Below are 144,179 nucleotides of genomic sequence, written 5' to 3'. Positions count from 1 at the left end.
ATTAACATTCACTGGGGCACACGGAACTGAGAAGAGACAAAGGCAAAACACAATGTTGACATGTTATATCATAATGATGTTCAAGGAATTAAATTAATTTCGAAAGGAAATCACACACTTTCAGAAACGTTTTCAAGTAAAATGTTCTACTATATTATGTATTTGTTTATTCATTTAGCAATCAAGTCACCAAGTCCAACCTAGGTTCGAATCCATTCATTCCAAATAAATCTTTCGGAAGAGAACATGAATAACAGGTCAAAAGCAGCATTAGTGTTTTTCGTGAACATCTTCTCACCTGATTTCAGTTCCACAGCTGAACTTGGTTCACTGTGACAACCTCTGTCAACAGCTACAACACTGACAGAGTAGTTTCCACCAAAGTGTAAATCAGTGAAAGAGCAGGTGTTTGCAGTGCTTGAGTTACAGGTGTGTTCGTGTCCGTTGCTGTTGCTATGTGCATGTTGGCCCCTGAAACAGGGGACCAGGACACTGTGCTAGCCCCACATGATGCAGAAACAGAAACATTACTGGGGGCGCAGGGACCTGGAGAGATGGAGGGAAGAAGTGGAGAGAAAGAATGATTATTCTCTTTAATTTGTGCTTCAATTGATCAAACAAAAGTACAAAATGTATGCTGAGCATCTTAATTAGTCTATCAAATTAGTCTGTTGGAGACTGTTCATATTAATACATAGTCTTTAGTCGCATTAGTGTGGTTGCTAGAGGAAACACACTATTGTTCTCGGTCCGGAATTCTTTTTCATGTTTCACACACTGACTGTTGTCACTGTTGTCATGCTTCACATGATATCGCAATATATAATATTATATTATGTATTAAATATATAATGTTAAGACAGAATTCAGTTCCCAGTGGATTCCTCGTGACTTGTGTCAATGCAACCACACTTTCAATTTCCCAAAATTACACCTTTCTAGTTAGTACATATTTTGTTCTCCCTGTGTACCTGCACTGAAGTGAAGAGGAATGCTGGGATTCCCAGCACATAAGTCAGCATAATTATGGTGTCACTGTGATGGTATAGTTCTGGCCACAGTGCATGTTGGGTATCTGACAGCTGGTACTGTTGGTGGAGCAGCCATGTATGTGTCCATCCTGACCCACTGCAGTCACATTGTAAGATGTGGCACTGGGACTTCTTTGCCAGTTCACATTGGCTGAGTTGGAACAAACCAGACTGGCACTAACACTCACTGGGGCACACGGGGCTGGGGAGAGAGATAGGTGGGGGGAGTGTTGTTATTGAGGATAAAATGTACACTTTAAGATGATATCCTAAGAAGGAAGGATCTGAATTTCTCATTGCTGAAATGTAACATAATTATTCAGGACCATACACACAATCTGCAGACCGCATACATCACTTGATGTATCATTCTGTGATTGTCCATTGTCACCACTAGGTGGCAGCAAAGCCTATATTTTCTTCTATATGTTGTAAATGGAGCTGAAATTAAGTGACAGTACTTCTCTCTTTTCTTACACTGTACCTTATCATCTGCGCACGTGTAGGCACGCGCAAACACACACACACACACACACACACACACACACACACACACACACACACACACACAGTCGAGCCGAGATGAGGTTCCTGTAGTCGAGCCGTCCACAAACAATGGATTAAACCTGGTTCACATTATCGTTATCTAAAAGTAAACATATCAGAACAGAGATAGAGTTGGTAAACTTCACACAGGAATGTAAAATATTAAGTCAGGGGTGAAACAAGCGCTTAAATCAGACTTAAATGAAAATGTAGTCCAGTCAACCCTCGTCCGCATGCGCAGTTCTGCTTCCGTAAGATTGCATTGTGAAAACATGGTCCTGTTTGTCTTCATGAGCTTTGTTAGGTTGTTTCATCCCCGGTTGTGATACCTTTACTTTAGGGAAACGATATTTAACCCACTGGTTAAGTTAAGTACGGCTCGACTCCATTTCTACCTGCTCAGGGATATCCTGACACGGACCCTCCTCTCGGAGCTAAAGCATTAACTCGCCTATTAGTTTGTATTGTTGCTCATTTCAGAACGCGCCCAATATTACTGACATACATACAGACTGTATGTATGTCAGTAATATTAGGCTAATAGGCTCTACTGTATGATACAGTAGAAATAACGCGCAGCTGAACGGTCCGATATTAGACTGACCAAACACACATACATGTAAATAGAAAATAGAAATGCGCAGCTGAACTCGTCAGAGTAAACACAACACAGAGAACTCTGAAATAAAATACCTCGTTACGTTGACCGCTATTGTTATTATTATTATTACCCGTTTGGCCTCTCGTTCTTTACATTTACTTCTTGTTGTGGAAAACCCCGTTCTGTTCTTCTGGAGTTGTTGAAGTTCTCAGAATGTTGGAGCGTCTGTCCTTCCATGGCTCCACACTACAGCACCGCGATATATAATAATAATTATTATAAATAACTAAACACTGACAATATAAGCTGCAAGTGTAGAGTTATAGTATAGTACAGTAACTATGTAGGCTATGTAGTAATACATTATAGTAGTGTACAGACTCCCGAGTCCTGAGTGAGACGAATTGTTTGCACCAGCTGTGTTCAATCAATCAATGGTCCAGTGTAGCGTAGAGATGAGTCGGTCATGAACGAACGAATCAAAAGAACTAGTTCTTTTTGGTGAACGAAACCGATCCGGTCCGTTCTTAATGACGGGGATTCGCCCGGCGGCTCTTCTCATTCAGAGCCTGCTCTGTTACTTTATTATGAATCATGGAATCACTATGCATTATGTTTTATGAGCTTATGACCATGAATGTTAGTATTTTAGCTGTTTTAGTATTTTTTTTATAGTACGCATTTTAATGACAGCATTTACAAACTTCAAATTAATGTTTGTGAATTAAATTAGTATAATGTTAAATTCTATATAACTACAACTAGTAGTTTATATTACTTTAACTTTAAACCAAAACTAGTATTTATATTACAATGTAGGCATTTATCAGGCATTAATCCATTTATCAGGCTTTATCCAGTGATTTACATTATGCAAGAACACATTGTAATACATAAAATGCATAGCCTAGAAATAGTCAAGGACCATATTCATAAGCATTACAAATATAATATGAATTATTCATAATTGTTTAATTTAAATGAATGAATTAATGATAGGTGGACAGACAGACAATGTTGGAACTATGCACAAAAACAAACTTCACCCATTTTTTTTACTTGTAAACTGTGATGCATTTCACTCCTATGCCATATAAAGTTAGGTGTGAATCCCTAGACTCCTTCAAACCCGCTCTCAAAAAGAGCACCTACGGACAGCTGCAATGGACCCTGATGTTAACCAGTGTTGTTTTTGGCAGCAAATTTTGATTTTAGTTTTAGTCAAAGTCTCGTACTCTCTCAATAGTTTTAATTTAGTTTCAGGCACATTTTAGTCACCTGGAATGTTTTAGTGTTAGTCTAGTTTTAGTTGACTAAATATCATAAGATTTTAGTCGACTAAATCCACAGTTGATTTAGTAGACTAAAATGTACTTTGGTGAGCCGTGATGCCGTCGTAATGACTGATTTTACACTTGCTGAAAATAGCTGATCTACAAGCTCACGTGTTGCGCTGCGACACACGAGTTTGTAGATCTCAGCTATTTTCAGCATGCAATCAAGTGTAAAATTACTTATACTGGATCTCTTCCTATAGCATTTTAAAGTTTAGTTTTTATCTGTTGACAAAATTGTTAGTATATTTAGTAATCATAGCTTAGTTTTCATTTAGTTTCCATTTAGTTTTCGTCAGTGAAAAAAGGTAGTCGATGAACATTTTTCGTCTTAGGGCCGATTCATACTCCTATTTTAGAGCCAAATAAAAGTCGGTTCGGCTCTATAGAGCCTACAATGTGACGTCATTTGGCTCTGTAGAGCCTACAATGTGACGTCATTTGGCTCTGTAGAGCCTACAATGTGACGTCATTTGGCTCTGTAGAGCCTACAATGTGACGTCATTTGGCTCTGTAGAGCCTACAATGTGACGTCATTTGGCTCTGTAGAGCCTACAATGGGACGTCATTTGGCTCTGTAGAGCCTACAATGGGACGTCATTTGGCTCTGTAGAGCCTACAATGGGACGTCATTTGGCTCTGTAGAGCCTACAATGGGACGTCATTTGGCTCTGTAGAGCCTACAATGGGACGTCATTTGGCTCTGTAGTCGAGCCTACAATGTGACGTCATTTGAGGTTCGGGGGGGGGGGGGGGGGTGGGGACCGTCCTAAAGTCGGCTCTTCGGTGCTACTGAAAATTTCTGACGAGTCGAAATCATTTCGGCACTACAGCGCCGAAACAGCGGTAAAATAGGAGTATGAATCGGCCCTTCGTTTTAGTCAACGAAATCAACACTGTTGTAAACAAGTGTTTTTTCTGGTTTTATCGTCGTAGCAGTAGATTTTGTATTGACCTGTATACTTTTGTTTGAAATGTACCCATTCTACATACTGTGAAATAAACATTTCAATCAATCAATCATACATGCTGTACCTGTTGATCACAGACAAGGCCTTCTACTGTCCTCTGGCTGGCTGAAGTGTGTAGAACATCTCCTCAGTATGAACATTCTGCCAAAATAACCGAGCTACAAGCTCTGATAGACATTCAGCCAAAACAACAGATCTACAAGCTCACAGTGCAATGCATTGTTTGGTACGTGGTCTGCTCTTCCTTCCCTCTATGCTGAAAATAGACGATACACACTTAGGGATGTCAATGGCTAACCGGATAGCCGTTAAAACAAATCTGAATATACTTATGGGCTTCACGGTTAACTTTAAAAGTAATAAATGTATGTTCCTGATGGTGTTATTTAGTTATGGAGAGATGTCATCATTCTAAACACTCACAAGGTGCAATAGAGATTTCTATGTCCAAGAGAACACTAGATAGATTACATACATTTTGGGTTAAAAGAAAATAAATAAAATCAGCAACCGTTAATTAAGCTATGGGGTAACCGAATGGAAAATTATCCGTTAGCGACATCCCTAATCACAACATAGAGCATTAGAACAACGGTCAGGATATTTAAGCGCCTTGGATAAAGGCACTATATAAATGCACCATTTACCATTTATTTAACACCACAGAAGAAGACAGCAGGAAGTGAAGTCGGGGTTTCAGACATTTTATTGATTTAGAATTCGTTACCATGTCAAAGGTCGTCAGGGACAGGTGGGTGTGGCAAAGCTTCTTATACACCTGTAAAGGTCAGAGTTCAAAGGTCATCAGGGCCAGATGTATGGAATAAAGCATAACTAAATCTAAAGATGTAATGATGTTTTAGTCCGACCAGCTGAAGAGATCATTAAGGTTGCTTTTATTACATTTAACTGAGACCATTCAGTTAAAGGAGAATTCCATACTAAAAGGCTTTCTTACCTTTCTTTGTAGTTGTTACGTCCCCACCAAAGAGGTCCAGGTGTTATTTTGTGCATAAGCTCCTTATTGGCTATTTCCCCTACCATGAGCCCTACATGAATTGCATTGAATTGAATGGGAATTGAATGGGGCTATGGGGTGTTGTGCTAATTCACTTATTTCCATCGCTCAAAATTATAATTTCTTTGTATATATCCTCTTTTCATAATGTAAATAATATCCCAAGCGGCACACTTTACTACTTCTTTCGATGGAAATAAGCGAATTAGCATAACACCCCATAGCCCCATTCAATTCCCATTCAATGCAATGCAATTCATTGAGGGCTTAAGGTAGGGAAAATAGCCAATAAGGAGTTTTTGCACAAAAAAACACCTGGACCTCTTTGGTGGGGACGTAACAACTACAAAGAAAGGTAAGAAAGATAAGAAAGTGTCGTCTCTTTTTCCAGTGTACGGCGGTGGATAACAACGGAAACAGGATAGGATGTGACGAGGTTGAAGAAAAGCTTTATTTTTGTATCCAAAAGCCGTCCAGCAGTCAAGACAAAACGATGAGAACAAAAGGGAATTCTCCGTGGTTTCTCTGGATTTACGCAACACACAGTACAACTCTTAGCCGAATGATGAGTTTTAACCGGACCCAGGACCCTTTCTTCTTGGCAAACCTGGCCTTAAATAGCATAACTAGGTCCTCCTCTCTACTGGACATGCAGCGGGCGTTTCCTGACTTTTGCCAATGAGATCCAATGGGATCTGAGACCCAGCTCCTTCCGGTCTAGAGAGAGGCGGGACTAGTCACAGAGAGGACAAAGGACCTGATCCGGTTCTAACTGGGCGATGCTCTTTAGCTGATAAACCGTTTTTAAACTTTAACAAAACTTGAACGTAACTGTACACAATTTATAAACATGGTTACTCATACCTTAACAGTATATAAAAATGGAATGGAAACACTTGTAGTCAGAAAATGTTACGAAACTATAACGTGAAAACTGAACACTCTAAATGAAATGAATTAAGAACAGTGTGACCAGTGGAATTTAAAACTAAGCACAAACATGACGAAACCCTATGTTCTTTATCATACCTTTTACAGGAGACTTTAAACTCCCTACAATTAGTTAGAGTTTTAGATTTATTATATAATCATTGAGTTTTAACTGTGGCTTTCTTTACCAGTACCAAATGGTTTAGCAACTGTTCCCCTTTTTCTTGTGGCAGACAATAGGATCTGGTTTCATTCACACCTATGAGCTGCTTCAAAGGTTTTTTAGAACAATAGATGTTACATTTAGTCAGAAGCCCCGGAGTGAGAAGACCTTTTGGTCTGTGACCACTAAACCAGTTTACTTGACTCAGTAAAAACAGTACCATAGATATTTAGTTAGTTAATTTATAGAAAATTATACGACATTCCTCCCTTTTATGGTGCTATATGCTCCATAAACAATTTAACTAAATGAACTGTAAGAAAAGGTCCTCCCTTTTATGCTTAAAAATCCCACAAAAAGAAAAAGAAAATGAAAAAAACCTAAATTGATAAAACACATTTTTTACCCCCCCCCCCCTTTTAACCGACCAAAACTTGTCGGTTAAACCAAATAGGAGAAATGAACAGAACATCAACTAATCAATCTAAACCAAAATACACATCAAAAATATACTTAAAGTAGACATTATAATAGAACACTTTTTTTTTTTTTTTTTTTTAAACTTTAAAACTCCAATTTCAACAAAATAACTCTGAACCACAGAATGTCTATTTTCTTTTCTTCTCATGCCAAAAAATGCACAAGAGTCGAGGTGGGCCCGGCCGGACCTCAGAGCACAGATAGAGGGACAGATGTTTAGAATAGAGTTGAGTGACAGAAAGGTAGGGCATGTCATGGTGACACAGACGGGGTTTTTGGGTACTTTGGGCCAATATTTCCAAGCACGAAACTGTGCGGGGGAGTGACAGGGTGAATCTTCCTCAGACTTCCTCTGCGTAGTTACACAGCTCCAGATCTGTGTATAATGATACATCCGTTCCATCGTCCATTCTCGCTTCCATGTCTTTGGTACCCTGGGTGAGAACGGACATCTGGATGGCCTGCAGTGCCATCGTTCCGCTCGTTCCCCCCGTGAGCCCTTTGATCACCAACACTCGGATGATTGGTAGACAGCAACATAACACGATCGCTGCGATGACGAGTAATCCTACGATTCCCAGTCCTGCTGTGGCCAAGTATGCCCCCCATCCGCCTAGATGATTTTCCAGCCACCCAGTCAACCCGACAGTGGCTCCGGCGTGTGCATGAAGTTCAGCCCTCAGCTGGTGTAGATGTCCCATTGCCTGAGTGAACGTACCGTTCACCGCTGTAGAATTTGGGATGTATGTACAACAAAAATCGCCAAACATGGCACATACCCCTCCCTGGGCGGCTAGAACTACGTTCAGCACCTGCCGATTTTGCCACGTCATCTGACTGGTGGCTGCCAGTTGTTTGCCAATCGCCCCCATGGCAGAGATAGTAAAATTCAAAAATCTCTGTTGATTGTAGTACATGTAATTAATCCATTCTGCGTCCACCACGATTCCAATTAGCGGGGAAAACAGGCTACCAAAAGCAATTGCCGCTTCATCAATGGCTTTAAATTCCTTTGGTACGCCATGGGGTGTGCCAAATGCATCGAAATATACCTGGGGGGTAGGCCGCGGCCCCTCTTCTCGTCGGACTCTCCTAGAGCCGGACCCTACCCTAGCGTTGACCTTCTCTGTTGGAATGATGACTACTGGTTGAACCACCTGTACCCTGGCGCACCTACCCGTCCAATTTAAAGGCAATGTTTTGTATAAATGATTTTCTCCGCATAGCCAGAACTGATCTGTGACAGCCCTTGTGGCGTAGTAAAGTGGGCATGCTTGGGGAGCTGGGACCGTAACCTTTCCCTTTAGCATCGCCCCTAATTCAAGTCTGGGCAATTTCCCATTCTTGGGCTGGCACAGATGTTCATAAACCTGGGTGTCCTGGGGTGCATATGATAAATCCCAGATTGCTTCACACCGTTCCTCAGTAAAATTCCCCATCTCCACTAGTGATGCTGACTGTGTCCCCAGTCTACCCCTTTCAAAGCATTCGAACGTACCCACTAGTTTCAGCACTCCACTAGGGATTGTAGAAGGCTCTGTTTGCACCTGTATGTCCAGTTCACTACACATCTTTCCTTGGGTTGGCAGTGACTCGTCATAATGTTCGGCAGATCCCATATATTGTAAGCATTCTGCCAGGCAGGGAGGCACTAAACTTGGGTCAGATTCATTAGTTAATACTCCATTAGAACTTAGTATAGCTTGTTTCTTTTCTCTCTCACAACTTCTCCAACTGAAACGTGTATTTAACACAGTGAGATGAGTCTGATGTGCCTGTGCACAGAAGTAACAGTCTGACTTGCCTATTGCCATAGTAGAAAAGACGCTCCATTGATACCAAGAATTAGCTCGTGCCATGTGATATAATGGTTCCAGAATGTCACCTGGGTTTGTGTTAAACAAACTACCCACATGAAACGAGCCAGTTGCTTTTGCAATCTTTTCATCGTCTGGAGTGACCTTTCTCACAATTCTATGCTTAGCTATTTTTACACTGGGCTTATTGTTGGATTCTGGAGTGTCGTCCGTTCGTACCCTGGAGGCATGAGTGACCGGCGACGTAATTGTGGAGGTGACAAAACTACCTAAAGTACTTTCCATAAGGGGAAACTCAGTTCCAACCGAGTTGGTATATATTAACGCTGGGCTAGGAGAGGTAACGCTACCTGGGGTGACCGTGCTGAGGTTCGGGGTGGGAGGATTCCTAGTAGGAGCATTACGGGGAGTATTTGCCGGGCTGAGTAGGTGATGTGTAATGACAATGGAAGTTACAGGTGCATCAGATATTTCCTGAAGGAATGAAACCACTCCAAAAATAGCATTCAACCTAGACAATGGACTTGAGGGATGCCGGCCGCTGCCGCGTGGAATTGGCTTTACAGGAGTCTGGGTCGGCTTAGAGCCTGCTGACTCCCGGTGGGGCTGGATGATTGGTAAAAAATGAGCCTCCTGTACCGGTTGCATGAGTGTGGAGTACTCAGGCTTGGCCGTGGACATGGGCTGCTGGGTACTGGTACTGAATGGACTAGACATTGTACCTTTGTGGCCGACGCCGTTCTCGGACTGGTCTTGGGTCCCTGGGGAGAGCAGTCTGTGGTTCTCTCCCCTGGACCGGAACCCCAGTTGGCTCAGCGCTGCTGTCCTGGCTGTTGCCGTCGGCAGGTGGGTTTGGAGGGACGAAGTCGATGTTGATGGTGCTGAAGCGGCCGCCGGTGTCGAGGTTGGTGTCTTCCATGTCTGCTGGAGGAATGTGAGGCCGATCCATATCATCCTCAGTGCCATCATTGTCATCCTGAGAGCGCGCTGCGAGTGGTGGTTCCTTCCGTCGGATGATGAGGTCTGGGCTGTCGTTTGCTGGTGCCTTCACACAATGGTTTAGGTGATACCACGTGGGTGACCCCTCCACCTGTAATGCTGTACCAGTGCACCTGGTTACTAGGAACGGTCCGGATCTCCGCCCATGGAACCACTTCCTGCGGAAAATTTTTACGTACACCTTGTCCCCTGGCAGGATAGTGTTAGATGGTGTGCGCCCGGCTTCCTCCTTCTCCTCCTGTTCCTGTTTGGTACAAACATAAGAATATATGCTTCTATGCAATTTTGACATATACTTTACATATGCCTTCACTTCATCCTCTAATATTGAGAGGCTTGGACCCTTCCCCCCTACATGAATGCCAGGGGTATTCATCCGTCGGCCCATTGCAAGTTCATGCGGGGTCATGTGCAGGTGTCGAATTTCACTCGATCTGCACGCCATCAATGCCAGGGGTAAGCCTTCCATCCAATTAAGACCTGTTTGCTCACAAATCTTAGTAAGTCGATTCTTCAGGACGCCATTCATTGATTCCACCATGCCTTGGGACTGGGCATGATAGACGGCTCCTAAACGCTGCTTTATACATAGTTTCTGCAGAATCAATTTTACTGTTTTATCAACAAATTCTTTTCCATTGTCTGATGAAATCCGAAGTGGTATCCCGAACCGCGGGAACACTTCTCTGCATAAAAAATTTGCGACTGACTGTGCATCCTTTCTCTTAGTGGGTGTGGCCTCCACCCATCTTGAAAACCTGTCAACGACTACAAGCAGATATCGTTTGCCCGAAATGGGTTTGATCATATCCACATAATCTATTACCAGTTCTTGCATTGGGCCCTTTGGCGTGGGTATGTAGCCTGGTGCTGTTAATACCCCCCTTCTCACATTGTTTGTCAAGCAAATCGTGCATCGACCCACAATATGATCAATTTGTTCTAAGAGATATGGGGCCCAAAATCCATATTCTTTTGTGATTTTCCTCTTAACCTCCCCCCTTGATACATGAGCCAGGCCATGCGCGTCCTGTATCAACAATCCTAATAAATCAGGGGGGGCAATCACAAGTCCCTCGTGGTTACGCCACAAACCTTTTTCGTCTTTGACGGCGCCCCTGTCCCGCCATAGAGCCTTGTCCAGCTCACTAGTCTCTTCTTGCATTAAAATCAAATCTTTTAGAGAAATATTCTCTTCGAACTCCACGTCATGTGTTACTAGAAGAATACTTCCCGTTCGGTTGGCACCTGCAATCGCCTTCGCAGCTGTGTCCACCGCGACATTACCTTTTGTAACCTGTGACATGTCCTTTCTGTGTGCTGCACATTTCACAATCGCGATGGCTTTGGGTAACATTACTGCTGATAACAATTTCAAAATTTGTGCATGGTGTTTGATATTCGAGCCGTTAGTCTTCTTAAAATTTCGGCCCTTCCATATAGTCCCGAATGAATGACATACCCCCATGGCATATACGCTATCGGTGTAAATCGTTACACGTTTGTCGACAGCCATCAGACATGCCTCGGTCAAACCTATGAGTTCTGCTAACTGGGCGGAGCAGGGCTGGGGTATCACCTCTGCCTTTACAGTGATGAAGTTTGTACCCTGGGCCTGTACCACTGCATAACCAGCACTCAAGGTTTCACCAATGCGATAACACGAACCGTCTGTCCAGAATACTAAATCTGCATTCGGGAGCGGTTTAGCCTGCAAGTCATCTCGTAATTTTGAGTACATCTCTGCTTCTAGCACGCAATCGTGCGGCGTTCCATCCCCTGGTGCGGGCATGGATCTTGCCGGATTTACCACTTCACATCTAACAAAGGTCACATCCTCTAACTCCATCAACCTGTGATAATCTCTGATTCTTGACATAGTCAAGGTGAACTTGCCATAGTTCAGGAGATTTCTCACACTATGATGGGTGAGAATTGTGATGGGGTAGCCCATGGTGATTGCTGAAGCCTTTTCATACATCAAATACACACCTGCCAATATCCGGTAACATGGTGCCAATCCCATTTCCACTGTGCTATATGCCATTGAATAATAAGCTATGGGTTGGGCTGCTGTGCCTATACCTGTGTGCTGTGTAAGGATGGCCCCTACGTGCTTCTCGTCCACTGTTGAAGACACGTACAACAGAAATTGCTTTGTATAGTCCGCTAATGCTAGTGCTGGGGCCCCTATTAATCTTAATTTTAGAGTTTCAAATGCCTCAGAGGCTTCTGTCGTCCATGTGACGTCAGCTCGTATTTCTGACCCCCCTGCCTCCTTGATTAACTCTCTGAGTGGTACAGTCAATTGTGTATAATTCTCCACCCATGCTGCTGAGTATTGGGTTAAACCTAAAAATTGCATTACATTCTGTACCGTTTTTGGTTTAGGCACACGGCGAATAGCTTCTATGTGTGCGTCAGAAATGCCGCGAGTTCCCTGGGATATCTTGTGACCAAGATACACCACGTTCTCCCGGCAGTACTGAAGCTTTTTCTCTGAAACTTTATGTCCCTTTTCTGCCAACTGTTGCAACAAAAGGACAGAATGTTCATGACATGCAGCTTCTGATCTACTGCAAATCATCAGATCATCTACATAATGGATTACCGTACTGTCCATAAGCTGACCTATGTCAGCTAAATCATCAGATAACACCTTATTAAAGACATGTGGACTGTGTCGGTATCCCATAGGTAAACGATTGTAGGTATAATGTTCGCCCTCGTAAGTAAACCCAAATAATCCCTGACTGTCTTCTCCTAAAGGGACACTGAAGAACGCCCCAGTCAAGTCTAACACTGTGAAATGGGTGGCCCAGGGTGGTATTTCTGATAATAGGGTGTGGGGGTCTGGGACGTCAGCTGGATAATCAACAACTACTTCATTGATTGCCCGGAGGTCATGTACGAGTCTGTATGAGTCATCTGGTTTTTTCAAAGGCAGCAGTGGCATGTTACTCATAGGGGATTTGGTCTTCCGCAGCACACCTGCCCGCAATAAACCCTCGATCTGGGGCTTTATTCCTTTAAGGGCTGCTTCTGTAACTGGATATTGTTTTCTCCAGGGAGGTCGTGCCCCTGGCCGGAGTCGGACTGTCACTGGTTGCGCAGATTTGATGAGTCCGATGTCAGTGCTACCTGTGGACCATAGTTCTGTTGGGACTCGTCGAAACATGTCTTCCTTCAAGGTTTTGGCTGGGTCCACGACACACATGGGATCAGCTGACATGGTTATGGTTTGGGGGTTGCACACTCCTTGGGCAGAAATCATGATTTTGAGGAAGTGATTATCCGTGCTTTGCCAGATAGCTGGGTTTTCTTTTGTCGTTACGAAGATGGCGGCTTCTGCGTCAGCCATCATCGTCCCAATATGCTTCTGTTGGAAATGTTCTGCTATTCTCAAAGTCACATGTGGCACGCTGTTAGTCACCCCAAAGTTCTCTGATAGGTATGGTTGTGCGTTGATTTTCATAGCCGCTCCCTGTGGTCCCATTATTATGCAACTTGAGCTGAGTTGAACCTGTTTAGGCTGTCATCCATCCGACAGTATCCGCTTTGTCAGCGTCTTTGAAATACTGCAGGGTACAGTGTGGTGGGGCCGTGGGTGTTCTTGCTCCTGGCATATTTGCATCAATGAACTTGCTCCAGACGTGGGCTGGTCTCATGAAGTCCTCCTGTATGTCTCCAAGCCAATAGACCACGGCCTCCGCTGGCCTCTCGAAGACGGGAAGTTGAAAGTTCCTCCCAGGCACCTGAATTAGGCACCCATCGGGTGTGCATTTAATGGTGCAGTTGAGTTTGCACAACGCATCTCGGCCCAAGAGACCTATGGGAGTGCTTGCTGACACAAGCACAGGTAGTTCAGCTTTCTGGTTTTGGTATGAAATAGTCACCGGGTTGGTTAGTGGAATGAGCTGTCCTCGTCCCTCAAACCCCACTGTCCGAACGAAATGTCCGGACATGGAGAGGTGGTCAGCATCTGCAGGCCTAACGCAGGTGAATGCTGCTCCACTGTCAGCCATGAGTTTCACCTGTTTGTTATTTATCGTCACCCAAATCGTGGGATCTTCTCCTGGCCTACTGGATGCTGACAGCTGAGCCCTCCTCTCCGTGGGATCCTCTGGGCACCTCTATAGTCCTGCGGACCCCTGGGGACCCCTGTAGGGGTTCACGGGACCCCGTGCATCTTGTGACTGCCATGGCTGTTCCTCCCTTCCTTCTTGTGATTGCTGCGTTCGGTTCTGCTGCTGCTGATTCTGCTGCTGGTTATATCGTGGCTTGGGGGGCTGCGGGCAGTTCCTTATGAAATGGGACTGCTCACCGCACCTGTGACATCCACTGTAGTTGGCTGGTGGGGTATCTGATTGTTCGTATCTGTACTGGTTGGGGCTCTTCTTCCACTGTGGCTTCTGTGCTACAAGACCCAGCTGTGTGGCGGAACCACCTTTGATCATTGCAGCTTGTAGTGTGTACGTTTGAACGTTCATCTGACGGACCATCTGTTCCGCTTTGTCCTGTTGACCTCCGATCCTTTTCCTGTGTAGCTCAACTGTGTGTGCGATATGATCTGTGTAGGTTTCCAATGTCAGAGTGGACAGGGAGACTACTTCCTCCAGCTTGTTCTGTACAGCTGAGGGCAATCCTTTGAGAATCTTGTTCCTAAGTATCCCTCGTTCGAAGCCCGGGCCGCTCGCGTCCTTCCCAGTCACGTTCGTCCAGATCTGGTGTGCTTTGGCCACGTATGCCCTGGGGTTCTCGCTGTCAGTCAGGGGGTCAATTAGAATTCTGTCAGGGTTCAGATCCGTGGGGTACAGCTCTCGGAGTGCTCTGCTCATCACTCCCTGGTTTTCAGCGTACATATCTGCATCCCCCACGGCAGTGTCTTTGTAAGCCTGCATTCCTGCCCGGTCTAAGATCTCATTCAACCTCTGAATCCCCACCAGTTGCGCTAATAGTCTTTTCACATCTCCTATGGCTAAGGGAACGCCGACATTCATTACATCGAATTTCGCTAGCCACGGATATGCTCCTTCCTGGATTGGCGGCAGTTTTGTGACGAGATCTGTCATATCCATATGGAGCCATGGCCGGTAATCAACATGCGGACCGCGTACCGTCATTGGCATCATTTTGCCGGAGGCCTTCGTCTTGCTACTTTCTCCTCCCTTGTCCTCATTGTCTTTGGCCGTCTCCCAGCTCTCCTCTTCTTCCCCCCTTTCAGTGTCTGATGTTTCACCCTTCTCCTCCCGGGATTCGGCCTTCTTCTTCATACCCCGCGTCCCCATCCCTCCCCTCGGTGTTGGGCCTGATGCCTTTGCCCTCTCCCGGGCCTCCTCCAGAAGCTCCTTCAGGTCTTTCATCTGCCGGTCCAGGGCCTCCTCTTTTAACGACATGGCAGCCATGGCAGTCATCGCTTCCTGTTGTGCCTCCTCGTGCCTCCTCCCTCGGCCCTGTCCTGACCGTTTCTGCCTCTTGTCCCCTTCGACCAGGAATCGACTGACCTCCTCCTCCTCTCTTGTCAACGCATCCAGACTGGCCATCAGACTATCCGCGATGAGTTTGTTGTCTTTGTATCCCTTCAGGTCCTTCGCTTGGCGTGCCTTGTCCTTTTTTATTTCGACCAACCTCCTGCGGAAAACCTCTGCATCCCGGGTGGGTGTACCCTCATCCTCGTCCTCTCCACTTCCGTCCGACTCAGAGGATACCCGTGTCCCCCGGTACTGTTCTTTTCCTCTCTCCTCCGCTTTCCCGAAGAGGGCTCTGACGCGGGGATCATAGCCGCCTCCCTCCACAGCTGACGAGCTCGATCTGACCCTGTGGGTGGACTTCCCGGGGGTGGACCTTCCCCCCTCCGATCTGGACCCACTGTTGTCCTTTCCTATCTCCGTCGGACGCATGTCCATCTTCGTCCTTGTAGTCCCAGATTCCATGAGGTCACCGGTGTCTGACGTGAGTCTATATGTCCCATCGGACACCAGCATGGGCATGTGTGGGTATATTCCTTGTCGCGCAGACGGGGAAGCAGTCTTTGGTGTATCCTCCGCGGGTTCTGGTTTGGTCAGAGTTGGGGCTAGGACTGGTAGGATTCCAGCCAGGTGCGAAAAGGGTGCCTCACAAATGTCTCTATATTTGTCCGACGACGTCCGGGGCGGGGCTCTAGATGTCTGTTTCCGCTTAAGGGCCGTCGTCAGTGTCTGTCCTTCAGCTAGAAATAAACCCAAAACCTCCCCCTCTTCCGTCCTCCTCGCTACTCTTTCCGCCCCTTTCCTCCCCTTTTCCTGACCCGCCCTGTACCCCTGCACCAACCCCTGCAATACCTTTATGAGTGCTATATTAAATGTCCCCTGTACCGGCCACGGTTCCACCAAATACGGCCACCTAACATTCCATTTTTTAGACAGTTTTGCAATATTTTTCTGTGTTGGATTCCTGTACTGTACAATCTCCACAGGGGTCCTAGTTTGCGGCACAGCAGACACACCCACCACCCCAGCCATGACTAACTTATTCAGTGGTACCGGAAAATGACAAATGGAATCTCTGATGTATGATCTTAAATTACTCTAACCAATTTTTCCTTACCAATGATGTATGTGAATAAATTTAGTCCCCTTAGTGGAGTCTGGTATGACTATTCTCTAACTGAATTCATGCACAAATCTTAGTTAATTGCCAGTCCCTCAAAGGACATATCAGTAACCAAAAGCCTATAGTGCAGTGATCTATCCTACCAGTTCAGTAGGGATAAATGTGTGTGATCTGTAAAAACGAATGTGACTGTAAGTTTAGTCCTGTATGTATATGTTACGTACACCCTAAGCGTGCATGTTAGACACTATACTACTTCAACCTACAGGGTATTGCAGATTCAAACACAAACTTCTACGTGGAGCATAAAGATTTGTGTGCTAGCAGAATCAATACTGATTCCTACCTAAATTACAGTATTCCACAACTTAACTCTTAATTTTATGTTTCCACACCGTTACTCAATACACGTAGATCCCCAAGAATCTACGATTTACCAAGCACTCTACTTGAACCAATTATGAGGAAAGAAATTGGTTAAATCAACCCCCCTTCCCCTTCCTAGAAGGAAAGTTTTAGCGTTAAAGGAGAAAAAATGATTAACTCCCCCTCACCATTGTATTTATAGTGCAAAGAAAGTTAAAACAGGGAGAAAACATGGGGTTATAATTATTAATCACACACCATGAGGTGGGAAAAGTGGGGAGGAAACAATGGTTATGCAACCTAACAGGGAGAATTCAGTTTAAACAATACCCACTTTCAAAGGAAGAACATACTTACATATCCACCCAACACTTATCAGATGACACAGACAACGAGGGTGAAATAGACACACAGGACAGAAGCACCGCTGAAGCCCAACAATTCAATGAAAGAGAAATCAGAACCTAGCATTCTGTACAGTCGCCAGTAGAGGGCACTAAAACGTTCAGACAAAGGAATTTAATGGCTACCCCCTTTACAGTTTATGTCACTGTTTTTGCTCTTCTGTTTGTTCAAGTTAGATAGTGTACTTGAAGTAAGAATATTTACTTCAGAAGTCAGCCTGAACTGTAGATTGTCCACAGATTTAATCAAGCCTTAATTGTATTTAAGCAAGATCCTTATTCTTTCACTCCCGTAAGAGACTCCCCATTAAACTTTTAACTTTTCCCTCTTCCCTTGGTCTGTACATCAAACACCCCCCGGCAAAGAGGAGTATAGTGAAATCAGAAAAATGTTCCGAACCTTGAGTTGTGCTCGTCCCCAAGCTGATGTGAGCTGGACACCTACGCCCCCTTTCTGAAAGAAAAATGTAACAACACAAAACCAGAAACATGAAATACGGAATCGGTACTGTATCCTACTTATCCAGAACTATATAAACTTGTGGATGAATGAATGAACAATGCACAGCCCCTGTCTACATGTAATGCCAAACGTTCAGCAATTCTCCTACCCGGGGACAAAAGCCCCAGCTCTAAAAAATTAATAATTGACAAAAAGACGCAGACCCCAAGCTATTATTTTGTTCACCCACACTCCGAATTTAACAAATACTTACCCCCACGGTAATACCTACCTTCCCATCTGTGCACCATTGATGAAGTTTAAAAATGACCAAGCACTCATCACTATTATAACACAACACGCAGGAATAAAATCTGGTCCAGCCAGAAATATATCACCACTCTCAGTTGTACACACTGAGCGTCATGTTTTTTTTATAGCACGTACGAATCTGTATCACCTCCCAACACAACCGATGCCTACCGAGACTACTCCACCTATTTACAATTATTAAAGCCAATTGAATTGTACCTGAAAACCCCAATTTAATCTATACTCCCCCCTTTGAAACGTGTTGCACACGATTTCAGACCAAAACGGATTAAATTGAGAACAAAGCAGACGCTACTGAAGCATACAGACACAGACACACAGATATCCAACCTTAAAAAACGCACAAAGACCAAGTAACCCTGCATTACCGACCCCCCCTTCCCCATGCCTCCCCGCCTCCAAGAACAAAGAAAACAAAATGGCGCCCGTCGACGCCACAACACAAGAAAAAAAACTACAACTGTAGTCCCAACAACATCACACACACACACACAACACAACTCACACACATTCCTCAACTCACACACATTCCTCAACTCACAGACACATTCATTTCCCCGCCGAAAATTGAAAAACAAAATGGCGTCGCAGACCCCCAAACAAAGAACAAAGAACTAACTTTACAAAATGGCGTCGCAGACCCCCAAACAAAGAACAAAGAACTAACTTTGAACAACTTAGCGACTTCACTCCCACAATCGTAGCAACGTAAATACACATTTAAGAATGCCCCTTATAAAGGAAAAATAGTAACATATCAACCACTGTGTGTAATTCAAACACTTAACCTCCGCCTCTTTTTATAACAAAAGAAATAGTCAACTCCTCCAACTTTTAACTGGTACCAACTTTTAACGCCATTTACTCCAAACATCAGTATAAGTAACACTTTTTAATAAAACGTTTTACTAACTTAACTGACATTCTTCTGTGAAAAACCGGCCGTGACAACTATTAAGTTCATCACAAAATCGCGGGACCAACGTTACACCCTAACATAATCACGGACTAGCATTTATTCTGTACGCCACGGAACCAGACAAAACCCCACAGCACACAGTGCAACAAATTCGCTAATCCATGAGTCAAAAAACCCACATTTATAACTTCCACCGTCCCAAACAGAACGGCCGTCTAAAAGCTACAATTATCAAGCCCCTTGCAATTCACAGCCTTCGAACAGAGCACACACATGCAATCCACCCCATTATACTGTGCTTAAAAAACAAATTCATCAAATCACACAATCAAACAGTCGTTACGCACAGTTCAACTAAAAACTACCCACCCATGTGTAAGTAGAGCACCTCAGCCTATGTGGGAAAAACGATAAATATTTTTAAGCCCTAACATAACCTCCCTCATCGTAGCTTTATCAACACCGGAAGAAATATAACGTCAAAACCAGTATCAACCCATTACGACACACTTTACGACAGCCGGCCTATGGCCGGACGGCAATCGTAAAGGGAACACGCACGCATCTCAAAATGTAAACAAAGGCTCTAACCACCAAACAGGACGAAAGCACGTCACACAGAAACTACATTATAATCGCCCGGGCAGAAAGTTTAATTCCACCCCGTTTGTTTTGTCCCGACCCAACCCAGGACATACATTACCTTGTTCCCGAGCCAACCACCACCGCACACCGCCATTAAAATAACTTTCCCAGGGTCCATTGTCATGATGCAACGGAAAATTGGCCAGCGATAAATGAAACAACTCACCAATTTTCCGCCTCGATCAATTCACTGCTTCAGGCTCCAATCTGTCGTCTCTTTTTCCAGTGTACGGCGGTGGATAACAACGGAAACAGGATAGGATGTGACGAGGTTGAAGAAAAGCTTTATTTTTGTATCCAAAAGCCGTCCAGCAGTCAAGACAAAACGATGAGAACAAAAGGGAATTCTCCGTGGTTTCTCTGGATTTACGCAACACACAGTACAACTCTTAGCCGAATGATGAGTTTTAACCGGACCCAGGACCCTTTCTTCTTGGCAAACCTGGCCTTAAATAGCATAACTAGGTCCTCCTCTCTACTGGACATGCAGCGGGCGTTTCCTGACTTTTGCCAATGAGATCCAATGGGATCTGAGACCCAGCTCCTTCCGGTCTAGAGAGAGGCGGGACTAGTCACAGAGAGGACAAAGGACCTGATCCGGTTCTAACTGGGCGATGCTCTTTAGCTGATAAACCGTTTTTAAACTTTAACAAAACTTGAACGTAACTGTACACAATTTATAAACATGGTTACTCATACCTTAACAGTATATAAAAATGGAATGGAAACACTTGTAGTCAGAAAATGTTACGAAACTATAACGTGAAAACTGAACACTCTAAATGAAATGAATTAAGAACAGTGTGACCAGTGGAATTTAAAACTAAGCACAAACATGACGAAACCCTATGTTCTTTATCATACCTTTTACAGGAGACTTTAAACTCCCTACAATTAGTTAGAGTTTTAGATTTATTATATAATCATTGAGTTTTAACTGTGGCTTTCTTTACCAGTACCAAATGGTTTAGCAACTGTTCCCCTTTTTCTTGTGGCAGACAATAGGATCTGGTTTCATTCACACCTATGAGCTGCTTCAAAGGTTTTTTAGAACAATAGATGTTACATTTAGTCAGAAGCCCCGGAGTGAGAAGACCTTTTGGTCTGTGACCACTAAACCAGTTTACTTGACTCAGTAAAAACAGTACCATAGATATTTAGTTAGTTAATTTATAGAAAATTATACGACAAAAGCATTCTAGCATGGAATTCTCCTTTAAAGCTGCTTCTAAACTTGTATTCTATTGCTAGTTTGATCACTTCAAATTAGAGATGCTCCAATAATCGGCCACTGATCAGTGATCAGCCAATATTCAGCATTTACCCTATCTGGAGAAACCGATCTTTTATAGAGATTATTAAAACAACAAAAGAGGCAAGAATGGTTCAGCACTAGTTCCCGTCCTGAATGGGTTAGAGTTCAAAGGTCATGTTACCTTGCCGATGAGGAAGTAAACCAGAGACTCTTTGGGAACGATTTGTTTCAACTCCTCCGACCTAAAAAACCCCCATACTCTCCTGTACTGACCGTGATGCAGCGAACGTCTGCACACACATTGCTTGTGTGTCTTGCAACGACAGGTCACGGACTGTGTGCATGTGCGTGCATGTGTGCGTGTTCATATATTCAAACAGGTATAAGGACTAGTCATTATAATTATCATACATACCACGCCAATATGACAGAAGCACTGACGACTGAGGGTTGATACTCAGAGCTTTCTTGAAGTGAATTTCTGCGAAGTTGAACTTCTCCTGCTTAGATCATCCCATATCCATAACTATAGCGCACGCACACCCATACACACACACGGACGCACAGAGAGAGAGAGAGAGAGAGAGAGAGAGAGACACACACACACACACACACACACACACACACACACACACACACACACACACACACACACACACACACACACACATAGTGTATTCAGTAGGCTATGGCATTTGTGGACATATTTACCAGGCATTGTGTAACTATGATTCCTTTATTTTTTATTTTTGTAACCCAATTTCTACGGGGACACGGGGAGAACATGTGAGGGTACCTACCCTAGGGGACACGGGGAGAACATGTGAGGGTACCTACCCTAGGGGACACGGGGAGAACATGTGAGGGTACCTACCCTAGGGGACACAGGGAGAACATGTGAGGGTACCTACCCTAGGGGACACGGGGAGAACATGTGAGGGTACCTACCCTAGGGGACACGGGGAGAACATGTGAGGGTACCTACCCTAGGGGACACAGGGAGAACATGTGAGGGTACCTACCCTAGGGGACACGGGGAGAACATGTGAGGGTACCTACCCTAGGGGACACAGGGAGAACATGTGAGAGTACCACTACCTACCCTAGGGGACAGTGTCTAATGTGGACTCTAATAATAATTATAATAATTACCAGGCATTGTAGTGTCTACTGTTGACTAATAGCGTTCCTGCAGCAGGATAAGGCTTTGTCCAACTCCTCCATCAAAACAAACTTGTGTCAGAGCAGAGTGTAGGCGTAGGCAAAGCTGGGGTCCACCTGGGGAGGGAGCCAGAGAGACAATTTAGTCATTCATCAGACGCTCTTAATCCAGAACGATTCACAGTAAGCAACAACAACAACACCACATGGTAATACATCACATACATGAACCATAAGCACCATAATCATTGTCCGGGCCCAATTCTAAAAACGCCTACTAAAAACTGACCTAAGTTTTCTGGAAAAACTTCAAATTCAGCACGTTTGTGAAACAAGCTTGTATACATCTGGAAAACCCTTATTTGTATTGTAATAAGATTAGAGAGACCCACTAAGAGAAACCTGTGTGGAACGAGCTTCTTATTTATTTCTTGCCTTGATCTACGTCCTCTCTACTCTTCTCACTTCTCTAAAACACCCTGGACAACGCTCCACACGTCCTAGACTCATCTCCCTTCTATAAAACACCCTGGACAACGCTCCACACGTCCCAGACTCTTCTCTAAAACACCCTGGACAATGCTCCACACGTCCTAGACTCATCTCCCTTCTCTAAAACACCCTGGACAATGATCCACACGTCCTAGACTCTTCTCACTTCTCTAAAACACCCTGGACAACGCTCCACACGTCCCAGACTCTTCTCATTTATCTAAAACACTGAATAGCCTCTCTGTCCGAAAGAAAATACAATATATAATTGCCGTGAAGTTGCTTGATTAAGTATTTAATATTCATTTGATCTATTAAAGCCAAAGGCCATTCAACTTCAAACTCCATGTTGAAAACACACGTCTCTGCTTCTGGTGACTGATATTGTCCTTCCAATGAATGATAGGACGCGCGTGCGTGTGTGTGTGTGTGTGTGTGTGTGTGTGTGTGTGTGTGTGTGTCGCAGTTAAGTATGGAATTGTGCATTTCCCGTCAGTGTGTGTTAGTCACACCCAGGGTGAGAGAGCATGTGACATCACGTTTCATCATCAGGGATGGAGATCCCACATGTCATCAATATTAAGCCCATGTATGGAGATCGCTGATGTCATCAATATTGGCCAACAACTCTACATCTGACCTCAAAACTCATACTCTTAGATCTCCATATATGGAGCTGACCTGTTCTGACATTCCATATGTTGATCCTTCCCCATCCATCCTTCCTCTTCGATGTCTCCTTTTTGACTGATACCTGTCCATTTAAACTCTAGACGGGCCTGTTGACTGATACCTGTCCATTTAAACTCTAGACGGGCCTGTTGACTGATACCTGTCCATTAAACTCTAGACGGGCCTGCCCAAAAGTTATTAGTGCAGCCGCGCCCGGCAGCCGGCGAAAACTAGAGTTCTCAACAGGTCCGAAAATTAAGATATGCTGTCACCCAGGTGGATGCGTGCACGCAACCTCGAGGTCGCTTCTCGCCCTCAGGTGTCTTACTGGTATTGTGTGTGTTGTAGTGTGTGTGTGTGTGTGTGTGTGTATACACCTGTACATATTTGGCCAGTTCAAAGTGTGCGGTAGCGATGTGACTCAATGGTCTGTCTGTGTGTAGTCTGTGCGTGCCTGCGTATGAATGAATAAACTGCACTGACCGTAGCAGGCAGGCTCTGGGTGCCAGGCTGGGATCTGCAGGCTGAGCAGGGTCTGACGCGCTCAGAGTTCCATCCCACATGAGGCAGCATGTGTCTGGGCTCGGCCTGGTAGAACTCCCCCGGGGGCCACGAGAGGCTGGCCAGGGCCTGGGAGTAGGGATGTCAATTATCAATTCAATCATTCATTGATCACTGATAGCCTTATCGATCGATTAACCAGTTAGTTTACATTAGACATAGTGAAGTCACGAAACTATCAAATAATGAATGTTCAAATGTTTTCTTGCAGTCAATGTTCAGTTCCCGCGTCACTCAAGTGTGAACCAATAATGTTCAAATGCAATATGACGCACAAAGAATGTTCAAGCACGCAACACCAATATCAGACTTAATGAATGTTCCCCACCTCAAATAAAAGAAACCAGTCAGTCAAAACGTCAGGCAGTCGCGGTCAGAGCGCTGTGGAATCCCTTACTCCCGCCGTAGTCTGAAAACCCACCTTTTCAGACTCCATCATGGCCCATAGCACTTACCCTACCCCCTTAGATAGCATTTCTGTAGACTTAGATAGCATTTGATACAGACTTATAGCATGTTATGAAGACAGCACTATAATTGCATTGTATGTAGTCATAGCACGTCATAGTACATATGTATAGCATAGTAGTATTATGTATAGTTTATATGTATAGTTTCATTATATAGATATTCCACTGTTACGTTCTTAGCTTACGCATGTTTCATGATAAATGCTTTTTATATATGTGATGTATTCCCATGCTTTTTTGTTCTTGCTTAATGTAAGTCACTCTGGATTAAGAGCGTCTGCTAAATGCCTAAATTGTAAATTGTAAATTGACAGTTGATGCAGGTTGGCGTTTCTTCATCGAAACCTTCTGGGATGAAACCGGGCGTCGGACGAGCAGCCACGCTCCGTTGGGGAAATTACTACAACTCACTTCTTGGATTGTGTGAGTGTTGACTAACCCACAGCGGGCTACAAACTACAGAACGTTTTTCTCTCACAAGCCAGAGGTAGGCTACACACGGACGCGAGCAGCGGACAGCTGAGCTGACAGCTGACAACAGCAAACTCCTCAAAGCGCGCGCCCGTTCCGTTCATTCATTCTCGCTCTCGTAGTGTGCGGGCATGTGACGTAGGGTAGTGTTAAAGGCACAGAGCGCCACAGTGTGTGTGTTTGTCTGTGCGCGCATGTGTTTGTGTGTGTGTGACTGTGCTCGCATGTGTGTGTGTGTGTACCTGGCCTGTCGGTCTATGTTGGCCACTCGGAGGCTCTCCCAGCGTGAGTTGAGGAAGTTCATCTGCTCCCTGATCTCCTCCTCCTCCTCCTCTGTGAGGTTGCCCTGGGCGTCAGCTGGTAAGAAAAAAATAAAAAAGGTTAAGGAGGTTCTGGGTCATTCCATCTTCCACCTGGGAACACTGGCTGAATTAAAAACACACACAAGCTCGTAGCGCGGCACCGAGTGCCGCGCTACGAGCTTGTAGGTCTGCTATTTTTGAAAAATCGCGAAAATGTGGCACAACTCTTTTCAGAGCGAACATTCTTAACTCAAAGCTTTGCTTCTGGGGGGGTCCCTGGAACAACATATTTTCAGATGGGGGTCGGTGGCCAATTACATATCATTTTTGGGGTCATTGACATGAAATATGGAGCACCACTGATACAGAAACATAGTTATTTCAGAAAACTGTCAGAATTTAGAAGACATTCTTTAAATTTCGATGTCAGGCCTAAATGGGTTAAGGCCTGCCAAAATACATTGTTTTGTCAACAAATTCAACTGTAGACGAAAATTGCACAGCAGAATGAAATCAACTAAAATCTTGATATTCAGTAGACACACTAAAACATTTTAGATGACAAAAATATGACAATTTTTTTATTCAAAGGACTATGAAATTTGCAAAATGAAGACTGGCTTTAAACACATCACTTACACTCCATCTTCAACAGTTTAGCCATTTATCGATTTACCGATAGGGTCTCTGCAGTCAGACCATGGGTCAGAGGTCACCGATGGGGTCAGTGCAGACCACGGGGTCAGAGAGGTGGGCAGGTTGACCGCGGTCACACTGAAGTGGTAGACGGCGAGCGGCAGCGGGCCTGTGACAAAAATGATGGCGGCCGACCCCCATCTGAAAAGATGTTGTTCCAGGGACCCCCAGAAGCAAAGATATGAGTTAAAAGAATATATATTCAAAGATCTGCGCCACATTTTCTTGACTTTTCAAAAATACCAGATCTACAAGCTCAGACAATTATTTGACAACTTTAGCTCAAATTACTTTGTAGACTGTTTAGAAAAATAAAATAAATCTAATCACAATGCTGGCACAAATATGTTGGTCTTAAAGTGTATTTATACCTGCCAACCAGTGCTGCCCGTCTGAAAAAATGTGTTTCTTCCATATTCATTTCCAAAAGTAAAAATATCAATTGCCTTCCGTCTGTTAGAAAAGTACTGTATTTGAAGGCCCTAGTCAAAGATATTGGTTCTGTTCTAGCCCTGAAACATGACTGTCATGATTATCATGACAGTCATGGCGCAACTGCAGCCTGTTTTACGCAATCGCTACATTTACAGTCCAAACGTGTACATAAACACTCAGATTCCAAATATAAAGTCCTCGCCACATGTGCCACGGGTGTTAGAAATGTGTTGGTACAGCGATTAGCATTGCTGCATCCCGCGTTGTTTAATAAAAAGCATTTTTATCCGAGCTGTTATTTTGCCATTGGCTTTCAACTACGCGCCCCTATCGGTCGGGAGGAGTGTGGACCTCTGTGTTCGATATCGGCACACTGACCGCCCTGTCAATGCAGACTAATAGGGAGTGCGCTCCCGGTGTGCAACTGTGGATTTCCCAAACGAACCCCGTTTGAGAGTCATGTTTCAGGGCTAGTTAGTAGTTACTCCATAGCTCTGGTCCATAGCTCTAATGAAATGCAATGCATTAGAGCTATGGACCAGAGCTTAGAGCTACTTACTCCACACCTTTCAGTTCAGTTCCAATACAGTTCCCAGTCTATCAAAGCCCTTCAGCACGTTGCATAAAACCAGACAGTTAAATTCATTGTAAAGCCACATTGTACCAGTTTATAAACAACCGTATCGGTACTCACTCACAAAAGGTTTGTTGTTTAAATCCCCATGCACTGCTCCTTGTTCTCCAGACCCGTTACAGACCCGAGTTACAGACCCGTAAGGGTCCATTTGGTTCCATGTGTTACTCTGAATACTTTCAGAGTTACAGGGTGCATTTCGTTACAGGCAGCTACAGAATGGCGTCACGTACGTCAGCTGTAGCTCCCTGTGTTGTTTGTTGATGTAATCACTAGCAGGTGTGAAAACAGCCGACGTTCTGAGCTTGAAGATCGGCAGTACAGAGTCACAGAATTCTATAGGTTCACCGACTTCAATGTAACACACCGGAAACTAATTAAATAACTTATAATAAAAATAACTAAAAACTAATTGTCCTATTAATAAAATAGATCCATTAATTCACATTATTTGTTCTGCCTGGTTTAAGAAAATAAACATTGTCTAGTATTCTTTATTGTATTAAATAACTAGTTGTTCCATTTAGTTCAAACTAGTTCTATTCATTAATACATTTTAAATATGTATTTATTTAAGAAAATAAACACCTTGTCTATTATTTATTGTATTATCTAATAACTAGTTTTTCTATTAATAAACTAGATCTATTCATTAGATTGTTAAATTATATTTTATTACATTATTTGTTCTGCCTGGTTAAATAAAACAAACATTATTAAAGACTCGTTTACATTGAGGTCCATTTGCATCAGAACATTTAATAACTAAGTTATTCTAATTTCTAAAGTTTTCAAAGGAGTACAGAGTCATTTCCTGGAGGAAAAGTACCACACTACAACAAGCCAAACAGTCTTATTACTTAAAATTCAGTCTGGTCTTCATGGTAAAAACATGTAATACAATTTAAAATTGAATACAGTAATTTAATTACAATATTCAACATTCATGTTTGGTGGCATGGCTCTGTTCTGGGAGATTGTCAGCATTAATATTAATAAGCCAGGTCATTCTGTAGAGACCTTGGGGTGAAAACCTTTGAATACCTGAGGCCTCCTTTTAGCCCATTTAGACCTGGTGAAACCTCAATACAAAACCTTATACCATTCATGCCGGGATCCACCCGTCTACATCCTTTATTGTTTCAATAAGAATTTGAAGGTTTTCAGAAAACCTTGGGCTAGGTTTTAGAAGGTCTAAATGTGTAAAATACATTAACTATAACTAAATATTCCTTAAACATGTAAATAGTACCACTGTATTCCTCATCCTTATTATGAACCATTTGATCTAGGGGTAATGGACCCATAACGGACACCCGGGTATAAATGCAATAATTTATTAAGAAAATAATGATTTACAGATATATGGCATCATTAATAAAGTACAATCAACATGAAACATATACTATGGCGTCTTCTCTCGTGTATCATCAGATGTCCGGCTCCATGCCTCTCCTTGGAGGCCAGTTGGGTCAAAACACAGTTTACCACATTGTGACAGCTGTAGTGAGTCTACAGTCCACCTGCCTGCTGGCAATATAGCCTGGTTGTGATATGTAGATGTGATTGATACGTTTGTTTTTTTAAGTAATTCTATAATTACAATACAAAGTAATTGTATTTATTTTATGTATTACTATTGTATCAATTGTATTTTATATATTACTATGTTATTACTAATTTTATGTATAACTATATTACTAATTGTATTTATTTGATGGATTACTATGTTATTACTAATTTTACTTCATGCATTACAAATTGTATTTGTTTTATGTATTACTGTTATTACTAATTTTATTTTTATGCATTTATTTTATGTATTACTGTTATTACTAATTTTATGCATTACTTTATTGATAATTTAATTTATTTTATGTATTATTGTCTATATTAATTATATTTATTTTATCCATTACTAATTTTATTTTATTTTGTGTATTACTTATTTATTTTATTTATTTTATTTATTTTATTTATTTTATTTATTTTATTTATTTTATTTATTTTATTTAATTTATTTTATTTATTTTTTACTATTTTAATTTACTTTTATTTTAATTTATCTATTATTTATCTATTTTTTTATCGTTCGTTTTATCCATTTATTTATATTATTATCTAGTTATTTATATTGGTTTATTATTGTATTGTTTATTATTTTCAAAGAGCCCTGATTGATCACATCTACATATCACCACTACCAGTCAGGATCTGAGTGACTCAGAACCCTGGTGACCTCCAGATGGAGCCACACAGGAGACCAGCAACGTCCTGAAGAAAAGAAAGAAATGCTCATTACTACTTTGTTCATAAAACAATATTGATTGAAATATTTATTAACAGTTTGCAGAATTACAGTACATGTCAAGCACAAACTCAATACAAAGACTGTTAACTTTAAGTGGACGATCCAATTAAGCATTACACTTGTTTACAAGAGGGTCCAACATGTTCAATTAATCAAAACATTTAGAGACGTACAAATAAGACACTATGGGGAAGGGAGGGAAAATAAACTTATACAGTGAGGGGGAAAAAGGGAGTCAAGGGATTCACATGTCTTAATGACTGTTGGTAGGGCGTTCCACATTTTGGTGGCATACGAGTGAAAATAATTTAGTCCCTTGTTAGTGCCGAATCTGGGTTGTACATGGTTCGTTGCACTCCCTCTGGTGTTGTGGGTGTGGACTTCGTTAACATTAAGGAAGTATCTAGACAGGTACATGGGTATCTTGGTGGTGTATCGAATCTTGTGGACCAGACCCATTGCAAGATGCTGTACTCAGTCGTCGACCCTAAGCCATTCCAGCCTGTCAAAGTGGGCAGGAGTGAGGTAGGTTCGGGGGGTGAGGCCAAGTAGGAGCTTGACCAGTTTGTTTTGGGAAGTCTGGAGCCTAGTTTTAAGGGCCTTTGAGGTGCTGTGGTACCAGGAGGTGCATGCATAGTCAAAGAAACTTTGTACGAGGGCTCCCGTTAAGGTCTTCAAGGTGTTTTTGTTGAACAGTGAGGAGATCCTGTAAAGGAATCTTGTTCTTCGGTTGACTTTTTTGATTACGATGGTGGCCATTTTATCACCGGAAAGATTAGCCTCCAGGATGGAACCTAGGTAGGTAATTTCATCTTTACGTGTGATAACATTGTCACCAACTCTAACCAAGAAGCCATTTGCCTTGCTGAGATTACTATTAGATCCAAAGAGAATGGATTCAGTTTTTCCCAGGTGTAAGGATAGTTTGTTATCAGCGAGCCAGGTACAGATTCTACCGAATTCAGAGCTGAGGGCCTTTTCAACCTGCAGTTTGTTCCTGTCCGAGACTAGCAGTGCCGAGTCATCTGCGAACAGGAACAAGAACAAGTTGCAGTCACAAGCTGATGTCATGATCATAGTGTGTGTGTGTGTGTGTGTGTGTGTGTGTGTGTGTGTGTGTGTGTGTGTGTGTGTTGTATAGTTACCTTGCTGTGATGTAACTCCAAAGGTGATCAGAAATAGTTGCTCCATTGGCTAGAAACGTGCTCTTCACCGGCATGATGATCTTGTTCCTAAAAAAAGTCTGTAGTCAACCCTAACTGATTACAGAACATGATATAAAAACACAACTAGAAGGATTTAGGCCTGTCACAATTACCTAATCGCCAAGTAATACTTTTTTAGAGATAATAGTCATAATCGTCTCAATGTTGAAAATGTTCATATATTTTCAAACATTTTAAAGAAATAATGGAAGCAACCGATCTACAAGCTCTAAATGTGTCACTTTGTAATTTACTTATCTTTTTTAGTGTATAAAGTTATTGAATTATGCCATGTGCAGCTTTTTGTTTACAAAGCCTACAAAAGCCAAGGTTTTATTTAGAATGTTAGTATGACGACAATTAAAATCGGCCATTATAAAACCTTAAATTCTGACAGGCCTAAACGGGTTCCAGTGGCGTCTACCGAACCTTCCAGCTCCGTCCGAGCCTCCCAGCGACCCAGAAGTCCTCAGCGGAAACACCCGGGGAAAGCTTCGGATCTCGGGCATCGGCTGAGATCTCCATTCTAACAAAGAACGAAAGAGACACACCACAAATTAGCTTTGCTGTGTGTGCGCGTGTCCTGTCACAACATACACATGCACTTACAGTAACGTTTAAGAATAGGGATCGACCAATTATCGGCAACGGACGATTATTGGCTTTTTACGAAGCCTAAAAAAGCCCTAACCCTAAAGCGGTTCGTACCGTTGAGTTCCTCATAGGGATGTCAGTAACGGATAGTTTCCCAACCGGTTACCCGTTAGGATTAACCGGTTCATTAACGGATAGTGGTTGATTTCTTTCTTTTTTTAATAGGCTACCCCAAATGTAATATGCATGTATAGCAGGCTACATAATTAAAGTTGGTAGACGAATGGCATACATTTATTTATGCTCCTTTTATAAAAGACAAACAAAAAAGCAACATTTAACAATATAAATAAATTGTTGTAGGCTTCTGGCTTAATCATCAATAAACAACGCATCGCATCTGCATGATGCATGCATCTGCGCGTCTACAGTACAGAGGTCCGCCGGTTCTAGTCCAACAAAACATAAATAAATCCAGTCCAGATCCGAGCAACCTATACCTATAAAGCCACTGGACGCATGGGCTAAGCCTTTTTTTATTATTAACTCATCGATTGCGCAAAACGCTCTAAAGCGTTTTATTAATCTCGAGCGCCGTCTGCGCATCACGCTCTAAAGCGTTTTATTGGTGTTTTTACTGTATACTGTACATCAACTTCTCTGACGCCCGGACAACACATAATGTAACACCGATCATCTCCAGAAAGATCCGCTATGAGATCCGGGAGTTTAAAGCCCCCCACCTCCTGAAAAGAGGCCTGGTCTAACCACATTCCAGGCATGCCGTATCCATTACGACGTACTGGGGAGGCGGCATCGCCGTCCTGCACACGGCATAGACCAACGCAGATCAGGGGATCTAAAATGGAGCTACCCATTTTCTAGTGTGTGTGAAATTTGTGAATACACTCGATTACCCTTCCCCTCCTGTTTCTACATGGTTTCTCCCGAGGCATCTCTCCATCGCATTACAGTTTCTTCCCCCCCCCCCCACTCATTCACACAGATCCACTCGACACAGCCCTCTCTAATTCTTTCCAACGACAACTCACCGGTCTGCCGCCTCATTCTCGGAAATATAAACCCGTATATAAACCAAGAATAATCTCCAACGGTCGATCGCCATTTCACGCACACGGACAGGTATACGCGAAACGAATGACGTATTCTCGAAGGACCGCCATAGGAGAAGCAGTATACATCTGACCAACTGTCTTTTTTTCGCCGTCGCGTCAGCCATGTTTGGACAAAGAAGCAGTATACTAGGCTAGCAGATATCACACCGTGGAACCCCCCCCACACTGCGAGTTGCGATCGATCGTTTTGCAGTTTGCAATGCTACTCTCATTCTCGGAAAAAAGATTCTCGGCAGTTGATCACCATAATCGCCATAGCGCCTTCGCCAGCCAATTGCAGTGATAAGGCGTCTGGGACGTAATCGACCCGTTTGTAATGGATAACTAATACAATCCTAAGCTGCGGAAGCCATCGTGTTGTCTGTCATTTTGTCGAAATCACAGCCAGCCGGGCTACGCTTATCGCTCCTGTGGTTCATGTCCAGACATGTCGTGGAACCCCCCCCCCCCCACTGCGAGTTGAGTCGCTCCTGTGGTTCATGTCCAGACATGTCAACCTCTCAAGTCACTGTTATGCTATCAAACGATCTGTTGATTTTGTTTACTGAGACAATGATCACATATGTGCATAGAATCATCATCATCATGACGTTATCATGACAGGCAGATATAAACATAAATAAATTATCATATACATACTACACACTGAATGAAAGCCCTAAATGTCTAATTTTAGGAGGAAAACAAATAAAATACACATATCCCATATACTGTTTGTCAATACTAGACTATTGAATCCATTTCATTTATAAAATTCTCTTTTTCAGAGAGAACTTTAGCCCATTCTGACCTGAGATCAGATTCATACGAGGTTTCCACTGGACACACACTGGTCTGATTAGAGAAAGCATGGACCTATAGAACTATTATTCACAAAATAAGGCATATAGCGACATGTACATACTATATACCGTATGAAACAGAAGACTCTCTGCTTTCATAAGAAAAAAACTAATACTGTAATAATAATAAAAATCACACCCATGTGAAGTGAGCAGTGCAATGTTGTGAAGTGAGCAGTGCAACATTGCACTGCTCACTTCACAGGGGTGTGATTTTCATTATTATTACAGTAGAAGTATTTTTCTTATGAAAGCAGAGAGTCTTCTGTTTCATACGGTATATAGTATGTATAGGCCTTATTTTGTGAATATTTAGTTGTCAGTTCCTTGTCTTGTCTAAAATACTCTGAGGATTTCAGAAAATGCATGGACCTGAAGAACCATTATTCACAAAATAAGGCCTATAGCGACATGTACATACTATATACCGTATGAAACAGAAGACTCTCTGCTTTCATAAGAAAAATACTTCTACTGTAATAATAATAAAAATCACACCCATGTGAAGTGAGCAGTGCAATGTTGTGCAACATTGCACTGCTCACTTCACAGGGTTACAGCATTCAACAGCCAATTACTGACAAACTATACATGGGACCATGTGTATTTGTTTTCCTCCTAAAAGTAGACATTCAGGGCTTTCATTCAGTGTGTAGTATGTATATGATATTATTTGTGTTCATTTTTATATCTGTCTGTCAATGTCTGTCAACTTCAACCTTCCATATCTCTGCTGTTTTTTCAAAAGAGCAGCGTGCAGTGAAAAGCAGGTTTTAGAAAAAGGTCAATATCTCCAGAATGGAAGATGGTAGAATCATATTTTTTTTTTTTAATTGAAGTGGACTAGTTTGGCTTCCTTTTGATTTATGCAATGTGCGATGTGCTATAAGAGGCCCCTCGCTGTGGGCCCCTAAAAAGTTAAAAAGTCCAATGTTAATCGCTTAGCAGAAGCAATCCTGAGTAGAATTTCAACAGTTAGCAATCAATGTGTTAAGGAAGATCAGCATGCATGTCACCGTGTTCCGTTTGTTGACTTTTCGCTGACGAGAAAACCCTCAAACATCGATAGCACATGGCTAACTTTTGATAGCCGTAAGCCGTGCCAGTGTGGAGACGGATAGGAGGAGAAGGAGGAGGAAGCGGCAGCGGCGGCTGTAAACGTTCTCCCTCCAGGCCAAATGGCCAATAATGGATTTAATCATGTAGGTCTCTGCATTGATACGGTCGACATGTGTTCATCTCGTCTCGCTGTCACTCGCTTACATTTTGACTACCGCAAAGCTACCGTTGTAACTTGTAGCCAACTAGCCATTGAAGTACAACAGAGAACGGGGACATTGAGCCCGAGCGCTGTTCATGTAGCCTGGAGTGCGACAAGCTGGGCGGCGCAAATAGCAATTTTAGGCATGTGTGCAACATGACAACTGTTTTAAAGTATTGTACAGTGACAACTACAGTCTCTGTAATGTTTATGTTGTACTATTACTAAAAACGATCTAAAATAAAGGGATTTAAGATCAGAAGACGCATTTATTATTATGCAAATTAACCGTTAAAAGCTGATAAAAATATCCGGATGTTTCTTAACGGTCGGCTAACCGGTTAACCGGTTAACCCCTGACATCCCTAGTTCCTCACCAGGCAGGCCCAGGTCCGAAGTCCTCCAGCGTCTACCCAGATCTCCGTCCTCCGTCCTCCCATCCATCCATGGACAGACCTGCAGATCTCCATCTCTAGAGGCTCCAGCTGTGTCTACTATGATCTCCATCCTGAGAGAGAGAGAAAGAAACCATTAGCTCTACAAGCTCACAACATGTTGCAACACAGTGCGAGCTTGTAGATCTGCTATTTTTGCTGAACGCTCCCCCAGAATAGGGATGCTGGGGTTAAAGTAGTTACAAAAGTGTCATTAAGACTTTGATTAGCTTGGAAAGCTGACAGACATTCAACCACAGTGCCACTAGGAGGCATCAACACATGTACAGTCCTCAACATCTTTTGTAATTTGTATTCAAGTGCTTCTAAAAGCAGATGAGATATTGACTCTCAAACTATTGTGCGGAGTCATTTAGATTTACCATAAAATATTTAAAACATTTGGATTACTGTAAATGGCATTCTTCGTGCCATAACAGAACAAAAGCAGTTATCCATCCTCAGAAACAAGCAAGAACTGTTCCTACTCACAGCTCATCAGAGTCCTCTGAGGAAGCCCCCAGGGGGGGGGGGCTTTGGAACGGATCTCTGTCCAGGGAACATCAGCTCGTCTATCGATATCTCCATTCTAACAAAGAAAAAAAAAAACACACCAAATTAGCCTTTCCGTGTGTGTGTGTGTGTGTGTGTGTGTGTGTATGTGTGTGCGCCCCCTGTCCAGCAACGGCGTTCCAGCGACATCCACCGCGATCTTCATCCTAACAAAGAAAGATTGATTAGAGTGACCAAGAGCCAGATATATATTCTATCCTGTCACAACATATATACATCCTAGTACATCAAACTTTTATTTATAGAGAACATTTAAACAGAAGCTAAACATATCACTTACAGTAATAAACGTTTAAGTTAGGGTTCTTTTTGACAGGCCTAACAGGGTCTCTTACTTTGAGTCGTCTTCAGAGGAATGCAGATTCCTGGACAGCGGGAGACCTGCAGTACATCTGGAAGAAAGACATGGTTATCATCTATGAACGGCTGAAGAGCTTCGCACATCACTCCCTTGTTGTTGCTGCCAATAGTCTGTTAGGTTCTTAGCTTACTTCTTATTCTTGATGACAATTGTTTATGAATTTGATGTATTACTATGTGTTGTTGTTGCTTACTGTAAGTCACTCTGGATAAAGTATGTGATAACTGCCTAAATTGTTGAAATTCCTAGACGTGATCAATTAGGGTGTGCTCTTCGGTGATAGCAGTGGTGTCATTTGTATATTTTTACAGTCCCACTCCTCCCCATCATATCTTGCGGTGAAGCTGGACAGAACACTGTCCTTTAAACAACACCTGACAGCGTCAAGAGAAAGACCCCCACCTGTGCCGCACCGATACGGCGTCTAGCCGGTACCGAGGCTCTCCCATCCATCTATGGACAGACCTGCAGATCTCCATCTCTAGAGGCTCCAGCTGTGTCTATGATCTCCATCCTGAGAGAGAGAGAAAGAAACCATTAGCTCTACAAGCTCACAACACGTTGCAACGCAGTGCGAGCTTGTAGATCTGCTATTTTTGCTGAACGCTCCCCCAGAATAGGGATGCTGGGGTTTAAGTGGTTAACAAAAGTGTCATTAAGACTTTGATTAGCTTGGAAAGCTGACAGACATTCAACCACAGTGCCACTAGGAGGCATCATACTGCCATGCTATACTTCGTACCATAACAGTACAACAGATATCCATCCCAACAAGAAATATTCCTACTCACAGCAGAAGTCCTCCGGGAGGGAAGCTTTGAAACGGATCTCTGTCCTTCCACGACGTCTACCACGACCCATCCACCCTAAGGAAGAAAGAACGAAAGATTAATTAAAGTGACCAAGAGCCAGATATACGTACATTGCGTCCTTTCACATCATACACAAAATGTATAGAGAACATTTAAAACAGAAGCCGACCATAACACTCACAGTAATAGAAAAGTCTAAGTGGTTTCTTACTTTGAGCCGCCTTCAGAGCCCCCCATGCAGATTCATCCATGGACAGTGAGAGCCGCAGATATCCACCTGTAGGGGCTCCGGTTGAGCCTCTCAGCATCTGGAAGGAAGACATGGTGGTTATAGTCTATGAATGGCTGAAGAGCTTTGCACATCACTCACTTGTTGCTGCTGCCAATAGGAATTTGTGACGTCTGTGTGGCGACAATTGCGTTTTTTTTAATAATACATACAATTTATATAGCACTTTTCAAGGTACCCAAAGTTGCTTCACAAAACAGAAGTAAAAACTAATTTATTTGAAAATAAACTAGATTAAAAACTAGAAATGTTTGGCATGTTTGTGAAGCTTTTCGGTTCCACACCAGTAACTGCTGTTCAACAGCTACATCCACGACCTCCCTGCAACAACATCAATGTAGTATGGCTATGCAGACGACCAGAGTACTGTTCCCCAGTCTGGAGCTGTAGCTCTCATGTCAAGAAGCTGGATGCTGCCCTCAACACAGGATGGGCCACCCCAAACAAACTGCCTGCTCTCGCTGGGATCACTCCAACAGAGGTCAGACGAGAAGCAGCCACGCTGGCCCTCACCGGGAAGGCACAGCTGAGTGAATCCCAGCCATCTCCTCCACAAGGTCATCAGAGACACCACAGCACACGTGCCTCAAGTCACGGTGCCCTTTGCCACAACACACACACACACACACACACACACACCAAGTCACGGCACCCTTTGCCACAGCACACGTGCCTCAAGTCACGGTGCCCCTTTGCCAATACAGGCCCAAGAACTGCTCCACACAACACCAGCTGACACCTCCAAGGCATCCTGGGTGAAGGCAAGACAGAGGGACCAGTGGAATACATTGAGGACCCCAAATATGTTCTTTGCCAGCACCTCCCCTGCAAGGAGTGGACAACCCTCAAAGCAGAAGTGGGACATCTCGGACAGTGCCCACTGTTAATGCGAGGATCCACTACAGACTGTGGAACACGTAATGACCATTTGCCCCAAATACCGGCCACCGAATGGTGATCGTGGCTTAGGTGACCTAGACCTGACACAATGTACTGGCTTGTTCTATGGACATACGGCAGAAGATGTTTATGAAACGTATTTTTTGTAATTTCTTCATTTTTTTGGCACGTTTGTCAAACCTTTGTGGCATTTAATTTATGGAACTTGTGGATGTTTTTTTATTTATTGGTGAAGTTTTAGTGGCACTTTGAAATGTATTGACACATTTGATATATTTTTTTGTTAGGGATGTCCGATATTATCGGCCGATAAAGGCATTAAAAATTAATAACCCTAACCCTTAATTTTACTTTATTTTATTTTTTTACATTAAAAACATCTACAAGCTCACAATACAATAAGACACATGTGAGCTTGTAGATCTGCTATTTTCAAATGATTTTTATACATTTGAAAACTTGAGATGAGAGATTAGATCATTTTAGATGAGACATTTTGCATGAGTAATTATTAATAATTACTTTTGGTATTTTAAGTAAATTTTTATACCAAAACCTTTGTACTCGAGTACATGTTGAATTTACTTGTAACGGAGTATTTCTATATTGCAGTATTTATAGCCTACTTTTATTTAAGTAAAACATTTGAGTTATGTTTCCACCACTGGAAAAAGCCTATATATATATATACACATATATATATATATATATATCTGTTGATATCGGCAATTAGGAGTTTGACACGGACTGTCGGACATCCCTTGATTTGTGTGATTTTGTGCAGCTTTTAGTGAGTTTGTGGCATTTTGTTTACTTTAGTTTTTTTGTTTTGTGAAGGACCAAAGAGCACACCCAGTATGTATCACAAGGCTATTTCCACCAGTCAGGTGTACTTATATCTACATCTCATAAGCGGCCATGTACTAAACACTACAGATATCACAATTTGACTTTGGCAGCAGCAAGAAACGACTGATATGCAAAGCTCTTCAGCCATGCTTCTCTCTATACAAACACTCATAATGTCCACATGGACATCTTAGCAGCCAGGATGGGGTGGTCGGCCTGGAGGCCACTCAGAACCCTGGTGACCTTCACATGGACATCTTAGCAGCCAGGATGGGGTGGTCGGTCTGGAGGCCACTCAGACATGGGGACACAGGAGACCAGGGCATCTATGGTCATCTCCATCCACATCTAGAAAGAAAGAAAGACATCAGAAGCTGACCATATCACTCACAGTAATAGAAACATAAGACAAATATTCCTTAAGACATCTATAACTAAAATGTAAAAATAAACCTTCTGTAACATAACACGTTCAATATATTATTTCTTTCATAAATAGAGAATATTTTACTCCATAGGAACTGTTCCCGTTGCAGGTTGATGATGTCCATGTGTGGTCCAGCGCCATGGAATGCATAAAAAAGTATTTAAAATATTGCTTTGATGCTTATATTAATCTTAGGAAGTATTAAGCTGTTTTTTATTAGCATACGGTATGCATTCCATAGGGCTAGACCATATGGACATGACATAATCAACTTGCAACAGGAGCAGTGAAAGTGAAAGATTATTTATTTATGAAAGAAATAAAATAGTTTACATTTTAAGATTTGTTATAGAGGGTTAAGTATAATGTCTTAAGGCATAGGCCTATTTGTCTTTAACCAGGGATCCTTTAAAGAATATTTAAAAGTGCAATATCAAAATGTAACCCTATGCACAATAGTTTGTAGAGTCAATATCTTATCCACTTCTAGAAAGCAATTTAAAATACAAATTACAAGTAATGTCGAGTAGCCTACTTTTGGAAGTCACTTCACTGCCATGCCTACCACCCGTTTCGAATTGTCACAATGCAGGAGGCAGCAGCACTACCCATTAATTAAAAACAAGTACTTCCAAACAGAAAGTAGCTCAACGTCACTTACAACACGTCTACGGTGTATTTTTATGAAACAAATTTGCTTTGCAGATTGAGAGTAGGCTATAATTCAAGCTTGCCCTACAGCTGCAACGTTGGGGAGTTTAGCATTGTTTAATACAAGCAGATTGTAAATTCAATGTGGATCAATGGGCTGTCAATGGACGGCATGCATTACAACTCTAGATTCATCCCATTGCACTGGTGATGCCAATTAGTCATTTGACTCAGCTGTGTGGCGTCAGTGTGTCAACACAACTGAAAGGTTACTTTTTCCAACACATTTGGTTTAAATACCTTACATTTCACAGCAACCTTCTACATACAAACCAAACGAAATGATTAAATTCACACAACTCAAGAGGCTCACTGCCTAAATGTTCCACAGTTCAAACGATATCCTACCTTTCTCTCAAAACAAAAAAACAACTTAAAACAGTTCCTCTGTCAAACCACGCAATAAATCCACAAGCCCTTCTCAAAATGATAAATCCTTTACCAGTAGCAGGGACGGTTAGCACAGGGTTTAAATGGCTACAGCCAGGGGGTCCGCCGCTGGTCCGTCAGGGATGGTTTGTAATGTTAACCTGCTGACGTGAGTGGAAAAGGATTCATTCAACATGGTCGGTCCTCCTCCTGGCCGTGATAAGACGCCGACACAAATGCTTTCAATCATTCAATCAAAATGACGCGGGGCAGGTCACGTGCGGAGAACGACGCGATGTGATTGGCTGACGAGATGAGAGATGAGATTCAATTTATTGTCAATGTACAGTACAAGTACAGCACAGCGAAAAGTATTTTCGCATCTCACCAATAGTGCAAACATGTCAGCAAGGAGGATACATTAATTACAGTAGTAATGAACTGAGCAGTAGTCATTTAAATAAGTAATAAATAAGATAAGAGAGGAAGAAGAAAAACATGATCTGTCCATATTGCACGTAGCCCTTATTGCACGTGGCCCAGTGCTAAACTAAGGTCCAGAGACCATATTCCACAAGTCCAGTGGCCATATCGCATGAGTCCACATACTACATAGTGTTACAGACTAGGATGAGTCTGGGTTGGAGGGGGGGCTGGCACTGGGGGAGGGAAAGGAGTGGATGAGGAGTTTAGGTAGATGACAGTGGAGGGGAAGAAGCTGTTCCTAAGTCTGCTGGACTTGGAACCAAGGCTCCTAAAACAGGATGGATGAATGGAGTGACATACTATTCAAGTAGGGGCGGGGCCGTGGGCTGGGTTGTACCTGTGTGTACGTGTGTGCGTGACTGCGTGTGCGGCCTAGACTACTATTTAAATAGTTTTGAGGGGAAATAAATGTTATTTGTCCCAAAGTGACTGCTAGAGATTGCTATTGTTTTCATAAAGCATCATATTCATTATCACCCTTGCAAAGTTCTGAGTTCTGTTCTTATTCAACGGCCTTTGTCCCTCAAAGGAAAATAGGGTCTCTGACGCCCTCAAGTGGACAAAATCAGTAACAGCTCTATAACCATTTCCCCTGATGCCTTTTGTAGAGTTGATGAGGAAAGTTATATTTGAAAATAGGGTTAAAATAACTAGAGGCCTACAATATAACAGACCACATAATGTACCGTGAAAAAACTTAAATGGATAATAATTAACCCATGAATTATAGTTACATTATTTCATTCCTGAAGGTTAATTCATAGATTGAACCCATTGTAATTTAGGCTGCTTGTTGACACCAACAGAGAAAGAAGCATGTTATTATTTTCTTATGAACACCAGACTCTAGCTATCAAAAAAAGAGAATACAGAAGAAACATTTAATTCTTTAAAACTATGGATGGAGCTGAAAATATTCACCATTTCAGCAGCGCCAAGGAGCACTTTCTTGTTTACAGGTGGAGAGGAACTTTGATAAGTCTGTCAGGGACACCTATGGGTGTAGTGGTGAAATATTACACGTCACCACCAACCAGTTCATTCATTGAGCTGACTACAAGTTAAAAAAAGCATTACACTAATCTACTGACAATTAGTGGACAATAAAACACTGGATAAAACAAAGATACACAATAAAACATCAGCACTCGACTGTAGTAATAAGCACAGATCAAATAATTTAAGGGCACTATGAGTGTCGCAGGATTCCCACACATTTTTACCAATGCATTTCCAAAACATTTACAGGAATATGTAACAATAATTCAGTGCAATGATTGATTGATTGCTTTATTTTGTCATTCTTCCCAACTGTAGCAGCAGAAAAAAAACGAAATCACGTTTCTCCTAGTTAAAAAGACACTAGGAGAAACGTAATTTCGTTTTTGAGTCTAGCAACAATAACCCTATCTAACCCTAACCCTAAACCAAAGACAGGCAGTGTAGCAACAATAAAGCACAGAATATAAAACGGTATAATTCTATTCCAAATGTTGTGCCTAATCTTTGCTACACCACCACCTATCCTAGGACATAGGATCATAGATTCTACATTTGTATAATAATAATATAACATAATATTTGTTAACCATAAACATGTTTGGTTCACAAGCTGTAACAATGATACATTTCAGTTATAATGTGTGGTGTGTGGTGTGTTTCAATCTGGACGTCTTCCTGAGCTGTAGCAGACTTTAAGTCCACCAAAGTGCTAATGTTTAAGGTTAGCACTGAACGAGTACGACAATTATGGCCTAAAGTTTGGCTGAATGAGTGTGACGAGGCTCACTGCATCCTGCATCGTCACACTCATATGTGGTGAAATATGTGCTGCATGCTCCTATATAAAATGATTCAAATCATGCTCTGTGCTCAGGAAAATAAATAAAATAACCATGGTGGACTTAGACCCGTTTTGGACATTCAGCTGTCGCCGTTTTTCTGCTAGCCTGGAGAAAACCTGACTATCAATTCATGCTGGGCTGAGCTCTCATCTCTGGTTTGTTTGGCTCCACTCACTGCAATCATGTCCCACTCCATTACACCTTGAACAGGAGAGAGCAGAATATTAGTTAAGAACAGATAGAACATAGTAGATACTGAAATCACATATCATATTGGTCTGAAATAATGTTTTTTTCCTAATGGAAATAACTGGGTCGTATTATAATCAGGGACTAGACTATTTGACATTCAATGTTCTTTTTCCACAAATGAGTCTTGAAAAATGGGGGTCGTCTTAATCAGATGTACCTTCGACGCCAGCCTCTGTAGTTTAATAACACTGTACCTTTGACAGGCAACCTCTGTAGTTTAATAACACTGTACCTTCGACAGGCAGCCTCTGTAGTTTAACCCATTTTGCGCGGGAACCCCTTTTGGTGTTAGCATTACGTTATGCTTTAGCTATTGAAAAATAGCAGATCTACAAGCTCATAGCGCGCCACCGAGTGGCGCGCTACGAGCTTGTAGGTCTGCTATTTTAGAAAAATCGAAGAACGACTGACATAGAAACATAGCTTTTTCAGAAAACTGTCATTTTCAAACAGACATTTTTAGAATCTGATCTCAGGTCAGAATGGGTTAATAACACTGTACCTTCGACAGGCAGCCTCTGTAGTTTAATAACAATGTACCTTCGACAGGCAGCCTCTGTAGTTTATTAACACTGTACCTTCGACAGGCAGCCCCTGTAGTTTAATAACACTGTACCTTCGACAGGCAGCCTCTGTAGTTTAATAACACTGTACCTTCGACAGGCAGCCTCTGTTGTTTAATAACACTGTACCTTCGACAGGCAGCCTCTGTAGTTTAATAACACTGTACCTTCCACAGGCAGCCTCTGTAGACACTTTTAAAGCACAGCTCAAGACTCACTTCTACACTACACTGCTTTTAGTTGAACTTTTAAATTATTTGTTGTTATTCATGTCCTCAGTGTATTGCATTACTGCCATCATTTTCATGTCATGAAATATATAGGTGCTATACAAATAAAGTTTTATTACTAATATTATAGTAGTAGTAGTAATTAATAACTTTATTAATCCAACGTTTCGGCAAACATGATGCCTTCTTCATACCCTGAAGAAGGCATCCTGCTTGCAGAAACGTTGGATTAATAAAGTTTATAGCATCGTGACTACGAGCTGTGCGGCCTCTTTCCTTTCTTAATCAAAGATTACAGGATAATACCACTACACTGCAGCTGTTTGGTCTGTGAGTATCGTTCATTATGCCTCCTCTTAGTAAAAGGCTCATAGGATGCATAATGAACTATACTCACAGACCAAACAGCGGCAGTGTAGTGGCATTATCATATAATCTGCCATGACAACTCAGAGTTAAATGAATGTACCTTCTATGCGCCACACCTCTGGTTTCAGAACATCGATGGCCTCCAGCAGCTGCTTCTCTGCGCCACACCTCTGGTTTCAGAACATCGATGGCCTCCAGCAGCATCTGAAGAAGCACGGTGCACATACCGTTGTTAAACCCATGGAGACCTGAGAGCACATTAGACCAAAATAATGTCCTGAAAATCAATCCTGACGCTTTTCTGAAGAAAGAAAACGACCCCCATCTGAAAATATTGTCCACCAGAGGCAAATATTTGAGTTAAAAATGTTTGCTGTGAAAGAATATATATTCAAAGAAAACCTGACTATCAATTCATGCTGGGCTGAGCTCTCATCTCTGGTTTGTTTGGCTCCACTCACTGCAATCATGTCCCACTCCATTACACCTTGAACAGGAGAGAGCAGAATATTAGTTAAGAACAGATAGAACATAGTAGATACTGAAATCACATATCATATTGGTCTGAAATAATGTTTTTTTCCTAATGGAAATAACTGGGTCGTATTATAATCAGGGACTAGACTATTTGACATTCAATGTTCTTTTTCCACAAATAATGAGTCTTGAAAAATGGGGGTCGTCTTAATCAGATGTACCTTCGACGCCAGCCTCTGTAGTTTAATAAGACTGTACCTTTGACAGGCAACCTCTGTAGTTTAATAACACTGTACCTTCGACAGGCAGCCTCTGTAGTTTAATAACACTGTACCTTCGACAGGCAGCCTCTGTAGTTTAATAACAATGTACCTTCGACAGGCAGCCTCTGTAGTTTATTAACACTGTACCTTCGACAGGTAGCCCCTGTAGTTTAATAACACTGTACCTTCGACAGGCAGCCTCTGTAGTTTAATAACACTGTACCTTCGACAGGCAGCCTCTGTAGTTTAATAACACTGTACCTTCGACAGGCAGCCTCTGTAGTTTAATAACACTGTACCTTCCACAGGCAGCCTCTGTAGTTTAATAACACTGTACCTTCGACAGGCAGCCTCTGTAGTTTAATAACACTGTACCTTCGACAGGCAGCCTCTGTAGTTTAATAACACTGTACCTTCCACAGGCAGCCTCTGTAGACTCACTTCTACACTACACTGCTTTTAGTTGAACTTTTAAATTATTTGTTGTTATTCATGTCCTCAGTGTATTGCATTACTGCCATCATTTTCATGTCATGAAATATATAGGTGCTATACAAATAAAGTTTTATTACTAATATTATAGTAGTAGTAGTAATTAATAACTTTATTAATCCAACGTTTCGGCAAACATGATGCCTTCTTCATACCCTGAAGAAGGCATCCTGCTTGCAGAAACGTTGGATTAATAACGTTTATAGCATCGTGACTACGAGCTGTGCGGCCTCTTTCCTTTCTTAATCAAAGATTACAGGATAATACCACTACACTGCAGCTGTTTGGTCTGTGAGTATCGTTCATTATGCCTCCTCTTAGTAAAAGGCTCATAGGATGCATAATGAACTATACTCACAGACCAAACAGCGGCAGTGTAGTGGCATTATCATATAATCTGCCATGACAACTCAGAGTTAAATGAATGTACCTTCTATGCGCCACACCTCTGGTTTCAGAACATCGATGGCCTCCAGCAGCTGCTTCTCTGCGCCACACCTCTGGTTTCAGAACATCGATGGCCTCCAGCAGCATCTGAAGAAGCACGGTGCACATACCGTTGTTAAACCCATGGAGACCTGAGAGCACATTAGACCAAAATAATGTCCTGAAAATCAATCCTGACGCTTTTCTGAAGAAAGAAAACGACCCCCATCTGAAAATATTGTCCACCAGAGGCAAATATTTTAGTTAAAAATGTTTGCTGTGAAAGAATATATATTCAAAGATTTGTAACCATAGTTTCATGTTCGGGTCAATGACTTATTCCCCCTCATACAAATACTTAGGTTTTGTTTTTAATGAATCTATGAGTTTCTCTGAGGGAAGGAATGTATTGGCTGACTCAACAGGTAGAGCATTAGGTGCCATATTAAGTAAAATTAAATTTGCCCTGATTTAGGTTTTGATACATTTACCAAGCTTTATGACACCATGGTTTCTTCCATTTAGTTTTATGCAGCAGGTGTGAGGGGCTTTGAGGAGGCTACCGAATGTAAAATCATTCAGAGTAGAGCTTTGAGGTGTTTTCTCGGGGTGCATAAGTATACCACTAAGTATTATTAATTAATAATAAGTATTAAGTATACCACTAAGTTGGCCATTGAAGGTGACACAGGTTGGGAAAGCTGCCTGACAAGGCAGAGATGTGAAATGATCAGATTATGGAATCGCCTTATCCAACTGCCAGGAAAGGAGCATTACGAAAATTATATTTAATTGGAATAAAATATGTAATCATCCGTGGATAAGAGAGGTCTCCTCAATTTTCTCACTTTCTGATTTAAACATATACGTTTTAAATAACCTTCATTGTAACATTAATACAGTCAAATATAAACTGTCTAAGTTACATCAGCAGAAATGGAGGGTGGACATTGTGAAAAAAGCTAAATTAAGAAGTTATATTCAATTCAAAGAAGACTACATGACTGAACCTTAGGGCCGATTCATACTCTTATTTTAGAGCCGAATAAAAGTCGGTTCGGCGCTGTAGAGCCTACAATGTGACGTCATTTGAGGTTCGGGGGGGGGGACAGAGGTCCCTCTGTGCCCAGTTAAGATGTGGTGCTTTACCTCTGGCAGTTGAGGTTGGCAGATATACTGGCATTCCTGAGGAGCAGCGACTGTGTGCTCTTTGTGACCTGGGAGTTGTAGAGGATGAGTTTCATGTTGTATTCTATTGTCCACTATACCATGATTTAAGAAACTCTTTATTTGAAAGAATTCAGGATAAGTACCCAGATTTGTCTGAATGTTTTATGTTAAATTGGTTGTTCAGTAATGAAGTTTTTGTTTTAAGAAAATTCGTAGAGAAGGCATGGTCAGTTACGTTGGAGAACGATGTATCCATGAGTAACTGTCTATTTGTGTATATGTATCATTATGTATGTACAAATTTGTGAGTGTCTTGTAAGCCGAAATGACCAAAAGCACACTCAAAACCCACCTTTTCAAACAGGCTTTCCCTGCATAACCCCCCCCCCCCCCCCCACACACACACACACACACACACACACATAGTTTTTAACCTTTTAAATAGTTTTCTAATAAATATGTCTGTACTTCTTTCTGTAAAGCGACTTTGGGTACCCAGAAAAGCGCTATATAAATCGTATATATTATTATTATTATTATTAAGCCCGTGCGGGCTGGGCATCTTATGATGTAGGACACTTTAATAAAAACTCTATCTTCTATATATATCTATATGCAGTCTCTCTGCATTCCATGTATGTGACTGGCCAGGGGGAGGTAGTTTAGAGACCAGGATTACTGCATGTTTTTGGGGAGAACATGTCAGGGTATCTACCCTAGGGGACACGGGGAGAACATGTGAGGGTACCTACCCTAGGGGACACGGGGAGAACATGTGAGGGTACCTACTACCTACCCTAGGGGACACGGGGAGAACATGTGAGGGTACCTACTACCTACCCTAGGGGACACGGGGAGAACATGTGAGGGTACCTACCCTAGGGGACACGGGGAGAACATGTGAGGATACCCAGTAAACACTCCCCCTGCTAGACATTTTCATATTTACGGAATGTGCCATTTTTAAAGTTTTCAAAATGTATAAACAATAAACATCTCCTGTGTGTGTGTGTGTGTGTGTGTGTGTGTGTGTGTGTGTGTGTGTGTGTGTGTGCGTGCGTGTGTGTGTGTGTTGCGTGCGAGCGTGCATCTTACCTGTAGTGAGCAGGGCACTCTGATCCATCAGGTTCCTGACTTCCTGGGGCTCTTCAGGGGCCATGATGAAGACTGTATGTTCTCCCCGTGGCCCTTTCTGAAACCAGTCGCTTGACTTGAAGTGCTCTCGGGAGGTTCCCTCGTCAGGAAGTGCCCCTCCAGCTGAATCAAGTTCCCTTGATTAGGGTCCTGGGTATAAAAAACAGTTTGGAAATACACTCGCCCTCCTTGTGCAGAAACAGGAAACAGACACCATTCGTTGCCATGGTTACCATCATGCAATTGTGTTACCTGTTATTTTGTTTGTACAGTTATATTGCATTGCATCGTGTACGTTTGTGTGACATGTGGATTTCATTAATATGGAAAAAGGAAATACAGCGTGACTGTCAAAAATGACATGTCATATACATCCATGGTGTTTATAAATCATTGTTAAAAGTTGTTTTGTTTGTATGGTTTAATTTATAGCTTTTCACGGTGGGGTAAATAAAGAGCCCTTGTGAACATCAGTTAGAGCGTTGTCTATTCTGCATCAGATGAAGATTGTTTAGGAGGAGTTTATTTATCATTTATTTGTGGTGGTACTTACATTTGTAGGTGGCGGTTTCCATGCGGACAGAGAGCAGGGCTGCACAAGGCAATCGAGTCTAGATCGGCACAGACTCACTCTTGAGGGCTTTATAAGCCACTTCCACTCAAGGCTGCTTGGTTTCGGACGACACTTAATATGGCGCAGCCTCGCGTGAACGCGCATATCGAGGGCAAGTGTGTAGGGCGAGTGGCGAGGAGCTGGTTTCATCCAGGTCTATCAGCTTCACGTCCACCTGCATGCTAACAGACACACACAGACCAAACAGATCAGCTGTTATAGTAGTAGACCACAGCTGACTTTTAGCCTCTTTTTGGGAGAAATGACAGCTAATCAAGTCACTTTGTGTTGGCTTACGGCTCTGCTGGCAGGTAAATGAATCCCCTGGCAGCTAAATAAAACACTAAGGGTTGCCCACCTTCCCCTGGCAGCTAAATAAAACACTAAGGGTCGCCCACCTGCCTCTTGCAGCTAAATAAAACACTAAGGGTTGCCCACCTGCCCCTGGCAGCTAAATAAAACACTAAGGGTTGCCCACCTGCCCCTGGCAGCTAAATAAAACACTAAGGGTTGCCCACCTGCCCCTGGCAGCTAAATAAAACACTAAGGGTTGCCCACCTGCCCCTGGCAGCTAAATAAAACACTAAGGGTTGCCCACCTGCCCCTGGCAGGTAAATAAAACACTAAGGGTTGCCCACCTGCCCCTGGCAGCTAAATAAAACACTAAGGGTTGCCCACCTGCCCCTGGCACGTAAATACATAAGTGTAGTGTAGTGTAGTGTAGTGTAGTGTAGTGTAGTGTAGTGTAGTGTAGTGTAGTGTACAGTACAGTACAGTACAGTGTACGTACCAGACAGTGAGTATAAGTACTCTCAGAGTAGTGGTACATCAGAGACAGAACCAGACAGAGGATCAGTCCAGTCAGAGCCAACAGAACCGTCCCTACGGCCAGGTGGGGAAACGGGACCCTGATGAGAGGACGGTCCCTCTCCAGCCCGATGTACCCCGCGTGTACCATCCTGGAGTACACACATATACACATGTATTTATACACATACAGTATATGTGTACAGTATAAATACTTCACTAAGATACCCATGTACCTGTCCAAATACTTCACTAAGATACCCATGTACCTGTCTAAATACTTCACTAAGATACCCATGTACCTGTCTAGATACTTCACTAAGATACCCATGTACCTGTCTAGATACTTCACTAAGATACCCATGTACCTGTCTAAATACTTCACTAAGATACCCATGTACCTGTCTAAATACTTCACTAAGATACCCATGTACCTGTCCAAATACTTCACTAAGATACCCATGTACCTGTCTAAATACTTCACTAAGATACCCATGTACCTGTCTAAATACTTCACTAAGATACCCATGTACCTGTCTAAATACTTCACTAAGATACCCATGTACCTGTCTAAATACTTCACTAAGATACCCATGTACCTGTCTACATACTTCACTAAGATACCCATGTACCTGTCTAGATACTTCACTAAGATACCCATGTACCTGTCTAAATACTTCACTAAGATACCCATGTACCTGTCTAAATACTTCACTAAGATCAATATGTCAGTTTGTCACATTCAATAGATCCTGTGATCTTTTCAGATGAAACAACAATTTAATTGAACATGGTGGACCCTCTTGTAAACAAGTGTAATACTTAATGGTGTCGTCCAGTCATATAGTAACGGTCTTTGTATTGAGTTGTGCTTGAAATGTACTGTAATTCTGCAAACTGTTAACAAATACTTGTTAATAAGTGCTCTTACCTTCAACCTTCACAACTGCAGCTCCATGTGAGCCAATCACATGGACTTTAATATGACTTCATGTCATTAATACTCATCACTTTATTAATATGGATATCCTCTGTTGACTCCAGCTGTAAGATGAGCTACTGTAGCTATAATCAGCTAAACAGAACTGATGATGTCACTTATTATGAATACTAATGCTCTATTCAGACTGTCGGCTTCACACGTGGACTGTTTACATCAATTAAGGATCAATTCTACGTCATTGATTAATTACTCCATCTATAAAAGTAAATAAAACACATTAACGGTTCATCCGGCTGCCTCGAGCTGTTTAGGCTGAGCTGCCGACGTCATCAACCCTGAAGACCAACATCGCCGACCCAGAGTAATCTAGTGAGAGAGATGACGTCAGTAGCGTTGACCCCCCCCCATTGTAATAAAGGAATGCGGAAGTGCTCATTCTATCTCAATGGGATAGTTCCAACGTGTGGAACTACAGCCCATAGAGATCAAAGCGTGTCGCCACTCTCTAACTATTCCACTCATGGCAAACGAGCCAATCAGAAGCAGGCTTGAAGCGGCGTTGCCAAAAGTCTGCTTGTGTTTTTCTCTAAATTATATGTTTAAATGTTTTATTCTCTTTTTATTTACTGACAATCATCATGTTATCAAATTTGTATACATAAAACACATCAATCAAGTTTATATAAATATTAAAACACATCAGTTAACCAAGTTTATATAAATGAAATAACGACTAGTTTAATTCACATCCATTCATTATTAGTAGGTTAACGACTAGTTTAATTCACATCCATTCATTATTAATAGTTATACATTAAATAACGACTAGTGTAATTCACATCCATTCATTATTAATAGTTATAAATTAAATAACGACTAGTTTAATTTACATCCATTTATTAGTAGTAGTTAAATAACTAGTTTAATTCACATCCATTCATTATTAGTAGTTAAATAACTAGTTTAATTCACATCCATTCATTTAAAGTTTCTTTCCATTTGAGCACCGTCGTATGACAGAAAATAGCAGATCTACAAGCCCACAACACGTCGTGGTTGCAACGCGCTGTGAGCTGGTAGATCTTGCTAATTTCATTACATTTGTGCTTCGTCGCAGGACGGTGTCGAGCGCCGAAAATAGCAGATCTACAAGACCACAACACGTCGTGGATGCAACGCGCTGTGGGTTTGTAGAACTGTTGAGCTGAGCTGAGCTTTGAGCTGCACTGTGATGCAGAATGCAGTGAAAAGTGGGTATTAACGCCATCTGGTGGTGGAATTATACTGACAGAGCTACAATTATACTTCTCCGTCCAACAGTGTTTCACCACCCTCCATTTGGTAGCGCAGATACAGCAGAATGTAGTCTCTGATGCCACCTGGTGGTGACAATCGACAACTGCAGGACTCCGTCGAATGAGCACATTTTGAATTTCCTGTTGGAGAGCTAGCAAATTTAAGACATCCGGTTGACTTCAGAATAAAATAATTAATAATAATTCGACAGTGCTGTGACGGGCCTAGCTAGCCAGCTAGCCGCTAGCCGCTAGCTGAGCAGCTAGCTAGTAGCTGTGTGTCTTCACTTCCGGTTTTACAAAATAAAAGCTACTGCGACGTGTCAAGTTAATTCTTCAAGTGTTTCCGCTTTCCTTTCAAAATACAACCGACCCACCGGAAACAGCCGCTCGGCTGTTAATAAAACTAAATAATAATAATAATAAAATGTATTTATTTATTTATTTGTAGCACCTTTCATGAAATGAAATGAAATGCAGCTCAAAGTTGGAGAAAAAAGAAAAGAAAAGCAGGAATAAAACATTAAAATAATAGCAGTAAATAATACAGTGAGGACATTAATTACAATAAGTTAGCTTTAGCTATCGATAGCTTTATGCTATCTTCATGTGTATTAATACGTGTTTAAGTGTTTTATTGTTGTTCTAAAAAATAGAAGATTATTTAACACAAACTGTCGATTCAAATAAAGAAAGTTTTACAACAAATAAAGTGTCTTTTTTACGTCATGAAGACACACAGCTACTAGCTAGCTGCTCAGCTAGCGGCTAGCGGCTAGCTGGCTAGCTAGGCCCGTCACAGCACTGTCGAATTATTATTAATTATTTTATTCTGAAGGCAACCGGATGTCTTAAATTTGCTAGCTCTCCAACAGGAACTTCAAAATTTGCTCATTCGACGGAGTCCTGCAGTTGTCGGCTGTCACCACCAGGTGGCATCAGAGACTACATTCTGCTGTATCTATTCTGTGCTACCAAATGGAGGGAGTCGAAAACAGCCGATGTGTATTTCATCCGTACGACGGTGACGCGCGTCGAAAACAGCCGATGTTTAGGGTTCGTACTTCGGCTGTTTTCGACGACTGCGCAGCCGCAGTGCCGAGTCACAGAAGACTAGCTAGCCAGCTAGCCGCTAGCTGAGCAGCTAGCTAGTAGCTGTGTCTCTTCATGACGTAAAAAAGACACTTTATTTGTTGTAAAACTTTCTTTATTTGAATCGACAGTTTATGTTAAATAATCTTCTATTTTTTTAGAACAACAATAAAACACTTAAACACGTATTAATACCCATGAAGATAGATAAATTGACTAAACACAGACTTGACGGACTGACTGTAAAACACTGTTGTACGGAAGAAGTATAATGCTACCTCTGTCAGTAAAATTCCACCACCAGATGGCGTTAATACCCACTTTTCCATGCATTCTGCAACACACGCAGCTCAAAGCACTGGTTCCATATTTACGGCTCTAGCAGTGATTCTCAACCCGTTTCATTTCAAGGACCCCCGGTTTTACATGCGTTAGTCTACGGACCCCCATTTAATGGCATTTATATCTCTGAGACCCCCATTTACATTGTAATATCAATGTTCATTTAACTCTGAGAGTGTACAAATGGAACCAAATGGACCTGTCTGATTGATTGTTTGACATTGACATATTGCAGAATTACAGTAGCCTACATTTCAAGCACAACTCAAAACAAAACTGTTAACTGTGGACGACACCATAAAGCAGTGGTTCCCAAACCTTTTCATGTCAAGGACCCCCAAATAAACACCAGTAGAATTCATAGTTTTATAATTATTATCGTTATAAACTTCATAGTTGGGCTATATAATTAGTATCGTTATAAACACCAGCAGCTAGAATGCATAGTTGTGTATTCTGCATGTGTCCGTGGTCACCACAAGGCGGCAAATATTTTGCGTGTATGTTCTAAATGTTACAGTCATTGTTGTGGCGAAGCAACGTGTGTGTGTGTGTGTGTGTGTCCGTCCAAATGGACCCATATTGTATTGATCAAAGTTTGCCCGTTATCTCTTATAGAGGGTATGCACATGCATAAAGTGAATGGCAAATCGAGTGGAAGACTGAGTGACAAAGTTAATTTAATGTTGTTTAAAGTAATTTAATGCAATCAAATAGGACTTTTCTGTTTGGATGTATGGGCTGTCAAGGCCAGAAAGTAGTTATTTGCCACTAAGTGGGGCAGTGGGCATTCCTGTATAACTTACAGTTATGATGATGATGATGTCACGTGCATATATACCCTCTATTATCTTATTGGTCCTTGAGCTTTATCACATTCTACACATTTTATCTAGATTTACATACATAGCATCCATCTAGATGTAGATCTTTAGCTACATAGAAATGTCTATTTGTATGTCTCTAAATGTTTGTACGTCTTTAAATGTTTTGATGAATTGAACAATGTGGACCCTGTTGTAAACAAGTGTAATGCTTAATTGGGTCGTCCACTCACAGTTGACAGTCTTTGTATTGAGTTTGTGCTTAAAATGTACTGTAAATTCTACAAACTGTTAATAAATATTTCAATCAATCAATCAATCTGTTATCTCTCTTATTAGTCCGGGAGCATTATATCACATATCTAGATGTCTCATCATACATTATCTGTTATCTCCCCTATTAGTTTTATCTATATATAATATTAAACACATGCAAAATAACTGACTAACTAAAAATAACGAATTAACGAAAACAAATAACTATAAACCAACTAATTAAAAATATTATTCATTATTTATTTATACATTTAATAATATTATTTCACGCTTTCCATCGGTACATTTATGAACCGTGGTATGACGGTGTAGAAAATAGCAGATCTACAAGCCCACAAGGCGTCGCGGATGCAACGCATTGGGGGGTTTGTAGATCTGCTATTTGTTGAACAAAATGGACCCTGACCCACCCACCCCCTTTTTCCCCTCACTATAGACTAGAGTATGTTTTTTCCTTTTTACCTCCTCTAAATGTTATGATGAATTGAACATGGTGGACCCTCATGTAAAAAGTGTAGGGACCGCGGCCGCGTCAATGCGCTTGTCGTTGACTTCTCCGCGTGTACAGGAAAAAGCAAAAAAACGCAGTTCTCATTGAAAATGAAGTATAGGCGCCTTAAATCACTGCTCGTTTGAAAACACCTTTAGACGCATTAAGGGCCCTTAATGCTATGAATGATTATGGAACATCTTTCATTATACACTCTATATTATTATTATTATTACAATATTAGACCTAAACATGGTCAGGGTAGATTTCTCATCAATACAATACGATAAATATTGCACAACGTGAGCAAAAAGTACAATCCTGGGTCGAGACCAATTCTATGCAGAATTACAACTCAATACGACACATTTTATGTTCAACCTTTTCTTTGAAATTTAAACACTGGCAACTAATACAAAAATAAAACACCAGTACATTCACAGTCAAATACTTGAACTCTGAAGAGTGTAGTAATGGAACCAAATGAACCCTGATGGGTCCAATTTTGGTTAAATTAACACCAACAAAGAGTGGACAGATGTTCACTCACACTTCACTTTTCATTACACACTTTGGACTTAAGGTTGGCCCATTCTGGGCGGGAACCCCTTTTGGTGTTTTAAGCATCATGTTACACTTTAGCTATTGAAAAATAGCAGATCTACAAGCTCATAGGCACTCGGTGCTTGTAGATCTGCTATTTTTGGAGAAAAAATAAATCGAGAAAATGTGGTGCAAATCTTTGAATATATATCCTTTCAGAGCGAATGTTTTTAACTCATATCTTTGCTTCTGGGGGGGGGGGGGGGGGTTCAGATGTTCAGATGGGGGGTTGGTTGGTGGCCGACTACATAGCCTATAGATTTTAACTGAACATCTATAGCAATCATTACTATCATTGCAATGTAAAGCTTTACACTTTTTGGTTTACAATAAATACTTTTGTTTCGTCCAAAAATCCATCTTTTAAATCTGTGGTTCCCAAAGTGGGGTCCGGGGACCCCCAGGGGTCCTTGGGGGAGTTCCAGGGGGTCCCCAGCTAAATGATAGTTAGGAACCAAATGGAACCCTTATGGGTCTGTAACTCTGAGAGTGTAACACATGGAACTAAATGGTACTCTCTAATTGTGCAAAGCAACTCGACACATCATCAAATTTGTACACTCTCAGAGTTAAATTAACATTGATTTTACAATATAAATTGGGGGTCCCAGGGAGAGAAACCCCATTAAACGGGGGTCCGTAGACTAATGCATGTCAAACTGGGGGTCCTTGACATTAAACGGGTTGCGAATAAAATCTCTTATGGGGTCTCTGGCATATCTTTTAAATAATCTTCTCTTATGGGGGTCCCTGGCATATCTTTTCAAATGGGGGTCCACGGGAAAGAATTGTGTCAATTTGAGGACATGAATAAGTTTGGGAACCACTGTTTTATACATATATTATGAAGTACAGATTGTGCTTAAAGCAGTGCCATTGTAGCGCTGAACTGTATACGGCAACATAGAAAGGTGAAATAGTTTGACTCAACACAGTGATTGGCATAATATGCATTATGTATATCATAATATATGGTATACATTATATAATTATAATATAATATGTGACCAGATTTGACTGAGAGCCTGCTGCCATCGCGCAAACTCCAGCTTTTCACCAATGGAGAAAAGCTTAAAAGAGTTAATAGCACAGGCAGACTCTTCACATACTAGAGCATGTCTGAAATAAGTGTCAGAGCTGAAATAGACATGTAAATATGAAAGGGCGCGCCTCCGCGTCTTGGCCGACGTCTCCACGTACTGGACGCCCCATTCGGCGGCTCGGCTCGTCACCTCGTCGGCCGACACCTGGCGCCGATCCTCCAGGTCCGACTTGTTCCCCACGAGCAGGAGAGGAATTCCCTCCTCCTCCCCCTTCACACGCAGGATCTGCTCCCTGAGACACGTGCGCGCGTGTACACACACACACACACACGCACACGCACACGCACACGCACACGCACACACACACACACACACACACACACACACACACACACACACACACACACACACACTTAACATATTTATTTGTATTCACATTTTACAAGAAACTTCTTCAACACAAACAGTAGTGGATGCGCAAACTTGAGAAAACTCTATAACAAGTGCTTCAGATACAGATCACGGGTACAGAAAGCATCGCCTTCTCCATATATGGCGACTGCCAAATATTGCAGACAGTGAACAGAATTTTGCCGATGCCTTAGCTCTCGGCTTGGGCATGCCTGCAATCTGCAGGCCCCTCACGACTGATTTGTGGACATTACCGAGGCTTCCAAATATGAACACAAGTAGTTTACATCTGTAGCCAAGCTGCATAATAGCATCCTTAAGACGCTGGTACTTAAGCACCTTGGTAAGGAATGCCTCTTCCATACTGTGGTCAAATGTACATGCCACTTCCAAAATGGTCACTTCTCTACTGTCCTCATCAACAACAACAATATCTGGTGTATTAGCTGTGACATCTGAAAAAGCATCATTTTCATTATTGTGCATGAACATGGCAGTTGAGACACGTGAGTGCTTATACATTTTGGCAGATGATGAAACATATGAACTTATGTCCTTAGCTAATAGGTCAACAATTCTGTCGTGCCGAGCAATGTACATCCCCTTATATACATAGCAGCCATTAAGAATATGTGACAGTGTTTCTGTAAGTGGAGTGGTCATGGTGCAGACAATGAGGAGGAAACGTGTTAGGGTACCACAGAGAGAGATTGAGTCTGGTTGGAAGGACCTGTAATCTGGCTTTGACTGTAAAGGTGACTATGTCCTCATCGACTGCATAATTCTTGAATATTGTATGAGATACGGTGTGGTCTGCATCGGGAAGGCAAGCTAGCTTCCCCTGTAGTTTTAAACCAGTCCAGTGTTGTTGTTGTTTTTGCTGTTGTAGCATTATAAGGTTCCTCCGTGCATTGACTGGTGATACATGGTGTTCCGTATCAATTACAGTATACAGTACTCCTTACTGAGATCGAACAGCTGGTAATAATGTCCTCAGAAACTGCTACAGATTGAGAGTCAGGTCGAACCCAGCACAGAGATACTCCAGTTCTCACACAGAGGTCATTGAGGTCAGGCCAATCTGACGACACCCCAAACCCAGTAGCATGTGAGTCCATTTTAAGGTTGGGCCCCAGGAAACTTGGCTCGCCCTCTGCTGCCAGGACGGCACTTTACGCCGTTTCATATCTAGAAACAGAGAAGATCTAGAAAGTTCCCTGACAGTCGTGTCATCACTGTTTAGCATGTTTATCAAGTGAGCCAGCCTTGTGGCGTTATATATCCACTCCACGTTCGGCACGCCAAACCCAGCGTCCTGTTTGGACTGGAAAATAATGTCTCTGGTGGTGTGGGTGTTGAGCCCGAACCACTTCCTCACAGAGTGAACTACACTGTCATTTAGATCACTAAGTGTTTTACATGCCAGATGAACGTTGGAGAAGAGGTGTTGTACTCTAGTCAGGGCAACCTGCCTGATAGCCTCCAACTTCATCAGCAGTGGTAGTGGTGAAGCGTCAATCAGGTTCAGCCTAGCTGTAAACTCAGATGTAATGTACTCAACCTGTTCTTTCCATTCCCCTGCAATATTAAATCTATGCCCTAGGTAGTTGTATGACTCATGTAGGTCATACACACGTATGGGCTGTGAGTTGATGGTGAACTCAGGGGTTTTGTCAGCCTTAGACTTATACCAGCGGTTGCCACCACTAGGCCTCTGGTAGAGAACAGCACACTTAGTGTGTTTTGCCTCTAGACCGGACCAGTCCAGAAATCTATCTGTTCTAGCGAGCATGTTTTTAATAACACTCTCTTCCCGAGAGGCTAACTGTACGTCGTCCTCATAACCCTGGATGGGGTTTGGGGACAGCACATTGGGTGGGGCACAGTCACACAACCACTTAATCCACCCATTGATGGCAAGAACAAAGTTAATGGCACTCCATGGGCAGCCTGTTGTAATGCCTACTTGGAGAGGTTTTGGTCTGTCAGCTGTTTCCCACAGATGACTTGTATGAATGATGTTTCATACACATCCCTAATAATGTCAATAAATACCCCAGGTAGATGTATTGATTCTAAGGCATTAATCATTACATTATGGGTCAGAGAACCAAAAGCATCACGGAAATCCAGGAATACAGAGTATAATTGACAGGATTCATGTTCAAAATCATCGATCCCAGTTTTAAGACAGAAAACATGTTCATTCATCCCCTGTCTATTGATGTATGCTTTCTGCTTAGGTGACAAGATGCCATTGGGTACATCCCCACTGGTCTTTGGAAGCGGGCTCGGGCGGGGAAAAATAGTGCGTGGCCCTAGTGCACTGGATGAACGAGTATTTAGAGCCCTTTGGATTGGGAAGCACTCCGGCGCGGCGCTGTGACGTCATATACCCAGAAATACGCACTGCTCAGTGTCTACACTCCCAATTGGGATTCACCTATTGTCTGTCAGCCAGGAAAGCACACGAGACAGGATACATTTCATGAACACTTTATAGATGGTGGGGAGGAGGGAAATGTCTCTCCATGTAGATGGATCATCAGGTACATTGTCTTTTTTTGGGATACGGTGAATCATGGCTCCTTTCCAGGATTCGGGCACTCTCTTATTGTCCAGGCAGACATTAAAGATGGATGTTAATTTCTCACATGACTGTGCAGTCTTAAGACTTTCATAGGTTACCCCATCTATGCCACTAGCCCTGTCATTTGGTAGGCTGTGCAAAACAGACCCTACTTCATCAGGTGTAAAGTGGGAGGTGATGGGAAAGGCAGCGGGCCGTACTGGTTGTAGGCTATTTTCCCACGGTGGTAATGGGAGTGGATCACTGATCATTGTCTGGCTGCGACATTTATTTTCATAGTGGTTTTTAACCATCGTGACGTCACTGGGGCAGGGAGGCGGGTCGGGGTACTCGCTGTCATTTAGAATGATCTGAATCGCTTTCGATCGTCTGTGCTGCCACAAGAAGGAAAGTTTGTTCCTACTCACACGTTTGTGGCGCACCCGGGTTGTACTGGAGCTGAGCTGGGGCTGAATTATGTCACGTACGTAACACAATTGCCCCTCGATCCATTCCGCAGCGGTAGATTGACTCAGAGCCTCGGGGAGGGGGCGGCTGAGAGGAAACCTTTTCAGGATCCGCATCACACACACACACACACACACACACACACACACACACACACACACACACACACACACACACACACACACACACACACACACACACACACACACACACACACACACACACACACACACACACACACAGTCAGTTTGTGGGAGGGGAGATAAAAACGGAATAGTAAAGGAGACGAGGCTGGCAGACATACAGCTTCATTCACTGTGGCTGGGCAGATACAATGTATCCACTCAAAGCACAGAAACATCAACGGACAGTGAAAAGGTTAATAATGTAGTAGTAGTAGGTGAGAACATTAGATTGGATGAGGCCAAACCAGCCTCAAATAGGAAGGTCACGCTAATGAGACTAGGTGGGTGGTGTGGGGCGGCGCTAGAACATGACACAGAACTAATATATTTTATGATGAATGACGGCACCGCTCACAGGGTCTGGTCACTAGATGTCCAAAGGGCCAAAGGAAAACTAGATGTCCAAAAGAGCTAATCAGATGACTGGAGGAGGGCGGTTGGTGGTGTCCTACCTGTGACGTTGATAGGGACAATGTCTGTGGGCACGTTCTTGGCCACCTGCCTCATCTTCTCCTCCGGGGTGGGCAGGGGGGGCAGGGCCTTTTTCCACGCCGCCTGTCCGTCAGGCACGTCCACGCCGTCCTCCTCCTCGTCGTCCCCGCGGGGGGTCTGGGGCCTCATGGAGAGCAGGGACGACGAAGCCGTGGACTGCATGGGGGGAGAGAGACACAGAGAGAGGAGGTTAAAATGAGAGAGCCTGATTTAACCTTGTTGATCAACTGTCTTTGAGATTGGGCTTCAGGCTACACACCTGAGCCTCTGAGGAGAGGACAGGTTTGTGTGTGTGTGTGTGTGTGTGTGTGTGTGTGTGTGTGAGTGAGCGAGCGTTGCACATCTGTGGCTGCTCTCTGTTTACTACTAATCTTCTTCAGAGCAGTTGAGCGCACCCAGAGACACACACTCATGGGTTATTATGTATCCAAAGGCTGTGACCTTTAGAAGCCGGGGGTGCAGTAAACATGTTCATGGTCAATCACACCCGAATGGTTGCATGTGCGCACGACACACGCGCGCACACGCGCGCTCACACACACACACACACACACACACACACACACCCCCCCCCATGCAGGCGAGGAGGGGATCTGAATAGATTGTTGCTACAACGTGAATCCTTTTGGATTTACACTTTAAATACAATGTCCCCAAAGGGAATGAACGAGGACTTCCCCATCAGCCATTTTTTTAAATAATTTCTTTATCGTATGCTGTATATATTTGAATTGTTGCCTAAGTAATAATACCTGATTATGTGAATCACGGTCTTAGATTCTATAATAATCATGATGTCTGTCACATTTTACAATTTACAATTTAGGTATTTAGCAGACGCTCTTAATCCAGAGCGACTTACATTAAGCAAGAACAAAAAAAGCATGGGAATCACATAAAAACATTTATCATGAAACATGCGTAAGCTAAGAAAGTAACGGTGGAATATCTATATAATGAAACTATACATATAAACTATACATATATACTACTATGCTATACATATGTACTATGACGTGCTATGACTACATACAATGCAATTATAGTGCTGTCTACATAACATGCTATAAGTCTGTATCAAAGACTGGGAGTGATGCTGCAGTTCTGACTGCAATGGGAAGTGCATTCCACGGGGCAGCCCGTGCCCTATACCCACACACACACACTGATTAAGGTAAGCTGTGTATGGTTAATTGCTTCTCTGTGGGTGGTAGGATCCTCCCCTATAAAGGGGAGACTGCAGGCAGAGCTAGTCAGTGATGCTCGGGCAGGCATCATGCTGACAGCCCAGTGAGAGAGCTGCTAGGGCCCAGTCCAGGGGCATAGCCTAGTGCAGTTTGGTTATTTTTCCTTTGTCCTAAGTTTTGCATTAGGTATTTTTGAGTTCTTCATTTTGTACTTTTGGCCAGTATTGTTTTTGCAGTTTGATATTCTTTCATTGTGAATATCTGCACCGGAGCTAAAGTTGGGAGAAATAAAATCCACAAAAAGCATCGCTGACGTTTTTGGAGACTTGGCCCTCGGGAAACTTCACAATGTCCTTTTGCTTATTCCACTGTTGTGGATTTGAGAAATGTGTATTTTTACTGTATTTAATGATATTTCATTAATTGATCTAATGACCATGTTGTGTTGGTTCCACCCACTGACTACTAACGTGAGTACAGCATCTTGCAATGGGTCTGGTCCACAAGATTCGATACACCACTAGGATACCCATGTACCTGTCTAAATACTTCACTAATGTAAACGAAGTCCACACCCACAACACCAGAGGGAGTGCAACAAACCAGATGTACAACCCAGATTCGGCACAAACAAGGGACTAAATTATTTTCGCTCCTTGCCACCAAAATGTGGAACGCCCTACCAACAGTCATTAAGACATGTGAATACAATTTACAATTACAATTTAGGCATTTAGCAGACGCTCTTAATCCAGAGCGACTTACGTTTAAGCAAGAACAAAAGCATGGGAATACATCACATAAAAGCATTTATCAATATCATGAAACATGCGTAAGCTAAGAAAGTAACAATGGAATATCTATATAATGAAACTATACATACACTATACATATAAACTATACATATTTACTACTATGCTATACATATGTACTATGGCGTGCTATGACTATATACAATACAATTATAGTGCTGTCTACATAACATGCTATAGGTCTGTGTCAAATGCTATCTAAGCCAACAGAAATGCTATCTAAGGGGGTAGGGTAACTAACTTCAAAACCGCTCTCAAAGGGCACCTACGGATGGCTGCAATTCGAAACTGGCCTCTGTGAAATCTGAATCCCCCCCCCCCCCCTTTCCCCTCACTGTATAATATGTATCTTTTCCCTTTTGCTTCCTATATGATGAATTCCTGTTCTGTTCTTTAACTACATAGAAATGTCTATTTGTATGTCTCTTAATGTTTTGATGAATTGAACAATGTGGACCCTGTTGTAAACAAGTGTAATGCTTAATTGGGTCGTCCACTCACAGTTAACAGTCTTTGTATTGAGTTTGTACTTGAAATGTACTGTAATTCTACAAACTGTTAATAAATATTTCAATCAATCAATCAAACCCGTGGCCGTGGGTGTCTATTTAAGTGGGTGGATCACTGACATATTGAGTTTGACCAGATGAAGAGCCTAACCCTCTAGGTGGCGCTGTCCTACAGGAGGACAGTTATTAAACAATGTTTTTGAGTGTAAAATCAGCCATTACGACGGCATCAAGGCCCGCCAAAATACATTTTAGTCGACTAAATCAACCATAGATTTAGTCGACTGAAATCTTATGACATTTAGTCGACTAAAACTAGACTTAACACCAAGACATTCCGGGTCGACTAAAATGTGACTAAAAACTAAACGAAAACTATACATTCGAGAGACAAAAAACGTCTAAAACTAAAAATCATTTAACCCATTTTGGGGCGGGAACCCCTTTTGGCGTTAGCATTATGTTATGCTTTAGCTATTGAAAAATAGCAGATCTACAAGCTCATAGCGCGCCACCGAGTGGCGCGCTACGAGCTTGTAGGTCTGCTATTTTTGAAAAGAATCGAAGAACGACTGACATAGAAACATAACTTTTTCAGAAAACTGTCAGGATGTAGACGACGTTTTTAGAATCTGATCTCAGGTCAAAACGGGTTAACCCATTTTTTGACCCACATTTGGTGTTAGCATCATGTCGTGCTTTAGCTATTGAAAAATAGCAGATCTACAAACTCATAGCGCGACACCGAGTGGCGCACTACGAGCTTGTAGGTCTGCTATTTTTGAAAAATCGAAGACACTTTTAGAATCTGATCTCAGGTCAGAATGGGTTAATAATGAAACTGTCAGGATGTAGAAGACATATTTTAGAATCTGATCTCAGGTCAGAATGGGTTAATTTTCCTGCGACCAAAACCAACCGACGGCGTCTGTCTCCCTCTCTCTCACCTGCGTGAGCACGGCGAGCGGCGGTGGTGAGCTGACCACCGGAGCTGAAATAACGTTGAGCGGTGGTGAGTAAAAACAGAGAGAAGGGCTGGAGCGGTGGCGGTGGTTTTCTCTTCACCGCGGCTCAGTGACGTCATGTTGTAGTTCGGTGGTCACCTCACCACCGAAAACCCAGACTATGTATGAGCCTTAACACTCACCCAGACAGCCCCCCCCCCCCCCCCACCATGGTGTAGAGTCTAACACTCACCCAGACAGGCCCCCCCCCCCCACCATGGCGTAGAGTCCGGGGGTGACGCAGTCGGCTCCCGGGCGGCACCAGTTCTTGAAGATGATCCAGTCGTGGTGGTGGAACGCCATCTGCTCCACCATGCGCCCGGCGATGGCGCCCACCGCCATGCTGGGGATGAACAGGCCCGACGGGATCTGGGGGAGGGGGAGGGGCACATGGGGGAGGGGGAGACATGTGAGACATGAGACTGAACAATTAACCCATTCTGACCTGAGATCAGATTCATAGAGGTTTCCACTGGACACACACTGACTGTCTGACTAAAATTAATTTACGGCTGTTATCAAAGCAGACCTGGGCTTCCATAACACCTCAACAGTGCCACAGGCTGATCACCTCCATGCCACGCCCCATTGATTGATTGATTGATTGATTGAAATATTTATTAACAGTTTGTAGAATTACAGTACATTTCAAGCACAAACTCAATACAAAGACTGTTAACTGTGAGTGGACGACCCAATTAAGCATTACACTAATACAACAGGGTCCATGTTCAATTCATCAAAACATTTAGAGACGTACAAATAGACACTTCTATATAGTTAAAGAACAGAACAGGAATTCATCATAAAGGAAGCAAAAAGGGAAAAGAAACAGAATATACAGTGAGGGGAAAAGGGGGGTGTGAAAATGTGTGAAATAATGTGTTCAAAAGTAGCCCAGACCAAGTAGTAACTGCATACATTAATATACTTTTCAGATTTCACATTTCTCGTTTTAAAAAAAACATTTTTTTAGTGGTCTCGTAAAATATTCTAATTCATTGAGATGAATGATGATGATTTTATTTTCATGAGCTGTACTCTGTAGCTCATCAAGATTAAAACAAAAAAATGTTTTAAATACTTCACTTTATGAGTTGAGAATAATGGAATGGAAGTTTCACTTTTTTAATTATATTACAGGTGAAAATGAACTTTTACAAAATATTCTAATTCATTGAGATGGAGCTGTAGAAACAGTTTAGAAGCCTTTTTTCTTTTTAAATGGGCTTAGTTATTTAACCCTAATTTAACCGCAGGAACCCCTTTTGGTGTTTTAAATATTATGTTATAATTTAGCTATTGAAAAATAGCAGATCGACAAGCTCATAGCGCGCGCTATGAGCTTGTAGATCTGCTATTTTTTCAAAAATAGTGAAAACATTTATTTCAGAAAACTGGAGGATTTAGAATATTTGTTTTTAATTGTGAGGTCTAATTTTGAGGCCTAAATGGGGTTTAAGAGACGGTATACCTTCATGCCGAACGTGAATAATAATAATAATAATAATATTTATTATTAACCCATTCTGACCTGAGATCAGATTCTAAAAATGTCTTCTATGTCAGTCGCTCTTCGATTTTTCCATGTTTTCAGATGGGGGGTCATGGTTATGACCCCCCATCTGAAAACATGTAGTTCCAGGGACCCCCCCCCCCCCCACCAGAAGCAAAGATTTGAGTTAAAAACATTCGCCCTGAAAGAATATATATTCAAAGATTTGTTCCACGTTTTCAAGAATTTAAAAAAATAGCAGAACTACAAGCTTGTAGATCTGCTATTTTCTCAATAGCTAAAGCATCACATAATGCTATAAACACCAAAAGGGGTTCCCGCCCCAAAATGGCTTAAACTCCCAAACATGTGGGTACAGAATGCTGCTGACTGTGTTGCTGCGAGCTGGGTTTTCTGCACTCAGCGTTGCCGTTCTGAACGGGAGTGATCATTTAGTGGATTGTAGGTTTTGAACAAACCACCACTTAGTTACCACTTACGACCACGTTTATCCAGCCTGCTCCTCTGACTCAGCACCTCCACTGTGGAGGTGGCTGGTAGCAGCCAGCTGAGTCATCGTGGTAGCCTGCCCTACATGTCACGCCAGACGCGTACACACACACACACACACACACACACACACACACACACACACACACACACACACACACACACACACACACACACACACACACACACACACACACACACACACACAGTATATGGTGTTCTTGCTTACCTTCTGGACATGACGCTAGTATGTCGCAGGGACTGACCCCCCAATCCAACCCTTGATGCTGAGTGTCAAGCAGGGACTGACCCCCCAATCCAACCCTTGATGCTGAGTGTCAAGCAGGGACTGACCCCCCAATCCAACCCTTGATGCTGAGTGTCAAGCAGGGACTGACCCCCCAATCCAACCCTTGATGCTGAGCGTCAAGAAGGGACTGACCCCCCAATCCAACCCTTGATGCTGAGTGTCAAGCAGGGACTGACCCCCCAATCCAACCCTTGATGCTGAGCGTCAAGCAGGGACTGACCCCCCAATCCAACCCTTGATGCTGAGCGCAGGGCTCGACGCTTAGCATTTTTCCAAGTAGCACGTGTGCGCCTAAGTTGAAAAATCTAGTAGCACACAAATTATTTTAGGAGCACGATGAAAAATTATGTATTTTTAAGGGGCGCTAGCCCCTCCTATATACAGCCTTTGTCCCCACACATCTCAAAATGAGCCATTGACAATCAACAGAGAAATTACGTAAAAATTCTGCTAAATATGACATAAATTAAACGCCATTGACATTGAAGGGAAAATGTATGTCATATGTAAAGGAGCAAATCAGCTAACCAATCACAGGCAACAGGCATTCTGATTGGCCAGTATGAGATGATAACTGATGATGTATGATGACAAGAGCGCCCCTCACTTAACATGGGTGTGATTTTTCTTTAATGAAGTGATATGAGGTAGGGGTGGAAAATAATGTCAAAATATTATATCACTATCTTTTAAGCAATTATCACAAAATAGTGATATTCATCATGATATCATTGTTATGTTTGTTTTCATATTATCAATTTGTTTTATGCCAATACTTTGTAGATAGATCGATAGTAGCTCTGTTCCATACCTCTAATACGTGCAACACATTAGAGCTATGGGCCAGAGCTAGATAGATAATATGTTGCTCAAGTCATGGATCATGGATGGATAGACAGGCTATCCGTTTTTATCCTTCTGTTTTCTATCATGTTAGTGTGACATTCAGACAGTGCAGAGGCTGCTCGATGGTGAATTAGTATTGTAACATTCTCCTTGGCTTTGACTGACTGACTGATATTAATACGGTAATCCAGCCAGTTCGGTCATTCGCATTATCATTTATGCTGGGCACACGCTTTTGTAAGCAAACGCTAAGCAAGGGTTGTTCAATCCGTCCACTCCATGTGTGTGTGTGTGTGTGTGTGTGTGTGCGCGCGCGTGCGCGCACGGCTGCATGCTGTTTCACCCGCGTTTGGTTAAAAGTAAGTTACGTTTGAACTTTGAGCATTACAAACAGACTTTGCAAATAACGTGTCGGGGTCCAAGCAATTCCTTCTGACTCTGTGCTATCATGCTAATGCTATCCCGCTCTGACTTATTTTCTGACTGCCGCCCCTCCGCTGCTGACAGACAGAAAGCAGTGACAGGGAAGAGAGCACGGAGCAACAACACAGTGAGGGGAGGGGCGGTGGGAGCAAAGGGAACAGATCTTCAAATGAACACCGCATTGAGCCTCGACACGTTGTTAGCTTATAGCTCTTCTCTTTTTGGCGAACGACACCGCCGTTCTGAAATATAAATTTAGGTATAGAACCGCGACTATAGAATGTGCACTTGCTGTAGACAGAGACTTGTCTTTATCACGATTGAATGGTCAAATCCTGTAGTCGCACCTGTGCGCCAAATTTAATTTTACAAGTCGCACGGTGATAATTTTAGTCGCAAATGCGAGTACCTAGTCGCACTGTCGAGCCCTGGCTGAGCGTCAAGCAGGGAATCCAACCCTTGAGTGTCAAGCAGGGACTGACCCCCCAATCAGACCCTTGAGTGTCAAGCAGGGACTGACCCCCCAATCAGACCCTTGAGTGTCAAGCAGGGAGGCACTGGGTCCCATTTTTAGAGTCTTTGGTATGACCCGGCCGGGGATTAAACCCCGACCTCCCAGTCTCAGGACGGACACTCTAACCACAAGGCCACTGAGCTGGTTCAGTTCTATACCTACATTTATATTTGTAGTACGGCGGTGTCGTTCGCCAAAAAGAGCAGATCTACAAGCTAACAACGTGTCGAGGCTCGATGCATTTTAGCTTGAAGATCTGTTCCCCTTGCTTCTACCGCACCACCCTCGGCCCTCCCCCTTTTAGCACTCTGTGCTCATATGCCGTGTGTGTCTGTTGTTCCCTCGCAGGCAGCACAGACTAGAGCGTCAGAGTGAACGCAGCATGATAGCGTCCCCGACACGTTTAATACTAAGCTTATTTGTAAAGTTCGAACGCCAACTTTTAACCAAACGCGGGAGAAACACTGTTGACGGCTGCACGCACAAATAAAGAGTGCACGTGCGCACGCACATGACGGATTATTATCGGTCAAAACAATCCTTAGCGTCGCTTACAAAAGCATGTGTTGCACAGCATGAATGATATTAGTAATCACCGACCTGGCTGGATAAATATCAGTGGTCCATCCATTGTGTGACCTGCTTAACGAGCAGCGGTAGGCAGCCGAGTAAATTACCAGCGTAGTAAATTAATAGTCTACCGTAGCTGTGTGTCAGATGTTCTGTCTGAAGCAGTCAAAGCCAAGGAGAATGTTACAATTTAATTCACAATCGAGCATCTTGCCCTGCATCGAATATCACATGATAGAACAGCAGGATAAAAACGGATAGCCTGTCTATCCATCCATGCATCCATGAGCAACATAGACAGATAGCTATATAGATAATAATTTAATTTAATTTAATTAATCTATCTATCTATCTATCTGCATTAAAAAAAAGTCTATCAGCATATAGTTAGCATATAGGTTATATAGATTGTATAAAAATAAACATAAAAATTATATCCTGATGAATATCAATATTTTGATAATTGCTGAAAAGATATTGTGATATAATATTTTGCCATATTGCCCGTCCCTACCTCATATCACTTTATTAAAGAAAAATCACACCTGGGTGAAGGGAGGGACACTCTTATCATCATACATCATCATGAATCATCTCGTACATCAGAATACCTAGCTGTGATTCGTTTAATAGCTGGTTTGCATATTATGTACATATGACATTTTCCTTTCAATGTCAATGGCATTTAATGTTTTGATGTTTAATTTACGTCATATTTAGTGGAAATTTGACCAAATTTCGTTTATCGTCAATGGCAAATCATGAGATGTGTGGGGACTAAAGCTAGGTATACCGGTATACATAGGAGGGGCTAGCGCCCCTCAAAAACACATTATTTGATAACTTTTCATCGTGCTCCTAAAATAATTTGTGTGCTACTAGATTTTTCAACTTAGTCGCACACGTGCTACTTGGAAAAATGCTAAGCGCCAAGCCCTGGTCGTAATACCGGGCACCACAAAGGGTTAATCTGGCCTGTGAAGGAAGTCGGAAGAGGCCCGGATAAGTATGAAGAGTTATTTACAAATAGAGCCTAATGCCACAGCAGTGAGGGGAGCTGTCTGTGGTCCTGAAGTCATAAACTAGTCTCACAGTCTGCATAATCTAGTAGTCCCACAGCCATGGGGGATCTGTCTCTGGTGCTGAAAGTCATAAACTAGTCCCACAGCCATGGGGGAGCTGTCTCTAGGCCCACAGCCATGGTGGAGCTGTCTCTGGTGCTGAAAGTCATAAACTAGTCCCACAGCCATGGGGGAGCTGTCTCTAGGCCCACAGCCATGGGGGAGCTGTCTCTGGTGCTGAAAGTCATAAACTAGGCCTACAGCAGTAAACAGTCACTATTTTGGGAGGAACAATCACCAAAAATAACAAATCCTGACGCGTTGTGAGCTTGTGGATTTGCTATATTTGTTGAAGCGACTTGGTGTACTGTAGACTGAACAAGAACACGGCAAGTATAGTGCAAGTGACACTGATACATTCCAAAGTACTATCAAAATATTCTGAGGCATAGACAAGCACACACGCACACGCACACGCACACACACACACACACACACACGGGCTGTTCGCTCGTTAGGTTTGGCACTCGAATATTAATTTATGGGCTTGAACCATTTGTTTATTTCTTTTTTATCATTAGTATTATTTATTTATTTACTCAGAAATATATCTTGGCGAGAATGCGATATGCATAATAAGAGTACTATGTTCATGTTGTGTTTACAATAATTTGAAAGTCCTGCATGACGGCAGAAGAGACTAACACAGTGACACACACACACTATGCCCACTTCACTTCAATGCGCTTCTGAGAGTACACAGGTGAAACAAATTAATGAACGAGTGACAGCTAACGAACAAGCTACACTGCAGCCAGCAAGCTCACAGAGACATTGGTAAGCATTGGTAAGCACAATTACCATGTTTTTGGGGTTCATTTTGAAACCTGGTGCAGATCAGCTGTTTTCGGAGCACAAACAGCAGATCAGCCAGCAGCCACTTGACGCTCTGTGCGTGTGCGTGTGTGTGTGTGTGTGTGTGTGTGTGTGTGTGTGTGTGTGTGTGTGTGTGTGTGCGTGTACCTGGCCTGTCGGTCCATGCCTCTCCCTCCTCCTCTGTGAGGTTGCCCTGGGCCATCAGCTGTTCCCTGCTTGCAGCACATTACCCACGCTGCTCTGGTGTGCTGTCAGCTCCATCATGGGGGCCTGGGGGGAGGTTGAGAGTTAAGAGAGTAGGGATGGGCAATGCTGCAAACTAAATAAAAAAACATATCTCGAGTTCTAGATTCAGACACCTATGCCATCTCATTTCTACATTTGAGCAAGACTCGTTGTCCATGTTTAAGTCAAGCACTTGTCTGTGTGCGTGCAAAATACAATCACTGTGTTGCATTGGGGAGGGGGGATAAATCATGTAACCTGTCAGGATGAATGACTTTTATAAATATGCATTCCGAAAGCGTTTTAGCTCAAGTCGCAAAAGAGAAAGTCATTGTTTGCCTGGTACCCAAACTAGTGAAAACAGCAGATCTACAAGCTCACAAAACGTCACTTTCTGGAAGGCTGGCACACACACCAAAACTCCCATCAATATTTAGGTTTGAGGGGCGATAGCCCCTTCTCTGTCCAGCTTTGAGGGTTTGTGAAAACACACACATTGTTTTGCTACTGTTTCCTATGACTATTTTTGAGTGTTTAGCCTGTGTGTGTAACCCTAACCCTTGTGCACTCAACAAAAACCTTGATGACAAAACTGAGGACGCAAATTGTGATTGGTCAGAATGAGATGATGTATGATGACGTATGATAAGAGCGCCCCTCACTTCACACGGGTGTGATTTAAAAACCCTAAATAACCCTAACCCAAAATAATACTCTTCCCTCTTAAACACCAACAGCAAATAGCGGCTATTTGCAAATGGCCAAAATGTGTATAGTGGTGCGTAGTGGTAAATGTTATGTTTTGCAATAATAATCAAAATCTACAAAGTAAATGTGTGTGTGCGTGCGTGCTGAATCCAGCATATGTTAATAACATATAAATTAGATTACAGCATCTGTTGACTGAATGAAATGAGACAGACGATGAAACAAACAGGCCAGAGATGTGATCAGTGCACTCACGTTGTTTTGATGCAGGACTTGAAGTACTTTGTTGATGTTGTTCAGAGCGTGAACTCTGGTGGAGCCGCGCTCTTTGGTCTGTGGAGAAAGGGAAAGGACAATTTTAGCTTTTGCATTTTGGAAGGAAATTACTTGTATGCAGAAGGATAGCAGCAAATGGCGGTAAAACCATTTAGGACTGAGACCAGATTTTACAAAATGCCTTCTAAATCATGAGTTTTCTGAGAAACCTATGTTTCGATTTAGTGGCCGCCGAAAATATGTTATTCCAGGGACCTCCAGAAGCAAAGATTTAAGTTAAAAGCGTTCGGTGTCAAAGAAAATATATATTCAAAGATTTGCACACATTTTCATGATTTTTTTAAGCCAAAATGAGTTAATAGCACAGGCAGACTCTTCACATTCTAGAGCATGTCTGAATATAAAAGTAATGTCAGAGCTGAAATCGAAATGTATTATGAAATAATACACGCACGCACGCACGCACACGCGCGTACACACACACACACACACACACACACACACACACACGCACACACACACGCACACACACACACTCTCTCTTACCAGGGTGCTGCCTGTTAGTCCCTCCAGCTTGCGTCCGTCCCTCAGGTCAGAAAACATGTCGCTGATTGATGTCTTCCCCGTCTTATTGGGGGAAAAACAAAGAAAACAACATAAGAAGATTAATTCAATATAAGACAGAGATGGACTAATAGAGACTAATGTATGATATATATATACTAAGATGACTAATAGAGAGATAAGATAAGACAGAGATGGACTAATAGAGATAAGATAAGACAGAGATGGACTAATAGAGAGATAACTGGCATTTTTTAAATCAGCATCGGCTCACGTCTGCATTCAAAAGGCAATATGAAATATTATGTAGAAGCATTTATTTGTAACCATAAAAAGGTTGTTGACTTATCATTTTTAATAACAAATTAATTGGCCTGCCTATACATACTTAAACAATTAGATCACAACACATACGTAGTCACTACCAAGTGAAGATGTATTGTGTTGCGTGCTTTCGTTTATGCATTGATAAAGATTAAAATCAACTGACACGCAGTGAATGTTCAGAGTAACAAATGCGTCGTTGACATCTGTTTTCTCAAAGAATATAAAATAAAAGCAGTTTATATCATATTACAGACCTGCTGTTCAGTGCCATGCCATGTTTGACAGAGACAGTGCAAAACTGAAAGAGATTATCCTGTCCAACTAGTGTCTGCGGGTCTCCTATTCTACAGAGATGATCTCCAGACCCCCCCTAACACGTTAAGTATTGAAGTAGGTTCCTGGGTTCAGGTCAGTGATGATGAAGCTCTTTCCTTCCACAGTCAGTACCTGAGATTTACAGGTTATGTCCATGGCCAACGTCAACAGTCATTTCTCAAGTGACATCTAATTCATCCTTGAGTGTAAAGGAAAAAGCAACACGTAAGTTTTGCTATTTGCTATCTATGATTTTGTTTAAATTATATGTCGTGAAGCAGCTGATCTCCTCTGTCTGCTCAGGGACTAATTCAGACCTGGTACTCTAGATGGCAAACCAGAAAACTAGCAATTGTCCGGGCCCCCATGCAGGACTAGAGGGCCAGTGCTATGAAGCATTCTTAACATCAATGTGCACTGAAGCGCGTACCTGATGTGACACGTGTTTCTCCACTCTCCCCTCCTTCGTTGCTGGCTGTGACGACCAGGTGACTGGACTGGACGTTGACTACGGAGCAGGACAGGCTGCCTGTGCTGCACAGCTGGGACTTTGGCGAGATGCTGTCGTCATACACCGTGTACGTGACGGCATGTACGGAAGCATAACCCTTTCTATGAGACTGTGGCCGAGGAGAAGACACCGCTGTACGTCACTCCTGTTGGGAGGACAAGGAGCTGTGGAGGTGGAGGGGAGGGTTTATCGTTAGTATTGATTGTGATAAGAACTGCCCGAACGGCACAATCACATACATGCACCAACGTGACTTTTGAACAATATATATCAGTCTCAGTCTCAGTGTACCTGTATTTCCACTGCGAGCCACTGCTTGGCCACTGGTTCCACCACAGTTCCTGCTTTCCACACTGGCGATGTAAGATGAACCACAGGGCAGGGGCATCTCGTAGGCAGTCGAGTTTGTCCAAGAGAGAGGTCGAACAAGGTCTGGTTGTCCCCGAGGAGATTACCCGTCATGGTCAGCATGTACTGGACATGTGAACAGGGGACCTGTGTCCAGCTGAAACGCAACACCTGGCGTGTTGTGTTGCGTGTTGTGTGTTGCGGCAACAGCCGAACCTGCACGTTGTCTGGAGCACAGGGAGCTAAAAGGAGAGAGTTGGACTGGTCATTAATACATCAACTGTCATCGTGGTGCGACGTGAATACAGAAACTATCGTATAGAATAGGTTTTAAATAATCGCAAAACATCCGTTTCTTGTAACAACTGTGAGATTTCTTACCAGCTCCAATGCGTACTGTGTCACTGACAGAACTGTTGCATGTCCCATCTGAGGCCAGTACAGTGACGTTGTACTGGACTCCACACCGAAGGCCCTCTATGGTGCAGTTTGTGTCCAAGCTGTCACAGCACAGCCTGGCGCCACTGTCGTCCTGGGCGCAGCCGAAGTATTCCACTGCACCACTGGCGGGAGTCCAGGACAGCAGTGCCGACTGGTTGGCACAGTTGTACTCAACTGAGAGGTCGACTGGTCGGCATGGGGCTAAAGGGGAGGGGGATTCAGAGTTTTGAAGATGCTTTTCTGAGTGAAGCACTTAAATGGGCATTCTACATTATAAAGCTAATGGTACGTTCTAACAGCAGGTGACAGCCTGGCGTATTTTCCGGAAGTGCGTTATTTGTCTATGGGACCCAGCGATAGTCGAAAATAATGTTTCTTTGTTTACCCTCCATGAATGGTGATACGGAACTCCCTCTAGGAGATTTGTATCACCCAGAGTCGCCGCTGTTCGCCCGCTGTTAAAACGTAGGGTGAGGATAGTAAAGAAAGCATTGTATTGGTGCTTGTATGTGTACATGTTTTTCATTTTTGTGACCAACTTAAAACTTTATGTTTTAAAGAAACCCCTCAATAGACCCCGGGGTTCGCACAGACATTACAGGGGGAAAATAATACGTGTACATGTGTTTCTGAGCTGCGTTTTTAAACATGCGTTACCTGTTTGCAACTGGATGGTGGCGCTGGGACGACTGTCACACAGGCTGTTGGCGGCGGTGACAGAGAACGTATAGAGGACGCCACAGGCAAGATCATCCACCATACACGTGGTGCTGGTGGAAGCAATTACAATTTACAATTTAGGCATTTAGCAGACGCTCTTAATCCAGAGCGACTTACATTTAAGCAAGAACAAAAGCATGGGAATACATCACATAAAAACATTTATCATGAAACATGCGTAAGCTAAGAAAGTAACAGTGGAATATCTATATAATGAAACTATACATACACTATACATATAAACTATACATATTTACTACTATGCTATACATATGTACCATGGCGTGCTATGACTATATACAATACAATTATAGTGCTGTCTACATAACATGCTATAAGTCTGTGTCAAATGCTATCTAAGCCAACAGAAATGCTATCTAAGGGGTTAGGGTAAGTGCTATGGGCCATGATGGAGTCTGAAAACGTGGGTTTTCAGGCTACGGCGGAAGATTGGGAGTGATGCTGCAGTTCTGACTGCAATGGGAAGTGCATTCCACAGTTTTGGAGCCAGAAGGGAGAAGAGTTTGGGACGTGTGGAGCGTTGTCCCGGCGTTTTTAGTGAGGGTACTTCCAGCTTCCCTGCGTTGGCTGATCTGAGTGCGCGGGAGGGTTTGTAGGGTTCAATCATACTTGCAAGATATGGGGGAGCCATACCTTTGGTTGCTTTGAATGCCAGCATCAGAGTTTTGTATTCTGTGCGGGCAGCGACGAAGCAGTGCAGTTTGTCGCGTGGCCTCCACCCACCGCCGTCACCGTGTACATCTCTGCCCCTAACGTTGCGTTCCACGATATGGTTGCTTCATTGGACAGACAGTCCAAGGAGCCGTTGATGCCTTGGGGTTTGCATGGAGCTGGAGAATACACATGAGAGGGAATTTGGTTGGTCGGATGATTTAAGAAATGCAAGTTGTTGTTTTTTTTAAACAATTTTGGCGGCATGGCCACCCATACGGTACCTGATGAGATGTTGATTGGTGGACTGAGCTGGCTGTCACAGTATGCTTTGTGAGCCCTGACTTGAACAGAGAAGGTAATTCCGCAGGGCAGACCCTCGACGGAACACGTATTGTCGGAAGACGTGCACGGGAGAACTGTTCCGTCACCACCAGTGACGAAAGCTGTGTAGTTGAGGGCATCGGTGCTGGGATTCCAGGAGATGGCCGCGGCATTCATAGGACTACTCCAGGCAGACACAGAGTACTGTACTGCCCCCCTGCTGGCAGACCAGGACACAACAGCAGTGTTCCTGATACAGTCAGGAGCTACTGAGACGCTGGTAGGAACACATGGCACTGCAAAGAGACGATGGAATACAGCGTTAAACATTACACAATATAACTGGGCTCAAAGATATTCTGTATAGTAAATGATTAGAACTGATCGGAACAAGAAAGAACTAATTGTAACAATTAAGATCTAAAATCAGTATTATGATGAGTGGACATGCTATACGTACAGTATGTTGTTTATTTTTAGTTCTCATGAGATTGCATTGTGGGGTGGCTAAATGATTCATTCCTCCCCCTTTACTCGTTTCTTACACTCATCCATGTCTAGATTGTAGCCCAAGTAATCTCCCAGAGATATATGCTAAATATCAGTGTCTTTGGTGAGTGTCTCACCTGTTTCAAGTTCCACAGCTGAACTTGGTTCACTGTGACAACCTCTGTCAACAGCTACAACACTGAAAGAGTAGTTTCCACCACAGTGTAGATCAGTGAAAGAGCAGGTGTTTGCAGTGCTTGAGTTACAGGTGTGTTCGTGTCCATCATCCGTGTCCGTTGCTGTTGCTATGTGCATGTTGGCCCCTGAAACAGGGGACCAGGACACTGTGCTAGCCCCACATTCTTCAGAAACAGAAATATTACTGGGGGCGCAGGGACCTGGAGAGATGGAGGGAAGAAGTGGAGAGAAAGAATGATTATTCTCTTTCATTTGTGCTTCAATTGATCAAACAAAAGTACAAAACGTATGCTGAGCATCTTAATTAGTCTATCAAATTAGTCTGTTGGAGACTGTTCATATTAGTACATAGTCTTTAGTCGCATTAGTGTGGTTGCTAGAGGAAACACACTATTGCTCTCGGTCCGAAATTCTTTTTCATGTATCACACACTGACTGTTGTCACTGTTGTCATGCTTCACATGATATCGCAATATATTATATTATATTATGTATTAAATATATAATGGTAAGACAGAATTCAGTTCCCAGTGGATTCCTCGTGACTTGTGTCAATGCAACCACACTTTCAATTTCCCAAAATTACACCTTTCTAGTTAGTACATATTTTGTTCTCCCTGTGTACCTGCACTGAAGTGAAGAGGAATGCTGGGATTCCCAGCACATGAGTCAGCATATGGTGTCACTGTGATGGTATAGTTCTGGCCACAGTGCATGTTGGGTATCTGACAGCTGGTACTGTTGGTGGAGCAGCCATGTATGTGTCCATCCTGACCCACTGCAGTCACATTGTAAGATGTGGCACTGGGACTTCTTTGCCAGTTCACATTGGCTGAGTTGGAACAAACCAGACTGGCACTAACACTCACTGGGGCACACGGGGCTGGGGAGAGAGATAGGTGGGGGGAGTGTTGTTATTGAGGATAAAATGTACACTTTAAGATGATATCCTAAGAAGGAAGGATCTGAATTTCTCATTGCTGAAATGTAACATAATTATTCAGGACCATACACACAATCTGCAGACCGCATACATCACTTGATGTATCATTCTGTGATTGTCCATTGTCACCACTAGGTGGCAGCAAAGCCTATACTTTCTTCTATATGTTGTAAATGGAGCTGAAATTAAGTGACAGTACTTCTCTCTTTTCTTACACTGTACCTTATCATCTGCGCACGTGTAGGCACGCGCAAACACACACACACACACACACACACACACACACACACACACACACACACACACACAGTCGAGCAGAGATGAGGTTCCTGTAGTCGAGCCGTCCACAAACAATGGATTAAACCTGGTTCACATTATCGTTATCTAAAAGTAAACATATCAGAACAGAGATAGAGTTGGTAAACTTCACACAGGAATGTAAAATATTAAGTCAGGGGTGAAACAAGCGCTTAAATCAGACTTAAATGAAAATGTAGTCCAGTCAACCCTCGTCCGCATGCGCAGTTCTGCTTCCGTAAGATTGCATTGTGAAAACATGGTCCTGTTTGTCTTCATGAGCTTTGTTAGGTTGTTTCATCCCCGGTTGTGATACCTTGTCAGTAATATTAGGCTAATAGGCTCTTCTACTGTATGATACAGTAGAAAAACGTAGAAATAATGCGCAGCTGAACGGTTCAATATTAGACTGACCAAACACACATACATGTAAATAGAAAATAGAAATGCGCAGCTGAACTCGTCAGAGTAAACACAACACAGAGAACTCTGAAATAAAATACCTCGTTACGTTGACCGCTATTGTTATTGTTATTATTACCCGTTTGGCCTCTCGTTCTTTACATTTACTTCTTGTTGTGGAAAACCCCGTTCTGTTCTTCTGGAGTTGTTGAAGTTCTCAGAATGTTGGAGCGTCTGTCCTTCCATGGCTCCACACTACAGCACCGCAAAATATAATAATAATAATTATTTAATGAATAACTAAACACTGACAATATAAGCTGCAAGTGTAGTTATAGTATAGTACAGCAACTATGTAGGCTATGTAGATAATGTAGTAATATATTATAGTAGTGTACAGACTCCTGAGTGAGACGAATTGTTTGCACCAGCTGTGTTCAATCAATCAATCAATGGTCGAGTGTAGTCAGAGATGAGTCGGTCATGAACGAACGAATCAAAATAACTAGTTCTTTTTGGTGAACGAAACCGATCCGGTCACTTCCGTGAACGATCCGTTCTGCGTCCGTTCTTAATGACGGGGATTCGCCCGGAGGCTCTTCTCATTCAGAGCCTGCTCTGTTACTTTATTATGAATCATGGAATCACTATGCATTATGTTTTATGAGCTTATGACCATGAATGTTAGTATTTTAGCTGTTTTAGTATATTTTTATAGTAAGCATTTTAATGACAGCATTTACAAACTTTAAATTAATGTTTGTGAATTAAACTAGTATGTTAAATTCTATATAACTACAACTAGTAGTTTATATTACTTTAACTTTAAACCAAAACTAGTATTTATATTACAATGTAGGCATTTATCAGGCATTAATCCATTTATCAGGCTTTATCCAGTGATTTACATTATGCAAGAACAACACATTGTAATACATAAAATACATAGCCTAGAAATAGTCATATTATATTTTTAATGCTTATGAATATGTCATAAGCATTAAAAATATAATATGAATTATTCATAATTGTTTAATTTAAATGAATTAATTAATAATGATAGGTGGACAGACAATGTTGGAACTATGCACAAAAACAAACTTCACCCATTTTTTTTACTTGTAAAACTGTGATGCATTTCACTCCTATGACATATAAAGTTAGGTGTGAATCCCTAGACTCCTTCAAACCTGCTCTCAAAAAGAGCACCCTTGGACAGCTGCAATGGACCACTGATGTTAACCAGTGTTGTTTTTGGCAGCAGATTTTAGTTTTAGTTTTAGTCAAAGTCTCTTACTCTCTCAATAGTTTTAATTTAGTTTCAGGCACATTGTAGTCACCTGGAATGTTTTAGTGTTAGTCTAGTTTTAGTTGACTAAATATCATAAGATTTTAGTCGACTAAATCCAGTTGATTTAGTAGACTAAAATGTACTTTGGTGAGCCGTGATGCCGTCGTAATGACTGATTTTACACTTGCTGAAAATAGCTGATCTACAAGTTCACGTGTTGCGCTGCGACACACGAGTTTGTAGATCTCAGCTATTTTCAGCATGCAATCAAGTGTAAAATGACTAATACTGGATCTCTTCCTATAGCATTTAAAAGTTTTTATCTGTTGACAAAATTGTTAGTATATGTAACTGCCATTTTTCCAGTTTCCAATCTTTGGCTGTTACCTCACAGGTATGGGAGTGATCCTACGCAGTACACACAGAAATTGCAACAGATGGATGTCCAGTCTTTGATCCAGTTTGAGTGTTATTTATTTATCAGAAATCAGAAATGAGATTGAGCATGAACATGAACATACCAGTGATGTGAGTGATCCAGTGATGTTATTGGTAGATTATAGGTTATAGGTTAGTCTCTGTGCTGCCGATACTGCTGTGCTGGTAAGAACGGTTTGCTCCCTGGTTCCCTGTGTCTAGTCCCTTCCTAGTGCCCCTGTGTCACCTTATAAGTGGTCACCAGCTGTGTGTCTCAAGCCCGCCACCAGGTGGTCAAACATAATACTGGTAATAATAATACAAATAATGCCTCTCTTCTAATGGCTCCTACACACCGGCCCCTAATTGTTTCAAGGGTAACAATTAATAACCATATAAGGAGTCATATTCAAATTTACATTTACATGTTCTTTTTTTTTCATTTTTTTTTTTTTTCACAATTTCAAAAGAAATAAAGTAAATTCATTCAATCTTCTTTGAACATCAGTCTCTTTAGTTTTCAGTCTCTTGGAGCAGACATATCTTTGTTATCGGTCTCTCCAAGATGTTGCTTTTGGTCTTGAGTCGAACTGTGCGTACAAGACCTTTTGAATCAGGAATGGTCTCCAATATTCTCCCCAGTAACCAGGCGCCTCGTGGTGCAGTGGAATCTACCACCACCACAATGTCACCAGGGGCAAAACTTCTCCTTTCAGCTGACCATTTTTGCCGTTCTTGGATTGATGGTAAGTACTCTTTTGTCCATCGTTTCCAAAAGAGATCTGCCATGTACTGTACTTGTTTCCATCTACGTTTGATGTACAGATCCTCTTTCACAAAGAGTCCAGGTGGCAATATTGGCTGCGTTTTTAATAAAAGAAGATGATTTGGGGTCAGCGCTTCCAGGTCCATTGGGTCGTCAGAAGACTTGGTGATGGGTCGATCATTTAAAATTGCCTCTACTTCACACATTAAAGTTTGCAATCCTTCATCATCAAGCACTTGTTGATTAAGAACAGAACGGAGTACACTTCGTACCATGCGGATCAGTCGTTCCCAAACACCGCCGTGATGGGATCCTGCTGGGGGGTTAAAGCTCCACTTTATCCCTTGCTGAAGCATAGCATTCTGGATTTTCTCCTGATTCAGGCTATTCAGTGCTTCCCTTAATTCTCTTTCCGCTCCTATGAAGTTTGTACCGTTATCTGATTTTAGAGATGAAACTTGACCTCGTCGACAGATGAATCTTCTTAGTGCGTGGATGCAGGAGTCTGTGTCGAGTGTATGTGCAACTTCAAGATGTACTGCTCTGCTTGCCATGCAGGTGAAGATTACACCATACCTTTTTACAATACTTCGTCCTCTCTTGATCTCTATAGGACCAAAGTAGTCTACTCCCACATCTGTGAATGGAGGCTTGTCTGGTTGAATTCTCTCCAAAGGCAAGTCTGCCATTTTTTGCTCACCAACTCTACCCCGCTGTCGTTTGCACACAGTGCAGTTGGTTATGATTTTCCTTGCAGCAGAGTTTGCTTTGATGATCCAATATTTTTTGCGGAGATGAGACAGCATGTAATTCCTTCCTCCATGTCCGAGTAGTTTATGGATGTGTCGTAATATCAGGGTGGATATGTGAAGGTCTTTTGAGAGGATGATCGGATGTTTGATTTCTTCAGGCATCGCTAGCCTATTCAGGCGACCACCTACTCTCAGTAGTCCATCATCCAACACTGGATCCAATTTGTACAAATTACTGCTTCTTTTGACATTTTTATCAGTTTGCAGAACAGATATTTCTTCTGGAAATCTTTGCATTTGACTGAATGAGATGACTGCATGTTCTGCTTGGATAAGATATTCGGGAGTTAAGCACTGTCCACGAAACGTTGCTTTAAAGACTCTCATCTCCTCTTCAACCTTCTCCTTTAGTTTGACAGGATCCTTTTCAACACTGCTCACAGCAGCTTGAAGCTCCTTTCTCCTTCTAGTCAGTTGCAAGAGTGTGGTCTTTACTTTAAGAAGCCAAGCTACAGCAGTCTTCAGTCTCATCCATGATGAGAAGTAGTGGATCAGATAATTGGTTGGGTTCAGTTGATCTTTGATAATGACATTTACTGTGATGTCAGGTTTGATTTCTGGATCATTGGCGGATATTGTTGATTCAAAGGGCAAGTTAGGCCAATCATAATTTGATCTGCAGAGGAAATCTGGTCCTCTGATCCATTTCTTGCAGCTTAGAAAGCGGTCTGCTGTCAGCCCTCTTGATGCTGCATCTGCAGGGTTTTCCTTTGTACTCACATATTTCCATTGTGATACATCAGTAGCATCTCTCACAAGAGAAATCCTGTTTGCTACAAATGTTTGAAAACGTTTTGTTTCATTGTTTATGTACTTCAGCACTGTAGTGCTATCAGTCCAGAAAATGGACCTATCCAGTGGCAGCTGCAAGTCCCTACGCAGCATTTTGTCAACTCGGACAGCCAGGACTGCTGCTGCCAGCTCCATTCTTGGAATTGTCATTTGTTTCAGTGGTGCCACTCTGGATTTTCCTATCATGAATGCAATATGCACTTCTCCGTCACTGTTCTCCAGTCTTAGGTAGGACACCGATCCATAGCCACTTTCGCTGGCATCCGAAAAGTGATGTAGCTGTGAGTGTGTGATTTGACCAAAGTTCTTAGGTTTAATACACCTGTCCACTTTGAACTCCACCACTTGCTTCAGATCCGCTAGCCATCCTGTCCACTGCTGTGAGAAGACTTCGGGTATGGCTTCATCCCATCCAAGCCTCCTCCTGCAGAGCTCCTGCATCATCAGCTTGGCTGGCAGCGCAAATGGTGATAGAAATCCTAAAGGGTCATATATAGAGCCAACCACAGACAAGATGCCACGTCTAGTGTGTGGTCTTTCAGGTGCCGTATTTGTGAACTTGAACACATCTGTTTCAACACACCAGTGTAATCCTAGAGCTCTTTCCACTGGCAGATTGTCCTTGTCCAAGTCCAACTCCTTGATCTCTTTGGCCCTGTGCTCATGTGGAATAGAAGTTAACACGGCACGGCTGTTGCTGATCCATTTAGACAAAATGAATCCACCCCTCTGGCAGAGAGCAGTCAGGTCTTTTACTAATTGTACTGCTTCTCGTTCTGTGGGCATGGATTTCAGACAATCATCAACATAAAAGTTGTTATTTACTGTGTTTGTCACTTCAGGTGGAAAGTGAGCTCGGTTGTCTTCAGCAGTCTTTCTCAAAGAAAAATTGGCACAACTTGGTGATGACACAGCTCCAAAAAGATGTACCTTCATTCTGTATTCGGCCAGATTTTGCTGCACATCACCTTCAGGCCACCATAGGAATCGCAGGTAATCAACATGTTCATCCGAGACCTTAACCTGATGGAACATGGCTTTGATGTCTGCCATCAAGGCAACTGGTTCCTGTCTGAATCTGGTGAGGACTCCAATAAGTGAGTTAGTCAGATCGGGACCCTGAAGCAGTTGAAAGTTAAGTGATGTTCCTTTAAAGACTGCTCCACAGTCAAAGACCACTCTCAAGGTGCCTTTCTTTGAGTGATGCACACCATGATGTGGGATATACCAGAGTTTTCCATCACTTCGATTCAGCTGGTCCACTGGCACCAATTCAGCGTAGCCACTGTTAATCATGTCTGTGAGGAAAGATGTGTATTCATCATGGAACCTCTCATCTTTGTTGAACTTGCGTTTCAGGCTCTGGATGCGTTGCTCTGCAATACAACGGTTATTTGGCATGATGGGATCTTCTTGTTTGAAAGGTAAGTTTAGGCAGTAATGTCCATCTTTAATTTTTGCTGAGTGGTTTATAATATCAAGGAATTTGGCCTCTTCTCTTGACATTTCCTCCGTTTCATTACTGGCTTTTTCACTGAAATCTTGATTGTACTGTTTGACAAGTAACTCTTCCAGGTTTAGAATAGATATTCTATTGACAGCAACAGCAGGGCAGCCATTCTCATCCCTGATGGTGTCGTCTCCTCTTAGTGGACCATAGATGACCCACCCCAATAGGGTCCTCACTGCGTATGGTCCATCTGCTTGGCTATTAACCACCTCCCAGGGTTCCAGTAGCTTCGAGGCGTTTGTGCCGATGAGGAGGTCAATGCCAGAGTCTATTTCAGGTAGTGTGATATGGTTTAAATATGGCCAGTGAGACAAGTCTTGTTGTTTTGGAATGTTGTGTTGTGAGACAGGCATGGTTGCGTGTGTGAACACATCAGGCAGTTGAAGAAAGTCATCCGAGTCCATCCTTGCTATTTCCAAACCAGTGATATGATAGCTAGACTCAGGCTTCACCTGATTCATCGTTCGGAGGAGTATGTTTGTTTTCTGTCCTGCCATCTTGAGCCTTTTCATTAGGTTTTCAGTGCAGAATGTAGAGGTGCTGCCATGATCCAAAAATGCGTAGGTTTGCAAAACTGTGTCTCCCTTGTGGCTCTTCACTTGAACAGGTACGATGGAGAAGATGGAGGTTTCATCACCGGCCCCAATATGACCACATGTGTGCGGTGAGATGACAGCCTTGCTTTCATTTGATTTCTGTGTCGGTTGTTGTTCTCCTTGTTGAATGTGAAGTATGTCAGGATGTTTCAGTTTGCATGTGTCACAAGTTAAACGACCTCTGCAAAATTTCGATAAGTGTCCTCTTTTTAAGCAGCCAAAACAGATTCCATTTTGTTTTAGGAAATCTATTTTCTCCCTGTGGCTCTTTTCCATGATTTGAGGACACCGTTCCAATGTATGGCCACTTCTTTTGCAGAACAGACATGGGTTGTGACTGATGGATGCATTCATTTTCTCTCCATTTGACTCCACAGCTGTTATGGGTGTTACTGTTGTTGCAAAACTGCTTCTTGGACTTGACCTTTCTTTTGATTTAACAGTGGTTTTGACAGTTGAAGTCTGCTTAGGGTCCTGGATGTTTCCAAAAAGTGGGTCGGACATTATCATCACTTGTCTTTCGATGAAGTTAACAAGATCAGGAAACATAGGCCGACGACCTCCCTCCTTTAGCTCACAGGCCCTGTTCCTCCATATGTCTCTCAGCTTGTATGGCAGTTTCAAAAGAATGGTCCTCATGTTGGAAGTTACATTCATCTCGTCCATGTAGGATAGATTCTCCATAGCATTGCAGCAACCTCGGAGGAATAGAGAAAATGCTTCCAACCCTTTTGCATCCTCTGATTTGATTGTTGCCCAGGCAAAAGCCTTTTCCATATATGCCGTGGCAATCTTATTCTCATTTCCAAAATGCTCTTTGAGCAAATGCTTTGCTCTTGGGTAGCCTTGTGACGGAGGCAGATGTTGGCAACTGCGGACAAGATGTTTTGGATGCCCTCTTGTATATTGCTCCAAAAAGTGTAGACAGTCACCATAATCATCTGTCTTTTTTTCAATTGCCCTCTCAAATGCCCTGATAAAACCTTGATATTGCAATGGATCTCCCTCATAAACCGGAATGTCTCTTTGTGGCAAAGTGGAATATAGATTCTGTTTGACCAATAGGGCCGTGATGTCATTCTGTCTTTGTAACACATTTGAAATATCACCTTGATTAACAACATTTGTAACAGTAGGTGAAGTACATACAGTTTGACCTTGAACCCCTGTTTTCATTTGACCTGGTATGTTTTCAGTTTGTACATTTCGACTGAGGAGAGGGTATTGCAATAATGGAGTTTGCCTGGGGTGAGAGTATTGCAATAATGGAGTTGTGTAATGAGTTTTGTCAGTTTTTTCATAAGCCTTTTCCTTTGGCCTTACAACCTGTGGCTGTGGGGGAGGCTTCGTTTCCATTGACATTTTTCCCTTTTGTTGGGTCGTTTGATCTGGTATGAATGAGTTTGGATTTAATGAATTTGTTTTCCTTTGAGTAACAGCAGCAGCCGCTCCTTGTTCCTCTGAGTGCATCCCTATTGATATTCTTGATGCTTTTCTTGATCCCATAGTTTCCAGTACCTGGGCCTTTGCATTGGCTGCTGCCAGTTTTGTCTCCATCTCCAGTTTCTCTTTTTGCATTCTGAGTTGCTCCTGTTGCTTTGTGAATTGCTCCTGTTGCATTCTTTGCTGTGCTTCAATCTGATGTTTCTTTCCCAAGGCAGCCATCTGTTCCATCAGAGCAGCTTTTTCAGCCTGGGCAATAATGAGAGCAGATGATGTCGATGAAGATGCTTTGGATGTGGTGGATTTGCGTGTGGATTTTAATCTAGCAATATTTGACACACTGTCATCGGGTCCAACCTCATCAGAATTGACAACACTCATGTTTCCACTTTCATCAGGAATGTATGTTATTGGTGGTTCATTTTCAACAGTGACATTTTCAACAGTAGTATGCATTTGAGATTCATTTTCTTGGGTGACAGGTATGTATGGCTCAGTATCAACAGTTACAGTGACATGTGGAATTGGCTGTTTCACTTCTGATAACCATTTGTGTACATCATGCATGAAACCCTCCAGAATGTCAATCTTAGGTTGAAACCACTGATTCTGCCTCTCGAATTCCTCCGCTGGTATTTGCAAAACCACCAGAGATGAATGCTCTGCTCTTGCTTCACCACATAAATGAATTAATTCATCCAAATGACCTTTTACAGCCTCCAAATTGTCATTTGAGTTCATGAGCTCCTTCATTGATTCTCTTAATTTGACAGCCTTTTTAACTGCCAATCCTCTTGCCCTTTGATGCTTAGCAACCTCCATTTCCAAGCCTTTAGCTGTAAGTTTGACAACTCTTTTTTCCTTTTCCGGATCCTGTGTAATGTCGACATCTTGTGGCTGAGCATCTCCATCACCACTAGACATGTTTGCTCATTGATTCAAAGCCAGCTTCCAAACCAACTCACCCAATAGAGCTGCAGGTGTGTCCAATCACCTGTCAATCAGTGTTGGCAGTGAAACAAACAATATGTCTGTCCAGTTGTGGCTCTTTTGATGTCCTTTTCACTCGTAGAGCGTCGTTCTTACTTGAGTGTAACTGCCATTTTTCCAGTTTCCAATCTTTGGCTGTTACCTCACAGGTATGGGAGTGATCCTACGCAGTACACACAGAAATTGCAACAGATGGATGTCCAGTCTTTGATCCAGTTTGAGTGTTATTTATTTATCAGAAATCAGAAATGAGATTGAGCATGAACATGAACATACCAGTGATGTGAGTGATCCAGTGATGTTATTGGTAGATTATAGGTTATAGGTTAGTCTCTGTGCTGCCGATACTGCTGTGCTGGTAAGAACGGTTTGCTCCCTGGTTCCCTGTGTCTAGTCCCTTCCTAGTGCCCCTGTGTCACCTTATAAGTGGTCACCAGCTGTGTGTCTCAAGCCCGCCACCAGGTGGTCAAACATAATACTGGTAATAATAATACAAATAATGCCTCTCTTCTAATGGCTCCTACAGTATATAGTCATCAGTTTTAGTAATCATAGCTTAGTTTTAATTTAGTTTTCGTCAGTGAAAAAAGGTAGTCGATGAACATTTTTCGTCTTAGGGCCGATTCATACTCCTATTTTAGAGCCGAATAAAAGTCGGTTCGGCTCTATAGAGCCTACAATGTGACGTCATTGGGCTTTGTAGAGCCTACAATGTGACATCATTGGGCTCTGTAGAGCCTACAATGTGACGTCATTTGGCTCTGTAGAGCCTACAATGTGACGTCATTTGGCTCTGTAGAGCCTACAATGTGACATCATTGGGCTCTGTAGAGCCTACAATGTGACGTCATTTGGCTCTGTAGAGCCTACAATGTGACGTCATTTGGCTCTGTAGAGCCTACAATGTGACGTCATTTGGCTCTGTAGAGCCTACAATGTGACGTCATTTGGCTCTGTAGAGCCTACAATGTGACATCATTGGGCTCTGTAGAGCCTACAATGTGACGTCATTTGGCTCTGTAGAGACTACAATGTGACGTCATTTGGCTCTGTAGAGCCTACAATGTGACATCATTGGGCTCTGTAGAGCCTACAATGTGACGTCATTTGGCTCTGTAGAGCCTACAATGTGACGTCATTGGGCTTTGTAGAGCCTACAATGTGACATCATTGGGCTCTGTAGAGCCTACAATGTGACGTCATTTGGCTCTGTAGAGCCTACAATGTGACGTCATTGGGCTCTGTAGAGCCTACAATGTGACGTCATTTGAGGTTCGGGGGGGGGGGGGGGGGGGGGGGGGCGGGTACCGTCCTAAAGTCGGCTCTTTGGTGCTACTGAAAATTTCTGACGAGTCGAAATCATTTCGGCACTACAGCGCCGAAACAGCGGTAAAATAGGAGTATGAGTCTGAGTATGAGTCAACGAAATCAACACTGATGTAAACAAGTGTTTTTTCTGGTTTTATCGTCGTAGCAGTAGATTTTGTATTGACCTGTATACTACTATTGGTACGTGGTCTGCTCTTTCTTCCCTCTATGCTGAAAATAGACGATACACACTTAGGGATGTCAATGGCTAACCGGAGAGCCGTTAAAACAAATCTGAATATACTTATGGGCTTCACGGTTAACTTTAAAAGTAATAAATGTATGTTCCTGATGGTGTTATTTAGTTATGGAGAGATGTCATCATTCTAAACACTCAGGGAGGTGCAAGAGATATTTCTATGTCCAAGAGAACACTAGATAGATTACATACACAGAGAGAGAGAGAGAGAGAGAGAGAGAGAGAGAGAGAGAGAGAGAGAGAGAGAGAGAGAGAGCGAGCGAGCGAGAGAGAGCGAGAGCGAGAGCGAGCGAGAGAGAGCGAGCGAGAGCGAGCGAGAGAGAGAGCGAGCGAGAGAGAGCGAGAGCGCGAGCGAGAGAGAGCGAGAGCGAGCGAGAGCGCGAGCGAGAGCGAGAGAGAGAGAGAGAGAGAGACACACACACAGTGTAATAGTGTATTCAGTAGGCTATGGCATTTGTGGACATATTTACCATCATGCTTCCTTCAATGCATGATGAGTGAGCAGGCCGCTTCTTTTCACCCGACAGCAGGGAGTTTCCCCAGTTGGACGTAGCGTGTGGAAGGAACACGTTATTCCAACCAGTTCCTTTCCCCTCCATCAGGCATCCCGGCGGGCCAGGGGGAGGCAGTACAGAATACAGAATTCTTACTGCGTGTTTTTGAGGGGCGCTAGCCCCTCCTATATACTGCTTTATGTCCCAACTCGTGTCACATTTGCCATTGACAACCCTTGACAAAGAAAGGAGAATTTACATCATGTGTGTCTGAGCAAATCGACATGTTACGTCATGATGATGTACGATGATAAGAGTGCCCCATGAGTGTCCCCGTGTCTCCCCGTGTCTAGGGGACACGGGGAGAACATGTGAGGGTACCTACCCTAGGGGACACGGGGAGAACATGTGAGGGTACCTACCCTAGGGGACACGGGGAGAACATGTGAGGGTACCTACCCTAGGGGACACGGGGAGAACATGTGAGGGTACCTACCCTAGGGGACACGGGGAGAACATGTGAGGGTACCTACCCTAGGGGACACGGGGAGAACATGTGAGGGTACCTACCATAGGAGACAGTGTCTAATGTGGACTCTAATAATAATTGTAATAATTACCAGGCATTGTAGTGTCTACTGTTGACTAATAGCATTCCTGCAGCAGGATAAGGCTTTGTCCAACTCCTCAGTCAAAACAAACTTGTGTCAGAGCAGAGTGTAGGCGTAGGCAAAGCTGGGGTCCACCTGGGGAGGGAGACAGAGAGACAATTTAGTCATTCATCACGTCATTCATCACGCTCTTAATCCAGAACGATTCACAGTAAGCAACAACAACAACACAATCATGGTAATACATCACATACATGAACCATAAGTACAAGCTAAGAACCTAACAGTGAATTATCTATCTAATGAAACTATGCATATAAATATAGTGCTATGTCTATTGTCTACATAAAATGCTTTCTTAGTTACATAAGTTGAGTCTTTGCATGATAGAGACCCTAACAGTTATTAGTGAGATTATAACTAGAGTGAGACAGAAACAGTAATTACTCTAAGACAGTGGTTTTCAACCAGTGGTCCGGGGACCACCAGTGGTCCTTGGGTGGGTTCCAGGTGGTCTCCATGCTAAATGATGGATAGTTGCTAACAAAATGGACTAGATATTTAACTCTTAAGACCATAAAATGAAACCAAATGGACCCGTACGGATCCATTTGGTTTCACTTGATGCTCTCAAGAGTTAAATTGTCAAACATCTGCATGAGTTAATTTACACAATTCTACAGAAAGTCTAAACAATTAGAGAATGTAGAATAATTATTTTGATCAACATTTGCCTGTTATCTCTCCTAATGGTACCAACATCAATACTGCATGGACTAAAAAACATGGCATGGATGCACCTGGGACGTATGCTCATTGATGTGTCCCAAGGTCATCAGGGTTTCTGGTCTCCCAACATCACTCAGGTGACCCAGCCGGGGTGATCAAGTCCCAACTTACGTCCCAGTAGCTACCCTCGATCAGTCCCATTAGGGAAAGACAGGGTCACACAGTCCGCTGCTCCCGAACTACTCACTCTGCCAGGACTGGGAGGTCTGGCCTGTGGAAGGACTAGAATCTGTGGGATGTCTCCTGTCTGGGCCCCTCCTACGTCTCGCCAGGTCCACTCCTGCTCTCACCAGGTGCAGTGCAGGACCTGTGAGTTGGAATTGTGGATAACATCTTATCCAACGATAACAAAATATTGTTTAGTTTCGGGTCTGAGAGGCTAAATGTCCTCAAATGGTGGTCCGTAGCTCAAATTCTGAATCCGTTTCATTGGAACCGTTTCCGAATACGGTTGCCTGGTCCCCGATGGCCATGATTCACATTACCCGAGATTCAACAGCGCACCCGGGTACACTTGCATAACACACTTTAATCCTCCTGATGACGGTGTGCTTGATGGCTGGCGTGCACGGACACTGACCATCAACTGTGCGACATTGTCTCAAATAAATCCAGACACACTGAATTGCATTGCCTCAACGGTCCAGAGACCCGCCCCCCCCATGCGGTCCCGGGGACGGTGAGACCATTCGTGTTTGTGGAAGATGCTTCTAAACTTGTATTCTATTGCTAGTTTGATCACTTCAAATACTCTTTCGAATTACCGAAAATAGCAGATCTCATCATGTCATTCTTTGAGGGCAGGAAGGCCATGAAATAAAACAAAAAAATATGAATTTAACTTAACACATTTTGGACTGAGGCCAATTCTAAAAACGCCTTCTATAAACTGAACTAAGTTTTCTGGAAAAACTTCAAATTCAGCACGTTTGTGAAACAAGCTTGTATACATCTGCAAAACCCTTATTTGTATTGTAATAAGATTAGAGAGACCCACTAAGAGAAACCTGTGTGGAACGAGCTTCTTATTTATTTCTTGCCTTGATCTACGTCCTCTCTACTCTTCTCACTTCTCTAAAACACCCTGGACAACGCTCCACACGTCCTAGACTCTTCACCCTTCTCTAAAACACCCTGGACAACGCTCCACACATCCCAGACTCTTCTCCCTTCTCTAAAACACCCTGGACAACGCTCCACACGTCCCAGACTCTTCTCATTTATCTAAAACACTGAATAGCCTCTCTGTCCGAAAGAAAATACAATATATAATTGCTGTGAAGTTGCTTGATTAAGTATTTAATATTCATTTGATCTATTAAAGCCAAAGGCCATTCAACTTCAAACTCCATGTTGAAAACACACGTCTCTGCTTCTGGTGACTGATATTGTCCATATTGTCCATTAAACTCTAGACGGGCCTGTTGACTGATACCTTTTGGGCCTGCCCAAAAGTTATTAGTGCAGCCGCGCCCGGCAGCCGGCGAAAACTAGAGTTCTCAACAGGCCCGAAAATTAAGATATGCTGTCACCCAGGTGGATGCGTGCACGCAACCTCGAGGTCGCTTCTCGCCCTCAGGTGTCTTACTGGTATTGTGTGTGTTGTAGTGTGTGTGCGTATGTGTGTGCGTGTGTGTGTATACACCTGTACATATTCGGCCAGTTCAAAGTGTGCGGTAGCGATGTGACTCAATGGTCTGTCTGTGTGTAGTCTGTGCGTGCGGGTCAGTGAGTACTAGTATGAATGAATAAACTGCACTGACCGTAGCAGGCAGGCTCTGGGTGCCAGGCTGGGATCTGCAGGCTGAGCAGGGTCTGACGCGCTCAGAGTTCCATCCCACATGAGGCAGCAGGTGTCTGGGCTCGGCCTGGTAGAACTGGTAGGGCCATGAGAGGCTGGCCAGGGCCTGGGAGTAGGGATGTCAATTATCAATTCAATCATTCATTGATCACTGATAGCCTTATCGATCGATTAACCAGTTAGTTTACATTAGACATAGTGAAGTCACGAAACTATCAAATAATGAATGTTCAAATGTTTTCTTGCAGTCAATGTTCAGTTCCCGCGTCACTCAAGTGTGAACAAATAATGTTCAAATGCAATATGACGCACAAAGAATGTTCAAGCACGCAACACCAATATCAGACTTAATGAATGTTCCCCACCTCAAATAAAAGAAACCAGTCAGTCAAAACGTGGACTCGTGGCCCATAGCACTTACCCTACCCCCTTAGTTAAATAGCATTTCTGTAGAGTTAGATAGCATTTGATACAGACTTATAGCATGTTATGAAGACAGCACTATAATTGCATTGTATATAGTCATAGCACGTCATAGTACATATGTATAGCATAGTAGTATTATGTATAGTTTATATGTATAGTTTCATTATATAGATATTCCACTGTTACGTTCTTAGCTTACGCATGTTTCATGATAAATGCTTTTTGATGTATTCCCATGCTTTTTTGTTCTTGCTTAATGTAAGTCACTCTGGATTAAGAGCGTCTGCTAAATGCCTAAATTGTAAATTGTAAATTGACAGTTGATGCAGGTTGGCGTTTCTTCATCGAAACCTTCTGGGATGAAACCGGGCGTCGGACGAGCAGCCACGCTCCGTTGGGGAAATTACTACAACTCACTTCTTGGATTGTGTGAGTGACTAACCCACAGCGGGCTACAAACTACAGAACGTTTTTCTCTCACAAGCCAGAGGTAGGCTACACACGGACGCGAGCAGCGGACAGCTGAGCTGACAGCTGACAACAGCAAACTCCTCAAAGCGCGCGCCCGTTCCGTTCATTCATTCTCGCTCTCGTAGTGCGCGGGCATGTGACGTAGGGTAGTGTTAAAGGCACAGAGCGCCACAGTGTGTGTGTTTGTCTGTGCGCGCATGTGTGTGTGTGTGTGTGTCTGTGCTCGCATGTGTGTGTGTGTGTGTGTGTGTGTGTGTGCACCTGGCCTGTCGGTATATGTTGGCCACTCGGAGGCTCTCCCAGCGTGAGTTGAGGAAGTTCATCTGCTCCCTGATCTCCTCCTCCTCCTCTGTGAGGTTGCCCTGGGCGTCAGCTGGCAAGAAATAAATATAGTGCAGAGTGCCGCGCTACGAGCTTGTAGGTCTGCTATTTTTGAAAAATCGCGTAAATGTGGCACAACTCTTTTCAGAGCGAACATTCTTAACTCAAAGCTTTGCTTCTGGGGGGGGTCCCTGGAACAACATATTTTCAGATGGGGGTCGGTGGCCAATTACATATCATTTTTGGGGTCCTTGACATGAAATATGGAGCACCACTGATACAGAAACATAGTTATTTCAGAAAACTGTCAGAATTTAGAAGACATTCTTTAAATTTCGATGTCAGGCCTAAATGGGTTAAGGCCTGCCAAAATACATTGTTTTGTCAACAAATTCAACTGTAGACGGAAATTGCACAGCAGAATGAAATCAACTAAAATCTTGATATTCAGTAGACACACTAAAATGTTTTAGATGACAAAAATATGACAATTTTCTTATTCAAAGGACTATGAAATTTGCTGTCAAAATGAAGACTGGCTTTAAACACATCACTTACACTCCATCTTCAACAGTTTAGTCATTTATCGATTTAACGAGCGTCGACTGACTTACCGATAGGGTCTCTGCAGTCAGACCATGGGTCAGAGGTCACCGATGGGGTCAGTGCAGACCACGGGGTCAGAGAGGTGGGCAGGTTGACCGCGGTCACTCTGAAGTGGTAGACGACGAGCGGCAGCAGGCCTGTGACAAAAATGATGGCGGCCGACCCCCATCTGAAAAGATGTTGTTCCAGGGACCCCCAGAAGCAAAGATATGAGTTAAAAGAATATATATTCAAAGATCTGCGCCACACTTGACTTTTCAAAAATAGCAGATCTACAAGCTCAGAGAAAAATATAATAAATCTAATCACAATGCTGGCACAAATATGTTGGTCTTAAAGTGTATTTATACCTGCCAACCAGTGCTGCCCGTCTTAAAAATGTTGTTTCTTCCATATTCATTTCCAAAAGTAAAAAGATCAATTGCCTTCCGTCTGTTAGAAAAGTACTGTATTTGAAGGCCCTAGTCAAAGATATTGGTTCTGTTCTAGCCCTGAAACATGACTGTCATGATTATCATGACAGTCATGGCGCAACTGCAGCCTGTTTTACGCAATCGCTACATTTACAGTCCAAACGTGTACATAAACACTCAGATTCCAAATATAAAGTCCTCGCCACATGTGCCACGGGTGTAAGAAATTTGCTGGTACAGCGATTAGCATTGCTGTATCCCGCGTTGTTTAATAAAAAGCATTTTTATCCGAGCTGTTATTTTGCCATTGGCTTTCAACTACGCGCCCCTATCGGTCGGGAGGAGTGTGGCACTCTGTGTGTTCGATATCGCACGCTGACCGCCCTGTCAATGCAGGGATTGCAATAGGGAGTGCGCTCCCGGTGTGCAACTGTGGACCCCGTTTGAGTCATGTTTCAGGGCTAGTTACTCCATAGCTCTGGTCCATAGCTCTAATGAAATGCAATGCATTAGAGCTATGGACCAGAGCTACTTACTCCACACCTTTCAGTTCAGTTCCAATACAGTTCCCAGTCTATCCAAGCCCTTCAGCACGTTGCATAAAACCAGACAGCTAAATTCATTGTAAAGCCACACTGTACCAGTTTATAAACAACCGTATCGGTACTCACTCACAAAAGGTTTGTTGTTTAAATCCCCATGCACTGCTCCTTGTTCTCCACTCAGAGTTAGACCCGTAAGGGTCCATTTGGTTCCATGTGTTACTCTGAATACTTTCAGAGTTACAGGGTGCATTTGGTTACAGGCAGCTACATGATAATGGCGTCACGTACGTCAGCTGTAGCTCCCTGTATCGTTTGTTGATGTAATCACTAGCAGGTGTGAAAACAGCCGATGTTCTGAGCTTGAAGATCGGCAGTACAGAGTCACAGAATTCTATAGGTTCACCGACTTCAATGTAACACACCGGAAACTAATTAAATAACTTATAATAAAAATAACTAAAAACGAATTGTCCTATTAATAAAATAGATCCATTAATTCACATTTTATTACATTATTTGTTCTGCCTGGTTTAAGAAAATAAACATTGTCTAGTATTCTTTATTGTATTAAATAACTAGTTGTTCCATTACGTTCAAACTAGTTCTATTCATTAATACATTTTAAATATGTATATTTATTTAAGAAAATAAACACATTGTCTATTATTTATTGTATTATCTAATAACTAGTTTTTCTATTAATAAACTAGATCTATTCATTAGATTGTTAAATTATACTTTATTACATTTGTTCTGCCTGGTTAAAGAAAACAAACATATTATTAAAGACTTGTTTACATTGAGGTCCATTTGCTTCAGAACATTTAACTAAAAGTTATTCTAATTTCTAAAGTTTTCAAAGGAGTAAAGAGTCATTTCCTGGAGGAAAAGTACCAAACAACAAGCCAAACAGTCTTATTACTTAAAATTCTGTCTGGTCTTCGTGGTAAAAAATGTAATACAATTTAAAATTGCATACAGTAATTTAATTACAATATTCAACATTCATGGTTGGTGGCATGGCTCTGTTCTGGGAGATTGTCAGCATTCATATTAATAAGCCAGGTCATTCTGTAGAGACCTTGGGGTGAAAACCTTTGAATACCTGAGGCCTCCTTTTAGCCCATTTAGACCTGGTGAAACCTATGCCTTATACCATTCATGCCGGGATCCACCCGTCTACATCCTTTATTTATTGTTTCAATAAGAATTTGAAGGTTTTCAGAAAACCTTCGGCTAGGTTTTAGAAGGTCTAAATGTGTAAAATACATTAACTATAACTAAATATTCCTTAAACATGTAAATAGTACCACTGTATTCCTCATCCTTATTATGAACCATTTGATCGAGGGGTAATGGACCCATAACGGACACCCGGGTATAAATGCAATAATTTATTAACAAGAAAATAATGATTTACAGATATATGGCATCATTAATAAAGTACAATCAACATGAAACATATTACTTTTATTACATTTCTTTTTTTTTTACTATGGCGTCTTCTCTCGTGTATCATCAGATGTCCGGCTCCATGCTCGCCTCTCCTTGGAGGCCAGTTGGGTCAAAACACAGTTTACCACATTGTGACAGCTGTAGTGAGTCTACAGTCCACCTGCCTGCTGGCAATATAGCCTGGTTGTGATATGTAGATGTGATTGATACGTTTGTTTTTTTAAGTCATTCTATAATTACAATACAAAGTAATTGTATTTATTTTATGTATTACTATTGTATTTTATATATTACTATGTTATTACTAATTTTATGTATAACTATATTACTAATTGTATTTATTTGATGCATTACTATGTTATTACTAATTTTACTTCATGCATTACAAATTGTATTTGTTTTATGTATTACTGTTATTACTAATTTTATTTTTATGCATTTATTTATTTTATGTATTACTGTTATTACTAATTTTATGCATTACTATATTGATAATTTAATTTATTTTATGTATTATTGTCTATATTAATAATTATATTTATTTTATCCATTAATTTTATGTATTACTAATTTTATTTTATTTATTTAATTTATTTAATTTATTTTATTTATTTTATTTATTTTATTTATTTTATTTATTTTATTTATTTTATTTATTTTATTTATTTTATTTATTTTATTTATTTTATTTATTTTATTTATGTTATTTATTTTATTTATTTTATTTATTACTATTTTAATTTACTTTTATTTTAATTTACTTTTATTTTAATTTTTTTATCGTTCGTTTTATCAATTTATTTATATTATTATCTAGTTATTTATATTGGTTTATTATTGTATAGTTTATTATTTTCAAAGAGCCCTGATTGATCACATCTACATATCACCACTACCAGTCAGGATCTGAGTGACTCAGAACCCTGGTGACCTCCAGATGGAGCCACACAGGAGACCAGCAACGTCCTAAAGAAAAGAAAGAAATTCTCATTACTACTTTGTTCATGAAACAATATTGATTGAAATATTTATTAACAGTTTGCAGAATTACAGTACATGTCAAGCACAAACTCAATACAAAGACTGTTAACTTTAAGTGGACGATCCAATTAAGCATTACACTTGTTTACAAGAGGGTCCACCATGTTCAATTAATCAAAACATTTAGAGACGTACAAATAAGACACTATGGGGAAGGGAGGGAAAATAAACTTATACAGTGAGGGGGAAAAAGGGAGTCAAGGGATTCACATGTCTTAATGACTGTTGGTAGGGCGTTCCACATTTTGGTGGCATAGGAGTGAAAATAATTTAGTCTCTTGTTAGTGCCGAATCTGGGTTGTACATGGTTCGTTGCACTCCCTCTGGTGTTGTGGGTGTGGACTTCGTTAACATTAAGGAAGTATCTAGACAGGTACATGGGTATCTTGGTGGTGTATCGAATCTTGTGGACCAGACCCATTGCAAGATGCTGTACTCAGTCGTCGACCCCAAGCCATTCCAGCCTGTCAAAGTGGGCAGGGGTGAGGTGGGTTCGGGGGGTGAGGCCAAGTATGAGCTTGACCAGTTTGTTTTGGGAAGTCTGGAGCCTAGTTTTAAGGGCCTGTGGTACCAGGAGGTGCATGCATAGTCAAAGAAACCTTGTACGAGGGCTCCTGTTAAGGTCTTCAAGGTGTTTTTGTTGACCAGTGAGGAGATCCTGTAAAGGAATCTTGTTCTTCGGTTGACTTTTTTGATTACGATGGTGGCCATTTTATCACTGGAAAGATTAGCCTCCAGGATGGAACCTAGGTAGGTAATTTCAACTTTACGTGTGATAACATTGTCACCAACTCTAACCAAGAAGCCATTTGCCTTGCTGAGATTACTATTAGATCCAAAGAGAATGGATTCAGTTTTTCCCATGTGTAAAGATAGTTTGTTATCAGCGAGCCAGGTGCAGATTCTACCGAGTTCAGAGCTGAGGGCCTTTTCAACCTGCAGTTTGTTCCTGTCCGAGACCAGCAGTGCCGAGTCATCTGCGAACAGGAACAAGTTGCAGTCACAAGCTGATGTCATGTCATGATCATAGTGTGTGTGTGCGCGTGCGTGTGTGTGTGTTGTATAGTTACCTTGCTGTGATGTAACTCTAAAGGTGATCAGAAATAGTTGCTCCATTGGCTAGAAACGTGCTCTTCACCGGCATGATGATCTTGTTCCTAAAAAAAGTCTATAGTCAACCCTAACTGATTACAGAACATGATATAAAAAAACACAACTAGAAGGATTTAGGCCCGTCACAATTACCTAATCGCCAAGTATTTGAGATACTTTTTTTAGAGATAAGTCATAATCGTCTCCATGTTGAAAATGTTCATATATTTTCAAACATTTTAAAGAAATAATGGAAGCAACCGATCTACAAGCTCTAAATGTGTCACTTTGTAATTTACTTCTTTTTTAGTGTATAAAGTTATTGAATTATGCCATGTGCAGCTTTTTGTTTACAAAGCCTACAAAAGCCAAAGTTTTATTTAGAATGTTAGTATGACGACAATTAAATCGGCCATTATAAAACCTTAAATTCTGACAGGCCTAAACGGGTTCCAGTGGCGTCTACCGAACCTTCCAGCTCCGTCCGAGCCTCCCAGCGACCCAGAAGTCCTCAGCGGAAACAACCGGGGAAAGCTTCGGATCTCGGGCATCGGCTGAGATCTCCATTCTAACAAAGAACGAAAGACACACACCCCAAATTAGCTTTGCTGTGTGTGTGTGTGCGCGTGTCCTGTCACAACATACACATGCACTTACAGTAACGTTTAAGAATAGGGATCGACCAATTATCGGCAACGGACGATTATTGGCTTTTTACGAAGCCTAAAAAAGCCCTAACCCTAAAGCGGTTCGTACCGTTGAGTTCCTCACCGGGCAGGCCCAGGTCCGAAGTCCTCCAGCGTCTACCCAGATCTCCGTCCTCCCATCCATCCATGGACAGACCTGCAGATCTCCATCTCTAGAGGCTCCAGCTGTGTCTACTATGATCTCCATCCTGAGAGAGAAAGAAAGAAACCATTAGCTCTACAAGCTCACAACACGTTGCAACGCAGTGAGAGCTTGTAGATCTGCTATTTTTGCTGAACGCTCCCCCAGAATAGGGATGCTGGGGTTGAAGTGGTTCAAAAGTGTCATTAAGACTTTGATTAGCTTGGAAAGCGGACAGACATTCAACCACAGTGCCACTAGGAGGCATCAACACATGTACCGTCCTCAACATCTTTTGTAATTTGTATTCAAGTGCTTCTAAAAGCAGATGAGATATTGACTCTCAAACTATTGTGCGGAGTCATTTAGATTTATCATAAAATATTTAAAACATTTGGATTACTGTAAATGATGCCATTCTTCGTGCCATAACAGTAAAAAAGCAGTTATCCATCCTCAGAAACAAGCAAGAACTGTTCCTACTCACAGCTCATCAGAGTCCTCTGAGGAAGCCCCCGGGGGGGGGGGGGGGGGGGCTTTTGAACGGATCTCTGTCCAGGGAACATCAGCTCGTCTATCGATATCTCCATTCTAACAAAGAAAACAAAACACACCAAATTAGCCTTTCCGTGTGTGTGTGTGTGTGTATGTGTGTATATGTGTGTGTGTATGTGTGTGCACCCCCTGTCCAGCAGCAGCATTCCAGCGACTTCTACCACGATCTTCATCCTAACAAAGAAAGATTGATTAGAGTGACCAAGAGCCAGATATATATTCTATCCTGTCACAACATATACATCCTAGTACATCAGACTTTTATTTATAGAGAAGATTTAAACAGAAGCTAAACATATCACTTACAGTAATAAACGTTTAAGTTAGGGTTCTTTTTGACAGGCCTAACAGGGTCTCTTACTTTGAGTCGTCTTCTGAGGAATGCAGATTCCTGGACAGCGGGAGACCTGCAGTACATCTGGAAGAAAGACATGGCGGTTATCATCTATGAACGGCTGAAGAGCTTCGCACATCACTCCCTTGTTGTTGCTGCCAATAGTCTGGATAGTCTGAACTGTTAGGTTCTTAGCTTACTTCTTATTCTTGATGACAATTGTTTATGAATTTGATGTATTACTATGTGTTGTTGCTTACTGTAAGTCACTCTGGATAAATGTGATAACTGCCTAAATTGTTGAAATTCCTAGACGTGATCAATTAGGGTGTGCTCTTCGGTGATAGCAGTGGTGTCATTTGTATATTTTTACAGTCCGATTCCTCCCCATCATATCTTGCGGTGAAGCTGGACAGAACACTGTCCTTTAAACAACACCTGACAGCGTCAAGAGAAAGACCACCGCTTGTACCACACCGATACGGCGTCTAGCCGGTACCGAGGCTCTGCTGAGTACTGTGCCCCAGTCTGGAGCCATAGCCCTCATGTTGGTTTGGGGCTTTTTATGCCTTTACTGATAGTTAACAGTATATAGGAAAGGGGGGAGTGACACGCGGCAAAGGCCGTCGGGAGTCGAACCCGCAGCACGCCATCCGGCTGGCTTGGCAGCGTAGGTGCCCAGACAGTTGAGCTAACCATCCAGGCCACACTTAAATATTTAACTGCAATTTATTTGAGCGAATCGTGAAAGGCCTAGAGCGGTTCTTACTGTGCGGTTCCTTACCGGGCAGGCCCAGGTCCGAAGTCCTCCGGCATCTACACAGATCTCCGTCCTAAGAAAGAAAGAAATAAAGACGAAATTAGCTTTTGTTGAGCTGCATATTCAGAACCACTTAAACCCTCTATAGATTTGATAAAACAGACCTTTAAAGAGAGCATTTGGTATATGCTCCGATTTCACTCTACACAAATTGATTTGCCAAAAATAGCAGATCTACAAGCTCACAACACATTGCAACGCGGTGTGAGCTTGTAGATCTGCTAATTTGGCTGAACTCTCCCCCCAAAATAGAGATGCTGGGGTTGAAGTGGTTAACAAAAGTGTCATTAAGACTTTGATTAGCTTGGAGAGCTGACAGACATTCAACCACAGTGCCACTAGGAGGCATCATACTGCCATGCTATACTTCGTACCATAACAGTACAACAGATATCCATCCTAACAAGAAATATTCCTACTCACAGAAGTCCTCAGAGGAAACCCCCAGGAGGGAAGCTTTGGAACGGATCTCTGTCCTTCCACGTCTACCACGACCCATCCACCCTAAGAAAGAAAGAACGAAAGATTAATTAAAGTGACCAAGAGCCAGATATATGTACATTGTGTCCTTTCACATCATACACAAAATGTATAGAGAACATTTAAAACAGAAGCTGACCATACCACTCACAGTAATAGAAACGTTTAACATTTAAAAATGCAATATTGAAAATATGTTATGATAAATCTAAATGACAAGTCTAAGTGGTTTCTTACTTTGAGCCGCCTTCAGAGCCCCCCATGCAGATTCATCCATGGACAGTGAGAGCTGCAGATATCCACCTGTAGGGGCTCCGGTTGAGCCTCGCAGCATCTGGAAGGAAGACATGGTGGTTATAGTCTATGAATGGCTGAAGAGCTTTGCACATCACTCACTTGTTGCTGCTGCCAATAGGAATTTGTGATGTCTGTGTGGCGTTTGACAATTTGTGTCCCATTTGGTTTTTTTGGCAATACATACAATTTATATAGCGCTTTTCAAGGTACCCAAAGTTGCTTCACAAAACAGAAGTAAAAATGGCATGTTTGTGAAGCTTTTCGGTTCCACACCAGTGACTGCTGTTCAACAGCTACATCCACAACCTGCCTGCAACAACATCAATGAAGTGCAGACGACCCGAGTACTGTGCCCCAGTCTGGAGAAACAGGAACAAGTAAGAACTATTCCTACTCACAGCTCATCAGTCCTCTGAGGAAGCCCCCGGGGTGGGGGGCTTTGGAACGGATCTCTGTCCAGGGAACATCAGCTCGTCTATCGATATCTCCATTCTAACAAAGAAAACAAAACGCACCAAATTAGCCTTTCCGTGTGTCTGTGTGTGTGTGTGTGTATGTGTGTGTGTATGTGTGTGCACCCCCTGTCCAGCAGCAGCATTCCAGCGACTTCTACCACGATCTTCATCCTAACAAAGAAAGATTGATTAGAGTGACCAAGAGCCAGATATATATTCTATCCTGTCACAACATATATACATCCTAGTACATCAGACTTTTATTTATAGAGAACATTTAAACAGAAGCTAAACATATCACTTACAGTAATAAACTTTTAAGTTAGGGTTCTTTTTGACAGGCCTAACAGGGTCTCTTACTTTGAGTCGTCTTCAGAGGAATGCAGATTCCTGGACAGCGGGAGACCTGCAGTACATCTGGAAGAAAGACATAGCGGTTATCATCTATGAACGGCTGAAGAGCTTCGCACATCACTCCCTTGTTGTTGCTGCCAATAGTCTGGATAGTCTGTTAGGTTCTTAGCTTACTTCTTATTCTTGATGACAATTGTTTATGAATTTGATGTATTACTATGTGTTGTTGCTTACTGTAAGTCACTCTGGATAAATGTGATAACTGCCTAAATTGTTGAAATTCCTAGACGTGATCAATTAGGGTGTGCTCTTCGGTGATAGCAGTGGTGTCATTTGTATATTTTTACAGTCCCATTCCTCCCCATCATATCTTGCGGTGAAGCTGGACAGAACACTGTCCTTTAAACAACACCTGACAGCGTCAAGAGAAAGACCACCGCCTGTACCGCACCGATACGGCGTCTAGCCGATACCGAGGCTCTGGTGTTCCCCACCGCTGAGTACTGTGCCCCAGTCTGGAGCCGTAGCCCTCATGTTGGTTTTAGGGCTTTTTATGCCTTTACTGATAGTTAACAGTATATAGGAAAGGGGGGAGTGACACGTGGCAAAGGCCGTCGGGAGTCGAACCCGCAGCACGCCATCCGGCTGGCTTGGCAGCCTAGGTGCCCAGACAGTTGAGCTAACCATCCGGGCCACACTTATTTAACTGCAATTAATTTGAGCGACAATAATCGACCAGTAAAAAGAAACCTCATAAATCGTGAAAGGTCTAGAGCGGTTCTTACTGTGCGGTTCCTTACCGGGCAGGCCCAGGTCTGAAGTCCTCCGGCATCTACACAGATCTCCGTCCTAAGAAAGAAAGAAATAAAGACCAAATTAGCTTTTGTTGAGCTGCATATTCAGAACCACTTAAACCCTCTATAGATTTGATAAAACCGACCTTTAAAGAGAGCATTTGGTATATGCTCCGATTTCACTCTACACAAATTGATTTGCCAAAAATAGCAGATCTACAAGCTCACAACACGTTGCAACGCGGTGTGAGCTTGTAGATCTGCTAATTTGGCTGAACGCTTCCCCCAAAATAGAGATGCTGGGGTTGAAGTGGTTAACAAAAGTGTCATTAAGACTTTGATTAGCTTGGAGAGCTGACAGACATTCAACCACAGTGCCACTAGGAGGCATCATACTGCCATGCTATACTTCGTACCATAACAGTACAACAGATATCCATCCTAACAAGAAATATTCCTACTCACAGAAGTCCTCAGAAGAAACCCCCGGGAGGGAAGCTTTGGAACGGATCTGTCCTTCCACGTCTACCACGACCCATCCACCCTAAGAAAGAAAGAACGAAAGATTAATTAAAGTGACCAAGAGCCAGATATATGTACATTGTGTCCTTTCACATCATACACAAAATGTATAGAGAACATTTAAAACAGAAGCTGACCATACCACTCACAGTAATAGAAACGTTTAACATTTAAAAATGCAATATTGAAAATATGTTATGATAAATCTAAATGACAAGTCTAAGTGGTTTCTTACTTTGAGCCGCCTTCAGAGCCCCCCATGCAGATTCATCAATGGACAGTGAGAGCTGCAGATATCCACCTGTAGGGGCTCCGGTTGAGCCTCTCAGCATCTGGAAGGAAGACATGGTGGTTATAGTCTATGAATGGCTGAAGAGCTTTGCACATCACTCACTTGTTGCTGCTGCCAATAGGAATTTGTGATGTCTGTGTGGCGTTTGACAATTTGTGGCCATTTGTTTTTTTTGGCAATACATACAATTTATATAGCGCTTTTCAAGGTACCCAAAGTTGCTTCACAAAACAGAAGTAAAAACAAATTAGAAAATAAACTAGTTAAAAAGGTTAAAAACTAGAATTGTTTGGCATGTTTGTGAAGCTTTTCGGTTCCACACCAGTGACTGCTGTTCAACAGCTACATCCACAACCTGCCTGCAACATCATCAATGAAGTGCAGACGACCCAAGTACTGTGCCCCAGTCTGGAGCCGTAGCTCTCATGTCAAGAAGCTGGATGCTGCCCTCAACACAGGATGGGCCACCCCAAACAAACTGCCTGCCTGCTCTCGCTGGAATCACTCCAACAGAGGTCAGACGAGAAGCAGCCACGCTGGCCCTCACCGGGAAGGCACAGCTGAGTGAATCCCAGCCATCTCCTCCACAAGGTCATCAGAGACACCACAGCACACGTGCCTCAAGTCACGGTGCCCTTTGCCACAACACACACACAAACACACACACACACACACACACACACCAAGTCACGGCACCCTTTGCCACAGCACACATGCCTCAAGTCACGGTGCCCCTTTGCCAACACAGGCCCAAGAACTGCTCCACACAACACCAGCTGACACCTCCAAGGCATCCTGGGTGAAGGCAAGACAGAGGGACCAGTGGAATACATGGAGGACCCCAAATATGTTCTTTGCCAGCACCTCCCCTGCAAGGAGTGGACAACCCTCAAAGCAGAAGTGGGACATCTCGGACAGTGCCCACTGTGAATGCGAGGATCCACTACAGACTGTGGAACACGTAATGACCATTTGCCCCAAATACCGGCCACCGAATGGTGATCGTGGCTTAGGTGACCTAGAAAATGACACACTGTACTGGCTTGTTCTATGGACATACGGCAGAAGATGTTTATGAAACGTATTTTTTGTAATTTCTTCATTTTTTCCGGCATGTTTGTCAAACCTTTGTGGCATTTAATTTATGGAACTTGTGGATGTTTTTTTATTTATTGGTGAAGTTTTAGTGGCACTTTGAAATGTATTGACACATTTGATATATTTTTTGTTAGGGATGTCCGATATTATCGGCCGATAAAGGCATTAAAAATTAATAACCCTAACCCTTAATTTTACTTTATTTATTTTTTTACATTAAAAACATCTACAAGCTCACAATACAATAAGACACATGTGAGCTTGTAGATCTGCTATTTTCAAATGATTTTTATACATTTGAAAACTTGAGATGAGAGATTAGATCATTTTAGATGAGACATTTTGCATAAGTAATTATTAATAATTACTTTTGGTAAGTACATTTTTATACCAAAACCTTTGTACCTTTACTCGAGTACATGTTGAATTTACTTGTAACGGAGTATTTCTATATTGCAGTATTTATAGCCTACTTTTATTTAAGTAAAACGTTTGAGTTATGTTTCCACCACTGGAAAAAGCCTGCATATATATATATATATATATATATATATATATATATATATATATATATATCGGTATCTGTTGATATCGGCAATTAGGAGTTGGACACGGACTGTCGGACATCCCTTGATTTGTGTGATTTTGTGCAGCTTTTAGTGAGTTTGTGGCATTTTGTTTACTTTTGTTTTGTGAAGGACCAAAGAGCACACCCAGTATGTATCACAAGGCTATTTCCACCAGTCAGGTGTACTTATATCTACATCTCATAAGCGGCCATGTACTAAACACTACAGATATCACAATTTGACTTTGGCAACAGCAAGAAACGACTGATATGCAAAGCTCTTCAGCCATGCTTCTCTCTATACAAACACTCATAATGTCCACATGGACATCTTAGCAGCCAGGATGGGGTGGTCGGCCTGGAGGCCACTCATAACCCTGGTGACCTTCACATGGACATCTTAGCAGCCAGGATGGGGTGGTCGGTCTGGAGGCCACTCAGAACCCTGGTGACCTTCACATGGACATCTTAGCAGCCAGGATGGGGTGGTCGGCCTGGAGGCCACTCAGACATGGGGACACAGGAGACCAGGGCATCTATGGTCATCTCCATCCACATCTAGAAAGAAAGAAAGACATCAGAAGCTGACCATATCACTCACAGTAATAGAAACATAAAATAAAAATATCCCTTAAGACATCTATAACTAAAATGTAAAAATAAACCTTCTGTAACATAACACCTTCAATATATTATTTCTTTCATAAATAGAGAATATTTTACTCCATAGGAACTGTTCCCGTTGCAGGTTGATGATGTCCATGTGTGGTCCAGCGCCATGGAATGCATAAAAAAGTATTTTAAATATTGCTTTGATGCTTACATTAATCTTAGGAAGTATCAAGCTGTTTTTTATTAGCATACGGTATGCATTCCATAGGGCTAGACCATATGGACATGACATAATCAACTTGCAACAGGAGCAGTGAAAGTGAAAGATTATTTATTTATGAAAGAAATAAAATAGTTTCCATTTTAAGATTTGTTATAGAGGGTTAAGTATAATGTCTTAAGGCATAGGCCTATTTGTCTTTAACCAGGGATCCTTTAAAGAATATTTAAAAGTGCAATATCAAAATGTAACCCTATGCACAATAGTTTGTAGAGTCAATAGCTTATCCGCTTCTAGAAAGCAATTTAAAATACAAATTACAAGTAATGTCGAGTACTTTTGGAAGTCACTGAACAGCCATGCCTACCACCTGTTTCGAATTGTCACAATGCAGGAGGCAGCAGCACTACCCATTAATTAAAAACAAGTGCTTCCAGTAGCTCAACGTCACTTACAACACGTCTGCGGTGTATTTTTATGAAACAAATTTGCTTTGCAGATTGAGAGTAGGCTATAATTCAAGCTTGCCCTACAGCTGCAACGTTGGGGAGTTTAGTATTGTTTAATACAAGCAGATTGTAAATTCAATGTGGATCAATGGGCTGTCAATGGACGGCATGCATTACAACTCTAGATTCATCCCATTGCACTGGTGATGCCAATTAGTCATTTGACTCAGCTGTGTGGCGTCAGTGTGTCAACACAACTGAAAGGTTACTTTTTCCAATTGATTGATTGATTGAAATCTTTATTAACAGTTTGTAGAATTTACAGTACATTTTAAGCACAAACTCAATACAAAGACTGTCAACTGTGAGTGGACGACCCAATTAAGCATTACACTTGTTTACAACAGGGTCCACATTGTTCAATTCATCAAAACATTTAAAGACATACAAACATTTAGAGACATACAAATAGACATTTCTCTGTAGGTAAAGAACAGAACAGGAATTCATCATATGGGAAGCAAAAAAGGGAAAAGATACTATATACAGTGAGGGAGGGGGGGTGTGGGGGATTCAGATTTTACAGAGGCCAGTTTCGAATTGCAGCCATCCGTAGGTGCCCTTTGAGAGCGGTTTTGAAGGAGTCAAGGGATTCACATGTCTTAATGACTGTTGGTAGGGCGTTCCACATTTTGGTGGCATAGGAGCGAAAAGAATTTAGTCCCTTGTTTGTGCCGAATCTGGGTTGTACATGGTTTGTTGCACTCCCTCTGGTGTTGTGGGTGTGGACTTCGTTTACATTAAGGAAGTATTTAGACAGGTACATGGGTATCTTGGTGGTGTATCGAATCTTGTGGACCAGACCCATTGCAAGATGCTGTACTCTGTCGTCGACCCTAAGCCATCCCAGCCTGTCAAAGTGGGCAGGGGTGAGGTGGGTTCGGGGGGTGAGGCCAAGTAGGAGCCTGACCAGTTTGTTTTGAGAGGTCTGGAGCCTTGTTTTAAGGGCCTTTGAGGTGCTGTGGTACCAAGAGGTGGATGCATAGTCAAAGAAACCTTGTACGAGGGCTCCTGTTAAGGTCTTCAAGGTGTTTTTGCTGACCAGTGAGGAGATCCTGTAAAGGAATCTTGTTCTTTGATTGACTTTTTTGATTACGTTGGTGGCCATTTTATCACCGGAAAGATTGGCCTCCAGGATGGAACCTAGGTAGGTAATTTCATCTTTTCGTGTGATAATATTGTCACCCACTCTAACCAAGAAGCCATCTGCCTTGCTGAGTTTACTATTTGATCCGAAGAGGATGGATTCAGTTTTTCCCAGGTGTAAGGATAGTTTGTTATCAGCGAGCCAGGTGCAGATTCTACCGAGTTCAGAGCTGAGGGTCTTTTCAACCTGCAGTTTGTTCCTGTCCGAGACCAGCAGTGCTGAGTCATCTGCGAACACATTTGGTTTAAATACCTTACATTTCACAGCAACCTTCTACATACAAACCAAACGAAATTATTAAATTCACACAACTCAAGAGGCTCACTGCCTAAATGTTCCACAGTTCAAACGATATCCTACCTTTCTCTCAAAACAAAAAAACAACTTAAAACAGTTCCTCTGTCAAACCACGCAATAAATCCACAAGCCCTTCTCAAAATGATAAATCCTTTACCAGTAGCAGGGACGGTTAGCACAGGGTTTAAATGGCTACAGCCAGGGGGTCCGCCGCTGGTCCGTCAGGGATGGTTTTGGGTTTTGGCTGTTATGTTTTGTAATGTTAACCTGCCGACGTGAGTGGAAAAGGATTCATTCAACATGGTCGGTCCTCCTCCTGGCCGTGATAAGACGCCGACACAAATGCTTTCAATCATTCAATCAAAATGACGCGGGGCAGGTCACGTGCGGAGAACGACGCGATGTGATTGGCTGACAGGATGGATGAATGGAGCGACATACTATTCAAGTAGGGGCGGGGCCGTGGGCTGGGTTGTACCTGTGTGTACGTGTGTGCGTGACTGCGTGTGCGGCCTAGACTACTATTTAAATAGTTTTGAGGGGAAATAAATGTTATTTGTCCCAAAGTGACTGCTAGAGATTGCTATTGTTTTCATAAAGCATTATATTCATTATCACCCTTGCAAAGTTCTGAGTTCTGTTCTTATTCAACGGCCTTTGTCCCTCAAAGGAAAATAGGGTCTCTGACGCCCTCAAGTGGACAAAATCAGTAACAGCTCTATAACCATTTCCCCGATGCCTTTTGTAGAGTTGATGAGGAAAGTTATATTTGAAAATAGGGTTAAAATAACTATAGGCCTACAATATAACAGACCACATAATGTACCGTGAAAAAACTTAAATGGATAATAATTAACCCATGAATTATAGTTACATTATTTCATTCCTGAAGGTTAATTCATAGATTGAACCCATTGTAATTTAGGCTGCTTGTTGACACCAACAGAGAAAGAAGCATGTTATTATTTTCTTATGAACACCAGACTCTAGCTATCAAAAAAAGAGAATACAGAAGAAACATTTAATTCTTTAAAACTATGGATGGAGCTGAAAATATTCACCATTTCAGCAACGCCAAGGAGCACTTTCTTGTTTACAGGTGGAGAGGAACTTTGATAAGTCTGTCACTATGATCGTGTCGCAGGATTCCCACACATTTTTACCAATGCATTTCCAAAACATTTACAGGAATATGTAACAATAATTCAGTGCAATGATTGATTGATTGCTTTATTTTGTCATTCTTCCCAACTGTAGCAGCAGAAAAAAACTAAATCACGTTTCTCCTAGTTAAAAAGACACTAGGAGAAACGTAATTTCGTTTTTGAGTCTCTTAGTCCTATGTGCAACAATGACAGAGGGCAGTTTAGCAACAATAACCCTATCTAACCCTAAACCAAAGACAGGCAGTGTAGCAACAATAAAGCATAGAATATAAAACGGTATAATTCTATTCCAAATGTTGTGCCTAATCTTTGCTACACCACCACCTATCCTAGGACATAGGATCATAGATTCTACATTTGTATAATAATAATATAACATAATATTTGTTAACCATAAACATGTTTGGTGTACAAGCTGTAACAATTATACATTTCAGTTCTCAACTCTGTAACTTTCACTTAAGTTGCAACTGAACAAGAAATCAGTTGAATAAAAACAGGCTTCAATCTGGACACAGAATGGACGTCTTCCTGAGCTGTAGCAGACTTTAAGCGGCGTGTCTGCCCACCAAAGTGCTAATGTTTAAGGTTAGCACTGAATGAGTACGACAATTATGGCCTAAAGTTTGGCTGAATGAGTGTGACAATGATGGCCTACAGTTTGGCTGAATGAGTGTGACGAGGCTCACTGCATCGTCACACTCATATGTGGTGAAATATGTGCTGCATGCTCCTATTGAAAACGATTCAAATCATGCTCTGTGCTCAGGAAAATAAATAAAATAACCATGGTGGACTTAGACCCGTTTTGGACATTCAGCTGTCGCCGTTTTTCCGCTAGCCTGGAGAAAACCTGACTATCAATTCATGCTGGGCTGAGCTCTCATCTCTGGTTTGTTTGGCTCCACTCACTGCAATCATGTCCCACTCCATTACACCTTGAACAGGAGAGAGCAGAATATTAGTTAAGAACAGATAGAACATAGTAGATACTGAAATCACATATCATATTGGTCTGAAATAATGTTTTTTTCCTAATGGAAATAACTGGGTCGTATTATAATCAGGGACTAGACTATTTGACATTCAATGTTCTTTTTCCACAAAATGAGTCTTGAAAAATGGGGGTCGTCTTAATCAGATGTACCTTCGACGCCAGCCTCTGTAGTTTAATAACACTGTACCTTTGACAGGCAACCTCTGTAGTTTAATAACACTGTACCTTCGACAGGCAGCCTCTGTAGTTTAACCCATTTTGCGCGGGAACCCCTTTTGGTGTTAGCATTACGTTATGCTTTAGCTATTGAAAAATATCAGATCTACAAGCTCATAGCGCGCCACCGAGTGGCGCGCTACGAGCTTGTATAGACTGACATAGAAACATAGCTTTTTCAGAAAACTGTCATTTTCAAACAGACATTTTTAGAATCTGATCTCAGGTCAGAATGGGTTAATAACACTGTACCTTCGACAGGCACCCTCTGTAGTTTAATAACAATGTACCTTCGACAGGCAGCCTCTGTAGTTTATTAAAGGCTCATACATAGTCTGGATTTTCGGTGGTGGGGTGACCACCGAACTACAACATGACGTCACGAGCCGCGGTGAAGAGCAAACCACCGCCACCGCTCCAGCCCATCTCTCTGTTTTTACTCACCACCGCTCAATGTTATTTCAGCTCCGGTGATCAGCTCACCACCGGAGCGCCGGGCGGTGGTCACCTTACCACCGAAAATCCAGACTATGAATAGGCCTTAACACTGTACCTTCGACAGGCAGCCCCTGTAGTTTAATAACACTGTACCTTCGACAGGCAGCCCCTGTAGTTTAATAACACTGTACCTTCGACAGGCAGCCTCTGTAGTTTAATAACACTGTACCTTCGACAGGCAGCCTCTGTAGTTTAATAACACTGTACCTTCGACAGGCAGCCTCTGTAGTTTAATAACACTGTACCTTCGACAGGCAGCCTCTGTAGTTTAATAACACTGTACCTTCGACAGGCAGCCTCTGTAGTTTAATAACACTGTACCTTCCACAGGCAGCCTCTGTAGTTTAATAACACTGTACCTTCGACAGGCAGCCTCTGTAGTTTAATAACACTGTACCTTCGACAGGCAGCCTCTGTAGTTTAATAACACTGTACCTTCGACAGGCAGCCTCTGTAGTTTAATAACACTGTACCTTCCACAGGCAGCCTCTGTAGTTTAATAACACTGTACCTTCGACAGGCAGCCCCTGTAGTTTAATAACACTGTACCTTCGACAGGCAGCCTCTGTAGTTTAATAACACTGTACCTTCGACAGGCAGCCTCTGTAGTTTAATAACACTGTACCTTCGACAGGCAGCCCCTGTAGTTTAATAACACTGTACCTTCGACAGGCAGCCTCTGTAGTTTAATAACACTGTACCTTCGACAGGCAGCCCCTGTAGTTTAATAACACTGTACCTTCGACAGGCAGCCTCTGTAGTTTAATAACACTGTACCTTCGACAGGCAGCCTCTGTAGTTTAATAACACTGTACCTTCGACAGGCAGCCCCTGTAGTTTAATAACACTGTACCTTCGACAGGCAGCCCCTGTAGTTTAATAACACTGTACCTTCCACAGGCAGCCTCTGTAGTTTAATAACACTGTACCTTCGACAGGCAGCCCCTGTAGTTTAATAACACTGTACCTTCCACAGGCAGCCTCTGTAGACACTTTTAAAGCACAGCTCAAGACTCACTTCTATACTACACTGCTTTTAGTTGAACTTTTAAATTATTTGTTGTTATTCATTTCCTCAGTGTATTGCATTACTGCTATCATTTCCATGTCATGAAATATATAGGTGCTATACAAATAAAGTTTTATTACTAATATTATAGTAGTAGTAGTAATTAATAACTTTATTAATCCAACGTTTCGGCAAACAGGATGCCTTCTTCATACCCTGAAGAAGGCATCCTGCTTGCAGAAATGTTGGATTAATAAAGTTTATAGCATTGTGACTACGAGCTGTGCGGCCTCTTTCCTTTCTTAATCAAAGATTACATGATAATACCACTACACTGCAGCTGTTTGGTCTGTGAGTATCGTTCATTATGCCTCCTCTTAGTAAAAGGCTCATAGGATGCATAATGAACTATACTCACAGACCAAACAGCGGCAGTGTAGTGGCATTATCATATAATCTGCCATGACAACTCAGAGTTAAATGAATGTACCTGAACTGGTTCTGCAGGTGGTGATGGGTCCACATGGCCTCCAGCAGCTGCTTCTATGCGCCACACCTCTGGTTTCAGAACATCGATGGCCTCCAGCAGCATCTGAAGAAGCACGGTGCACATACCGTTGTTAAACCCATGGAGACCTGAGAGCACATTAGACCAAAATAATGTCCTGAAAATCAATCCTGACACTTTTCTGAAGAAAAAAAACGACCCCCATCTGAAAATATTGTCCACCAGAGGCAAATATTTGAGTTAAAAATGTTCGCTGTGAAAGAATATATATTCAAAGATTTGTAACCATAGTTTCATGTTCGGGTCAATGACTTATTCCCCCTCATACAAATACTTAGGTTTAGTTTTTCATGAATTTATGAGTTTCTCTGAGGGAAGGAATGTATTGGCTGACTCAACAGGTAGAGCATTAGGTGCCATATTAAGTAAAAATAAATTTTGCCCTGATTTAGGTTTTGATACATTTACCAAGCTTTATGACACCATGGTTTCTTCCATTTAGTTTTATGCAGCAGGTGTGAGGGGCTTTGAGGAGGCTACCGAATGTAAAAACATTCAGAGTAGAGCTTTGAGGTGTTTTCTCGGGGTGCATAAGTATACCACTAAGTATTATTAATTAATAATAAGTATTAAGTATACCACTAAGTTGGCCATTGAAGGTGACACAGGTTGGGAAAGCTGCCTGACAAGGCAGAGATGTGAAATGATCAGATTATGGAATCGCCTTATCCAACTGCCAGGAAAGGAGCATTACGAAAATTATATTTAATTGGAATAAAATATGTAATCATCCGTGGATAAGATAGGTCTCCTCAATTTTCTCACTTTCTGATTTAAACATATACGTTTTAAATAACCTTCATTGTAACATTAATACAGTCAAATATAAACTGTCTAAGTTACATCAGCAGAAATGGAGGGTGGACATTGTGAAAAAAGCTAAATTAAGAAGTTATATTCAATTCAAAGAGGACTACATGACTGAACCTTAGGGCCGATTCATACTCTTATTTTAGAGCCGAATAAAAGTCGGTTCGGCGCTGTAGAGCCTACAATGTGACGTCATTTGAGGTTCGGGGGGGGGGGGGGGGGGGGTACCGTCTTAAAGTCGGCTATTCGGTGCTACTGAAAATTTCTGACGAGCTGAAATCATTTCGGCACTACAGCGCCGAAACAGCGGTAAAATAGGAGTATGAATCGGCCCTTATTTTGCATTTATTTAAAAAGAGGACAGAGGTCCCTCTGTGCCCAGTTAAGATGTGGTGCTTTACCTCTGGCAGTTGAGGTTGGCAGATATACTGGCATTCCTGAGGTGCAGCGACTGTGTGCTCTTTGTGACCTGGGAGTTGCAGAGGATGAGTTTCATGTTGTATTCTATTGTCCACTATACCATGATTTAAGAAACTCTTTATTTGAAAGAATTCAGGATAAGTACCCAGATTTGTCTGAATGTTTTATGTTAAATTGGTTGTTCAGTAATGAAGTTTTTGTTTTAAGAAAATTCGTAGAGAAGGCATGGCAGTTACGTTGGAGAACGATGTATCCATGAGTAACTGTCTATTTGTGTATATGTATCATCATGTATGTACAATTTTGTGAGTGTCTTGTAAGCCGAAATGTCCAAAAGCACACTCAAATGCATCGTCACACTCATATGTGGTGAAATATGTGCTGCATTCTCCTATTGAAAATGATTCAAATCATGCTCTGTTCTCAGGAAAATTAATAAAATAACCACAGTGGACTAAAAATATCTATAACATAATATATATAACAGACCACACAATGTACTTTGAAATAACTTAAAATGGATAATAATTAACCCATGAATTATAGTTACATTATTTCATTCCTGAAGGTTAGTTCATAGATTGACCCCATTGTAATTTAGGCTGCTTGTTTCTTGTGTTTGTTCTGTGCTCAGGAAAATAAATTAAAAAACCCATGGTGGACTTAGACCTGTTTTGGACATTCAGCTGTCGCCGTTTTTCCGCTAGCCTGGAGAAAACCTGACTATCAATTCATGCTGGGCTGAGCTCTCATCTCTGGTTTGTTTGGCTCCACTCACTGCAATCGTGTCCCACTCCATTACACCTTGAACAGGAGAGAGCAGAATATCAGTTAAGAACAGATAGAACATAGTAGATACTGAAATCACATATCATATTGGTCTGAAATAAGACTATGTTTTTCCCAATGGAAATAACAGGGTCGTATAATCGTATTCTAATCAGGGACTAGACTATTTGACATTCAATGTTCTTTTTCCACAAATGAGTCTTGAAAAATGGGGGTCGTCTTATAATCAGATTCGTCTTATATTCGGCACTATGGTCTAGATGGAAAACAAGCGCTTTCTAGAGCAAGGATGGTATTCCATTGTAAACGTTAGCTGTTGAAATAGCAAGCTCATATCTTATTGTAAGTCGCTCTGGATTAAGAGCGTCTGCTAAATGCCTAAATTGTAAATTGTAAATATCGCGGTAGATCTGCTATTTTTGGAAAATCGTGGAAATGTGGCGTATTTATTTAAGCAAATATTTGCTTCTGGGGGTCCCTGGAACAACATATTTTGAGATGGAGGTCAGCAAATATATATAATTCTGGGGGTCCTTGACATGAAATCGTTTGAGAACTACTGACATTGAAACATAGGTTTTTCAGATTTAGAAGACTTTTTTTTTTAGACTCAGGTCTAAATGGGTTAATCCTTAATCTTGTAGTGTTTTTCCAAAATGTTTTATATGATGCAGTACAAAACTCGGAGCTTCTCCGTCTATTAATTGTATGAATTATATTAATGATGCCTTTAACGAGCAAATTATTTAGGCTACTGTTGTCCCTTTATGGGTAGATTAAATGACCTCCTTTCGACAGAGGGGTGGACTTTAATTTTTTTCTTTTTAGACGAGAGGCCCTAAGACATGCCCTCTTTTAAAACTTAAAAAAAAATGTTTTCTTTTCAACTTTGAATAAGCCTGTTTGTAGCCTCTTTGGCACTTCATGTGTGTTTACTATTTGCAATATGTAGTTCTTCTGAGTACTTAACTCCCCCCTCCTCTTTAAGGACTCAGCCAGTGAACCTATTTAATAATGTTGTATATATTATGTATTTGTAACATGGACTTTAAGACTGAAGACTTGTTGTGTGTATCAACCCGGACAGGGGAGGATGTCGCACTGTCGGACAGTATAAATGTGACACTTTGCCTTGTTTACAACATTTACAACGCTGACGAAAGCCTTTGGCCGAAACACGTTTGTTGTGTTGCTGCTTGCAGCTTACCTTTCCCATGTAAAGATGAAACAATAAAGTGCCTTAAAGGACTACTCCGTGAGTGCTGGTATTCTCCTTCTTCTAAGGTGGTTCCTGACCGTGCACCCGGTAAAATGTTCCAAGAGATTTTCAAAAAGTGGAACATAGAAACCACACTAATTAATTCAACAGAAAAGAAAGCTCACCTCCTTGAGCAGAGCGGGACGTCCCATTGGCTCTCCTCCGTGCCGACCTGGTCAGAGTTCAGCTGCCGTACGTCCGTACGTCCTGGTGCATGGAGGGTTCAGCTCCATAGAGCCATACAGACGGCCCTGAACACAAAGAGTTAACATTATTGACCCTGAAACCTCCTGAACACAGAGACCAGGGCTCTGTACCGCAGCTACTGCTACCTGAACAGTGTTTATAGACGGTTGCATCTCAAACGAGCAGTTGCCCGATTGGGCAACCCTGAAGGGTTGCCAACCTGCCCCTGGCAGCTAAATAAATCACTAAGGGTTTCCAACCTGCCCCTGGCAGCTAAATAAAACACTAAGGTTTTCCAACCTGCCCCTGGCAGCTAAATAAAACACTAAGGGTTTCCCACCTGCCCCTGGCAGCTAAATAAAACACTAAGGGTTTCCCACCTGCCCCTGGCAGCAAAATAAAACACTAAGGGTTGCCCACCTGCCCCTGGCAGCTAAATAAAACACTAAGGGTTGCCTACCTGCCCCTGGCAGCTAAATAAATCACTAAGGGTTTCCCACCTGCCCCTGGCAGCAAAATAAAACACTAAGGGTTGCCCACCTGCCCCTGGCAGCTAAATAAAACACTAAGGGTTGCCCACCTGCCCCTGGCAGCTAGACTATACCTGGTTGTCACATATATGTCACTATCACTATAAATAGAATAATTATTATTATTATTATTAACTACAAAACATGGCATGGATGCACCTGGGACGTATCCTCAGTGATAATGCTTTATCAGTGCATCGTCCACAGTAACAGTCTTTGCATTGAGTTGTGCTTTCAAGTGAAATTTACCCATTCTGCAAACTGTTAATACATATTTCAATCAATCAATCAAGGCTCTTTGAGCACCAGAATCAAGCTCTACCATAGTTTTCTAAAATGCCACTTTCTTTCTTTTTTTTAATAATTGATTAGTATTTAACAGTTTGCAGAATTACAGTACATTTCAAGCACAACTCAGTACAAAGACTGTTAACTGTGAGTGGACGACACCATATTCCATAAAGCATTACACTTGTTTACAACAGGGTCCACCATGTTCAATTCATCAAAACATTTAGAGACGTACAAATAGACACTTCTATATAGTAAAAAACAGGAAATCATCATAAAGGAGTCTGTAGCTGCTCTTTGAGAGCAGTTTTCAGGCCAACAACACTTTAAGTTACATTCTTATTGTATATAAACAAAACCAAAACATACCTTCCCCGATACTTCCTTCTGTTACACTTTAACATGGGTTAAAGGTCTGGTCTGCCACTAATTAGCATTAGCGTTAACTAGCTAATCCATCTTTAAACTTACCGTATGTGAAAATAATTAAATTCCTCCAGCTTCCACAACGCGCCTCAGTCAGTCACTCTTTAGTTTACCTCAGACAACATAAAGTTAAACAAAGGTTTGTTCACTACAAACTTATTATTAATAGATACACTACAAACTTACATACAGACTTCCTCTGTTTTTCGTTCACTCTCTGCTGTTTGTTGATGTGAGCCAGAGGTGAGCTACTCTCTCTCTCGTCCGGGTTACTATTCTAGAGTTCCAGGCAGCAGAACTCCCATAGAGACACAATGATTGTAAAAACAAGACAAAAAAAAATATTAATCAAAATGAATTATGAATGTATAGCCTACCATGAATTATAACGTGTATTCTAATAGAATAACATCCGTTTTAGGCGCCATATAAATAAAATGTATTATTATTATTATTATTATTATTATTAAGGCTGCTGTACTTTATACCTCATACTTTAAATGCTTAGTACGAGGTATAAAATACCTCGCCCCGGTGCTTGCCCGTTTTTCCTCCCGGAATTGTCACCAGTGAGGGGGATAACTTTGTAATATGCTATTGGCTGTTTGTATTCTTTTTGGAAAAATATTAAAAGATACTCCTGTAGAAAGACGACCGCGGACCGCAGCTTGAAACTCGCGACCTTCTGAGGGACCGCGGACCGCAGCTTGAAACTCGCGACCTTCTGAGGGACCGCGGACCGCAGCTTGAAACTCGCGACCTTCTGAGGGACCGCGGACCGCAGCTTGAAACTCGCGACCTTCTGAGGGACCGCGGACCGCAGCTTGAAACTCGCGACCTTCTGAGGGACCGCGGACCGCAGCTTGAAACTCGCGACCTTCTGAGGGACCGCGGACCGCAGCTTGAAACTCGCGACCTTCTGAGGGACCGCGGACCGCAGCTTGAAACTCGCGACCTTCTGAGGGACCGCGGACCGCATGTTGAACCTCGCGACGTTCTGAGGGACTGCGGACCGCAGCTTGAAACTCGCGACCTTCTGAGGGACCGCGGACCGCAGGTTGAACCTCACGACCTTCTGAGGGACCGCGGACCGCATGTTGAACCTCACGACCTTCTGAGGGACCGCGGACCGCAGGTTGAACCTCACGACCTTCTGAGGGACCGCGGACCGCATGTTGAACCTCACGACCTTCTGAGGGACCGCGGACCGCAGGTTGAACCTCGCGACCTTCTGAGGGACCGCGGACCGCAGGTTGAACCTCGCGACCTTCTGAGGGACCGCGGACCGCAGGTTGAACCTCGCGACCTTCTGAGGGACCGCGGACCGCAGGTTGAAAACAGACCGGAAGTCTCTATTTCATAATGTGACCGTGGCGTGTTTACATCCGCTAGCCACCTACCTAGCTAGCTAGCTTGTCAGATGTATGTCAAAAAGAAAAAAAACAAGACTGTATTTGTTGTAAAACATTTTTTATTTAATCGACAGTTTGTGTTAATAATCTTCTGTCCTTTAGAACAACATTAAAACATGCAACACGTATTAATATGAATGAAGAGCAAATAAAACTAACAATAGCTAAAGCTAACGCAAACTTCCATGTTTTAATTTGAAGAGCAGGCGGAAGTACTCCAATTGTTTTAACTGTGTCACTTAACGGGCCAACTGGTCTAATTTGAAGAGCAGGCGGAAGTGCTCTTATCGTTATAACCGTGTCACTTAACGCACGTAACAACACTGTTGTACGGAAGAAGTATAGTTCTACCTCTGTCAGTAAAATTCCACCACCAGATGGCGTTAATACCCACTTTTCCATGCATTCTGCAGCACACGCAGCTCAAAGCACTGGTTCCACATTTAGGGCTCTAGCAGTGATTCTCAACCCGTTTCATTTCAAGGACCCCCGGTTTTACATGCGTTAGTCTACGGACCCCCATTTAATGGCATTTATATCTCTGAGACCCCCATTTACATTGTAACATCAATGTTCATTTAACTCTGAGAGTGTACAAATGGAACCAAATGGACCTGTCTGATTGATTGTTTATTAATTCATTGACATATTGCAGAATTACAGTAGCCTACATTTCAAGCACAACTCAAAACAAAACTGTTAACTGTGGACGACACCATAAAGCAGTGGTTCCCAAACCTTTTCATGTCAAGGACCCCCAAATAAACACCAGTAGAATTCATAGTTTTATAATTATTATCGTTATAAACTACACATTTTATCTAGATTTACATACATAGCATCGGCATCCATCTAGATGTAGATCTGTTATCTCTCCTATTAGTCCGGGAGCATTATAGCCTATCACATATCTAGATGTCTCATCATACATCTCCCCTATTAGTTTTATCTATAGGCCTATATAATATTAAACACATGCAAAATAACTGACCAACTAAAAAAAACGAATTAACGAAAACAAATAACTATAAATTTATTTATCAATCTTTCCGGTGATAAAATGGCCACCAACGTAATCAAAAAAGTCAATCAAAGAACAAGATTCCTTTACAGGATCTCCTCACTGGTCAGCAAAAACACCTTGAAGACCTTAACAGGAGCCCTCGTACAAGGTTTCTTTGACTATGCATCCACCTCTTGGTACCACAGCACCTCAAAGGCCCTTAAAACAAGGCTCCAGACCTCCCAAAACAAACTGGTCAGGCTCCTACTTGGCCTCACCCCCCGAACCCACCTCACCCCTGCCCACTTTGACAGGCTGGGATGGCTTAGGGTCGACGACAGAGTACAGCATCTTGCAATGGGTCTGGTCCACAAGATTCGATACACCACCAAGATACCCATGTACCTGTCTAAATACTTCCTTAATGTAAACGAAGTCCACACCCACAACACCAGAGGGAGTGCAACAAACCATGTACAACCCAGATTCGGCACAAACAAGGGACTAAATTATTTTCCTATGCCACCAAAATGTGGAACGCCCTACCAACAGTCATTAAGACATGTGAATCCCTTGACTCCTTCAAAACCGCTCTCAAAGGGCACCTACGGATGGCTGCAATTCGAAACTGGCCTCTGTAAAATCTGAATCCCCCCCACCCCCCCCCCCCCCCATTTTCCCTCACTGTATATTGTATCTTTTCCCTTTTTTTCTTCCCATATGATGAATTCCTGTTCTGTACTTTAGCTACATAGAAATGTCTATTTGTATGTCTTTAAATGTTTTGATGAATTGAACAATGTGGACCCTGTTGTAAACAAGTGTAATGCTTAATTGGGTCGTCCACTCACAGTTGACAGTCTTTGTATTGAGTTTGTGCTTAAAATGTACTGTAAATTCTACAAACTGTTAATAAATATTTCAATCAATCAATCAATTGTTGTAAACACTCTCTAAACACACACACACACACACACACACACACACACACACACACACACACACACACACACACACACACACACACACACAGCTATGACTGTGTGTGTGTGTGTGTGTGTGTGTGTGTGCACGTGCGTGGTAACACCCCACTCTCTCAGCCAATCCAATGTGAAGGCATTGTAAGCTTATGTGTTATACAACAGTGTGTTTGAGGTTACACTCATTTCACCTCTTTTCTTTCCAGTGGCAGACAGACTAGAACAGACTTTTGTCGATCATAATCAATCACGTTCCATGTCAAATCCACTGTGCATTGTATCCTTAGTTTCAAAGTGGTGCTGTTGAATGAAGATGCATGTGATAAAACAAAGCTGTCTTCTTTTGATATGGATGAATACTCTGATCTTAGTGAATGCTGAAGGTAAGACCTTTTTAATTTACACAACACTAGACATCATGTGTCCAGGTCTGTTTTTGAAAAATGTTCATGACAAACAGTATGTGCATGGAGTTATGTCAAATAAATAAATACAAATGCTATTTTGTTGACACAAGTGGTCTTGCAGGCTCCTGTCCCTCTGGCAAACAATTCAGAGTGGGTTGAAAATGTTGGCTTTGGGAGATTGTTCAAAAATGAATTAAGCAATATGACATGAGAGACGGTGTGCTTTACCGTCATTAATGCACGCCCGCGATGCGTCAGGAACCCACCCCCAAAGGCAGGGCAGAAGTGTGCAGGTTCGGCCAGGTCATCTCCAGTACATTGTGCAGCATAGATATATCTCATGATGTGGTCCATAGATAGTTTGTGGTTCACCACACACACATGCATCAGAGCATGTTAAAGGTATATTCAGTGATTTCACTCAAAAAACCTTAGGTTTCGTTTTTGGCTGTGGGACCCAAGCTTTCATCCAATCAGGATAGAGAACCAAAAACGAAACCTAAGTTTTTTTGACCCCCAGGGGTTAACTGGGGACAGGGAGGAACTCCTTATAATGGTCAGCACACTCTATAGTAGAGAGGATTATCACAACAAAACAAAAAAATAAGTGATATTTGAATTAAGTGAAATCACTTACCCTACCTTTAATTTCCATTTATTCATGGATGCCTTGCAGTGTCCTTCGCCGACCTGCAGACGGTTAAAAGCTTTCCAGATGGCCCAAGGTTGGTCATGGCCAGTCGCAAGACATTCATCTGGGGGCGATGCCTCTCTCTGTCCATTCAGTATTTTAGCTGTGACTTGAGCGCCCCCTCCTGAGATACTTCCGGGTCCTACTTTTGTGTCGCTTTTGTGTCCCCATGGAGTTATACTGCGACGCTCCGTCGGACTAAATCTGAGACGAAAACAACCACGAAAGTCTAATTTTACCGCTTTCCTCGCAACAACAAAGCTGCGCTGCTCTCCAAAATCTTGAGTTGGAAGCATTAAGACCCATTTTAACCCTCTATGGCTTCCTTTCTGAAAAATAACGTCAATTTAAAAAGATTTACGCATTTAGATATTCTATTTACAATGGGATGCGGACGGGAGCTGGTGCCACTTGGACCCGGACGTAACGTAGCACTACAAAATGACGTCGGACTTAAATACTGAATTGGGTTGTCTGGCTGCCCATGGGGTTGTTCCATTGGTTGTGCCACTCCGTAGTTCTGGCAACAGAGGGTGTGGTCTCCAGTTCTGCAGTAGCATCCAGAAATCTACTTCTGGACCTGAGCCGTTTCTGGGGGGAAAAGTGTTTGTGCAGCGAGTGCCGGTTCTCAGGCCTGCTGAGGGCCTGCTTATTCCGTCCCAGGTTACATTGAGCTCCCGTCTAGCCTCCTTGTTTTTGAGGTGGAAGCTGGAAGATGTGGGTCTTCCCAAGGTTTGGACACAGGTGGTTTTCCAGATAGTTATATGTGCATATATATACACATGTCAGTCCTTGTCCCAGGGTTGACTGCACTTCTGGGAAGGTATGCTGCTGCGTTGTCATGGCTAGGTCCCTCAACGCCCGTAATCAGTTTATTCTGGTAGCCGTCCTCTATGCACTGGATGAGGTTTTGCCGGTCTAAATCCAGCTTGATCTGATTAGCTCAGCGTCTATCTGGGGGGATAGTCGATAAGGAGTAGTCTCTCGAACAGCTTGTAGGTGGTGCAAAGGGAGATAGGCCGGTAGCTTTTGGGGAGGTTGGGGTCTTTTCCGGGTTTTAGAAGAAAGGCATGGAACTCGCCCCAAAAGGCAGCACAGAAGTGCATTAATGATGTCTTCTTTGTATGTGAGTTAGTATGAGCTTTACATTAATTTAAATTTAAATTAATACAATGGGAGAGACCACCACTGCCCCTCTCTCTCTCCCGGAAGATTATGTTATAATGTAGCATAATGTCTTTCTTTCTTTACAGAATCTGATGATGTCAGGTTGGTGGGAGGAACCAGTCACTGTACTGGTAGACTGGAGATGAAACACCAGGAGGAGTGGAGACCAGTGGCCCCTTGGCCCGATTGGACCCTGAACTCATCATATGTAGCATGTAGACAACTGAACTGTGGCTCCGCTGTTTCACAAGAACGGTCCTATTCTAACGGATCTGGTTATGTTCAACCTGTATGGTGGATAAATTCTGACTGTGTTGGATCTGAATCTTCACTGAAGGAGTGTGGATACATCGAGTCCATAAGTTTGAGTCGCACACTGAATGTGATCTGTTCAGGTAACAAACAATTACTTGAACAATGACATTAATCTTGATAGTCTTTGTCTGTCTGTCTATCTCTGCTCTGTAAACAAGGACACATAATATAATATATATAAAAATATAATTTACATATTCTCTGTAGCTTGTGCATAAAATATATACAGCATTTACTTTCTCTCTCTCTCTCTCTCAGAGTCTGTGAGGTTGGTGAATGAGGTTGGGACTAGTTTGTGTTCAGGCAGAGTGGAGGTGAAGTCTAATCAGTCGTGGGCCTCAGTGTGTGAAGGTGACTTTGACCAGCAGGATGCAGAGGTGGTCTGTAGGGAGCTTGGCTGTGGGCCTCCTTCAGTCCTCCAGGGGGCGCTCTATGGAGAAGTGAAGGCTTCGATGTGGACCAAAGAGTTCCAGTGTGAAGGCAGTGAGTCTGCTCTCCTGGACTGTGGTACCTCAGACTCAACTAGAAACGCCTGCTCACCGGATAAGACTGTTGCACTGACCTGCTCTGGTAAAAGACAAACTGCACTTTTTAGCTGGTAATTTCTAATAGAATATATTACAGCTCATATAGACAAGTTTCCAGTGTTTGTACACAGAATTCAAATAGCTGGCTGAAAACTTGTCTATATCACCTTTAATGTTTTACTGCTAACTAAATTGTCTTTGTACAGAGTCTGGTGATGTCAGGTTGGTGGGAGGAATCAGTCACTGTACTGGGACACTGGAGATGAAATACTCGGGAGAGTTCAGACTTGTGAGTGGTTTTTCTGAGTGGAACCAGATCTCATCATCTGTAGTATGTAGACAACTGGACTGTGGCTCTCCTATTTCAAAAGAAACAAGTATGGGTTCTACACGTGAATATGTATGGGGGATTTCAACTCCCTGTGTTGGGTCTGAGGCTTCACTGAGGGAGTGTGGAAAAGTATGGTCTTTTGATGACGCTGCCCGACTGGAGGTGAACTGTTCAGGTAACACAAAATGACTTAGGCAATGGCAATACTCTCAGTTATATCTTAAATCAAACAAACAAACAATACCTCTCTCTCTCTCTCTCCAGAGTCTGTGAGGTTGGTGAATGGGACTGGTTTGTGTTCAGGCAGAGTGGAGGTGAAGTCTAATCAGTCATGGGTCTCAGTGTGTGAAGGTGACTTTGACCAGCAGGATGCAGAGGTGGTCTGTAGAGAGCTTGAATGTGGGCCTCCTTCAGTCCTCCAGGGGGCGCTCTATGGAGAAGGGAAGGTTCCAATGTGGACCAAAGAGTTCCAGTGTGAAGGCAGTGAGACTGCTCTCCAGGACTGTAGAACCTCAGGCTCAAATAGAAACACCTGGTCACCTGACAAGACTGTTGGACTCACCTGCTCCGGTAAAAAAAAGAATACCACTTTTGGAATATTGTTTCAAAATTAAGTCATGTTACATTTTAGTGCTTACTCCCTTGTCTCTGGACAGAGTCTGGTGATGTCAGGTTGGTGGGAGGAACCAGTCACTGTGCTGGTACATTTAAGATAAAACACCAGAGAGATTGGATACCAGTGGGTGGTCGCACTCACTGGAACATGAAGTCATCGTCTGTAGTGTGTAGACAGCTTGACTGTGGCTCTGCCGTTTCAACTGAATGGAGGTCCGGTACTTCACGTCAACATGTATGGCATATTGAACCTGAGTGTGTTGGGTCTCAGTCTTTACTGAAGGAGTGTGGATCACGGGAGTCTAGACCATCTCATGACAGACTGGAGGTGATCTGTTCAGGTAAAAAAAGCAATGACAACAATTACAGTCATATTTACTGGCCCCTGCGGTCTACTAGTCCGGTGCCAGTTTTGCACTGACCTACTTGGAAACAATGCATGTTGGAAACGATGCAAGTTGGGAATGCACGTCCCTGCATGTTTTGCAATACCAATTGTCAAGAGTACCCGAATCAGAATCAGAACCTTTTATTTATTATAATAAATTATTATTATTATTTATTATTCTTTTATGCCATGACATGAAAACAACATGTTAGGAATTTGGTTTGGTGGACAACAGAGTGCAGTTACAACATTAGGACAAAGTGCAAAACAGGACAAGACAGTGAATAAATATAAAGTGCAGAGAGTTCAAGTGTTGTACCTCTCTCTCTCTTTCGCTCTCCAGAGTCTGTGAGGTTGGTGAATGGGACTGGTTTGTGTTCAGGCAGAGTGGAGGTGAAGTCTAACCAGTCGTGGGTCTCAGTGTGTGAAGGTGACTTTGACCAGCAGGATGCAGAGGTGGTCTGTAGGGAGCTTGGCTGTGGGCCTCCTTCAGTCCTCCAGGAAGGGCTCTATGGAGAAGGGAAGGCTCCGATATGGACCAAAGAGTTCCAGTGTGAAGGCAGTGAGTCTGCTCTCCTGGACTGTGGTACCTCAGACTCAACTAGAAACACCTGTTCACCTGACAAGACTGTTGGACTCACCTGCTCAGGTAAAATGTACTACTACATTTGGTTTGGATAACTATTATATAATTAGCCCTTTTGGTGGTGGCCTGGTGTAGGATTTTCTTAAGCGAAAACATTGTCAAGCAATGACATATCCTGATAAATAATGACACTCAACAATAATAACAATAATAATCTGAACTGTAAAGTTAGCTATATCTAAATGAGCTTTGAACCCGGCACAACCGACAGACGACCTTCAGCACAAATGTTTCACGAAGCCCTGTCTTTCACTGGCATACCTGATGATTAAGTAACGTAATTACCTTCTTCTACTATACAGAGCCTACTGATGTCAGGTTGGTGGGAGGAACGAGTCCCTGCACTGGTATATTGGAGATGAAACACCAAGGAGAGTGGAGGCCTGCAGTGATTGCTTTCCCTGCCGCGCCCCTGCTTGAATGGACCCCATTCAAACGGGTCATGCCATCACCCGTAGTGTGTAGACAGCTGGGCTGTGGCACTGCCGTCAAAACATCAACAAGTCAGGGTTCTACATCTCATCCTGCATGGAGGTTTAGATCTTCTTGTGATGGGACTGAGTCTTCACTCAGGGAGTGTGGAACAATGCAGGGTATCACTTCCACTGACAGACTAGAGGTGATCTGTTCAGGTGTCAAACCATAACTTCAGCAATTACGATAATCTAAGTTTTCTTGCTTTTAATTCCATGTATCAGTAAAAAAGGGCAAAGCAGCTTGCAATTCATTTTCAATGGGCGTGACGTGGTTTTGACGAAATAGCCTTGCTTTATGGCTCTGTTCTGCCCCCCTCACCCCCATCGAACAGAGCTGTTTCGTCAAAACGTGACTCCCATTGAAAATGAATTGCGAGCTGCTCTATAATTATGGACATAATGAACATAATTCACTTTACAATCTATAATAGGCCTGCTTTGATGTGGATGTACATATGATTGAACAATCAGCATAATGAACAATATCAACGTAAAACATGTTTATCACATGATTATAATATAAATTTGACAACCCATTACATTATTGCTGCTGTTGCTGCTGATTTATTTTTAAATTATGTTTTAATTATTCACCAACATTATTTTGCATCATGTGAATATAAATGCATGATATTAGTTGCATTCAGTTTACAAGGTTAATGTGAATACATTAGCACTGATTATATTTCATTGTTGTATATTTCTTCTTTTTTCATAAATTCAGCGCCCACGGTTTGGAACATCCCCCTCTGCTGGTAGGAATCTGAAAGTCAAATTAAATCACTGTCAAAAATATGATTTGTCTGTCTGTCTGCTGTCCGTCCGTCCGTCCAATGATTTGTTGATATAATTAAATTTGAGCTTTCGGCTTTCGGCTTTATTTTTTATATTCTTTTATGGAGGGGCCGACAGTAGGCTGACAATGGGGGAGAGAGATGGGGGAGTGACATGCAGTAAAGGTCGTAACCCTACGTACGATCTGTGTAAACGTGGTTTAAATGTAACCCTACGTACGATCTGTGTAAACGTGGTTTAAATGTAACCCTACGTACGATCTGTGTAAACGTGGTTTAAATGTAACCCTACGTACACTCTGTGTAAACGTGGGTTAAATGTAACCCTACGTACACTCTGTGTAAACATGGGTTAAATGTAACCCTACGTACGATCTGTGTAAACGTGGTTTAAATGTAACCCTACGTACGATCTGTGTAAACGTGGTTTAAATGTAACCCTACGTACGATCTGTGTAAACGTGGTTTAAATGTAACCCTACGTACGATCTGTGTAAACGTGGTTTAAATGTAACCCTACGTACACTCTGTGTAAACATGGGTTAAATGTAACCCTACGTACACTCTGTGTAAACGTGGTTTAAATGTAACCCTACGTACACTCTGTGTAAACGTGGTTTATATGTAACCCTACGTACACTCTGTGTAAACGTGGTTTAAATGTAACCCTACGTACGATCTGTGTAAACGTGGTTTAAATGTAACCCTACGTACGATCTGTGTAAACGTGGTTTATATGTAACCCTACGTACGATCTGTGTAAACGTGGTTTAAATGTAACCCTACGTACGATCTGTGTAAACGTGGTTTAAATGTAACCCTACGTACACTCTGTGTAAACATGGGTTAAATGTAACCCTACGTACACTCTGTGTAAACGTGGTTTAAATGTAACCCTACGTACACTCTGTGTAAACGTGGTTTATATGTAACCCTACGTACACTCTGTGTAAACGTGGTTTAAATGTAACCCTACGTACGATCTGTGTAAACGTGGGTTAAATGTAACCCTACGTACACTCTGTGTAAACGTGGTTTAAATGTAACCCTACGTACGATCTGTGTAAACGTGGTTTAAATGTAACCCTACGTACACTCTGTGTAAACGTGGTTTAAATGTAACCCTACATACGATCTGTGTAAACGTGGTTTAAATGTAACCCTACGTACACTCTGTGTAAACGTGGTTTAAATGTAACCCTACGTACGATCTGTGTAAACGTGGTTTATATGTAACTCTACGTACACTCTGTGTAAACATGGTTTAAATGTAACCCTACGTACACTCTGTGTAAACATGGGTTAAATGTAACCCTATGTACGATCTGTGTAAAACGGGTTTAAATGTAACCCTACGTACGATCTGTGTAAACATGGGTTAAATGTAACCCTACATACGATCTGTGTAAACGTGGTTTAAATGTAACCCTACGTACACTCTGTGTAAACGTGGTTTATATGTAACCCTACGTACACTCTGTGTAAACATGGTTTAAATGTAACCCTACGTACGATCTGTGTAAACGTGGGTTAAATGTAACCCTACGTACGATCTGTGTAAACATGGGTTAAATGTAACCCTACGTACGATCTGTGTAAACGTGGTTTAAATGTAACCCTACGTACACTCTGTGTAAACATGGTTTAAATGTAACCCTACGTACGATCTGTGTAAACGTGGGTTAAATGTAACCCTACGTACGATCTGTGTAAACATGGGTTAAATGTAACCCTACGTACGATCTGCGTAAACGGGGTCTGGCAGGCCAGGCAGGTCCTCTCGGGCGTGGCAGGGCTGTCCAGGCGGAATGGACCAATCAGAGAAGAGTTTTGGCGGGCGTCGCCCACGGCGTCCTTGATGGCGTAGAAAACAGCTGCGCCCAGGAAGAGGATGGGCTCACCTATACCCTGTGGCAGGAAGAGGAGGAGTGGAAACAGGAAGAGGATGGATACCTTAATTGATCCCGCGGGGGGAAATGCAGTCGCCCAGAGGCAGTACGGCAGTCAAGAGTTACAGGAAAAGAGTAAAGAGAGTACTGTTCATAAGGTAAGGTAAAGTACAGGTAAAAAGGCCCAGGCCGTGGCGTAACGGTCTGGGCACCTCACTGGTGATCCAGTCGCAGTGTGCCGCGGGTTCGACTCCCGAGCCCGACACGGCCTTTACTGCATGTCATCCCCCCATCTCTCTCCCATTTCCTGTCAGCCTACTGTCTGTCCCTTCAAAAATCAATAAAAAAAGGCGTAACTCGCATAAACATAGAGACAGTTTGATAAGGTTTGGCTGCCCCTTGTCCATTTCCTGAGTAGAAACAATTAATAGACAGGATACCATTGATATGGTTGACTGTACGCCATTTTCTTTTCAGATGTTTTCCATGAGCTTTCTATCATCTTATTACATAGTATGCAGTGTCACTGAGCAGTATGGGTGGGAGGGTTAAGGGATTTCTTTATCTTTTTTTGTCTCGTTTATTTTTTCTTTAATTTTGTTTCATAAAAAAGGTATTTCATATCATAATGTTTGTAATAATTTATAATCTGTTCAATAAAAACATATTTGACAAAAAAAAAAAAAAAGAAAAAAAAAAAAGAGTACTGTCATATGCAGCAATACGAGGCAAGAAAAGCAAGAAGCACCGTCAATACAGGACAACGGTATATACAATAGTACTGTATGTCTTGCACTATGCAAGAAAACAAACGTTGGGTTCCTACCTTAGAGGAGTAGATAGCGTGAGGGTTGGGTACGTCGGGCAGCAGGTAAACGTTGAAGCTGAGTGGAGTGTCACATACGGCAGGGATCTTGTACTGAGACGGACCTCTGGTGAGCAGAACGCCGTCTGGGCTGAACCTCAGCTCCTCCAGGGTGTAGAGACCCACGCCCTGCAGGAACGCTCCTTCGATCTGGAGTGTACAGACGCAACATGAACGCCCCTTCTATCTGGGAAATACACGCAACCTGAACACCCCTTCTATCTGGAAAATACTTTGCTTGATTAGAGCTGGTCCTGGTGAACCGTCTCACCTGTCCGATGTCCACAGACGGGTTGATGCTGCGACCGATGTCCACCACGATATCTGTCCTCAACGTCTAGACAGAGACAAAACATTGTACATCTGTGTGTGTGTGTGTGTGTGTGTGTGTGTGTGTGCATTAATAACTTGTTCTCACTATATAGTTTCCAGTTACACAAGGTGTAATGTGAAAGGTACAATGTGTAATCTGTTTACTCTGTAGTCTCCAGTCAGACAGTCCAGTTCCACCTCACAGCAGGCTGTTCCGTAGGTGAAATATGCGTAAGGTTGACCTTCCATCTGCTCCCAGTTCATGTAGCAGTCTGGACCTCTACACACGCACAAACGCACAGAACGAGAGTTTTGGGCAGGATCTTCTCTTTTATCAAAGAGTGCATTGAGGGACTCTATAGCTGGATCCCTCATTCAGCATCATTTTGACAATGATTGCACCTCGTTCACTAAATCATCATCTCAATGTCACTAAAATCTACTCTCAACACAAATGAATAAGACTACTAGGCGTGGCGTAGTGTACCTGTAGAATCCAGTAGCAGACAGGCTGATCTTCTCAAAGAACGCTGCATTCACCTGACAGGAAGTACAGCATCAGTACAATGACATCATTATCACTATGACATCACGTTGGACAGGAACGTCCAGGAGAGGACAGAGGTTCTACGTCAAAGTGTTGTCTGCACAATGAGTGAATATAGCATCAAAATGGTAACAAGAAGACTCGCCCCGTTTCTGTTTTTCCTCCCAGAATTTTCCCCAATGTGAGGGGTGGTAGAGGCTGGACAGCAGACGGCTGGACTTTGAATTTCTCTAACTATAAACTTTCATGACAGCAGACAGCCTAAGTACAAATATAATTTATGAAAAGCTACTACAGTGAAGTCTGTTCACAGAAGTTGTTGTAGGATATGTGGGGATTATCTGACGAGGTACCATTTGAGTGTGCAAAACCTTACATATACTAAATAATACTAAATTGTTTATAGGGTCAATATAAGTAAAATAATATAGCCTTTCGACAGGAGTATCTTTTTATATTTTTCCAAAAAGAATACAAACAGCCAATAGCATATTACAAAGTTATCCCCCTCACTGGTGACAATTCCGGGAGGAAAAACGGGCAAGCACCGGGTCGAGTCTTCCGGTATTCATCAAAATAGTGTATAACGTAACTACCTTCTGTATCTTACACTTTGGGTTACAGTTACTGAAAATGTAATTGGTCGCGTTACTTTGTGTGAAAAGAACCAACAACTTCTTTGGGCGGGAACCCCTTTTGGTGTTAGCATTATGTTATGCTTTAGCTATTGAAAAATAGCAGATCTACAAGCTCATAGCGCGCCACCGAGTGGCGCGCTACGAGCTTGTAGGTCTGCTATTTTTGAAAAATCGAAGAGCTACTGACATAGAAACATAGCTTTTTCAGAAAACTGAAGATTCTACACATTTTGTCAGGTCAGAATGGGTTAAAGGTTAATTAACTACTCTCACACTAAAGGCCTATTCATAGTCTGGATTTTCGGTGGTGAGATGACCACCGCTCCGGTGGTGAGCTGACCACCGGAGCTGAAATAACGTTGAGCGGTGGTGAGTAAAAACAGAGCGAAGGGCTGGAGCGGTGGCGGTGGTTTGCTCTTCACCGCGGCGCGTGACGTCATGTTGTAGTTCGGTGGTCACCTAACCACCGAAAATCCAGACTATGTATGAGCCTTAACCGTTCGGTGGCTTCCCGATCCACTGACCACAGCTGTCTGTGGCTTCCAGGGACAGCTCAAGGTGTGTGTGTGTGTGTGTGTGTGTGTGTGGGGGGGGGTATCATTTTTCATTGTAGTATACAATAACACACTGCATTCATGTTTCGTAACGTATGTAGTGGCAGTGATTCTGCAATTAATCAATGCCCGCCTGTGCGTCGCTATGTGGCAGCCACAGTGGGCGCCCCTCACTTTACACAAGTGTGATTTTTTTCAGTGTGAACACTATAATTAACAGTATATTTAAACAGCACGTTTCAATATCAACGCTATATCTGCCTTGCTTCAACGTACCCAGCTTTCCCAGGATCCTTTTGGTTTCTGCTTCCTGATTGGCTCGAGTCGTTGGTACAGCGTCTGACAGGCATTCTGGGGGGGGGGGGGGGGGGGAGAGTTTTTCAAAGAGTACATTTTATTAGCCTGGTTTACAGCCTGATTCGTTGCGTTCTGTGAATGTGGCAATGTTTGTTTTGTCACAAAACGCAGTGAATTACGCTGGAAACCGTGGGACCAGTTTGAGTCATGTGAGATGGGCTGGGGCAGTTTGGGACAACGGGGCCAAAATGTCACTTTCACAGTGAAATGGCCTTGGTTCACATTTGCTTAGCCAAGTCTGTAACTTGAAAACTATGCACCGTACAGCCCCATAAGCTGTGTTGGAGCTTCGTGGCACCAGTTTGAGTCATGTGAGATGGGCTGGGGCAGTTTGGGAAACGGGGCCAAAATGTCACTTTCACAGTGAAATGGCCTTGGTTCACATTTGCTTAGCCAAGTCTGTAACTTGAAAACTAAAGCTTAAGGCATTGTTTAATTAATACAGTATAATCCGCTTATTTCCCGACGTAGACAGAAGAATGGATGGACGCACAGGGTCACCTGCTTATGACGTCTACGGTATAGCACATCAGAACAGTGAGAACACCACAGTTTAAAGTACCTTGACAAAATAATGTACATTGGCCGTTTAAAGTACCTTGACGGTTTAAATAAAGTACTTTGACTACTTTGACAGCAGTTTACAGTACTGTGACAGTTTAATGTACCTCAACAGTTTAAAGTACCTTGACAGTATAAATATAGTACCGTGACAGTTTACAGTACCGTGACAGTTTACAGTACCTTGACAGCCATGCCGTTGGCGTCGGTTCCGAAGGAGGCGGCGGAGGGACAGGTGTTTGGAACCGTGTTGGTGCTGGTCTCGGAGATGTACACCTTAGACAGGGGGATGTGGAGCTCCCTGCTGGCCACCTGGCGTCATAACAACATAATACAACATATCATCATCATCATACTATAATTCTAACAGTGTCTGAGTGTGTGTGTGAGTGTGTCACTGTGAGTACCGTAACCCCTCAATGCCTGCACCAATCACTCCCACTTTTCACACAGGCATTGACCATATGAATATGGAGGGCGTAACGGAGCCCTGTTTCGACACCACACTGTCCGGGTTACTTTCGCCACGCGTGTGTGTGTGTGTTGTGTGTGTGTGTGTGCGTGTCTCGCTACCTTCGCAACGCACGTGTGTGTGTGTGTGTCTCGCTACTTTCGCAACGCACGCGCGCGTGTGTGTGTGTGTGTGTGTTTCGCTACTGCTTTTACAATAGTAATGGGGGTCTCATGTGACTCAGAGACAGCGTATACAATTGACCCATTTACACTCTCACATTTAACAGACATACAAATGCCATTCAATGGGGGGCTCCACAGGCATCTTCACCTTTCAAATGTCTCCACGTATATTTGTTACATCTGTGTGTAAGTGTACAAATATATTATACAAGTTAAAATGAAGAGCAATTAAATATATTTATGGGGGGGAAATTGTCCATACAACGGATAAGGACTAGTTATTAAAATCGACGATCTCCGAGCTCACAGTGGAGCTTTGTGGGATGACGTGGAGACCCTGCAGTACCTGTTGCATCTTGGTGTGGACTCCCTGACCCATCTCTGTTCCTCCGTGACTGACCAGAACAGAACCGTCTTTGTAGATGTGGACTAGAGCTGCAGCCTGCACGCATGCACGCACGCACGCACGCAACCACACGCATGCACACACACACACACACAATTAACACCAACATTAACACCCACGTTAACTGACACAAATCAGGAGACAGACAGACAGACAGACAGACAGACAGACAGACAGACAGACAGACAGACAGACAGACAGACAGACAGACAGACAGACAGACCTGGTTAAGGAAGCTCTCTGCAAAAGCGACTCCATATTTAATAGGAATCATTGCCATTCCCCTCTTCCTCCAGAGGTGGCGCTGGTTGAACTGTTCAGTGGCCAGACGTCTGGCCTCGTAGTCTGACCTGAGTTTAAACAACACCTCATCTCATTGGTACGTTTAATTCATCATTCAAACAACACCTCATGTCATTGGTACGTTTAATTCATCATTTAAACAACACCTCATGTCATTGGTCAGTTTAAATCGTCATTTAAACAACACTTCATCTCATTGGTCAATTTACATCATCATTTAAACAAAACTTCAAACAACCAGAGCGCTTCAAAGAATGAAACACAGTGAGGCAATGTTCTAGCGATATTAAACGCCTTAAGACGAGCCTGCTCGTCAAGAGCGCCCCCCCGCATGGCGCAAAATTAATTAGTAATTAATTTTGTATACCTGTCCTACATATCAAATGTGTTAAACAACACTTAATCTAATTTTTTTGTTTAAATCAAAATAACATCATTAAATAGATATATATGTCCAATAGTTGTCCAATGTAATGTTGTCTAATGTCTAATAGATCGAATAGCAGATCATTTGATATTCCAAAATATACACTATAAAAGACATAAGATATGATAACAGACCTGACTTTGCACTCGCTCCAGCATTGCTGCAGGTTGTCTGCATCAAACTCCATCTTGTAGTGAGTGACGGACGGGCCGCTGTACATGTTCACCTCACGCACCTACACACACATGCATAAGGTTACTGTACATGTTCACCTCACGCACCTACACACACATGCATAAGGTTACTGTACATGTTCACCTCACGCACCTACACACACATGCATAAGGTTACTGTACATGTTCACCTCACGCACCTACACACACATGCATAAGGTTACTGTACATGTTCACCTCACGCACCTACACACACATGCATAAGGTTACTGTACATGTTCACCTCACGCACCTACACACACATGCATAAGGTTACTGTACATGTTCACCTCACGCACCTACACACACATGCATAAGGTTACTGTACATGTTCACCTCACGCACCTACAGTATACATGCATAAGGTTACTGTACATGTTCACCTCACGCACCTACACACACATGCATAAGGTTACTGTACATGCATAATGAATGAATGAATAGATTTTATTTGTATAGCACCTTTCCAAACATATAGTTACAAAGTGCTTTACAGACAGGTTATAAAACAGTAGTCATGAAAAACATCAAAACAACAAAGCATCAAAAAAAAATCAGAGACAATAAAACATGAAGAAAATAACAGGTCAATAGAACAATTAAAAACAATATTAGGAAAAACACTTGGCATACAGATGTGTTTTTAAAAGCGTTTTAAAAGAAGGCACTGATTCTGCTAATCTAAGAGCCAAGGGCAGGGAGTTCCAGAGCAAAGGTGCCCGAGCCGCAAAGGCCCCGAGTGACCAGACGCGTTGCAGGAGGAACTAGGAGGGCCCTATCCGATGATCTAAGGCAGCGCACAGGGTTATGCGGTTGCAGCAAATCTCTTATATAAATGGGAGCTAGACCATGAGCTTTAAAAGTAATCAATACAATCTTAAAATCAATTCTGAAGCTCACAGGGAGCCAGTGAAGAGGAGCTAAAATAGGTGTGATATGTTCACGTTTTCTCGTGTTGGTGAGAAGGCGAGCCACAGAGTTCTGCACCATCTGGAGGTGAGATATATATATATTTCTTGCTCATACCAGAGTACAGTGAGTTACAGTAATCCAGTCGTGAAGATATGAATGCATGTATGACGGTTACCCTATCTAATGGAATTAAGTAAGGTCATAAGGAAGGTAATAATGAAGATAATAACTAGGTACCTCGTGAAGGTAATAATGAAGGTAATAACTAGGTACCTCGTGTGCGGGTCGTCCCAGCACCGCGGCTACATCAGTGATCATGTTCTCCAGGACCATGATGCTTTGCGGCACGCCAAAGCCCCTGAACGCCGTGTTGGACGGCAGGTGAGTGCGACAGGCCACGCCTCTCCCACGCAGGTGAGGGATGTTGTAGGCGGAGTCAATGTGAAGCATGATCTTCTCTACCACCTGACAGACAGACAGACAGACGTTGATGGATGGATAGGTAGGTAGGTAGGTAGGTAGGTAGGTAGGTAGGTAGGTAGGTAGGTAGGTAGGTAGGTTGAGGTAAACTCACCAGTAGAGATTCATCTATGGTGTTCCCTGCGTTTGTAAAATACTGGATGTCAGCAGCTTGGATCCGCCCATCATTCATAAACCCCACCTACAACACAACAACCAATAAAAACAAAAAACAACCATTATACCATGCATGACGTAAAATGTGAGATTATTATAGGTCATGTTTGATGGCAATAACAACAACAACAACAACAACACCTTGTACTGTCCCAGGACAGGGTGTCGACCTCCAGTGATCAACATGTCCTCTCCTCTCTCTAAAACACACCGAACGGGACGGCCTGTCCTGGAATAAAAACACATTCACTATTGGAAAGAAATGTGTAACTGTTGCCCTGAATGTTTCAGAGAGAGAAATACTTGAATGCAGCTGTCTCGTGTTTCCATCTCTTTTCTATTCACATCAATGTGAGCTGTCCGTTCACCGTTCATATCAATACAACAGAGATGATGAATGCTAGGGTGATAACATAGTTGCACGCTGCTACAGAGATGATGAATGCTAGGGTGATAATGTACTTATATGATGCTACAGGGGGGATGGTTGCTTCATATGATGCTACAGGGGTGATGGTTGCTAGGGTGATAACATACTTATATGCAGCTACAGAGCAGATGGATGCTAGGATTGCGGTCTTGGTGACCTTTCCTCCAAAAGCTCCTCCCAGTCTTTTCACGTGAACGCTCACTCTGTTAGACGGGATGGCCAGCGTCTCAGCGATACACTCCTAAAAACACGTTAAAAATACGTTAAAACATTTTATAAACTTGACTCTGGACAATATTTCATGTCAAGATTTGCACTACATTTTCACGATTTTTCAAAAATAGCAGACCTACAAACTTGTAGATCTGCTATTTTCCAATAGCTAAAGCATAACATAATTCTTAAAACACCAAAAGGGGTTCCCGTTCAGAATGGGTTAAATCACGTTAACAGCTTTAAACATGCTCAAATATGTTACAAGGACGTTAGAAACATGTTAACTGCCACGTTAAAACATTTTATAAACAGGTTATAGTCTGACTTTGGACAGGATGGTCAGTGTCTCTGCTACACAATCCTTAAACATGTTAAAAGCATGTTGAAATGCAGGTTCATCATAACATGTTAATAAACATGTTAACACCATTAAAACATAAAGATGTTAAAACATGTTAATACACATTGACTTATGTACCATACACACAATCTATACATCTACAATATAATAATATTTATTGCAGATGTATAGATCATGTGGATGGTACAGTACCTGTAGATCATACAGTAGACCTGCATAGGCCTACCTGTGTATAAGCAGGGTATTGCGTGGACACGTATGCTTTAAATTCGTTGTCTTCCCCAACGGGAAGGATCAGCATGCTTTGTGTCTCCATGTAGAAATGTTCCTGACCGCCGATTGCAATCTGTCCTGTTAAAAATAAATTATTATTAATAATAATAAGTAGTAGTAGTGATGTAGTCACTCCCGCTACCCCTGGCTCGCAGAGTATGTTTTTGTATTGAAAATGTATTGATCAATTGTCTTAGCATCACCTCATGTAAGAACTGTGTTCCAAAAAATGGATCAATCAACCCTGCGATTCCGTCAGGTGTGTGACTCTGTGACGTTTATTACACGGAGTTACATGTGATACATGAATTAATGCATTACATTTATGAACTCTGGCGGTTAAGAATCAAAACAAAACAAAACCTCTCTGACAAAAACATTTCCCAGATTGTTTAGATTTGGTGACATGGAAAGAGAAACCCTGTTTACATAGGCCTACATTTTTAATCGTTGACAGCAATACATTATTATGTCCATGATGTTAATGTACATGTATACTATCATATTACCTTCATAAACATGATGGACTGTGTGAAAGGCCTCCATAATGTTAATGTACATGTATACTATCATATTACCTTCATAAACATGATGTACAATACATGTACAGTATACCATCATATTACCTTCATAAACATGGTGGACGGTGTGAAAGGCCTCCGTAACGTTGCCTCTCTCGATCATTCTATGAGGTTCAAAGAAGGACTTCCTCTCAATGGCTTCCTGTTGAACACACTCACATGATCCCACCCTTCATTCTGATTGGCTGAGTAAACACAGACACACCTAACACCTTATCACTGCAGCTATAATTATACGTTCTAGTTTAAGATACAAACTTTATTGATCCCGCCACAGACATTCAGTTGCCAAAGACAGTACAGCAGTTTAAATAAAATAAAATAAATACTAGGGATGTGCCAGTCTGTATCTCAACCTAAGGAACATGGAGGCGATATTGGCAATCTTGACCAATGAGGCATCTATTTTTTTAATATCCATGTTCTTGACCATATACATAGAAAGGTAGACACCTCCTCCGACTCTGTATCTGCAGGCGCCAAGCCGCGCCATGTTGGAAATGGCAAACTGTCTATCAAAGTAACTACTGGCCAATCACAGTGTGTCTTGGCAAAATATAGTCCAGTCAGGACAACTCTTGAATGGAATATATAGTTATTGAATATAAAATAAGGGAAACTGTGCGAGAAATGAGAAAAGAAAATTTTGAAATTGTGCGAGAAATGAGAAATGAGAAATTGTGCGAGAAATGGGAAATTGTGCGAGAAATGAGAAACTGTGCGAGAAATGAAAAATTGTGCGAGAAAGAAGAAATGAGGTCCTAAAACTTCTTAGACTGAAATATTGTTTCTTGTCCTCAATTAACAAGCAAACGTTTCGGTCCTCAGACCTTCGTCAGTGCTACATAATATAGCACTGACGAAGGTCTTAGGACCGAAACGGTCACAGAGCACTTTAGGAGCATGAGTCTAAGAAGTTTTACTTCTATTTTCTATATGGCGAGGCGGGTGAGCGAGTCTTTTCCTGTCAAAGTTTCCCTTATGTTTTTGAGACCACCGCTACCGTAGTCAAGTTTGAAAAAAAGGACGAAGAAAGGCGCAACAGTTTTTTCAGTGCTTGAATATAAAATGAGCAATATATTTATTATGGTTTAGTGATGAATTGGTTCACTGATCAGGCACATAAGCAGCAGATCCAAAACGACAGGTGGTAGCTGGGCTGTAGGAGGGGTTCTCTATCTATGCTCATTACTGAACACTACTGACCTCTAGTGTTGATAACAGTGCAGTGCGTACCTCCAAGGTGAATATGGGGTTAGGCAGGTCCTCATAACGGATCTTCACGGCTGCAGCTCCTCGTTTAGCGTGGGTCTTGGTGTCAGCGACCACCGCACAGATCATCTGCCCCACGCACGACACCTGTCAGAAGATACAACAAGTTTGCTCCTGATGTGCTGGTTGGTACCTTGCATGGCTTCCGCCGCAATCGGTGCATGAATGTGTGTGTGAATGTAATGCACAATCTATGTAAAGTGCCTTGGATAAAGGCACTATGTAAATGCACCATTTACCAATCACACACACACACACACACACACACACACACACACACACACACACACACACACACACACACACACACACACACACACACACACACACACACACACACACACACACACACACACACACACACACACACACACACAGTACCTGGGTGTGTGCCAGCAGATCTTCATGGTATCCAAACATGGTCCTGACCTTCCGACCTGGAATGTCTGAGTGTCTGATGATGTCAACAACACCTGGAACCCGTAGAGCCTCAGTGACGTTCACCTCTCTGTTAATACAATACAAATAAGGCATAGCAATGGCAGCCATTTTCTGGTTCCATCGTTCCAGACGTTCCAACGTTCCATCGTTCCAGACCCAGAAAATGTTTTTGAAAACATTTGAGCTAGAAATAGACTAGCAGTACCCAGACTAGCAGTTTTCTGTTCGCAGACGAGTAAGGCTGGGACCGAGGCTAAGCAGTACCCGGAAATGGATTCTATTTGATCAACTCACTGCCTTGTTTTCCGACAGTGCTCCAGCCCTGCATGCTGGGCAGACGCAGCCAGCGCAAATACTTTTTTTGTTGTGTTTTGGATCAATTTATTAATTTATGTTAGGTCGCCCATGTAATAAGCGGGATAATATCTGGCTAGGTGGTCATTGTCGGAATATAATTCACCTCCAGGGTGAATTTACTGAAATATCTCCCGATAATGACCACCTAGCCAGATATTATCCCGGACCCTTACATAAATTGGTTAAATCCTCATGTTTGAGCTCAAAATGCATTTTGAGAACCCACAAATGTTCCGCTGTGCGGCCCCCCACACAAAATCATTCTACAGTTGTGGCCCCCGGCCTAATCTAGTTGAATATCCCTACATTAACCTGTACATACATGATGTTAGCATGTAGTAGTCTACATGATGTTAGCATGTAGTAGTCTACATGATGTTAGCATGTAGTAGTATACATAATGTTAGCGTGTATAGTAGGCTACATACATGATGTTAGCATGTAGCAGTATACACAGCTCTCTTCCTTCTCTATATCGCTTTCATCTTGACATATCAACACTGGTAAATATCAACTGTACCCGTTTTAATTGAGCACTATGCAATGTTCCCTTATTATTATTATTATTACCAGTGATATTTTACTCTATTTATCTATGTTTTGTTTTCTTGTTTTATGTTACTGTATGTTACATTGTAACTGTACATTGTTGATGTGTTGTAATCTCGGCACCACTGAAAAAGAGGGTCCCAGCCCTCAGTGTGTTATCCGAGAACTAAATAAAGGTTGAAATGAAATGAAAAAAAACATACAGTATATGACATTAGCATGTACATACATGATTTTAGCGTGTGCTCTGGTACTGGTGACCAGCACCATGAATAACTCTCCAGAGGTCAGCGGAAGGTCATCACAGTAGACCGCCTCCCCCGTGGCCTGGCTCACTGCAGAGCGATGCATTATGGGTCGTCCTACCGGGTCCTGTTCGCTCTGTGTGTCTGGAACTGTCTGGAACCAGGAAGTAATAATGTTTACTCTCTCTGACTGAACCATAGGAACTAGTGATGGAACTAGTGATGGAACCATGAAATAATAAAGTTTACTCTCTCTGACTGAACCATATGAACTAGTGATGGAACCATGAAATAATAAAGTTTAATCTCTCTGACTGAACCATAGGAACTAGTGATGGAACCATGAAATAATAAAGTTTACTCTCTCTGACTGAACCATAGGAACTAGTGATGGAACCATGAAATAATAAAGTTTACTCTCTCTGACTGAACCATATGAACTAGTGATGGAACCATGAAATAATAAAGTTTACTCTCTCTGACTGAACCATAGGAACTAGTGATGGAACCATGAAATAATAAAGTTTACTCTCTCTGACTGAACCATAGGAACTAGTGATGGAGCCATGAAATAATAAAGTTTACTCTCTCTGACTGAACCATAGGAACTAGTGATGGAACCATGAAATAATAAAGTTTACTCTCTCTGACTGAACCATAGGAACTAGTGATGGAACCATGAAATAATAAAGTTTACTCTCTCTGACTGAACCATATGAACTAGTGATGGAACCATGAAATAATAAAGTTTACTCTCTCTGACTGAACCATAGGAACTAGTGATGGAACCATGAAATAATAAAGTTTAATCTCTCTGACTGAACCATAGGAACTAGTGATGGAGCCATGAAATAATAAAGTTTAATCTCTCTCACTGAACCATAGGAACTAGTGATGGAACCATGAAATAATAAAGTTTACTCTCTCTGACTGAACCATAGGAACTAGTGATGGAACCATGAAATAATAAAGTTTACTCTCTCTGACTGAACCATATGAACTAGTGATGGAACCATGAAATAATAAAGTTTACTCTCTCTGACTGAACCATAGGAACTAGTGATGGAACCATGAAATAATAAAGTTTACTCTCTCTGACTGAACCATAGGAACTAGTGATGGAGCCATGAAATAATAAAGTTTACTCTCTCTGACTGAACCATAGGAACTAGTGATGGAACCATGAAATAATAAAGTTTACTCTCTCTGACTGAACCATAGGAACTAGTGATGGAACCATGAAATAATAAAGTTTACTCTCTCTGACTGAACCATAGGAACTAGTGATGGAACCATGAAATAATAAAGTTTAATCTCTCTGACTGAACCATAGGAACTAGTGATGGAGCCATGAAATAATAAAGTTTAATCTCTCTCACTGAACCATAGGAACTAGTGATGTGCGGGCCGGCTTTGTTCATATCCCGCCCGTCAGGATGGATTACTTAATAAAGTAATGGGTTAGCGTGTATAGTAATGCATTACTTAATGAAGTAATTCTAGGTGATTACCTGGAACTCTTGCAGGCTGGGTGTGAAGGTTCTGGGCAGAGGTTCAATCGCACTGCAGTCTGCCGGAGAAACGTCCACCACCACACCCTGTGTGGCCACACGCACACGCACACGCACACACACACACACACACACACACACACACACACACACGTACACACACACACACACACACACACACACACACGGTGTGTTGTGTTGTAGGTGTAGCAGAAGTGACTCAAAGCTTCTGCCTGATAACGATATTATCATGTTAACTTCTGTTAACCACTTGCACCCCAGCATCCCAAGTTCTCCAAGTGTGTGTCGAGTTTGAAGTCGGTGGGTCAAACGGTTCTTGAGTTACGTTGATTACAGACGTCCAATCGTCCATACACACGTACGTACACACAGAGACTTGGTGCATTTATAGATAGATTACCATGTGCGGTTCTTTCTTACTGTAAATCGCTCAGGATGAAGAGTGTCTTGCCCAAATGCCTAAATTCTAATTGTAATTGTATGAATGTTGCCATGTTTCCGAATGTTATGGTATAACTGTTTCTGTTAGCATGTGTTTCAGGGTGCTAAGGCGTTAGTTACCATATGTTTCAGAGCGGTCAGGACATCCAGGTAGAAGCTGTTACTGTTAGCATGTGTTTCAGGGTGCTAAGGCGTTAGTTACCATATGTTTCAGAGCGGTCAGGACATCCAGGTAGAAGCTGTTACTGTTAGCATGTGTTTCAGGGTGCTAAGGCGTTAGTTACCATGTGTTTCAGAGCGGTCAGGACGTCCAGGTAGAAGCTGTTACTGTTAGCATGTGTTTCAGGGTGCTAAGGCGTTAGTTACCATATGTTTCAGAGCAGTCAGGACATCCAGGTAGAAGCTGTTACTGTTAGCATGTGTTTCAGGGTGCTAAAGGCGTTAGTTACCATATGTTTCAGAGCGGTCAGGACATCCAGGTAGAAGCTGTTACTGTTAGCATGTGTTTCAGGGTGCTAAGGCGTTAGTTACCATATGTTTCAGAGCGGTCAGGACATCCAGGTAGAAGCTGTTACTGTTAGCATGTGTTTCAGGGTGCTAAGGCGTTAGTTACCATATGTTTCAGAGCGGTCAGGACATCCAGGTAGAAGCTGTTACTGTTAGCATGTGTTTCAGGGTGCTAAGGCGTTAGTTACCATATGTTTCAGAGCGGTCAGGACATCCAGGTAGAAGCTGTTACTGTTAGCATGTGTTTCAGGGTGCTAAGGCGTTAGTTACCATATGTTTCAGAGCGGTCAGGACATCCAGGTAGAAGCTGTTACTGTTAGCATGTGTTTCAGGGTGCTAAAGGCGTTAGTTACCATATGTTTCAGAGCGGTCAGGACATCCAGGTAGAAGCTGTTACTGTTAGCATGTGTTTCAGGGTGCTAAGGCGTTAGTTACCATATGTTTCAGAGCGGTCAGGACATCCAGGTAGAAGCTGTTACTGTTAGCATGTGTTTCAGGGTGCTAAGGCGTTAGTTACCATATG

The 144,179-nt window shown here is 42.4% G+C and overlaps 4 protein-coding genes and 2 long non-coding RNA genes across 14 annotated transcripts in view; 1 reads left to right on the top strand and 5 right to left on the bottom strand.

Moving 5' to 3' along the window:
- Positions 1–28,906: 28,906 nt before the first annotated feature.
- On the bottom strand, positions 28,907–100,634 carry LOC310853689 (uncharacterized protein). 2 transcript variants are annotated; one of them, XM_083758085.1, is made up of 6 exons: positions 100,585–100,634; positions 99,410–99,655; positions 98,855–98,986; positions 30,685–30,781; positions 30,196–30,282; positions 28,907–29,013 (listed from the first exon to the last, which is right to left on the bottom strand). In XM_083758085.1, exons 3-6 carry the CDS (start codon positions 98,931–98,933, stop codon positions 28,947–28,949), a joined length of 330 nt encoding a protein of 109 aa, XP_083614211.1. In that variant the 5' UTR covers positions 98,934–98,986; positions 99,410–99,655; positions 100,585–100,634; the 3' UTR covers positions 28,907–28,946. The 2 variants fall into 2 exon arrangements, with proteins under 2 accessions (XP_083614211.1, XP_083614212.1); XM_083758086.1 differs by having other exon boundaries at positions 100,600–100,615.
- LOC310853254 (fibronectin type III domain-containing protein 7-like) lies at positions 63,832–75,291 on the bottom strand. Of its 3 annotated transcripts, none has more exons than XM_083757516.1 (9): positions 75,179–75,291; positions 74,462–74,574; positions 73,745–74,005; positions 73,307–73,605; positions 72,935–73,179; positions 72,637–72,703; positions 71,845–71,925; positions 71,278–71,355; positions 63,832–63,853 (listed from the first exon to the last, which is right to left on the bottom strand). In XM_083757516.1, the coding sequence occupies exons 2-5, from the start codon at positions 74,562–74,564 to the stop codon at positions 73,117–73,119; spliced, it is 726 nt and encodes a 241-aa protein (XP_083613642.1). In that variant the 5' UTR covers positions 74,565–74,574; positions 75,179–75,291; the 3' UTR covers positions 63,832–63,853; positions 71,278–71,355; positions 71,845–71,925; positions 72,637–72,703; positions 72,935–73,116. The 3 variants fall into 3 exon arrangements, with proteins under 3 accessions (XP_083613642.1, XP_083613644.1, XP_083613643.1); XM_083757517.1 differs by lacking the exon at positions 63,832–63,853 and adding an exon at positions 70,239–70,359; XM_083757518.1 differs by lacking the exon at positions 72,637–72,703.
- LOC310853691 lies at positions 96,176–96,567 on the bottom strand. The gene is made up of 2 exons (XR_014568822.1): positions 96,386–96,567; positions 96,176–96,329 (listed from the first exon to the last, which is right to left on the bottom strand). It is a non-coding gene; the product is annotated as an uncharacterized lncRNA (long non-coding RNA).
- Positions 100,635–109,494: 8,860 nt separating the features above from the next.
- LOC310853690 lies at positions 109,495–117,652 on the bottom strand. Its single transcript, XR_014568821.1, has 6 exons — positions 117,490–117,652; positions 116,137–116,262; positions 114,743–114,768; positions 113,946–114,013; positions 112,657–112,758; positions 109,495–110,384 (listed from the first exon to the last, which is right to left on the bottom strand). It is a non-coding gene; the product is annotated as an uncharacterized lncRNA (long non-coding RNA).
- A 106-nt stretch (positions 117,653–117,758) lies between these two features.
- LOC310853177 (scavenger receptor cysteine-rich type 1 protein M130-like) lies at positions 117,759–126,755 on the top strand (the record flags this gene model as incomplete). Its single annotated transcript, XM_083757415.1, has 13 exons — positions 117,759–117,764; positions 118,091–118,774; positions 121,505–121,559; positions 123,191–123,312; positions 123,442–123,499; positions 123,678–123,989; positions 124,153–124,235; positions 124,383–124,452; positions 124,542–124,840; positions 125,164–125,233; positions 125,624–125,929; positions 126,229–126,314; positions 126,735–126,755. 13 exons carry the CDS (start codon positions 117,759–117,761, stop codon positions 126,753–126,755), a joined length of 2,172 nt encoding a protein of 723 aa, XP_083613541.1.
- Positions 126,756–126,948: 193 nt separating this feature from the next.
- The window catches only part of aox6 (aldehyde oxidase 6), a 42,843-nt gene continuing 25,612 nt past the window's right edge, over positions 126,949–144,179 (bottom strand). For 4 of the 6 annotated variants that reach the window (XM_083757602.1, XM_083757601.1, XM_083757603.1 and 1 more), the window contains 21 exons: positions 142,688–142,774; positions 141,161–141,330; positions 139,966–140,092; positions 139,549–139,671; positions 138,358–138,454; positions 137,685–137,809; positions 136,989–137,122; positions 136,593–136,680; positions 136,390–136,476; positions 136,089–136,280; positions 134,826–134,926; positions 134,185–134,311; positions 133,902–133,997; positions 133,103–133,231; positions 132,278–132,352; positions 130,750–130,802; positions 130,428–130,542; positions 130,222–130,287; positions 129,912–130,100; positions 128,937–129,104; positions 126,949–127,165 (listed from right to left, as the gene is read on the bottom strand). In XM_083757602.1, the coding sequence (XP_083613728.1) occupies positions 127,115–127,165; positions 128,937–129,104; positions 129,912–130,100; positions 130,222–130,287; positions 130,428–130,542; positions 130,750–130,802; positions 132,278–132,352; positions 133,103–133,231; positions 133,902–133,997; positions 134,185–134,311; positions 134,826–134,926; positions 136,089–136,280; positions 136,390–136,476; positions 136,593–136,680; positions 136,989–137,122; positions 137,685–137,809; positions 138,358–138,454; positions 139,549–139,671; positions 139,966–140,092; positions 141,161–141,330; positions 142,688–142,774 (2,400 nt within the window). In that variant the 3' untranslated portion in view covers positions 126,949–127,114. Of the gene's footprint in view, positions 127,166–128,936; positions 129,105–129,911; positions 130,101–130,221; positions 130,288–130,427; positions 130,543–130,749; positions 130,803–132,277; positions 132,353–133,102; positions 133,232–133,901; positions 133,998–134,184; positions 134,312–134,825; positions 134,927–136,088; positions 136,281–136,389; positions 136,477–136,592; positions 136,681–136,988; positions 137,123–137,684; positions 137,810–138,357; positions 138,455–139,548; positions 139,672–139,965; positions 140,093–141,160; positions 141,331–142,687; positions 142,775–144,179 lie in introns of those variants that run through there. The other 2 variants (XR_014568768.1, XR_014568769.1) reach the window with 2 other exon arrangements.

The sequence above is a fragment of the Protomyctophum parallelum genome, assembly GCF_964188405.1.
Source record: "Protomyctophum parallelum genome assembly, chromosome: 22".
In the NCBI taxonomy this organism is placed as follows: Eukaryota; Metazoa; Chordata; class Actinopteri; order Myctophiformes; family Myctophidae; genus Protomyctophum; species Protomyctophum parallelum.
This window is presented reverse-complemented; position numbering and strand designations above follow the sequence as displayed.

What these genes read in the sequence shown, in the direction of transcription:
- LOC310853254 (XM_083757516.1), bottom strand. Translation starts at nt 74,564, where the DNA reads ATGGTGGATGATCTTGCCTGTGGCGTCCTCTATACGTTCTCTGTCACC. An exon ending in CACCATCCAGTTGCAAACAG is followed by an intron (nt 74,006 to 74,461) that starts GTAACGCATGTT and finishes CCTCCCCTTTAG; the next exon opens with CCCCATGCCGACCAGTCGAC. An exon ending in GGCTCGCAGTGGAAATACAG is followed by an intron (nt 73,180 to 73,306) that starts GTACACTGAGAC and finishes CCACCTCCACAG; the next exon opens with CTCCTTGTCCTCCCAACAGG.
- LOC310853689 (XM_083758085.1), bottom strand. Translation starts at nt 98,933, where the DNA reads ATGGATGGATGGGAGGACGGAGATCTGGGTAGACGCTGGAGGACTTCG. An exon ending in GCCCGGTGAGGAACTCAACG is followed by an intron (nt 30,782 to 98,854) that starts GTACGAACCGCT and finishes GTTCTTTGTTAG; the next exon opens with AATGGAGATCTCAGCCGATG. An exon ending in GGCTCGGACGGAGCTGGAAG is followed by an intron (nt 30,283 to 30,684) that starts GTTCGGTAGACG and finishes GACTTTTTTTAG; the next exon opens with GAACAAGATCATCATGCCGG.